Consider the following 144,179-nt stretch of genomic DNA (forward strand, 5'->3'; position numbering starts at 1 on the left):
ATGAGTGAGCATAGACAGACAGAATGAGGATTTGGTTCATTGCTACAATCCTCGCCTCCTTATCTAACTGCTGCCTTTTTTCCTTTAAATAACATTCTTTTTTTAGTGACATTCTTAGAGTTTTGTTTAAAGAAGTTGGTTCATTGGAAGTTTGAAGAACACTGATAGACATCACGCTATAAAACCAAGTATTTATTTTTGCCCAAGGTCTGGAGCATAATTCACAAAATTTATGTTCAAAAGTAAATTGGTTTCAAGAGAGAGTTTACTATGCCATTACATTAGACTACCAGAAGGGATTTTGAAAGAAAATTTACTTTCATGCTGAAATCTATTTTCCTTGAGTATAAAACACCTCCGTGGAATCCCTTATATTACACACAACTAAAAAGATGCAGGAAAAGTCATGAGTTACCACATGCCGACTGAGAGTGATACTCTGGTTAGCATTCATTACAAAACTGTCTGCTAGGTAACTGCTCCACAATCTCCCTTCCTTCCTGTTTTTTCATTGTGAGATGTATCACCTATCGGAGAGTGTGTAAAACATTTGTAAACAATTTAAAGAATAATTATAAAGAAGATGCCTAGGGCGCCTGGGTGGCTCAGTCATTTAAGCGTTTGACTCTTGATCTCAGCTCAGGTCACCATCTGACAGTTCATGAGTTCGAGCCCTCCATTGGGCTTCCTGCTCACAGCACAGATGCTGCTTGGGATTCTCTTTTTCCCTCTCTCTGCCCCTCCCCTGCTCGTGCTCCCTCTCTCTCAAAATAAATAAATAAACTTTAAAAAAATTAAGTAAAGAAAATACCCAGGAAGCCACTACTCAAGCCTAGAACAGAAGCACTGACAGACAGTAAAGCCCATTTGTACCCCCCAGTCACGGCCCCCACCAACCCCCCAGAGGTAACTACCATTATCCCAACATTGGTGACAATGATTTTTTATTTCCTTTATAGTTGAAAGCTTTACAGGTAGATCGCCAAACAATTTTGTTTAGTTTCACTATCTTTCAACTTTAAATAGCTAGAAACATTGTATCTGTAGCATTTTATAATTGTCTCTTTCAGTGCTTTTTATGAGAGGCACCCGCACTTTTCATGGTGGTTAACTGTAGTTTGTTCATTCTCTTTAATGTATAGCATCTTATGGTATAAATATACCAGGATTTATTTCTCTATGCCATTGTTGAGGGGTGTTTGGGGTTGTTCCTATTTTGGGGCTTTTATGAACAATGCTAAGAACGTTTTTCGTATCTGTCTCTGGCTTCTCTAGGTACAAGTGTGGCATGGGATTGCTAGGATACAAGCTCTGCATATCTTTGTCTTTACTAGAAAAACGTGTGTCCTCCAAGGTGGTTGTACCAATTCACATTCCTGTTAGCATGTCCATTGTTCTACACAGTTGCTGGCATTAGATGCGGTCAGATTTTTGTTTTTGCTACCCTGGTAGGTAGCAAAAATCCCACTGTGGTTTTATTTTGCATTTCTCTGTTTACTAATGAAGTTGAACACATTTTGGGACATTCACCGGCAATTCTAGGTCAAATTATATAAATTTTGTATGGATTTTTGATACATGTAGCTCAGTTGCCCTCTAAAATGTACCAAATTACTTTATCACCAATGCTCTATAGATACTAAATATCTTCAACAATTGGAAAGATTGAAAATGGCTTTTTTTGTTTTTATTTCAAATATGTGTGGCTACTAGTACATTTCAGTGTTTAAAATTTTTTTTTCTAAGGCCCTTAACAGAGACATTTGTACCTTCCTATACTGTCCTATTGTATATGATGTATTGGGTGGTTTTCCAGGTATCTAATTTCTAATCTAAGGTTCTGAATCTAAAATTTCATGGGTATTAAAAGATTAAGACACATTTGACTTTATTTTAAGCGGGGCTTATTTGGGATAATGACTTTTTTTTTTTTAAGATTTTATTTTTAAGTAATCTCTACAGCAAACATGGGGTTTGAACTCACAACCCTGACTGAGTTCAAGAGTCACATATTCCACTGACTGAGCCAGCCAGGTGCCCCAGAGATCATGACTTCTAAATGACAATTTTTGAAGGAGGATTTCAGTGCATTAATGTCTATGAGGCTGCTATAAATATTCAGAAAGAATACAACAAAGGGGAGTGACTCCTGCTTCCAGCAAGATGGGAGTAGACACGCTTTTCCCTATTTCTCCTGCTAAGTACAACTAAACATTATATGTAAGACAAAGATAAGAAGACTGAAATGGCACACCCGCGTGGCTCAGCCAGTTAGGCGTTCGACTCGATTTGGGTTCAGGTCATGATCCCACAGTTCCTGAGATGGAACCCCATATCAGGCTGTGCACTGACAGCATGGAGCCTGCTTGGGATTCTCTCTCTCCCTCTCTCTGCCCCTCCCCTGCTCATACTCGCTCTCTCTCTCAAAATAAATAAACATTAAAAAAAAAAAAAAAAAAGACTGAAAGGTAGAAAGAAGAAGGCAGACCAGATAGGAGCCTCAAAAGTTGAATCCACGGTAGCGGATTCCCTGGGTTTTCTTTTTGCCTTGTGGACCCTGATTGGATGCTAGAAAAGCAGGCAACCTGGGACAGCAATGGGCACAGAACAAAAAAGGCCCCAACAAAATCCTGCTCTCTCTGGTCCAAAGACAGGGAAGGGGTCAGGACAGATACATTTAGAAAGTGACATCTCTGCTGTAGCCAAAAGCCAAAGAAAAAACTGTGGCCCCGGCCCCTGACCATTCTAGCGAAGGCTGAGTGGGGACCTAAACTTTTACCCTCTCCAGGTGCCCCAAAACACCCACCAGGGTGATGTTGGAGAAGGTCGAGGAAGGAGCCAGAGCCTTCATCCTGGTATCAATAAGATGTTCCTACTCCCCGTCCAGCTAGGGAAGTTTTCAATGGAGACGTAATGGGGAGCTGGAAAGCCCACGTCTGCTCAACTGTATGGACGAGCCACTCCCTTAGGTGTCAATAGAGGCTAGATGCTGGCCCTAAGTGCCAGGAAGACTTTGCTTTCCCCGGGGACACGAATGATCTTATTTCCCTTTTGTTTTGCTTTCACAGCTCCCAGAGGCAAATGTGGTATACCATAGGCCCACACATCCATGCATTTACTTTCCTTCAGTCTGATGTTCTAACTCACATGTTCCCTGTCCTTGAATTTGCATTACGCATACTGTGATGTTCTTTGGATGAGTCAGTTTGGCCTGGCTGCATTCTTCAGTGTTTCAATCAAACACTAATCTAGGTGTTCTTGTGAAGGTATTTTGTGGCTATGATTAAAGTCTGTGATCAGTTGACTTTAAGACAGGGAGATTATCCTAAATAATCTGGGTAGACACGATTCAATCAGTTGAAAGTCCTTAAGAGCAGAGCTGAGGATTCCCTGATGAAGAAATTCCACCTGTGGACAGCAGCATCCACCACCTCCCTCCCCACTCAACTCCCATCCCCATGCCCAAGGCTTCCAGCCTACCCTTTCTGGGAAAGGGATTTCCTTCCCAGCCTGCCCTTTCTGCTCTGGGGATTTCATACTTGCCTAGCCAGCCTCCATAATCATGTGAGATCATTTCTTGCACTATATCTCTAACACTCATATATCACCTACTACTTTTGTTTCTCTGGCTGAGTCTTAAGTGGTACACATGTTTTTCTCATTTACACTATTTATTATAGTAGCTGTCTCTAACTCTTTGTGGAGTGAACCAGAGCATACATCATAGGTATGGGTTCCTTATATATTTTACTAGTCTCCCCCAAGGATCGAGCTCAATTGTCATGTGTTCTCTTAATTTCCCTCCTAACTCTAATATTTTCTGTCTTCATCCCTTCTCTTCTTTCGTCCTTGGTTCCATCTCCTTCTGCCTCCTGTACATCTTTTCTTCATCACTATCTCTCTCCAAATACTCCCTTGGATTACACAAAACTCATTTGACATTTCAATCCCTATGAATTTGGATATTACTTCTCTCTTTCCCTTCACTGTCAAACTTCTTACAAATGTATTCTATTTTCTCTTCTTCCATTTCCTCATATCTTACCCCCTACGGCCTGATTTTCATACCTACTACTCTACTGAAACTGACCCCTTGAACTTTCAAAGTTCAAATACTTCCAATTCACCAAATCCAACTATAGCAGGACCTGCTAGTTGCTTTCCAATATCCATTCTCCCCTTTCTTCCTTGGCAGTAGAATCCTGAAAAGCCATCTAGGTGAAAAGGTACATTACTCAACTGCCTTTGGCCCTAGGAGTGGCCTGTTACTCAGCTGTGGCCAATGAGATGTAGGATAATTGTGGAATGGCATTTCCATAACATTCTTTAAAAGGATGGGGTATTGCCATCTCTTGCCATGTTTTCTCTTTCTTCCTGAAATACAGATGAAATGTCTGGAGCATTAGCATCCATCATGGGTCAAGAGATGACTTTGAGGACATATGTTGAGTAGGATGTAGCAGAGAGATATAAGGACCTCAATTTTTCCCTTAATGACCCGAGAGAGTTGCCAAATGAATGTTGGACTGACTTCCTTCAGACCTCTATATAAGAAAATAGATGTTTGCATGTTTAAGACACTGTATCAGAGTCTCTGTTATCAGCAGCTAAATGCAATCCCTAATGGATACACCAGTGGCCCATCATTGTTCATTTCTCCATCCATTACACAAATATTTGTTAAGTACTATTTTGTGCCAGGCACCATCTTAGGCAAATAAGAAAAGCAAAGTCTGCCAGGTTTGAAATGTTTAGATATATAGAGAAACCACAGTGCAGCTATTTTTTTTTTTAATAAGCAGTAGATTAAAGGAAAGGTGGGTGGTATGTAGTTTTGGGATTTATTAGCCTATAGTTTAGGCTAATAATTTGAAGTCACTACTTAACATTTCAATACAATTATTTTGGGAAAGAAGGCAGAAAGAGAGAAAAGAAGTCTACAGCTAAGCCCTGGCACACTGTAGTATTTGGAGGTCTGACAGAAGCTGAGCCGGGGTGGGGGAGGGGGGGGGGGAGGCCAGTGGTTAAAGGAGAGCCAAAGCAGTGTGCTATCAGGGAAGCCTGGAGGAGAAAGTGCTGGAGGGGGCGGGGGAGGCAAGAGTTAGCAGCACTCTTCCTGAAAGCAGGGTCAGGTACAGACGGAGAACTAGCTGTACCTCATCCTCATAAGAGATTAACTGTGAAGCTAACAAAACTTAAGTTTCACCACCTGTCACTAGCACAGGCTCCTTCCGATGCCTGTACCTAATTTCGTATCTGCGGTTTTGTATTCCTTTGCTTAGATGATTCTCCAAATTGTATGTCCTCAAGCCCCATAAAACCTAGATGTGGTCCTCTTCAGCATCCTTCACCTCTCTGTGATTACCTGACCACATATCCTTCACGGACATCATTTCTTCCTTAGCTTCTCAGGACAGGTTACCCTCTGCCACTGTTCTCTCCTCCTCTCCTGCTAATTATTAGGCTAAATAATTGAAGACGTGGGCTAATGCTTGACCTTAACCTTGTCCTCACTACACTGTGCCTCCGTGAACTGATTCATCCTTCTCATCCCTGCTTGAGAACTCCTTCCAGCACGGATCTCTCCTTCCCAAACATGGGCAAAGAATTAGGCCCTTTTGAAAGTAATGTGCCGTGATAAAAATGTATCTCTTTATAAAGCTCAAGAGCAAAAGATGAAATGGACATGCCTGGTTCGGTCAGTATTAATCGTTGGCATGCTCTTTCAGAAAAGAAGCAGAAAGCAACCTGTGTCAGATAGACGGAGGTCAGACTTTTGTAACCAAATCTGCAAAGGCTCATCCATCACTTCTTGCCTTTTTCTGCTGATAGATCTGGCCCCCACACAAGGGACAGGGTTGCACGAGGGAGTGACTACCAGCAGCCGGGGATCCCTGGGAGCTATTTTAGGAGCTGCCTATCACAGGGCCCCTGCCCTCCAGCAACCCCCAACATGGCTGAGAAAGCATTATGTAAGTACGTGAGAAAGACTAAGGTATTGCTGGTACAATTGCCAATTTATGTAGGTGTATGTTACTCTACAGTCCAGACGCTGTGTTCCTGGCAGGTTACCCGTGACACGTTTTAGATCGTCGCTAATCTTTGGCGTACTTTGAGATGCATTCCACAGAGGATGCCCTCCCCTCCTCCCACTCCAGAATAATTGCTATAATAATGTAAAATGTAAGCTTAAAAATCTCACTAAGAGCCGTGCTATGTGGGTTGTTCAATAGTCCCCGTTCTTTTTTTTTTTTTTTTTTTTTTGCAGTGCAGCTAATCGTGAAGCACCGTGTCTCCATTTCATTTGCCATGCTGTGGTCAAACTCCACCAAAATACCCCTCTTCGTTAAAGTAGGAGGCAACTTTAGCAGGATAGGAGTTATTTGGGATTAACGCAGAAACTCAAGTTTCTCAACTCATCGTTGAGTTTTCCTCATGCTGTATAAGAAAAAAAAAAAAAAAGACCAACTAGCTTATTTTAATCTCTCTGAAACTAACTCAGCGATTCAACAATTCGCACACGGGCTCGGAATTCATCGCCGCCAACACGCGACCGACGTCCGTATTGGCCCGCGTGGCGCCCACCGTACGCACCCCTCCCCTGGTTCCCGCCCAGTTGAAGGCTGAGGCTGGCGATCACGGCCCCGGCGTGTAGTTCCACCCCCACACCAGCGGGGGCAGAGGCGGTCCCGGCGCCGCCCGGTTTGCGACCCTGCTCCGTCTCCGTCAGACCCGACCAAGTCAGCGTGAGCGGGGGGAGGCCGTGGACACGGCAGCCCCACGCCCCGGCTTGCTTTCTCGAGAGTAGGCTCGTGCTTGTGGTGGGCGTCGGTAAAGCACCAAATAACCCCGCGGATTCCCACCGCCTGGCGCGCTCCCGCAAAACCCCCGAGCCGCTCGCGCCAGGCCGGCCGCGTTCTCTCTCCCACCCCCCCCACACCCCCCCGCTGCCGGGCCGAGGAAGGTGCGCTCCGGCCGGCCCGGGGCCCGACCCGGAAGCCGCCGCGCGGGCTGCGCTCGCCTCTCGCCGGGGAAACTCCGGGCCACCCGAGTCCTTGGGCCCGTCGCGGCCTCCTTCCCCGGGCCCCACGGGCCCATGGGTCTCCATGACGACGGCAGGGGCCCGGCCGGGGGGCGGGCAGCCCGGGTGGGGCCGCGGCGCTCCGGGGGCCTCCGCGGCGGCCTGGCCGTGTTCGCCGCCGTGGCCGCCGTGTTCACCCTCACGCTGCCCCCCTCGGTGCCGGGGGGAGACTCGGGTAAAGTATCTCAGGGCCGCCCTCCTGCCCCTCTCCCTCGTCGGTCGGCTCGCGCCCTTCATCGCCCCCCTCCCCGTCCCCCCCCTGGCCCAGTGCAACGTTTTGCGTCCCAGAACCGGCTTGTGATTCCATTCCTGTAACCGGGTTCTGTAGTTCTCAGGCTTTGGAGAAGGGGCTTGTTGGTTTCACCCGGTGGGACTTAGCGACTTCTCCGCTTGCCCGGGTTCCATTTTTCGGGACCCGAGTTTTCGTTGTCCATTCCTTTTCAGCCCCCCCCCCCCCCAAATACTACTTACTGAGTCCTTACCGTGTTCCAGACAAAAGGAGTAACAGTGGTGGTGACCAAGTATCGTGGAGAATATTCCAGTGCAGGTCGAGACCGTACACCAACTACTGCATAAACAGTGATAAATTGAGTAGTGATGAGTGGAGGGAGTCGGAGGGAGACGGGATGGAGAGTGGGGCTCCACCAGAAAGGCTAGCCAGGAAAGGTCTCTGAGCAGCATATTGTAGTTGAAACCTGGGTGTTGAAAAGGAACCGGCCATGCAGGAAATTTGAGGGCGAACACTTGAAAAAGTGGAAGCTAGGTGTGGCTTAAAACAAGCTGATTTATTAAAAAGAAAAGCAGGGACCATTTAAATGACACGAGCAATTGTTGTGTTTGTTATAGGATTGTCTTATATTTGGGATGAGGAACAAGACCCAGGTTCCGTTTTTGTTTTTGTCTTGTAGCCAAATTAAATGACCATCCAGTAATTCCTAATTTTGTCAGAATGGTGTTGTAACTTCAGGTAGTGAATCTATAGGTCGAAAACATGGAGTGTACTAGTTATCTTTTGATGCCTGACAAGATAGCCCCAAATTTAGTAGCTTAAAACAAATGTTTATGATCTCACATTTTCTGTGGATCAGGAATCCGGGGGCAGTTTAGCTGGGTGCTCTTACTCAGGACGGGCTTGTTGTCATGGTGTGGACGGGAGCTGTCGTCTTCTCGAGGGTCATCTTGGGGAGAGGAACCGCTTGTAACCTCAATCCAGTTCTTTGCCAAGTGGGTCTCTCGGGAAGCCGACTCTTGTGACCAGAAAGATGGCACCTTCGTCGGACACGTCGGTCATTTTGTAAACCTAGTCTTGGAAGTGGTTGATGCAGGACTGCCCTATTTTATTCCTGGAAGTTAGTCGATAAATCCAACCCACACTCAAGGGGGAGAGGATTATATAGTGAGAACCCCAGGAGTTGGGGATCACTGGGGGCCGTCTTCAGGGCTGTCTGCCACATTGAAGATACTTTTTTTTTTTTTTTACAAATCATTACCTTTAATCTTTCTTTCAAGTCCTGTTGAACAAATAGGAGCAGTATCCAAGGTTTACATTAAATAATAGAAATAACTATAGTTGTGAGAGGTGGTTTTTTTTAAGGTGTGAGAGTTTTTTTTATTTTTAAAATTTAAATCCCAGTTAATTAACATAATAATGATGGCAGGAATAGAAGTTAGTGATTCATCACTTACATATGACACCCAGTGCTCATCCCAACAAGTGCCCTCCTTAATGCCCATCAGCCATTTAGTCAAACCCCCCACCAGCAACCCTCAGTTTGTTCTCTGTGTTTGTCTCCTATGGTTTGTATCCCTCTCTTTTTTTTTCTTATCTTATTTTTGCTTCCCTTCCCCTTTGTTCACATATTTTGTTTCTTAAATTCCACATATGAGTGAAATCACATGGTATTTGTCTTTCTCTGATTTATTTCACTTAGCATAATACACTCTAGTTCCATCCACGTTGTTGCAAAGGGCAAGGTTTCATTCTTTTTCATTGCTGAGTAGTATTCCGTTGTGTGTGCGCGTGTGTGTATCACATCTTCCTTATCCATTCATCAGTAGATGGACATTGGGCCCTTTCCGTGATTTGGCTAGTGTCGATAATGCTGCTATAAACTTTGGGGTGCATGTGCCCCTTTGAATTAGCATTTTTGTATCCTTTGGATAAATACCTGGTAGTGCCATTGCTGGGTTGTAGGGTAGTTCTATTTTTAGTTTTTTGAGGAACCTCCATACTGTTTTCCTGAGTGGCTCTACCAGTTTGCATTCCCACCAGCAGTGCAAGTGAGAGTTTTCACAATGGAGAGCATTACTCAAAGATTGAGTAGTTCTGTACCTTAAAAAAAAAGAAAAAAAAAACATTGCAGGTTACCACGGTTCTTTGAGCCTGCAGTATTGAGGGGATGAATAAAAACAAACACTTACTGAGCTCTTACTGTATGCCAGGCACTGTTCCAAGTGCTTTACATGGATTGTCATTTTAATTCAGTTACTATCCCTATGAGGTAGGCACTACCAATATCTTTCTTTGATAGCTGACAAAACTGAGGCCAACCTGTGTCCAGAATCACACAGCTAGAAAGTAGGGGCAGTCGAGGAAAGAACTCCAGTAGATTGACTTAGAACATGCTCTCTTAACTTCTGCTCTAAGTTCGTAGTTAAACCCGTCATTACATATATACTGATATTTAAAATCTGTGATTGGTATCTTTATTACTATTGTCTTTTACTTTTTCCCCAGTAGTATAAAGTTATTTATTCAGATTGAGTTACCAGACTTTTTAGGTGTTCTGATTTAATTTGATGCTAAATAGTGGTTGCTTCTAATATTTTGGGGTTCATTGTTGGAAATGATAAATAAACTTTTCCAGGTATTGCCAGTGAATTTGTATAATCATGTCTTTGACAATTTTGTTTATATGATGGAAGTACTGTCCTCCTTGAATGTTTCTGTTTATGAAATATATTTTTTATCAATAAATGGAACACATCTCAAAACCAATATAAAGTATGTATTTTTCTTCCTGATAAGTCTTAACTTATACTCCATAAATCTATCACATTGTGTGGCCTTGCCAAAATTATTTTTTGTACTACTTGATACACATAGTTGATTTATGGGCAGGAAATACTCATCCTTTGGAGGAGAGTGTGGGAATCTAGCCATCACTTCTCTTGTTATTCTTGGGAAAAATAAATCAGCTTATTTATGTGTTTATATATTTTAAGGATGCTGTCTTTAATAGACTTGATAGATGAAAATTAACTGTAATTAATACAAAAAGTATAATACAGAGGGAGCTAGTTTTTGTAAACGTTAAGCATCTGCTAACAGTTCTGAGCTTGCCACCCGTTTGTGTCTTAGAAAAGCTGTAATTCTCAAACTTGAATGCACCTCAGAATTGCCTAGGAAACTTGGGCCCCAATGCCAGAGGGTCTTAATGTAGGTAGGTTTGGTCAAGGAATCTTCATTTTAAAAAAGCATTCTGGTGCAAGTTGTAGTAGGACTTAAATTTGAGGAAGCCCTAGGGTAAAGGTTTGGGAGAAAGCAAGTATTCAGGAGGTTCTTCCTTCACCCGCCCCCTCCCCCCCAAGTCACATTCTCTTTCCTCTTAATCATATTCAACTTTAAGAGTAACGTCTCCCTTTAGCTTTTTCCAAGGATACATTTATAGGCTTTAATAATTTAATAATAGCTATGGTTTCTATGTAGATACTAGTTTAACATTTGATAAGAGTTGGTGATGGAAGTTTGTCACATTCCTGATTTTTATGCCAACAGAACTCCAGCAAAGAAAAACAGCATTATAGGACTCCTGGGTGATTCAGTTGGTTAAGTGTCCAACTCTTGACTTTGGCTTGGGTCATGATCTCCCAGTTCATGAATTGAAGCTCCACATCTGCCTCTGTGCTATCCGTGCAGAACCTGCTTGGGATTCTCTCTCCCTCTCTCTCTGCCCCTCCCTCACGTGCATGGGTATCTCAAATTAACTTCAAGAAAAAAAAAAATAACAGCATTATGACTTTTTAATGGTAAAAAGGAGTTAGAGAAAGTAGGCTATTTTTCTTCATGTTAAATGCAATTCTAAAGGTATTTTACATGGAGAATAGTGACTTTGAAAATTTGAATGTAACTGTGTTTCATCATAACTATAGAAATATCAAAAGCTGATGAAAACAGTTTGGGACTGAAGACATGCTAATCCATTCTGGAGTAAAATTATCCAATATTCTTGATGGTTGTTCTAAAGGGAATGGTTACTTTAAATGTTTTTAGGCCGTAAACAATTTCTTTAAAAAGTCTTTAAGATACAAAAAATGCCTTTGGTTTCCAAGGTGCTCTTAAATATCTCCAGAATTAAAAGATGTCCCTACGTCATTGACTTAGGTGAGCAGTGTCTGTATCTCTTTGGGTGCCCTTATGGGGCTTCCATGATGCAACCATTCACTGGCCCTTGGATGCTACTAAGGGCATCTTAGTAGCAAGGATGACAATATGATTCGTCTTATTGTCAACCTCTGTGTGCAGGGCTTGAATTAGTTTCTTTGTGTGAGCAGAGGAGGGAGAGGTGGTGGTGTCTTGACAGACTCCTGAAGTGGCTAAGGTAATATTTTCAACTTCATAGGAACGACAGAAATGAAAACAACTAACCGGAATATCAGGCAATCTAAGTGCTGCGTAGAGAGCTTAGAGCAGGTTCTATGGAGGAGGAAGAGGTGATTAATCTTGATGGGGGAGGCTGGGGAAGGATATGTATAAGGAAAGGTGTCACTGAGAAGGTGGCAATTGAATTAGGCCTTGAAGGATTTAGGAGAGAATACTGGGTGAGGAAATGAGTGATAAGAGGTGCAAAAGAGAACCATTCCAGAGGAACGGTGAGTAGTAAGATTTGACTTGACTGAAGCGAGCATAGGTTTCGTAGGATGTAAGCCTTGTAAAGGGCCCTCGAAGCCATAGAGGGCTAGCCTGTTGTGCTGAGGAATCTGAACTTCATTTAGTAAAATGAGAGCAGCAACTGAGAAATTTTGGATTAGTGATCTAGTCCAACATTTTTTGGGGGGTGGTATGGTGATAAGTGATTTCAGTATGAAGATGAATTGAAGTAGAAAACTGGTCAAAGCTTTTGCTGTAGTCCAGGCCAGAGGGTGAAGATCTACATCGTAGCTGGGACAGTAGAAATTAAGAGTATTCAAATTAACATCCATCGAAGGCTAGAAAATGGCCATTAATAGATTTCTTAATAGATAATAGTAACTCATAAATCATCAACATTGATTTCTTACATTGTACTGTATGTATTACAGTCCCTGTGCTCTGGATACTTAAAATATTAACAAATAGCCATTGAATGACTGCATCGTAATTTTAGAAATAATCACTGATGGCGGAGAATTACAAAGGGCTATAAGTAATATAATGATTTAGTGGTTTGAAGAAATGTATTATGGTAGTCGGAACTTCCCAAAATAACCTGGAGCAAGAAGTATTTAGCAGTCATTTAAAGATCTCCAACGTAATTAATGTAGAGAAGGTATTCAAACGCCAGTTTAGGGCAGAATGGTACATGTAATGGAGTGTCCAAGCCTCAGATGTCTGCACATGTTATGTATCATAAAGTTGCATCTTTGTAGACATTTTAATACTAAAATCTTGAGGGACAATACAGCATATCACACTATCATTTCACAAGAGATTTTATATATTTGTAAGTGTGTACAACTTTTAGGAAGGACAATAGGCACTTTTTAGAAATGGGAATTCACCTATATTTCCACTGACCAGTTATTAAAAGCTATCAAAGATCATTTGTTCAGTAAGACCTAAGGGAGAAAATATCCTTAGACTGTTTCATGCTGTTAAATCTCTACAGATTTACAGTTTTATCCAGTCAAATTAATGCAAAACCCCAGTGCAAGCATTTGGATTTTGAAAACTTTGGAGGAGTGTCATTTTCTAATAGTAATTATTGGTTTTACATTATTTTTTCACAGGGGAACTGATCACAGCCGCACATGAGCTTGGAGTAAGTATTAGTTTTATTGTTTAATCAATGCTCTCATTAACAGTTTTAGGAATTAAGAAAGTTTAATTAAGCATGGAGTAAAGTAGATTAATTTATTTTCAAACCCCAGTTTTTAGTAACTTATAAGTACAGTACGTGACAATTTACTTTAAGTTTTAAATCCAATTAAACTAAATTATAAAGCAAAGCCTTTACTATATATACAGTAGCTGGCTTATTATCACCCCAAATTTTGTATAAGCTATGGAGAATAAAATAAATCGGGTTAACAGTTTTAATAAGTTTATTATTTAATAAACTTTATTATGGTGCATGATCCCTTTAGGCAAGACCTTAGGACTGTCAGCGTGGTGGTAATCCGATAGCAGTGTGGTCTTTCAACTTTCTAACCAATACGGTATTTCAGAACCTGCTTTTTTCTCAATAGCCTTTTAAATGACCCTAATGCACTGTGAACCCAGAGAACAGACTGCTTAAGAACTGACAATGAAATATGTCACCCTTTCTGTAGGTGACACACCATGTGGTAGACACTGCCAAATCCACGAAAGAAAATATTTATTTGTATTGGCACAAAAGGATTACAATAGAAAACCACCATTCAAACATTGAGTCATTGCCTCTTAATCTCGCTACTTGCCCGAGAAAAAGGCTCCTGTCCAATTAAAGCCAGTGTGACTCTTCAGTGGGTGAAAACCTCCTAACCTGCTGATTTTTCCATAGGTTGCCCATCCTCCTGGCTATCCTTTGTTCACTCTGGTGGCTAAACTGGCAATTAGACTATTTCCTTTCGGTTCAGTTGCCTACCGAGTCAATCTTCTGTGTGGCTTATTTGGAGCAGTAGCTGCAGCATTACTGTTTTTCACCGTTTTCAGGTAAAGTAGTTGATCAGTTAAAGTTAATCTTGGCTAATTGGCGATGTAGCTGTCTTATGGTCTAAGTGCTTACGTTAAAAAAAAAAAAAAAGCTTTTGTTGCTTGAATGGTTTTCCTAATCACTCATGTGATTTCACTTTCTTAATTTCCGGTAATTTCATATGCATTTGACCCCTCAGATGATGACACAGTTGGTTGTGCTTCGTACAATGGAGTAAAGGTGTCACAAGTTCATTATCACAGTTCTCTGGTTAGGCAGAACTAATAAGGTTTGTCATTTTATGAAGATGCAGATGGGCCAGTTTAATTCAACAATATGACGTTCATCTTTTGGTAAATGGTAAATATCATTTAATTACTCACAGTGTTGCTGATGGGCAGCTGCCTGTCAGGGCCAGAGCTACTACCTAATTATGTTGTATTCTAAATACGCACATGTTGTCTACGTTATGAAATGAGGCTGTTAACTAAGGAAATAAATTTGGGATAAGGATTTAGTAAGGTTTCACTTTGTTCCATTATAGCGGTAGGGAAGGGAGGCAAATTAGACCCCACTTACTTCATGGATGGAAGGCTTTCTTAGTTTGAAAGGCTACCTTGTTTTAAAAAATGGGTCATTAGTTTAGGGTGTTGGTAAACTTATTTGTCTTTGCTGTTCCTGTCTTCTTCATTCTTAACTCAGTCTAACCTATGCCTAAGGAGATTATAGTAAAAAATACAATGATACTTCCTGCAAAGGGAGAGCCAAATTAAAATGCTTCTTTCAAAAACTACTGTAGTTTTTAATATAACAATAAATTTTTGTCTGTAAATATAGTGTAATTTGAATAGACAATTTCAAATGCCATTTTTGGAGACTAATGTTTTTATTTGCATTAGTCATGATATTGCCCTTTGGCTAAATTCTTCCTAAGTTTCCTTTTTCATTATTTACAGAAAGGTAAAAGTTAACATAATTATGACTCTAAAGCTTACTTTTAAATTTATTTGTGGAAAGATTTCAGATTCAAATGTCGTGACTGTTGATTATTTACTAAATTTTTATCTATATTATTTAATTCATTTTTATTTCAGTCTTACAGGTTTTCAGTGATAGCCAATTCTTTAAGTATGAAGTGTTGAAAATAACATCTCTGCTTGAATTGATTAGTATTACGAATACTTACTTTTTCTAAATGATTAGAATAATCTTCTTTAGAATTCTTTCTCCTGAGTCTTTTATAATTAAGAATCTGTCATTATTTCTATTCAGACAAAAAAACTGATCTTTTTAATTTTTAAATATCTAGGTTGAAATACAGAACTTACTTGTACTGTACTGAGTGTACAAATTAATAATTTTCATAAGACATTTAAGACAAAAGCACATAAAGAAAATTAATAGTTGTATTTATTTTGTTAGTTCATCTGTATTTTATTTATTTTATTTTATTTTTAATTCTTTACCTGTATTTTAGAAGGTATTTCTGTAACATGTGTATTTAAATGCTATGTGGCTGTAAAAAGCTCTTATGCAAATAAAGTGATTTGGTTTCTAAAACTTTTTCATGCTGTTCACTATATTCATTGGTGATGCCATTCCCCATGAAAACCACTGTAAAAATCGTACATAGAAGTCTTTATCTTTACTGAATCCAAATAGCTTTAGACAATAATTTTCCTTTGAGTTGTCCACATTTTAAAATACCTTTTATTATTATGCTTGATTATAATGGGTTTTAGATTAGCACACTTAACCTGTGACCCTTTTCTTTTAATACAGTCTTAATGATAAATTTGTATATTTGCTGACAGATGCTTTAAATCAAAAACTCTTAATATGACTAAACTGGATATTTGAGTGGTTTTAGTAATGTTTTAGTAATACTGTACTTGGGAAAGTTGCTTTCTTTCAGAAAAGCGATCTAACGATATTATCTCTTACATACATTTTAATATGAAAATACTTCATTATTTTGAATACAAATAATTGACAAGGTACACGTCCTTTGGGAACAACCTAGTTCAAGTGGCAAATCTGTTTTGTCAAACAATAGACACCCTTCAGGAAAGAGCAAGCCATCTCTATGGTAATAGGACTAACAGTAGCCTATTGATTGAGTGGAAGAAGACATTATACAATGTCAGCTGGCTTGTTACAATTTCATTTGTTGTATGACCTGAACTTAACCTTTAAAACCTTTCTTCTGTGAATATAAACCCAACAGCAGGACACAGTTTTTGTACAGCCATTACAGTGACAGCTTTTTTCCCCAGTATCAGCGTATAGTAAATGTATTCCTTTACAGGTTGACTCCTTTTATCAGAATTTGTTGAGGGGACATTTTACTACTTTATTCATTTACAGGCCAAATCATCATTCCGTTTCGTTGTTGAATATTGAAGGGTTTTGATCTAGGAAACAGTTTTATTCTTTCTTTCCCCCATCACTTAAGAGAACATTACTGTACATGTAGGATTAGTGCTGACTGGTGTGCAGTAAATTAATTCTTTTAACAGGTTTAGATTTTCTCAGGTAATTGTTCACATAGCATTCACTATATTTAGCTCTTGGGGTGGACATAAAGACCTTCTGTACCTTTTAAACAAAGATTGCATTTTAAAAGCAAATTTCTGTTTAAATGTGTTGATGTAAAAAGCTGCGTTTTTTTCAGTAAACATGACTTAGGTTGAAAGAACAATTTATTCGTTGTTTCCAATTACGATGTAATTTTTGCTTTCCTTGCGTCTTTCTCTTGCTTTTAAAAGCCATAAGATGTCATTAACACTGCATTTTTTGTCAATCTTTCCTAATGGTTGGCCAGAACTCATGTCTGTGTGCTTTGCCTTAATGTAGAAAGCATATGAGGAAAACAGCACGTGGAAAGCTGTATGTGTCATTGTAGTTTATTGAATTAAAAATAGTAAGATCATGGCAGTTGTTTCTGTATGTATTTATTTATGTATTGTCCCCTTCAGGGGTATTTTTAAGCATTCATTATGTTAAGAGAGTTTAATGCATTTCATTTATATGAAATAGTATTCATTTTATTAATATGTACATCTGTGTTTTTAAGACTACGAAACGCAGTGATTCGTAGGAACTGGGATTTTCTCTTTTAAGGCCATTAAAGCAAATGATTTTTAAGTTTAATGGCACAATATTTAAAGTGTCATATTCGAAATTCACAAATCCTATTAATACAAAATTTAAGAAGTTATAGGTCTTGTAAATCATGAATATGAACATGCCTTAGCATTGCTTACTACTTGAATTTCAAACTTACTTCCTAAGAAGTATCACACTCGGTCCTATGTACTTAATAAGGAAGGAGCGCTGAAATCACGGTCACTAAACGTCAACATGCTTACGTCTCATATGTTCTGGTATCACTAAAAGAAGATGGAGTATGTTGATAGCATTGTTAAAAATTCTTTACCTCAGGGAAGATTTAAATTGCCTACGATCTCAGATGAGGGTGTTATCTTGTATCGTTTATTTTGGGAGTTACAGGGCAGGAAATATATTCTCGATAGGTTTGAGAGTCAGCATATCCTTTCCAAACTCTTATGGACCAAGTGGAACTATAGAAGAATTCATTCAACAGTGTTTGTTGAGGACTAATGTGGCTCGAAAGTAAAACTATTTTAGTTTTTATAATCAAAATTCAGTGCTTATTTTAAAGGAATTAAGACAAAGTCGCTAACCATTAAACAGGTTTTCAATTTTTTTTTCTAGGAACTACTGTTTTAGGACACTTGCATAAAGAAAACTTTCTAACACTGTTAACACTGTACAGTTAGAAATCAGGTCTCTTGATGTCAACCACGTTAGCTAGAATATGAGTACAAATAATAATTAAAGGTATATTGAAACTCTGCCTACTTGCTGCAAAGAACTTAACCAGTTTAAGTGATATTTAAATATCTTCCGGCAGGTTGTTTTGTGCCAGTATTTTATTGGTGGGGTATCTTGTTTTGTATAAGCAATATAATTCTAAACATTATGCTGCTGCTAAAAATTAATTTGCTTAAACTTTTAGAAGAGGAATACTTGATTCTGAGCCCTGTGTCTGCGACTCTTGCAGCTTCAGCTAAGACTCCATTCAATAAAGAATAGAAAATTAAAATGCCATACCTTAGAGAATGTAGAATCTCCTGCTTAAGGGACATTTGGATTTTCCAGCTCAGAGAGTATTTTAGATTATTGCCATAGAGAATAATGTGAAGCTCTTCCTAATTTCAGAGGTAACTATGCATAAGTAACAAATAGGCCCCAAGTTTTTGTAGTTGAAGAAGAATGGAAAGTACTGGAGCATTAATTTCCATTCAGGAGAATATCTGTCTTGATCCCTGGTTAATTGATCATATATTTCTCTCATACTTGTATTAAAATTGCATTGACTCAGACTGGTTAAGCATATTAAGAGCTTGGTTCATTTGCATTTTCTTATAAGTAGAGGGACATATTAGGCTCAAATAGCAGCACTTCATTTTGAAGGGGAAAAAAAGCAGGGCAAAAACTCTTTTTTAAGACTGTAGAGTCTTTTCTGACAGCCAGTCAGAGTTAGAATTAGTTCAAGGAAATGTTAATAATGCACTGGCTGGCCTAATCCCTTTGATATCACCAGGTATCCTCCTGTTCATGGGTTAATTGCTTTAAAAGCGAAGGCAATATTCTGAGCGGTGGGCCGCTTCACCTTTTCACAGCTGTTACCATTGAGTGACAACTAAATCCCATGTGTAAGATGAGGAAGAGCTCAATCTCCAATTGGGAGAAAATTTATGTAAACCACAATCCCTTCAGAATGTGCGGAAGTCATAGACTTTCTTGATTTACTCTGCTTTTCCCAGAAAGCTCTATTGTTCACTTTCCTAAGTCCCATCAACCCTTTGTAGCAGAATATCACAGCGGCAGCAGATAGCTTGAAATATATAAATGCTATCATAGCTCTGATTAATAGCAGTGCTTATGAGTCAAGTCTGATAACAGTGCAGCTCTCCACTCAATTTCAGATACTGCTAATGGAATCTGTCTTCTCCAATTGTAATATGAGAAGGCCTAATTTGCCATGGAGCTTGGAGCTGTCACCAGTAGGGGATTGTGGGGTCAGATGGGAGCTGCCAGGTTTTTGCCCTGCAGCTTGTATCTCTCACTTTGAATAGAGCAGCCCCCTGCCTGCCAGTTAGCTGATAGGCCGCTGTGGGGTTTATGCCACTATATACAATAGGAAAGGGCTACATAGGCTGACTTTATAATTGTGAAGCTAGCTCATATTTCCACAGCTACTGTGCTGCATAATTTCTAATAAGTGGTTTTAACAAATGTCAGATTATGAAAAGTTTCCTCAATTACAAAAACTTATAAAACATTCAAATTGCTAAATCTGTTTCCTGCCGAGATTTTGCCACTGGAACTAGTCATCAGTCATTAGGGCTGTAATCATAAATGCATATATTTCTTAAAATTACAAATAAAATTATAGATCATAACTCATATAGATTTGCTACTTCTCAAAGCCATAAAAACAAAGCAGTCTGAAGGAATGGAAGTATTAAGATATGCTTCATAACTTTGCATAATGAAACTACTTAAAATTAAATCTCTATTGTTTATTGAGTTGGTTAGTGTTGCTGGTGAAAACAGTTTAATACGCTCATTCTGCTGAGTTGAGTTATTTGGATCTTTTAAGTTTCCTTCGTACACGTTTCGTATCTTAATTGTTTAAAAAAGTATGCAGCATCTTCTAAGTTTTGGGTTTAAAGGGACTTAGCGTGATGCCGTGTCATGGCCAAGGCCTCTGAGAACAATCGGCTGGAGTATACTTTTTAACCATCCGGGTTTGCTACTGAACACAAAATACGCCATCAAGCTTGGGTAATAGGCTGTTTGGGGGTCTTCTGTGTTTTTAAACATTTCAGACAAAATGTGATGAAAATTTGTAATTTGGGGGTTATTTTGAAGTTGGTTGCTTTCAAGAAATCGTGCCTCCCACTGTGCAAATTATTTGGCATACCATGAAAACTTAGTAAAAAGTGAAGCGTACGATGGTGATTCCTAGAAAGCCCAGTTCAGTGTTTTTTCCTTCAGACATTTAGGTGTAAGTTGATGAGCTATAATAAAAGGAATTGTTCTAAACCTTGAGTAACTTTATTATTTACTGGTTAATGCATAAATCTGAATTTTAATGGGAATTGTGTGATTATACTTTATGGAAGATACTCATAATCTTACTCCTTCCATTTCAGTTGGGTGTTTTTGAGGACTTTACAGTTTTTCCCCCAATGTTATTTAGTGGCTTAAAATCAGGAATAATACTTCATACTTTTCCTTTTAGCATACTTTTAGTAGTTGATACTTATGTAACTGAAAATTCAGGCTAGAACCAGTTTTCCTTTTGATTGAATCTCATGAAATGGAACAAACCTTGGTAGGATTTTATCTGGAGTGAAAGTAAATTTTTATAAAATGTGGAAAAAGGGATTGTTTGCAAAGTTATTAAAGGTGGAAGTATTTTACATTTTTTTAGAGGCAGTGGTGGTGGCTTCCAACATGTAACTTTACTTTTTTAATTAATTAATTTATCTTCCATGATGTAACTTTAATATACCCTGCCCTCAATGATTGGTTTATGTTAATCAGGTCCAAACTGGCCACTGACTGTAATTTGCCCACAGAGTATTGGAGCATATGAGATGCTCAGTGTGTATTTGTTATAACTGGGGGTGAGTGAACGACCATGGAAAGAGAGGTTCAGCAGTAGGTGGCTTCCCAGTTTGACCTTTTTCCAGGTGCACTGAAGAGATACCTAGATAAGTGTTGATTATGTGATTGAGCCAGAAGTAACATTTATATAGTTTTCGTGAACAAGAAGGATAAGAACTTGGGAGGGTAGGGTGGTAGATGTGCTGTTCATTGTGTCCTGCTTTACCTTACTTCTTCCCTGTAAGCCATTACGTGTTTTTAGTTGTCAGTAAGAGTTGACGCTAATAGTAAATACTTAACAGTAATTCTTGAATGCTGCACTGTGGCCTGCCTGCTCGGTCCTGCTTACTTCAAGCAGGAGTTTGCAGCGTAGAAGGGAGCGTCGGGTACCTTCCATGTTGGGTCCTTTGCATGCAAGTAACACTGAAGACAAATACATTCATGAATTTTATGAGGCACGTCAAATGTGTGTTCTGAAAGAATCTCAGGTTTCTGTTATTTGCCTTTTGATTGTGGGTTAGACAAACATGTGACTACACATGAAAATCAAATACCACGTAGTAGAAAGAAAAATATACCTTATCATCAATAGCAAACCTGTGTCAATGGTGTAAATTGTAACCTCCTGATTTATCCATTGTGTCAACAGATGAAGAGTATTCCATCAGTGAGAAAACTCCTGCACAATCAGTACCTTTCCTAGGAATCTTGTCTAGGTCTCATGGATTTTGTGGACCAAAAAGAAGGCACTTGTGTATTAACCATAGAATTCTGAGCTTCACATTTGTTAGGACGATCTTAATCCTTACCCCATATTCCGTACCCCAGTGGAGAATTCTTGTTATTTGCATTATCTGGATGAAATTTTAAATACTTGACCACCCTTCCCATACTGTCTATCATACTCTTGGCACATCTTTCTTTATTGACTAACCACTGTACTTTACTAGAATGTGAACTGCATGACATTTAGTGTTAACCCAAGAACAAAGCAATTTGGAAGATTTATTTACTGCAAATATACTGGAAAATATGTTTTACATGTAACATAAAAATATGTTTATATAAAAGAAAACATACTTCAGTGACTTTTAGATTATTGGATGTTTTGAATCATCTATATCATTGCTTTACTCTATTAGTATGAGCCCTTAAATTCAGCATCCCTCTCTCAAAGTGTGACAACTTGGATTTTGATTGTTAGTACTGACATGTGACTATCTTTTACAATATAGCGGTTGTGTTATTAAAATGATCACAGTAATGGTGTTTTAAGGATGCGATCATTTCTTCATACAGCTTCATAACATGTTATCTTTCTATAAGTCAGGTTAGATTCTAAAAATACGTATTTCAGTTGAAGAAATGTGTTTTCTGACCTCCTTCTATGAGGCTCTGTGAGAATCAAAATGAGAATGGAAAACATTTTTTCTCATATCATAAGGTGTCCTTAAATTAAAATGGAAAATAGTTTAGACTGTTTTGCAATTTATTCTTGAGTTCTGGTGAAGAGACTTCTTATTTTATTCACCACCTCATTTGAACTTCTCTTTTTCTTTTTTGTTGAAGCAGTTTCATCAATGTCAGTAGATACATGTGCCTCTTTTTAGTGAGCTCATTTTAAGATGCCACTTTAACGCATTAAGTATATATAAATAAATTTACTAACTCCTTAGTTGCTTTGTAAAAAAAATGGTTAAGCATATTTATTCAAAAGAATAAAATGAAAATGGAAAGTAGGACTCTGGGATTGCTGAGTGAAAACACAATGGTGTTTTTAATTATGTCATTTTAATTTGAAAAAAAAAAATCCTCAGACTACGTCTATGGGTAGGTGACAGTTGTTTTACCTTATTTTGGATTTACGTCTATTTATAGTCCATCTGTACATTTGACTTTATGGATTGATACCAAACAGCTCATTTTGTGGACCCAGAACAACAATTTTACTTAAATCTCATGCTTAAGTAATAATGTCAGATTGGAAATTTCTTCCATATATATATATATATTTTTTTTTTTTTTATTTTAGAGAGAGAGAGAGGGGATGAGTGGGGGAGATGAGAGAGGGAGAGAGGGAGAGAATCCCAAGCAGGCTCTATCTGTGCTCAGCACTGAGCCATGGCGGGGCTCAATCCCATGATCCTGGATCATGACCTGAGCCAAAATCAGGAGTCCTACACTTCGGCTGACTGAGCCACTCAGGCAGCCCTCCTTCTGTATATTTTTAAAAGAAAGATTACTTAGCCAGAAGTTTAGACTACCAATTCACTTAACAGTATTGTATTCAGTAAGGTGTATGAATAGTGTTTCCTTCTACTTACATAATTTAATTCTGCCCTCCCACCCCAAACTATAAATATATGCTGTAGCCTTTTGAGGGGGAAAAAAAAATTGCGGAATATGTGTTCTGGTTAGAACTATTCCCCAAGGGGTGCCTGGGTGGCCCAGTCAGTTGAGCACTGGACTCTTGATTTCAGCCCAGGTGGATCCTGGGGTCGTGGGATCCAGCCCCGCGTTGGGGCTCCATGCTGACCAGGGAGCTAAGATTCTCTTTTTCTCTCTCCCTCTGCCCCTCTCTCCAACGTGTTCTCTCTCCCCCTGTCTAAAAAAATTGTTTTTAATGAATAAATAAATAGATAAAAAATAGTTATTCCCCAAAAGAGATTACAGCTAACTTGCCTAATCATTTACTCCGGGCACCCTTCGTTCAGAGGGATCATCTTTGTCCAGGTTCATAAAATAACAAAGACCCCAGGAATCAGAATAGATGATGGCTTAGTTGGAGGCTGTAGGTATTCTGTACGCTCATACAAAAATACTTTTTTATTTATTTAATTTTTTAAATTTTTTAAATGTTTATTCATTCTTGAGAGACAGACAGAACATGAGGGGCAGAGAGAGAGAGGAGACACAGAATCCAAAGCAGGCTCCAGGCTCTGAGCTGTCAGCACAGAGCCCAACGCAGAGCTTGAACCACAAACTATGAGATCACGACCTGAGCTGAAGTCGGATGCTTAACCGACTGAGCCACCCAGGCGCCCTCAAAAATACCTTTTTAAAGATTCATACATAAACAGATAATAAAAGGGTTTGCTCAGTCATCTTGTTTGCTTAAACAAGATTCACCTTCAGACGTATTCATCAGTGTGATTTTTGCATCATCACTTAAGTAAATCTTTTGCACATTTAATGTCTTCTATCTTAGACTTGCAGTGGCTTATTGATATGGATGGTTCATTGATATTTGGCTCAATAAGACATAAGGTGAAAACCTATTGTGTTTGAAATTTCTGAAAAACGTGAGAAAACTTAAGGGACTTTATTTATACGTTAGTATGTGAAAGGCAATGTGAGTAACTGTAAATCTCTACTTTCTTATCTCCTTTGAAATATTCACTTTAGACAAGGAACAAAGTAATATAAAATTCTTTTAGGTAAAATTATGATTTCTATACTCTTGCCAAGAGAATATTGAAACGCTTGAATTAAAGTACGGGGTGGAGGGGCGCCTGGGTGGCTCAGTCGGTTAAGCGTCCGACTTCGGCTCAGGTCATGATCTCGCGGTCTGTGAGTTCGAGCCCCGCGTCAGGCTGTGTGCTGATGGCTCAGAGCCTGGAGCCTGTTTCAGATTCTGTGTCTCCCTCTCTCTCTGACCCTCCCCCGTTCATGCTCTGTCTCTCTCTGTCTCAAAAATAAATAAACGTTAAAAAAATTTAAAAAAAATAAATAAATAAATAAAGTACGGGGTGGAAAAATGGATTATTCCCTAGTTTCTGTAAGATACATCCATATGGACATTGCTTTATTTTTTAAAAATAAAATTTTGTTACTAATGTAACAAAAACTAGTATAATAAAAGTTAATGTAACAGAAGCAAACATGAATCCTTTAATATTTCCCTCAATTTCATTTGTTACTAAGGTACCACTTTTATAATAGTAAAGCACAACAATGAAAGACAACATGATTCGTAAACAAAATTTACCCCAATACCAAAACATCTTTCCTTTCAGTTTTTTTGCAATGAAAAAAAAAAGATCAACTTCTAAATAGTGGCATATGTAACTTTATAAAAGCTTTATTTAGAAATACTTGGACTTATGTTGAGATAATTAGAAACCATTGTTATTCAGAGAGCATCAAAACCTAAAGATAAAGAATGTCTGAAACACATAGGTGAAAAAACCTTTAGTTTCCCAAAAATCAAAAGGCTTTTTTAGGGACAAGCACACATATGTAAAGTGAGATATGCTTTTAATTTTTAAAATATACAGATATGCTGAAATGGCCATACAGTGGTTTCAGTAGTCCAAAAATAATTCTGTTGGCTTTGTAATACATTATTTAGAGGATTTCAAGTTCCCCATATCTGGCTTCCTTAACTGTGTTTTGATTAGGTTGCGGTTAAAAATTTCTATTCCTCAGGATTGTACAGTTTTAGAAATACAGAAAAACATGTCTATTCAGTACCCACTTAATACATTTGACTTAATAGAATCTGGAGAAGGAGCAAACTACCCTAGTCTTAGTGAAAGTACTTTAGGAAAAACTGGCTGGAAAAATGTACCTAGCAGCACTGCTCATCGGCAAAGAAACCCAGAGATGGAGTAGAAACAGCCTGTAAGTACTGGAACTTAAAACTCACCTAGTGTTGCTAGAACACAAACTATGAGATGGGTTATGTCAAAAAATGAAGCTGCACGTAGGCTGAGACCAGATCACGAAAGGTCTTGCCTGTCGTAATGAGGACATTGTAAAATGTTTTATAATCAAAGAGGAGTCATTACAGGGTTGGAGGCAGAATGCAAGAGCAAGTATGTTTTGGATCCTTCGTTCTGGTGGCAATGGTGAGCCGAGGGCTGGAGGCACACAACATGCAAAGCTGTCGAGTTGATGTGAGCCTAACAGCTGAGATAGGGCAGTAGCAGTATGGACGGAGAGGCGAATGAGTTTTTAAAACGTTGATGAAGTAAAACTGGCAGGAAATGGTATGTTCGACGTGGAGATAGGGACAGGAGCTTTGACAACGACTTTAGGTTTCTTAGCTAACTAAACTAGGTAGATACTGAAAACCACTAAGACAGAATACAGGAGCAGGAATCATTTAGGGAAGAGGATGAGAAATTAACTTTGCACATGTTGATATTCAGGTTCTGCGGGACACCCAGAGCTGGAGTGGCTTTGTTGTGAGGTGTACAGCAGTCCGTTGGAGACACGTCAGTTTGCAACTAAGGGGGAGGCAGTACTAGAGACAGATTTGGTTACTTCAGTTTGCAGTCGGTAGCCGAAGTCAAGACAGTGAGTGGATAAGGCCACCCATGTGGAGTATGTACGCGTGAGAAGAGTTGGCTGAGAATGAGATCTTGGCAACATCAGCTTTGAAGGACATAACGGATGAAGGGGAGCCATTCAGAGAAAACACAGAAGGAACACCAGAGGGAGGCGGAGCCCGGGTCAACTCAGTAGAGTGGGTCTGGGTCTGGGATCAGTACAGCAGAGAGGTCCTGGGGGCCTGTTGTATTTAGCAGTTGGATAACTGGGTGCTATTTCAAGAGAATGCTAAGGTGAGAACAGAGAATAGAGGCTACGGATGTGGACAACAGGAAGCTAATGATCCTGAAAATGATCCTGAAATGTCTTCGTGAAATCACCGTTGACTTCAACTTGCTCTCTAGTCAGTTAGCTCTGTCCATTCGGGTGAAACGAAGCAAGCTCAGATAATGAAATATGCCTTGGACAATATACCGAGATTGCCTGGCTGTGCACAGTCAGTGAGCGAACTGAAGACCGCCAGAGTCTTCAGAAAGTCCTCATGCTTCCCATTGCGGACATCATCCTTTGACTTGTCAGCAGAACCCAGACTCAGCTTGCAGTGTGCCGATGTGGGGCATTCACATGTCCTTGTTAGCATGGGATTTCCCATCCCCTGCTTTCAATAATAGAATCGAGTTCTTGTTTGACAGGCTGTTCCACCCTTTACCAGTTCGAGGTCCCCTTCCCCAGCTGACTTTCCACTACCTGGAGTGACTTCAGCTTTCAGTTCACTCATTTCCTTGATGCCTCTACACTTGTCTTCCATTTAACCGAGACCTAGAGCCCTTTGCTCATCCTTTTTATTGCCTTCATCAGCCTTCTGCTGCTTTGCTTCCTTCCCTACCCAGTCTAGGCCCCATGGTTCAGTACAGACTCCCTTCCCTCCTGCCCTTCTGTCCTACCCACATAGTAAAGCCGCTAACCCTGGCTCTATCCAGCCTTTCCAGGCCAGCTCAGGTTGCTTCAGACCTTTCCACAGCCACGCTCATGGATCCTGCCACTCCACACCCACCGTCTCTGCGGCCTCCCTGAGCATTTATTGCAACTTGCAAATCCTTGTATGTGTCCCTCCTCGACTTGTGGAGGTGCCCCCCAACAGATGTTTTGAATTGTCTCCTTTTTAATTTTTCTTTTTGGGGGGTGAGGGGGGATTCTCCTTTATTTATTTATTTTTTTTTATTTAATTTTTTTAAATTTACATCCAAATTAGTGAGCATATAGTGCAAGAATGATTTCAGGAGTAGATTCCTTAGTGCCCCTTACCCATTTAGCCCATCCCCCCTCCCACAACCCCTCCAGCAACCCTCTGTTTGTTCTCCATATTTAAGAGTCTCTTATCTTTTGTCCCTCTCTTGTTTTAATATTGTTTTTGTTTCCCTTCCTTATGTTCATCTGTTCTGTATCTTAAAGTACTCATATGAGTGAAGTCATATGATATTTGTCTTTCTCTGACTAATTTCACTTAGCATAATGCCCTCTAGTTCCATCCATGTAGTTGCAAATGGCAAGATTTCATTCTTTTTGATTGCCGAGTAATACTCCATTGTATACATATTCCACATCTTCTTTATCCATTCATCCATCGATGGACATTTGGGCTCTTTCCATACTTTGGCTATTGTTGATAGTGCTGCTATAAACATGGGGGTGCATGTGTCCCTTCGAAACAGCACACCTGTATCTCGTGGATAAATACCTAGTAGTGCAATTGCTGGGTCATAGGGTAGTTCTATTTTTAATTTTTTGAGGAACCTCCATACTGTTTTCCAGAGTGGCTGCACCAGCTTGCATTCCCACCAACAATGCAAAAGAGATCCGCTTTCTCTGCATCCTCGCCAATATCTGTTGTTGCCTGAATTGTCAATGTTAGCCATTCTGACAGGTGTGAGGTGGTATCTCATTGTGGTTTTGATTTGTATTTCTCTGATGATGAGTGATGTGGAGCATTTTTTCATGTGTCGGTTGGCCATCTGGATGCCTTCTTTGGAGAAGTGTCTATTCATGTCTTCTGCCCATTTCTTCACTGGATTATTTGTTTTTTGGGTGTTGAGTTTGATAAGTTCTTTATAGATTTTGGATACTAACCCTGTATCTGATACATCATTTGCAAATATCTTCTTCCATTCTGTCAGTTTGCCTTTTAGTTTTGCTGGTTGTTTCTTTCGCTGTGCAGAAGCTTTTTATTTTGATGAGGTCCCAATAGTTCATTTTTGCTTTTGTTTCCCTTGCCTCTGGAGACGTTTTGAGTAAGAAGTTGCTGCAGCCAAGATCAAAGAGGTTTTTGCCTGCTTTCTCCTTGAGGATTTTGATGGCTTCCTGTCATACATTTAGGTCTTTCATCCATTTTAAGTTTATTTTTTTGTTTGGTGTAAGAAAGTGGTCCAGGTTCATTCTTCTGCATGTCACTATCCAATTTTCCCAGCAACACTTGCTGAAGAGACTGTCTTTATTCCATTGGATATTCTTTCCTGCTTTGTCAAAGATTAGTTGACCATACATTTGTGGGTCCATTTCTGGGTTCTCTATTCTGTTCCATTGATCTGAGTGTCTGTTCTTGTGCCATGTCTCTGTTTTTTTAACCCACTCATTTATACATGTTACATGGTTGAGAAAATGGTGATTGATTCTGAATCTTAGCATAAAGCAGATTTAAAGGCAGTTTGTTGAAATACGTGTGTTTTAATGGATATTCACTGTTTACAAAAGGCTGCTGAAATCAATGAAATTTGTATAAGCTTAGCTTATATACATTGCTAGGAAAACCGCAAATCAAATAGTAAAATGATGAGGCCTCCAAAATGTTTTGTATTCTTCATATCTTATGTATGTATGCATGCATTCTGTTCTTAGACATACTGCTGTCTCTTCTGCTTTTCACAAAGCTATGGCATCTTCAGCATTTATTTTCAGAATTTGCTCACATAGTTTCCCTTGAAAACGTAATGGAAATAACAAAGAGGGAAGGCAGCGTGTTTCAGTCAGGGCTCTTGGATGCAAGCAATGGACTCTGGCTGTGTTTCACAGAAAAGAAATGTATCAAAAGGAAGTTGAGAAGAACTGTACAATAATACAAAGGACAACCTAATTTTTAAATGGGCAATGGGTCTGAATAAACATCTCCAAGGAAGACATACAGATAGCCAATAAGCACTTGAAAAGATGCTCAATATCATTAGCCACAAGCCATATGTGTATATTGTTTTGTTTTTAACCATTTAAGAGTAAGCTGCATAGATGGTACCCTTTTACCCTTAAATACTTCAAGGGGTGTTTCTTAAAAACAAGCACATTTTCCTACATATCCACAGTGCATTTCTTAAAGTCAGGAAATTATCACTGATACAACACTGTTATCTATAGAGGTGATTCAGATTTTGCCAATTATTCCAATAATATCCTATTTCACAGAAGAAAATTCAAGATCATACTTTTATTCTATTGTTGTATCCCTTTAGTCTTCATATGGACCTATGTTGTTTTTTGTTTTTTGGTTTTTTTTTTTTTTGCTTTTTGTTTTTGTCTTTCAAGACCTTGACATTTTTGGGGGTATATATTGGCCAGTTATTTTATAGAATGTTCTTCAATTTGAATTTGTCTGTAGCTTCAGGTAATACATTTTGGCAAGATTACCATAGAAATGATGCTCTATTCTTTTGATGGGACTAGATCAGGAAGTATATGATGTTTGTCCCATTTCTGGGCATTAACTTTGATCATGTGGTTAAGATTGTGTCTGCCTGGTTTGCCACTGTAACGTTAGCATTTTTCCTTTTGTAGTTAATCTATTTCTAGACAGACACCTTTCGACTTATGTACATATTTCTGTTACTGCAAAACTTTTACCCACTAATTTTGGTATCCATTATTCTGATGGTGATCACTGCCAAATTCCATCATTTCTTATACAGTTATTAGTTGTTGACTTTCTATGGACTTGCTCTTCTCCTGTTTATTTGTTTATATCACTATAGGTTATTTATTCATTGGGTTGCAATCTATTACTATAATTATTGATATTTAAATTATCCCTGATTTGGCCCCTTTAAGCTGACTCCTTGTCCTTTTGTCATGTCCCCTTTTGAACACTTCCTTACGTTCTGGCACAAGATAGTTCAGATTCATTTTATACTTGAGCTACCACAGACCTGGAATCAGCCAGTTTTCCAAGGAAGCTAATTTGTGTGTGTGTGTGTTTTTTTTAAGTTTTTTTTTAATGCTTATTCATTTTTTTGACAGAGAGAGACAGAGCGTGAGCGGGGAGGGGCAGAGAGAGGGAGACACAGAATCTGAAGCAGGTTCCAGGCTCTGAGCTGTCAGCACAGAGCCTGATGCGGGGCTTGAACTCACAAACCATGAGATCATGACCTGAGCCAAAATAGGACGCTTAACCAAGTGAGCCACCCAGGCACCCTGAATTTATGTTTTAAGTAGAGGAAGGAATCTTATATCTTATGCTGATTTTCCAAAATAATATTGACAGATGAAACATGGAAATTCCTTTAAAAATGTTACCATTCTTTAAGATTAATTCATTCTCTCATTCACTGAGTTTCCTTTCTGTGCTTGGAGCTAAAGACTTCCAATATAAATGAAGTTTAACTCCGGTTCACATCTCAAAAATAATGTCAGAATAATTATTGTAGGCAGTTAACATGCCATAAATATTCCAAGATGAGCTAGAAACCTGGGAATTGAAGAGAAATTTGAGAAAAGAGTAGAGGTTGAATAAATAGAAGCTGAGACGACTTTCAGTTCGTGGGTACAGCATGAGCAGAGGTATGGCACTGGAAATAAGCATGTCTTATTAGGGAATTTTGAGGAGCCTAACTGGTTGGTAGAGATAATAATGCTGGTAATTAGCGGCTAGGTACTATTCGCTGGGAGCGTGGATTCCAACCTGGCTCGTTTCCTACAGGCAACGAAGAGTCCTTAAATTGGGGGGCTAGGTAGTCATAAAGAGCATGTTTTAAGAAGTTTAATGTGATGTTATATTGCAGAATTGATTGGAAAACAGAAGACAACTTAGGAAACTATTAAAATAATTGAGTCTAGGGTAGTATGAGGACAAGTTGAAAGGAATTTGGAATGTAATTTGGAAGGAAGAAATGCTTTAATGTGTTGAATCAGGGTCATTGGAAGAATGGGGAACCCTGAAAGAAATAGGAAACTGGTGACCTTTATAAGGGAAAGAAAAGAAATAAATTGCAAAGAGGACCTCAAAAACAGGTTCAGTGATATCAAAATTGTATTTTAACTTTTTTTCTAAAATGCTTGATTAAAAGCCACAACTACTTCACAAAATTACTCCACTTTTTACACAAAACAATATAGTTTAAAAGCGATGACTTAGGGCTATATAATATTGTAACTATTAGACATGGTAATGCTTACTGAATCACAACACGTGTTAGAGATATTTGGTAACAGCTCTTTCATCATTTTAGACTTCTAGTGAGATAGGACATTGCTGTGCTAACATATTCCATCACGTTGCCAGTCTCAAATCAGATCTCTGGATTGAGATCCAGCTTCCTGATCTATTTGAGATGTCTGCCTCTCGTTGGCATTGGGGCTGAGAAATTTGTTTCCAAGTGTAGCATTTCGTTCTCTTTGTGTTGATGAAGTTCACATTCCCATCCCTGTCTTTAAAAGAAGATACCCCGTTTTCAACTTCAACTTTGTGTTGAGAAGAAATCACTAGAAACTAAGACCTTAACTTTCAAGATCTTAAAATCACCAAATATTGTGACGAAGATGTCTTTGCCATATGTTGAGGGATACACTCTAGTGCGGTCGTGTGGAAGGTGCCTAGGTCCGTACATGCCACAAGAAGTGGGAAAGGGTGTTCCTGAATAGATCTTCTGCCGTTTCATTAATTTTTACAATTCAGCATAGCTCCGTGTTAACCAGACCATCCTTCTTTGCGGCTATAGCAAGAAAAGTGACTCAGTATCTCTCCAGCTACTACTTGTTATCTCTCCAGCTACTATCACTTCAGGCTTTCTGCACTGGCTCGAATCCTAGAGGTTCCATCTGAGAACTAAACCTCATTCAGTGCATGGGAGACCCAGCTGGCTCGTTCCCTTATTTGTTGATAAGTTAATATATGGACTTGCTAATTAAAACGTGTGGGAAGAAATTATTACTTGAAAGTAATGTATTAACCATATAATGTGTTGGGATAGGGCTGGGTGACTGTCATAATTTCTGCCGCTACAGTTTCTAAAAAGGAAAATAAAGTCGGTTCTTTTTGTTGGGAAAGAAGATTTCATGTTATCTGTATTTGCAGGCTTTCTGGCTCCCATGCTGGAGGAATCCTTGCTGCGGGGGTGTTTTCATTCTCTCGTCTAACATGGCACTGGTCCATTGCAGCAGAGGTTTTCAGCTTAAACAATCTGTTTGTGGGGCTGCTTATGGCTCTTACTGTACATTTTGAGGAGGCAGCAACCGCCAAAGAAAGATCAAAGGTAACCTATTTTGATCAAAGTGAAATCACTTTTTGTTTTAATTTTTAGGCAGTTGCTATATTTCCTTTTAACTTTGGTTTGGGCGCTGTGTATCTGATCTGATTACTGTCAAGGTAATCTAGGCATGTCGAGAGAGAAAATATTCTGAGTGCTTTTACGGTGACCTGTGATAGCCTTTATACAACATGGGACTTTTTTTCCTCTCAGAGTTCAGAAGCTTTCTGGAGAATGAGAGGATTGGAACCCCCTCCGAGTCCTATGGGAGAGATAGGCTTGGTGGTTAGCCCCACCATCACGTGTGTGTGCACGTGCGCATGTGTGGTCGTAAGAGGCCAAGCTCCAGGCTGACCACCTTAGGTTATATGCCAATATGGTACATTGACTGACTCTCTACTTGCCAAAAAGATCCAGTTTGTACTGTTGGGGCGGGGTGCACCTGGGTGGCTTAGTCAGTTAAGCATCCGACTCTTGATTTCGGTTCAGGCCATGATCTCACAGTCATGAGATCAAGCCCCGCATCAGGCTCCATGCTGGGCGAGAAACCTGCTTAAGATTCTCTCTCCCTCAAAAAAACCCCAAAATATTGTACTATTTTTTAACTATAAGAAGAGTATCAAATGTATAAACAAAGTAGTTCAGAAGAGGTTACAATAAATTGTAAGGCAAATGCTAATATCAGAATCATTTGAAATGTGAAGGAACCCGGTCTTCTAGGAGCTTACAGTCTACACATTGGAAAGTACCAAACCATCTTAGTATAGGCAACTTTTTGTTGCTAAAGAATATATGAACAGAAGAATACCCTGGTTTATCTGGGGTTTCCATAAACAGTTCTGTGATGCTTTAGAGTTTACTTTTTGTTCAAAATAACTTTTTCTGATTATGAAAATTGCACATGTTCAAAAAAAGCAAAAACAGCACCCATGACTTGGTTTCTAAATAAAAAGTGTTATACTTTATTTTACTTATTATTAAATTTTTTTTGACATTTATTTATTTTTGAGAGAGAGGGAGAGGCAGAGAGAGGGAGACAGAGGATCCGAAGCAGGCTCCAAGCTGTGAGCGCAGCTCCCAAACTCCAAACTCCCAAACTCCCAAACCATGAGATCATGACCTGAGCTGAAATCAGAGTCGGCCACTTAACCAACTGAGTCACCCAGGCGTCCCTATTATACTTTATTTAATAGGAGAAAAAATGAAACGGAAAGAATGACTGAGCTTTAGTTACAGGTTTTACTTCAATGACACAGTATCCTATTATTGTTAGGACTTACCTAGTCATCACACAGAACTTTCGGAAACTTAATTTGAAGGCAGTCATGTAAGGTCAAACTGCAGTGATTGGACGAGAATGGGCAATATTATAAAAAATAATGGTGATAAATATTAGTGTCTGCTGAAGTGTGACTGCTTGTGTCTAAGAGGTTGACTTGAGCCTGACCTATGGTACAAGTGCTTGGTTTTAATATAAAGAATACTTTTTTACCATTGTACTTACTTACGAGTTTTAGATAAATTTTTAACTTAGATTTTTTTTTTTCAGGTAGCTAAAATTGGTGCTTTCTGCTGTGGCCTTAGCTTATGTAATCAGCACACAATAGTACTCTATATTTTGTGCATAATACCATGGATTCTCTTCCGACTTTTAAAAGAGAAGGTAGGTTTTTGAGTGTTTTTAATGAAAATTCATAATATTTTATTAAGGCCCGATATAACATTTATGGCATCAGAAAATGTGTAGCTTTAAATTTTTTTTTAGTTTTCTATAATGTGTAAGTGACCTTGGGCTCTAACAACATTGACTGGAAAAAAAAATAGGATTTACAAAAATGCAGTATTGATTGCAGTGGCATCTCGCCTGTTTCATCATTTTCTTAGTGATTCTGAACAGCACCTTGATAAAAATAGGAGTTACAACACTAGTAACAGATTTCCTTGATTGTTTTATTATATGTTCTAAGACAAAGGATAGTGTATTCATAATAGTTTATTCATTCATCCAGCTGTTTGTCAAGCCCCTGCTCGCCGCCAGATGCTACCCTAGGTGTTAGGGATGCAGCGCCCAACAAAACAAGACACTGTCACTGCTATTGTGACCCAAAGAATAAAATCTCTGGTAAATAACAATCCTGTTTTCTCAGAAGAGATTTCTGTAGAATTCAAGATGATTTATTTCAGCTTTTCCTTTCTCTCAAAGGAAAAATTATTATTAATTTCAATAGTGGTATAAAGCGACATGAGAAAATTACTATACTCTGTAAGGCGTTAGGAGATGTACGTAAGAAGGCAGGGAGCTGAGTTAGGTGTGAGTTTTTGGAAAGACAGAAGCCCTTTATTCTGTCAGTCTTCCTCCCAGAGGTGGAAACAATCTAAATACAAAGCCAACACTGGAGTCATTTTACTTATTGTTTATTGGTTTGTTAATTATTGTTTATTTGTCAGCTACATTTATTTATCATTTCATTGTTTGTTGCTATAGTCAGAATTATATTAGAAAATACATGTTTAATAAAATTATTATACAGAAATAGGGAAATTGTTCCAAAACTTTAGGTAATTGTATTTACTGTACTTGAACATATTTTGTCCTTAGCTTCTGGCAACAAAGCAAAAAGGATAACATGGAGGTTATAAAATTCTTATGCGATCAAAAATAGATAAAAACGGAACATAACAATTGACAGGAGAGATCAACTTTTTCTTGGAACTGGATTCTGTGAAGTCAATCACGTCCATTATGTAAGGAATATTAGCATAGCAGGCAGTGTCTAATAGTGGTATTATAGAATATACAGAAAGTTCTTTATCTGGTCTTTTATTATATAAACCCTTGATTTTTAAAGTTGGAGATATAACATAAAAAATATAATTCAGGGGCGCCTGGGTGGCTCAGTCGGATAAGCGGCCGACTTCGGCTCAGGTCATGATCTCGCGGTCCGTGAGTTCGAGCCCCGCGTCGGGCTCCGTGCTGACAGCTCAGAGCCTGGAGCCTGTTTCAGATTCTGTGTCTCCCTCTCTCTGACCCTCCCCCGTTCATGCTCTGTCTTTCTCTGTCTCAAAAATAAATAAACGTTAAAAAAAAAAATAAAAAAAAAAATATATAATTCAGTGAAGACTTTTCTATAGAGTACAAACCTGAGGAGGTGCAAATATTTTCCTTGCAGATTGACAGATACACAGATGGGGGTGCCCTCACACCCTGCTGTCCGTGATCTTAGCCGGCGTCTTTTTTATTTTTCCAGTCTTCATTTTTTTCCTTTTTCTTTTTCCAGCTTATTGAGATACAATTGACATATAATATTGTGTAAGTTTAAGGTATATAGGATGATGATTTGATATATGAGGTTACCACAATGTGGGTCTTAACACATCCATCACCTCATGTAGTTAAAATTGTGTGTGCGTATGTGTTGAGAACTCTTAAGATCTATTCTCATAGCATCTTTCAAATGTACAGTACAATACTATAATGACCATCCCCCAGACTTACTCATTTTATAACTTTCTCATTTCATAACTATTTGCACACTTTGACCACATTCACTCACTTCCCTCAATCCCTAAACCCCACCTCTAGTGATCACCAATCTACTCTGTGTTTCTGGGAGTTCAGTTTTTTAAGATCCCACGTATAGGTTAGGTCATTCATTATTTGCCTTTCTCAGTCTGACTTATTTCATTTAGCATAATACTGTCAAGTTTTATCCATGTTGTTGCAAATGGCAGAATTTCCTTCTTTTTTGTGGCTGAATAATACTCCATATTATGTATGTGTGTATATATGTTTTCTCTTAGGAATTTTATAGTTTCAGGTCTTTCAATCAAGTCTTTAATCCATTTTGAGTTAATTTTGTCTGTGGTGTAAGATAGTGATCCAGTTTTATTCTTTTGCATGTGACTGTCTGGTTTTCCTAACACCATTTTTTGAAAAGACTGGTCTTTTCCCCTTGTGTATTTTTGCCTCTCTGTCATAAATTAATTAACCATGTGTGCCTGGGTTTATTTCTGGGCTCTGTATTCTGTTCCATTGATCTGTGTCTGTTTTTACCCCAGTGCCATACTGTTTTAAATACTGTAGCTTTATAGCATAGTTTGAAAAGCCTGCAGCTTTGTTGTTTTTTTTCAAGATGGCTTTGGCTATTTGGGATCTTTTGTGGTTTCATACAAGTGGATTGTTCTATTTCTGTGAAAAATGACTTTGGAATTTTGTTAGAGATTGCATTGAATCTGTAGACTGCTTTGCATGTTTTAACAGTCCTAACTCTTCCAATCCATGAACATAGAATGTCTTCCCATTTATTTGTGTCTTCTTTAGTGTCTTTAATCAGTGTCTTATTGTTTTCAGTGTATGGGTCTTTCACCTCCTTAGTTAAATTTATTTGTAGGTAGGGGCGCCTGGGTGACTCATTTGGTTGAGTGTCCGACTCTTGATTTCCGCTCAGGTCATGATCCCAGGGTTGTGGGATCGAGCCCACATCAGGCTCCATGCTCAGCATGGAGCCTGCTTAAGATTCTCTTTCTCTCTTCCTCTTGCCTGCTCACTCTCTAAATAAATAAATAAATAAATAAATAAATAAATAAATAAATAAATAAATAAATAAATAAAATTATTTTAAAAATTATTTGTAGGTATTTTATTCTTTTTTGATGCAACTGTAAACAGAATTGGTTTCTTAATTTCTCTTCCTGATAGTTCATCGTTACTGTATAAAAAGAAAGCAACAGACTTTTTTATATTGATTTTGTACCCTGCAACTCTACTGAATTCGGTTAGTAGTTCTGACAGCTTTTTGGTGGAGTCCTTAGGGTTTTCATTATATAAAATCATGTCATTTACAAATAGTGACAGTTTTACTTTTTCCTTTCCAATTGTATGCTTTTTATATTTTTTCCTGCCTAATTGCACTGGCTAGGACTTCCAATACTATGTTGATTAAGAATGTTAAGAGTGGGCATCCTTGTCTTATTCCTGATAATAGTGGGAATGCTTTTAGCTTCTCACTGTTGAGTATGATGTTAGCTGTGGGCTTGTCACATATGGCCTTTCAGTGACCATATACCTACTTTGTTGGGAGTTTTTATGGTAAATGAATTTTATAAGTGGTTTTTCTGCATCTGTTGAGATGATCATATGATTTTTATCTTTCACTCCATTAATGTGGTGTACCATGTTGATTGATGTGCAGATGTTGAATCATCCTTGCATCCCTGGAATAAATCCCACTTGATCACGGTATATGATCCTTTAAATGTATTGTCAAATTGAGTTTACTAATATTTTGTTGAGGATTTTTGCATTGATGTTCATCAGGGATATCTGATATGGCCTATAATTTTCTTTTTTCTTTTCCCTTCCTTCCTCCCCACCTTCCTTCCTTCTTTCCTTCCTTCCTTCCTTCCTTCCTTCCTTCCTTCCTTCCTTCCTTCCTTCTTTCCTTCCTTAACTTTTGACATTTTAATTATAATGTGTGTTGGTGTGGGTATCTTTGGGGTCATCTTCTTTGGAAGTCTCTGGGCTTCTTGGATCCAGATGTCTCTTTCCTTTCCCAGGTAAGGGAAGTTCTCAGCAATTATTTCTTCAAGTAAGCTTTTTGCCCCTTTCTCTCTTCTCCTTCTGGGACCCCTATAATACACATGATTTTCTACTTGATGTTGTCCTGTGAATCTCTTAAGCTATATTCACTTTTACAACTTTTTTCTTGTTGCTGCTTGGTTTGGGTGAGTGCCACTCCCCCTATTTCAGCTCACTGATTCTATCTGCTTCATCCAGCCTGCTCTCGAACTCCTATAGTGTATCTTTCAGTTCAGTTATTGTATTCTTCGGTTTTGTGACTTTGGCACTGCCTTATGTTTATGTCTTTGTTGAACTTCTCACTGTGTACGTCCATTCTTCTCCCAAGTTTGGTGAGCATCTGTATGACTGGTACTTTTAACTCTTTGTCAGGCAAGTTACTTATCTCTGTTTGATTAAGATTTTTTTCCCCAGGGTTTTATCTTGTTCTTTCATTTGAAATGTATTCCTCTGTCTCCTCATTTTACTTGACTCTCTGAGGTTGATTCTTTATACTAGGCAAAATGGCTGCCTCTCCTAGTCTTGCAGGAGTCGCATCGTGTAGGGGATGTACCTCATTGTTTAACCTTGCTCTAGTTGTCTCTCAAACCTTTGTGATTGTCTGAGCAGCCTGGGTTTTCCTTGGTAGGTTCCAGTTATTGTGTCAAGGCCTGTGAGTGTTCCAGACGGAGGGATCTCAGCACCTAGTTTCAGGCTGATTGGAAACTAGAACTTCAATTAGCATCTTTAATGTATGCAAATATATATATGGTCCCGTGGGACTGTAATCATAGGCCTTGCTGGCCTCCAGACCAAGCAATCTGGAGGCCTCCCCTTAGGAACTGATGCAAATTCGGGGCTCTAGACGAGTATATGAGCTTCTTTCTGGGAGATGCCAGCAAGCTGTAGTGAGGCCAGGTGAGAGCTCAAAGATGGTATCCCTCAGCCAGCGTTCCCTGAGAGCACTTCTGTAGCCTTTAGATGTGTGGTAAATCTGAATCTTCCCCACCCCTCCGGCTGAAGTTTTTTCACAGGAAGGCTAAGGGTGTGTTTTAGTCTGTTGTCGGTGCAGCCCCTTGGGGATGGTAGCTTGTTAAGAACCGTCTTTCCAATGGTTTCAGACCCATAGGACTCCTAAATGCAATCCCCCTTGATCACCAGATCCACGCACTGAAGGGGCATCCCCTGTGTGGGCTGTGCACACTGGCTGGCTTTGGTAGAGCCACGATGGAGTGGCACACAGGAGTGGGACGCACTCACTGGCAATAACAGGGTCAAGAAAGAACGCCAGAAATGGTACCCTCCAGCGTCTCTGTCCCCAGAGAGAGTTCTACCAGGCTTCTGCGCCTACAGCAGACATTTTAAGATTAACAAATGAGGGGCGCCTGGGTGGCTCAGTCGGTTAAGCGTCTGACTTCGGCTCAGGTCATGATCTCGCGGTCCGTGAGTTCGAGCCCCACGTTGGACTCTGTGCTGACCGCTCAGAGCCTGGAGCTTGTTTCAGATTCTGTGTCTCCCTTTCTCTCTGACCCTCCCCCGTTCATGCTCTGTCTCTCTCTGTCTCAAAAATAAATAAATGTTACAAAAAAATTAAAAAAAGATTAACAAATGAATCTTCTTCACTTATGGTCTAGCACTTTCTAGACTGCTGCTTCTGTACCAGGTTTTGGGGCGAGTGAGTCTACACGTTGAGCCCTTAAGAACAGAGTCTGTGTTTCCTACAGCACTGTGAATTTCCTGAATGTTTGCCCCTTTGGCTTTCAAAACGAGACATTTGGTGGGGGGTTGTTACTCTGGTGCAGGTTCCAAAGGTTGGGGTGCCTTATGTGGGGCACAAACCCCATACCCCTCAGGGAGAAGTCCTGTATTTATGAGATCCCTCCTGACTGTGGGTTACAGCATTGGGGTGAGGTTTTCTGTAAGACCATGTCTCTGCCTCTTCTACCCGTTTTCAGGTGGCCCTTTTGTTCTTTGTTGTGGAGGCGCTTGTTCAGGTAGTTTTCAGGTCTTTGTAAATTTGTGTCCGTGGGAGGAGGTGAGTTCAGAATCTTCCTACCCTGCCATCTTGAACTGCCTCCTGATTACTAAAGCTTTGTAATGTAGTTTGAAATCAGGAAGTGTGATGCCTCCAGCTTCATTCCTCTTTTGCAAGATTGTTTTGGCTATTTGGGGTCTTTTGTGGTTCCATACAAATTTTAGGGTTCATTTTTCTTTTTTTTTAATTTTTTTTTTTTAACGTTTATTTATTTTTGAGACAGAGAGAGACAGAGCATGAACGGGGGAGGGTCAGAGAGAGGGAGACACAGAATCTGAAACAGGCTCCAGGCTCCGAGCTGTCAGCACAGAGCCCGACGCGGCGCTTGAACTCACGGACCGCGAGATCATGACCTGAGCTGAAGTCGGCCGCTTAACCGACTGAGCCACCCAGGCACCCCAGGGTTCATTTTTCTATTTCTGTTAAAAATGCCATTGGAATCTTGACAGGGATTTCATTGAATCTGTAGACGGCTTTGTGTATTATGGACACTTAAAAATTTTTAATTCTTCCAATCTGTGAACAAGGGATATTTTTCCATTTATTTGTGCCCTCTTCAATATCTTTCATCAATGCCTTCTAGTTTTTTGTGTATCGATTTTTCACCTCCTTGGTTAAATTTATTGCTAGATATTTTATTGGTTTTGATGCTATTGTAAATGAGATAATTTTCTTTTTTTTCAGGCAATTTATTTTTAGTCTATAGAAACACAACTAATGTTATGCATTAATTTTGTATCCTGCAACCTTACTGAATTCATTTATTAGTCTAACAGATTTTTGGTGGCGTCTTCAGGATTTTCTCTATATAAGATCATGTCGTCTGCAAACAGAGACCGTTTTCCTTCTTCCTTTCTGATTTGGATGCCTTTTATTTCTTTTTCTTGCCTGAATACTCTGTAGTACTTCCAGGACTGTGTTTAACAGGAGTTGGTAAGAGTGGGTGCCCTTGTCTTATTCCTGATCTTAGAGGAAAATCTTTCCTTCTTTCACCATTGAGTATGATGTTAGCTATGGACTTGTCATATGCGGACTTTGTTATGTTAAAGTAGACCCCGGATCAATTAAACCAGAATTATTTTAGGGTGGGATCAGCTACTGGCTCAGCCCTGCAGGTGGGTGAACCCTGGCTGGGATCTCTGTTTGGGCACCGCTGCCAGGAGGGACACCATCTGCCAAATCTGAGCACTGGTTGCTGAAAACCCCGCTCCCCATCTCCTGTCTGTGTGATCCCAGTGGTTGAGCCCAGCCAACCCCTTTCCCCCACCATGGTCCTCATGAGGTGAGAACTGAATGAGCCTCCTGGGAAGTGTCCTGCATGTTGGGGGAGCTGGATGTCCATCTGGGACTGTCTTTTCCCACTGGAAAAACTAGCCCCAGGGATGCTCTGCCAGTGCAGTGCGGTGCTGGCCTGGGGGTGGGGTGATGTAGTCAGAGTGCTCCTCCTTCTTCCTAACACGGCCCTTCTTAGTCCTTGTGGTGCACAGTGCGCTTCAGCCTCACCCCTAAATCCTGGGATTCTTCACAATGATGTCTTGTCTATGGATAGTTGCTAGCTGGTGTTTTTGTGAGGAAGACTGAAGTCAGGAATGATCTATGTTGCCATCTTGGTGGCCTTACTCGTAGATAGGCTTCTGACATCAGAGAAGGCGCTTTCAGATACCAGAGCGGTGCATTGACAGTCAGGAACTTAAAAAGTAAATGTCTTTAGGCGCCTGGGTGGCTTAGGCATCCGACTTCAGCTCAGGTCATGATCTCACCATTTGTGGGTTCGAGCCCCACATTGGGCTCTGTGCTGACAGCTCGGAGCCTGGAGCCTGCTTCAGATTCTGTGTCTCCCTCTCTCTCTGCCTCTCCCCCACCCACGCTCTGTGTCTCACTTTCAAAAATAAATAAATATAATAACAAAAAAAGGAAATGTCTTGTGTTAGTTAATTGAAAGAAGAGCCATATTCTTTCTATGAAACATGCAGGACTCAGAGTTGATAAGGTGGGAGCCTTGTCTGAGAGCCTGTTTTTCCCATACTTAGGTCAGCTACTGATGCATGATGACATTTTGGGAAGTATGACTCTTCAAAGGGCATTTCATTTTCACTAGTTAAATAGCAGAGGCTAGAATAAGGTCTACCAGTAAAGTGACAGGGTACTTGGATCTCGCTGGTCAGGTGATTTGAGGCAGAGTACGAAGTCCTGAGTCAGTTGGTTGCAACCCTCGCTACTCAGATTACCTAGGAAGCTTTTAAAAAGTGTGTATATGTGTGTACATATATGTATATGCATGTATACATCCATGTATATATATATATATATATATATATATATATATATAGTGTGTGTGTGTGTGTGTATTCTCATCGCACCCTAAAATAATTCTGTTTGAATTGGTCTGGGGTGAAGCCCAGGCATTAATATTTTCAAAAATCTCTGCAGATGATTCTAATGTCTATGCAGCTAGAACTCTGAGCCACTCTCCAGTGCTCTCTGAAAACGCTCTCATGTAATTGTCTCCCTGTGTATTTCCCCCACAAAAGGAAAATTGTGCATCGTGCCACTTTAAATCAAACATTATAACATGTAGGAACTGTCAAAATATAAACATTTGCTTTATTTAAAATTACTTTTAAGAATAGCAAAGACATGTTATCCGATTAGCTATTTCTTACACTCTTTTCATGCATCATTTTTGTGCATCTCATTACCTCTTTAGAAATATCTAATGAAATCAGTACTATAATAAAAACACTCCATTTTCAATTAAGAGTGTTTATTTGAAAATGTTAATATAAGTCAACTGCCTGTTCTACTTCTGGTGAATGTGAACCTTGGTTCTTGTATTCATTGTCACATGTGAATTTTCCTTTTTTGTAAAGGAAAAGTTGGCAATTTCCAATTATGATATTTGTAAGAGACTCCCTTTCCCAATTACTAAAGCAACCACTCTTTGAATCTTTAGCATATCAGAATTCTTTTGGATATAATCTTTATGAGACTTTGTCAGTACTGTCCTTTATTTTAGAAATGTGCAGATGAAAAAATACATTCTCATACGAACGTAACAGCATTGTTACATACAACAAATTTCCATCAGTGCTCCTTCCTATATGTAAACTGAGGAGAAAGCATTTGGATGAGCTGGGAGGTAATTTAAAAGCTAGCTTCATTTGTGCCCAATATTTCCACGAAATATCCAAAACCCTTGTAGAGAGAATCATATCATCAGTGTGTAATCACAAGAGAGAATATAGTTGAAGCCTACTCCCGATGATGGTGGTGAAGTGAATTGGTATTAGAATAATACATGTCATGACATGGTTTTAAATATAAAAGATGCAATCCACATGATACTCGGGAGTCTTCACTAATATTATTTGCTTCACCTGCCATGCAAAGGAATTCAGGCTGATGCAATTCTCTAGTAATCCACAGGACTCAAAAGGTTTAACATAGGATTCTGGGGTAACTTAACTATAAATTGAGAGATCAGCTCTGAGTAAACATTTTGGTGTTTTCCTCGCTGTGTTCTGGAAGTTCCGGGATGAAGGGACTAAAATAAACGTTGTTATACAACCCAATGTGCTCTGATGCAGGAACTCTCCCTGGGCTCTTTGTTGAAGCTGAGTCTGTGCTTCGGTGCTGGCTTGTTGCCCTATGTCTACCTTCCTGTCTCGTCCTACCTCAATCAAGCCCGTTGGACCTGGGGAGACCAGACAACATTGCTAGGATTTTTGACGCATTTTCTCAGGGAAGAATATGGAACATTCAGTCTGGTAAATTTATATTTAAAACCCTTTTGGGGCACTGGGCTGGCTCAGCTGGTAGAGCATGCGACTCTTGATCTCCGGGTTGTAAGTTCAAGTCCCATGTAGGGTGTACAGATTACTTAAAAAATAAGATAAACTCTTAAAAATAAGTAAAACACTTTTAAGGAAGTAAATGACAAAACTTCAGTGTTCTGCCTGGGCTTTGACTGAAAAAAATATTTATCAATGACAGTACAGAGAATTTTCATTTCAGTTATTTACATAACAGACTTGCTCCTTGGAATATGGTCTTTAACAGACATTAGAAAAAAATTTGAATCCCAAAACATGACATCATAATGTCGTATATCCGGAATATATTTCTCGGTATGACAAAGTTAAAAAGATTCTGCCGCCAGCACTTGAAACACTTCATTCTTAGCATCGGGTATCACTTTGGTCCCTCAGTCTGTGATTTAAAAATATTTGGAAAGATTAAAGAAAAAAAAAACCTCAAAATTTTTAATCTACCTTGACCAAAACACTTCCTTTTTTCACATTTGACAAATAGTGTTCGTGGTACTATTTACTGTAATACCTATGTGTAAATACTTTATAAAGTATAATTTCACTAAAATAGCATTATAAAAGTTCAAAAGGCCCTACTGTCCCTAAAACATAAATCAGGGCAAAACACTGAGTGTGGTTATGGTAAAGGTTATCTGAAGAATAGGAGGACAAACTCATGTTTTTTTTGTTTTTTTGTTTTTTGTTTTTAAGAGAGACAGTTGTCTCGGATTTTTCTTTCATGGTTTGTGTTTTTTGTGCCTTCTACGAAGGCAAATCTCCGAACACTACATGTTATTTGACACCATTGATAGAAAATTCTAAACCATACAAAAACTAAACAGTCTATTACTCAAGGAGACATACAAAAGAAGTAGAACTATATATTATTAGAAAGTAGGGGAATAATTAACACCAAATTCAAGGTAATAGTTACCACTGGGGGGTAAGAAAAGTGAGGCTGATGAGTGCTTTGTGAGATACCCTATGGTATTGGTGCAGTTCTGTTTCTTAAGTGAATGGTGGCTCTATAGACTTAAAAAAAAAAAAAAACTGTTTATCCCTTAAATACACATTATATATGTTATTTGTATGGAGGAGATATTTCATAATAAAATAGGTTAATGAAAGGATAATTATTAATTACTTCTTGACTTAGAAAGTTTGATACTTTAAATTTATACTCTGGCTTACTTATATTGGTTATTCCATTACAATATTGCTTGAGGGCCATTCCAGATTTGAAATTTGTATAATTCACATGTAATTGTGAAATTATAGACTAACATGTGATAATGAGCTCTAATCAAAGTGCCTTAAAGAGACTCCGTAACAAAAGTGTAAAGTCTGTTAATTCATTAATGTGTTAATCATTCCTGCTGGAAATATTTTAACTGATTTTTAGCCAATCATTATTTCTGCATTAATTCTTCCTAAAGAAAGTGTTTAGTTTTCATTGACTTCTCTGCAAAAACTCAGCAAGGCTGTGAAGTAAAGACTGAATAAAGAGAGATGTTGCTTTGTCTATTTAAAACACGCATATTTTAAATCAAGGTAGTTAAAATACAATAGCCTAACAAAGCTTCAGTTTAATGCTTGCACAAGTAAATTTTTCTCTTTTTATGTTTAGGCCAAATCTGAAATAGGATCCAGTATGTCTGAAATTTTGCTGTGAGTATGAAATATTTGAAACTGTGTTTTGTTTTGTTTTTAAGTTTATTTATTTATTTTTGAGAGAGAGGGAGAGCATGCATATGCAGGGGAGGGGCAGAGAGAGAGAGGGAGAGAGAGAATCCCAAGCAGGCTCTGGCTGTCAACGCAGAGCCCCATTTGGGGTCGATCTCACAAACCCTGAGATCATGATGTGAGCCAAAATCGAGAGTCAGATGCTTAGCTGACTGAGCCACCCAGGTGCCCCTGAAACTGATTTTAAGTAAATTCTCTATTCATTCCTTTAAGTGAATTTTGGGATTTCTGGGTTTATCTCTTTGTGAAGCAGTATGTCTGAGAAGTAGCTTTAGCCTGTACAGGTAACAGTTGTGTGTGTATACTGTCAAACATTCTAGCATTTCCTTCAATAAGGTAAAGATTGAAGTGAGTAATAAATACAGCAGTTATTAAGAGACTACATAGAACCTACGCAACTAAAATGTTTCAACTTTCATTTGGATACGAAATTATCCAATGCACTGTTTCTTTATACATAATTTATTCTTTGTTCTGGTTTTATATATGCTTTTTTTTCAGAGATATTTTATAACATTGTATTTAGCAATTTGATTATTTTATTTTTATTTAGAATTGAGCTATGTTCTTTAATTCTTGAGAGCTTTATTTACTTGATGTCTCTTAAGACTTTTTCTTTAGGCTGTCCTTAAGCTCTATTTTGGACTTAAATATTTTTAATATCCAGCCTTTTTTAGAGTCAGGTTAAGCAAATAAATTTCATCTGCATTACCCACTAGGGTTCTTTGAAAAATGGGTTAATATTTGCTTTAAACACACAGATTAAGACAACTTGAAAAATATCCATACCAATCCTTTACTATTTTTATAATATTTTCAATATAAAATTATGGCAAATAGTCTTCTATCACAGGTGATCTCCTAAGTAATTATTAATGTGGGATTCCCAGGACTATTTGAAAACCATTTTTGTTTTTTGTTTTTTTTTTTAACATTTATTTATTTTTGAGACAGAGACAGAGCATGAACAGGGGAGGGTCAGAGAGAGAGGGAGACACAGAATCTGAAAAGGCTCCAGGCTCCGAGCTGTCAGCACAGAGCCCGATGTGGGGCTTGAACTCACGGACCACAAGATCATGACCTGAGCCGAAGTCGGCCGCTCAACCGACTGAGCCACCCAGGCGCCCCAATCTGAAAACCATTTTTAAAATATGGGGAGAATATTTCAACTCTGTATACAAGGCAGTTCATAGGTTCTCACAGTTTCTGTCTTGTTAACTTGCTAGCTTGTTTGCTTCCTGCCATCCTTCCTTTCTTTTTAAATGACCCTTTTCCCTACTCCCAAAATATGATGCATAATCATTATAAGAAGTTTAGAAAATCCAGGTAAGCAAAAATAAGAAAATTAAAATTATTATAATTCCAACATACAGAGATAACCACTGTTGCTAATCCAGTAACATTTTTGTCTGTGTCCTTCCAATATTTCTTCTGTTTTTGTTTTTAAAAATGGCATCGTAATATGCATACTGTTTTATTAGCCTGCTGGTTTTCATTTTATACTGTAATTTGAAAACACTTTCCTGGTACCAATTACTCTTATGTAACCTTTTGTTGGTTCTCACAACTAATTTTGAATATTTTTTTTTATGTCTGACTGAACCTTTGTGGGTCCTTTTTCTTTTTCGTTTGGAGAAAAGGTCGCCAGAAGCTCAGTTATAAAGACAGCTTTACCAGTGGCCGTGGACTTTCATTTTATTCTGCTTTGCTCCATGCCAGAAGACTCGCTGCTGCTCTCTTTTACCCACCTCACAGGGTTGTTATCACACTGAAGATTGCTAGTATATTTTACCTTCACAAATCCCACCTGAACTCCAAAGAACTCTCAAGAGTAAGGCACCTTTGTGAAGGCGCCTGGGTGGCTCAGTTCGTTGAGCATTAGACTTCGGCTCAGGTCATGATCTCACAGTTTGTGATTTGAGCCCTGCGTTGGGCTCTGTGCCGACAGCTCGGAGCCTTTCGGATTCTCTCCCTCTCTCTCTGTGCCCCTCTCCTCCCTCTCTCTTTCCCAAAAATAAAGAAACATTAAAAAAAAAAAAAAAGAGTAATGCTGGACTTTACATCTAACTTTTATTAGGTGCACATAAAAGTCATCTATTGGGGAACACAAAAGCTTCCTTTATAGTGAAGGAATAGCAGTTAAATATGCCCAGAAAAAAGACATGACAACAGTAATGACCACTCACACCCACACTATTTGTTCAAACCAAATCATAATGTAGCATGGAGGCTTAATCCTAGCACTCTCTGACTGAGGGAGAGAATTTCTAGCCTTTAATTGTTTCAGGTGGACAGGAGTGTTGAGAGAAGCAACTCATAATTAACCTACTATAGAAAATCCTTCAAAATGATGGGACCTAATCATCTATCCTTTTCCAGTCAAGCAAATTAAATTCTTTCCCCATGCATATCTCTAAATTGCAATCCTGTACAAGGAAATTATTGAATCTAACCCTAGGCAGTGACCATGTTTTAGAGCTAACACTTAAGCAACAGATCTCCAAGAATTAATTTTGAGACTGACTTCATTCCTTTTGAAGAATGGTTTGAAATGGGCCTCATGCTGGAATCAATTTTTCAAGTGTATTTGAAAATGGGTAAGAATATCTTCTCATAGTAGATGAGTCTCCATTAGTAAAAGACACATTGTGTGGTTTCCATAATTATGGCATCACATTTTCTCCAGCAAAATTGCCGGTAGGGAGAAGAAAGTTCTTTGAGATGGTGTATAGAGTCGTTTCTTTTTTGAAAAGTGGAGACTGCTAGAGCTGTTTTAGAACTCAGAAAGCAGTTGGAAAATCCTTATTAGTTAATGGAAGAATTTAGTTTAATTATAGGAAAAAGAATACATTTCTCAGAGATGGCTTCAACATTTTTGAACCACATAATATAGAAAACAAGGAAGCCTTTTAAGGGAAATCACCTCTCTTGTTCTTGTTTCCTTTTTTATGATTGGATCTCCAGAAAATTATTTGAATTAATTTTGTTTTCAATTAGGAAATCACAGGAGGCCATGTGTACAATGCTGACAGAAGTTCAAAAACCCATTTCTGATGACTTCTTACCAAACCAATCAGAGGATACAAATTGGTTTATGATATCGATACACCATACCAATATTACAAATACAGAAGAATTACTTGCTCTGATCCTAAGCCAAATATAAAATTGGTAACCCAATGTTACAATTGGAAAACATCTTGGAACTATTTAACTCTTGGGTGCCTGGGTGGCTCAGTGATTAAGCATCAGACTTCAGCTCAGGTCATGATCTCGCAGTTGGTGAGTTCAAGCCCCACGTTGAGCTCTGTGCTGCCGGCTCAGACCTGGAGTCTGCTTTGGATTCTTTGTCTCCCTCTCTCTCTGTCCCTCCCCTGCTCACATTCTGTCTCTCTCTCTCTCTCTCTCAAAAATAAACAAACGTTAAAAAATAAATTTAAAAAAAGAACTGTTTAACTCTTTCTTGTGCTACCTTTTCTCCCAAATTTAAAATGAGAAGACAAAGTAATTTTAAAATCTGACTCCAGCCCTTAAAAGTATTCAGTGCGTTATCAGGTGTGTCTTACAAATAATGTTTTATTTGGAACTAACCAAGTTTGTTTTCTACCAACAATAAGTTAGATTGTCTTTTACAGTTCTCAAGTAACAAGTATGAGGACCCAACTCTCATTCAACATTCAAGCCCTCGCAGTTTGGGCAAATATATCTTTAGCAAGAAAGTGAGTAATATAATTTTTCCCTGTTCGCTTCCCCATATTCACTAATTCCATTCATATTTTAATATGTCATTGTAGAACATTGCAAGTATTATTTTATATTAAATATAAATGACTCTGACACTTCTGTTACAGCAAATTTGTATTGCTTTCTTGCTAGGTTTTTTTTTTTTCTCCTGATTATAAATTAATGATTTTGGAAGATTGAGCATTCATTACATTACAATCTAAGTAAGCAAGTCATTTGATGTCTTAAACTTCTGGTTTGATCCCGTACTCTGCCCATAGCCACTTATTGTTGCATTGCAAAAGAAGTAAGCCATAATTTGAATTCCTCTGAAGAAAAAAGTAACCTCTGATGATAAAAGAAAACCTGAAAAATGCAACACTCCATTAATTTTTTGTTCATTTGCTTTCTAGTCTAAGTGTTTTATGTAAATTTATACATGTACATACATTTGTAGTTGTGTTTCCTTGGCACTTAACGTTATATTGTGAACATTTTCCCGTATCATAAAAACACTTAAAATCATTTAAACGTCTGTGTAAAACTCCATTCTGCGACCTGGGAGAATTAACTTTTAACTATTTGAGAATTTTCAGATTGCTTCCACTCTTTCTGCTACAAGTAATATTAAAGCATTTTTATGGATTAACCTTTATCCACATTTCTGGTTTTTCTTAAAGATTTACACTTACATGTCAAATTGCTAGGTCAATGAGTGTGATTATTTTTAAGGCTCTTCATATATATTATCAAAGTATCTTTTCTTGAAGATTATAATAACACATGCTTTCACAGTATTACGTCCTCACCAATATTGAGGTTTGTCATTGTAAAATCTTCTTATTTTGATGCATGACATTATTCCTTTGTTTTGCATATGTTTAATTGCATCTCAAATTTAACAAGATTAATAACCTGTATTTCTTCTGCAAATCTTAACTTTCTATCTGTTGCTGTATAGTTCCAAGTGAAGTCGTCTGTGATATGTATTACAGTGTGTAGTGAATGGCTATGTTTTGGTTATATGTTCCCACTCAGATTTCTTTCAACTGAGATCTTTCTTTGTCCCTAGTTAAAAATGGAAAGTTTTATGGATCTAATTTTTTTTTCCTGTAGTTTAAACCTATGTGATATTGTCATTAATATTCATGCACATAAATAATTTTGGACATATTTAAATTTTTTTATAGGGACAGACAGAACCCATCATTAATATGGCTTTTTACTGGAATGTTTTGCATTTATTCATTGTTCTTCGCTTGGAGGGCGAATTTAGATATTTCAAAACCACTTTTCATGGGTGTGGTAAGTTTGACTTGGATATGGCCCTTTGACCCAAATTACAGGAATGTAATTAGGAATTACATGACAAGATTAGGAATGTACAATCTTGTCTTCACGAATCTTGTAGAAGAGTGACTTATCTTAGAATAGTTAAAATTGTGTATAATTTATTATAGATCAAAAATTATTAGCGTATTCTCTTTGTAGTAGAAATTATAAATGTAGATAGCTCTTCTCTAATGGCGGAAACCAATGCAGTGTATGTGTATGTTCGAGAGGCCTAATAAACAATACCCTATTTGATCATCTGAATCCTGAATCAACTGAGAAATGAGATAAACCAGGGTGAATCACCTTTATCACTGATCACTCTGAGATTGGAGAGTGTGGTTTATGTCTGCGGGCAAGGGGGCGTCCTCATAGCACTTCCTGGAATGGACAGACCCACCTACTAGTCACAGGCAGCACTGTCCAGGGCAAGACCCTCCCCACCCCACACCCACCCCACTGGCGCCACAGGGACAGAGTCTGCCCCTGGACAGGTGCATCCTGTAGGCAGATCACTTCCAAGAGAAAGAGGAAAGGGGAGGGCTATGCGGACCCACCCTCAGCTCCCAGACTCCCCCCACCCCCCGTCAGCTCAGTGCCTGCACCCCTCGGGAAAGAAGTGAGGGGTGTTACATTGGTGGCGCTTCCCCACGTGGGAGGAGACACCAGGAGCAAAGCAAAAGCATTTCTCCACCCCCTCCACCTTACAAGTGGCAGGAGTTCAAGGCGCAGGCCACGGGATTGAAAAGAATGTGTGGATCCAAAAAGGGAGATTCGTGTGTCAAACGGGAAAGGGGAAATATTTGAAAATTGAAAGCTAGAGGGATGTGGAGTCGGATTGGGGAGAGTCAGTTAACAAGACCTGCGTGACAGCAGGCCTAAGCAGCTAGGCACACGCCTAGCTAGTGTATTTTTTAAGTCGACAGGTGCCTGATTGATTGCATAAAGCAGCCAGCCGGACGTGCTGCTCTTGTGTCTCTTGCACAGGTGGAAAGATTCTGGATGCAGAGCAACGCTGTGGTGGCCGTGCTCGCCGGCGTCGGCTTGGCCACGCTAGTTTCTGAGAGCAACCGAGTGCTGAGCATCAGTGGGCTTCAGTGTCTGGAGTGGCTTTCAGCAACGCTTTTTATAATCTACCAAATATATTCTAATTTCAGGTAACACATGCTTGATTTTATGAAAAGTCTCACCCAAACAAGAGACATTTGGATGTTTAGATCCTCGGACTTTGTTGCACCTGTAACCTCCACTGGTTTTCAGAGTGAGACGGCTTGGTCTGGATGCGGTGCTTCTGCCTGAACAGAATCTCAGCCTGACTCATGCGTAGTTTCAGGGCGTTGCCAGCAAGGCTTTGGGTGGCACATACCAACCAGTTGTGTATTTTCCTCTCCCCCAAGGAGCCCTAGAGAGACTTTGTAGGATCTGGAGGATGCGTCCGTGATGTGTCCATGATCTAAAATACCACTTGGGGGGCGCCTGGGTGGCTCAGTCGGTTAAGCGGCCGACTTCGGCTCAGGTCACGATGTCGCAGTCTGTGGGTTCGAGCCCCGCGTCGGGCTCTGGGCTGATGGCTCGGAGCCTGGAGCCTGCTTCCGATTCTGTGTCTCCCTCTCTCTCTGCCCCTCCCCCATTCATGCTCTGTCTCTCTCTGTCTCAAAAAGAAATAAACGTTAAAAAAAAAATTTTTTTTTTAAATACCACTTGGATGGAGAGTAAAGGCATTTGGGCCTCTTTGTATGCCCTGAAATAATTCCCTTTATCCTTCAAAGATTGCATCTTTTGAGTAACACCTGGCCCTTTTCTAGTTCACTCCATAGCAGTGAATATTAATTATTTTCAAATCATTGAAGTTCTAAAAGTTTCTTCATTCTTATGCATTAGTATTATATGTACTTTAAAAAATCTGTTTGATAACCATGCCAATGAAAACCTCAGTCTAACATAAGAGATGTCCAAGTTTTAGATGATAGTTCATTTATTTCCATCAGCATTGAGTAAACGTTACAGAGGTGGAAAGAGTCCACTGGAGTTTCATGATAGTGAGATTTGATTGGTATTGAAAAAAGTTTTTTTATTAATGTTTATTTATTTCTGAGAGAGAGACAGAGACAGAGCATGAGCTGGGGAGGCCTGAGAGAGAGGGAGACACAGAATCTGAAGCAGGCTCCAGGCTCTGAGCTGTCTGCACAGAGCCTGACATGGGGCTCAAACCCACGAACCACGAGATCATGACCTGAGCTGAAGTCGGACACTTAACCGACTGAACCACCCAGGCACACTGATTGGTATTTTAAAAGGTTAAATTTCTGGGGCACCTGGTGGCTCAGGTACAACTCTTGATTTCGGCTCAGGTTGTGAGATCGAGCCCTGCGTGGGATTCTGTGCTTGGGGGGGGGGGGGGGGGAGGGAAGGGTGGTGCCTGCATAAGATTCTTTCTCCCTCTCCCTCTGCTACTCATGTGCCTGCTCTCTCATAAATACATACATACATATATACATGCATATATACTTAAAGCCTTTAAAAAATAATGATCAAAAGGTTAAATGTCCCCTTTCAACTTAACTTTAAAAACTGATGTTCTTTATAATACCAGGGTAGAGCCAGTGTTGGGAAGGCTGCTTCACAGGAGGTCTGGTGGGAAGGGGACGTGTGTCCCAGGCACAACTCCATAGCTAGCTTAACAAGGGTCTGCAAAGCCCACATGTTTCCCACGTTTGTTTTATCCCAATCTCCTCCTGACTCGGGTCTTTAGGGCAATCCAGGTTCGACATCAAGGATGCTTGTACAAGGCTGGGTTATTTTGTTTTGATTCTTGTATTTGTCCCAGGGGAATGGAATAGATGGCAACTTCACTAGGTGGCAAAATGTGAGGCATCACCCTGCGAAGTAGGGAATCCTAGCAGGAAGCAGTTGCAGCAGTTTCAAAGGCAAGGGTTAATATTTTGTTCCTAGCAGTGTTCATTTGCTTTGTGACGCTAGCCCAGTGATTCAACTTTAGACTGTGTGTCTCCAAACCATTAAATGTAACAGACCTGATAATAACAGGAAGGACATTGCTTGTTCCGTGTTTTGATGCGTTTATTCTCTTGTAGTCTATTTCTTTTTTCATGGGAAGCTCTCAGAATTCATGCCAGTTTTCTTTGAAGTTAGAAAGTCCACTCCGTCACTGAAAAGAGTTGTACCGCTGTTGTTGGCAATAGCAAAAAATGCCTGGAGAGAAGTAAACAACTCAACCAGCGGTTCCTTCCCTTCCTTCTTGTTGGTGTCATTCCCTAATGAGTTAGTTCTCAGTCTAGAAAGGAGAGAAGAGCCTATGGTGCGGGGGAAGTGGTGAAAAGGATCAACCTTGCATGCAAGAGAGTCAGACCAATGTCATACGAAGTTATGCCAGAAATTGGTAGATTTCCTTTCAATTTCTGAAAAGTCCTTTGGTCTAAATGAAGTTGACATGACATTACCTTGAATTCCAAGTGAAATCAGAAGACTTACTTCTTTTTAGTGAAATTGGGTGTGGTTTTAGGGGGGAAAAAAGGACTGATTTCTAAGCACTAACCGATTCCCTTTTTATAGAAATGATAAATTCCAGAAGCAAAGCAGTCCACTGATTTTTGTTTAATTGCACTATCAGTTTTCTTTCAGATGATAGTGTTCTTTTTTCAAATATATTTATCTTCTTAAAAGATATAAATTAGAATACTTTGAAACAGTACATGTAGAGGGCGTAATGGGAAAAGAATGGTGCAGAAAATAAATTCAGTCTTGTTCAAACTGTAGCCATATGTTGCTATTTTAATGTTTCTTTATTCTTTTGTTTAGCATTTGTGACCAAAGGACCAACTATGTTATTGATAAATTTGCAAAGAACCTTCTAGCCTCTATGCCTCATGATGCAATTATCTTACTCAGAGGAGATTTGCCAGGGAATTCTCTCCGTTACATGCATTATTGCGAGGGACTGAGGCCAGATATTTCACTAGTGGATCAGGAAGTAAGTATGTGAAAAATATACTTAGAATATAGTAACAGTAATCGCTTTAAAGCAAATATTTTTTAAACTATTTTTTAACAGTGGATGGGTACAGTTTTCATGAAAACTCTTAGATAGAATATACATCATGTTCTTTTGTTTATTTTAACTAATGTATAAGCCATATGAATTGGTTCCTTCTCATCTAAACAGAATGTTTGGGGGCGCCTGGGTGGCTCAGTCGGTTAAGTGTCCAACTTTGGCTCAGATCATGATCTTACCGCTTGTGAGTTTGAGCCCCACATCAGGCTCTGTGCTGACAGCTCAGAGCCTGGAGCCTGCTTTGGATTCTGTCTCCCTCTCTCTCTGCCCATCTCCTGCTCACACTCTGTCTCTGTCTCTCTCTCTCAAAAGTAAATATTTAAAAAAACTTTTCTAAACTGAATGTTTTAAGAATTAATGTTTTTCATGGTAGAATCAAATAATATATTTGGCCAACACAGCCATTCAAATTAACACTGCCCACTGGTCCAGAGGTTAAAATATTTTAGGTTGAATATAAAATAAGTTATACTGCAGGTAAGTAAACATTTCATTCTAAGTAGAAATTATTAACCCCAATTCTGCTATAGAATTTTGAGTAAACTTTGTTGGTCTTGTGACAAAAATACGTTTGGAGAGGACTTGTGAAAATTTCCAGGTCTATTAAAACAATCTTCCGAAACTGAAGAAATATATTTAAACTATAAGATTTCTAATTTAAACCATAAATACCTAAAAGGGAACAAATCTATCTCTGGTGTTTTTAGAGCAGTCATCAGGGAAAGAGAATTCCTAATCTTTATACTAATCTTAATACTATGATTAGTTTGATTGAGCAAATTAGTAGGCACAATACTTAATAAATTTTGTTGAATTAATGAATAATTGGAATTTTTTGGAGAAAACTGGATAAACAGATTTGCAAATATGGGGAAACTTGCAAATTACACATTTTTTTGTAAGCAGTTTGCTTTTATATCAGGTACACAAATTGATTAATTTGATCTTCAACCTAGCTTCTGACAAAAGCGAGGTTATTAGTTGATAATGTGGTATCCCACCATGATTTTAAAATACTGTGTAGGACGGCAGTCACTATCGTTGAAAAGCGTGGATTTCAAAGTTAATTAGACCTAAATTCAAGTCCTCATTCTGTCACTTCCAGGATGTGTGACATGGGGCTAATGATTTTTCCTCTCAGAGCTTCTGTCTCCTGATCTATAAAATGGAAATGATCATCATTTAAGTTAGGATGCTTTTGAATGCAAGAAACAAAATACCTAAGAGTAGCTTAAACCATAGAGTGTTTAATCTCCCGTAAGAAGTAGTCTGAAGATAGGAGGTTTTAAGATGGATAATACAAGCAGTTCAAGTGATGTCAGTGTTCCAGGCCCACTTTTCTACATCCATCTTGAACTGATGAATGTCCAGTTCCAAGCATCACATCCTAAAAGGAAGCAAAGTGCCTCTCCTCCTCTCTCCTCTCCTCCTCTTTCTCTTTCTCTCTCTCTCCCCCGTCCCCTGCCCCCCACCAACCTCCTATCTCTCTTCTCCTCTCTGTTGAGAGTAACATGTGCCCCAGAAGCCCCTAGCAGACCACCCCGAGGGCCCCCCTCTAATCAGTATTGGGTCATATGCTAATTCCTAAACTCCTTGCTGGCAGAAGAGAAAGACTAGACCCAAGGATGGAGCTGCCCTGGACTACCAGGTCAAAGTCAGGATTGTGTCAGTGAGGAAGAAGAGGGTATTAGCTGTTGAGTAGGCACCCAGCAGTGTCTAATGTGATTACTATGCAATAAGGTTACTATGAGAATTAAATGAGAAATATTAAGGTTGTAGCATATAGAAGGTGTTGAATTAATGTTAATATCCCTAAGAACTGAAACTATTGGGTCATAAAATCTAATTCAATAAGTATGTTTGAGTATTTACAATGTACACCTAGATTAAAATTAATTTGTCATCTCTAGTTAAATTACTTATATAAAGCAAGTAACACATAAGCATAATTGCTCAAAAGGTGATATCTAAACGATAACAAAGCTTTGAAGGTGTAAATGGGAGTCTTTTCTTTAAAAAAAAAAAAAGTAAATCTGTACATATGAAAGTATAGATAAGGATATACTAAGTATAGAATTAAGAAATAATGATTTTTCCTGATATTGATGATTTATTTTAATCAAAAGACCATGTGAGAATGTACAATTTGGACATACTGATACATTCAGATAATTTTTCCCTTTGAGGTCTAGATTGTCATATGTTGAGCTTCTCAAGGGCAGGGATTTTATCTTCTTCATTGTAGGTGGGCAGTACTTGTTTCTGGAGTAAATGGATGAACAAAAGAGTCAAGTAATGACACATCTCTGTATCTTGCCCAGGTTGTCTAGCCTGGCCACCAAAGACCTTCCAACTTCAGCAAACATAATCTGAGAACCATTCAATGCCAGGCACTGTGCTAGGTGCAGAGGCACAAAGATGAAAACATACAGTCCCTTCCCTCGAGAAGCTCACAGTCTAGTGAGTAGTGTAAGAGCTGTGACAGAGGTAGGTACAAGGTGCTATAGGAGCCTATCATTCTGCGGTGGAACCTGGGGAGGGCATCATGGATGAAGTGATACTTAAGCTTGGTCTGCAAGTTGGGCACACATTCTCTAGGTGTGAGACGGGGGAAGGTCATTCTGGCCAGTGCGTCCGTCAAGTGCATGCAGGTAAGATCAAACTAAGTGCTTAGGTTACCAATAGTAGGCGCAGCTTAAGAAATGAAATCCAAGGTTAAAGTCATTTAGAGGAGTAGTCAGTGGCGAATACCTCGGTTGTGCTTGTTCATATTTTTCAATCATGTTAATATTTAATGAGTATAATATCCACATTTTAGAACTTTTTCATTGTACTTGGTCAACTTGATTCTTTTTTAAGAAGTATATCAAAAATATGACATCACTTATTATTTTTCTGATAGATGATGACTTATGAGTGGTATTTACCCAAGATGGCAAAGCACTTACCAGGTGTCAGCTTTCCTGGAAACCGGTGGAATCCTGTGGAAGGAATGTTACCTAGTGGAATGGTCACATTTAATCTTTATCATTTTCTTGAAATAAATAAACAGTAAGCATTCTTTTCATATAATAGCTTTTCTAAAATCTTAAGCTTTTCTAAAATTGTTTATGTAGCAGCTGTGCCTCATCCAAAAGACCAATTTTCTACACCTATTTCCCTGTCACCGGTGAGATTATCTTTGTAATTAAATTGAATATCTGTGCATAAATGAGGCCAGGCAGAAATAAATGTTATTGTTCTGGGTAAAGGAAAAATAAGGACAGATTAACAAGAATAGCAAATAAGATCTTAGTATAATTCAGAGAAATTGGAGATGTGCCTGTCTACTTGAAATCATTGCAGGTGGATCTCAAGCAATTATAGTTCCCCCCGATCAACACCATGGCCCCCTTTTAAGTGTAAAGCAAATTTTTTCCAGGAATAATCACTATATAAAAATAGCTTAAGGATTTTTCTAATAAAGGATAAGGCATTTTTGTAAATAAGAAAAACACCTACAGTTATGCTGGCTGAGATAACATATGAGAACTGTGAATTCTAGACTTAAGAACGTAAAATTATTCATAGTTAAGGTCAAGAATAAATAACTCCTTTAGTGGTAGAGTGTTGAACATTTTCCCTATCCATGAAATGCTTGAGATTGTCCAGAGTGTGAAGAAGAAAACGTATTTCATAATTTCTATTCTCTTACAAAGGGGATTTAAGAAATTCTTTCTAAATTCCCAAGTTAAATTATCCCTTACTAAGAATTTGATTAACATGGTACTTTTGGTGTTCAGAACCTGAAGTTTACTGTGGCTAATGAAGTGATAAGTAATGAGTATAAATGTTCTGTGAGAGTAATTTTAATTGTTCTATTTTTGAATAAGATATTAAGAGCCATTAACATCCCTAAATGGACATTTTTTTAGTTAATTTTATTTAATTCAACCCCACAAACATTATTGAATCTACTATGCTCCAGCCTATGTTAGGCCTTGGCAATAAAGTGAGACTCAGTTCCAAGTTTAAGTAGACCACAATCTTGTTGTATATACACATAGATATGAGTATAACTGGCTGTAATATAATGGGGTAAGCTCTCTACTATGCTAGCTGAGCTTTGTGAAGTGTGAGACCCAGTCAATGTTCAATATGTGTTTACTGAGGATGATTTAACTGGGAGCATGGGTGAAGAAGCAATTAATTCTGCCTGGAGGCATTCATTCAGCATTTATTTAATAAATAATTGACTGTCCAAAATGACCCAACAACTATATAAGCTACAGATGCGTGGGCATGACCCCTGCTGTTGCAGTCTTTTGGAGAGGGTTTCAGGTGGTGCTGTAAATATGAAGCAGATAAATTACATTGTCATCTGGTAAGCATGGAAGTGTCAGTATGGACAAAATGTTGGAGATTTAAAGACTAAGTAGGAATTTGCCAAGTGGGTAGGAGAAGGCCAATTCAAGGGAAGTGCATGTGCAAAGTCATGGGAAGGGCCTGCTGAGCCCTGGGGAAACTGGGAGTGGTCCAGTAAGCTTGGGCCACGGGCTTAAAGGGCTAGGTGAAGAGATGAGTGGGGAGGCACGGGGAGGCCCAGATTGTGAAAGGCATTACCCCATTGGCCATTGGCATGAATGAGGCATGTCCCTGTTACAGAAATACTCTATGCTCCATGTGGAAATTCTAAAAAATACAGGCAAATAAATATAAAGAAGATCAATACTATCTGTCTTTAAGATATCCACTGATAACATCTTGGTAAGCTTTTCGGAATTTCATTCATTTTTAACATCAATTATTTACTTCTACAAACACATATACACTCTCACAGACTGCTACAATACTAGCTGAGATAATAGTTTTCTGTTCAGTTTTTTCACCTAATACCATATCATAAGCATTTCCCCATGTACTCAGAAAAATGCTTTTCTTACCATCATTTCTTGACTGTTTAATATTCTCATGTAGATGCATGATAACAAATATTCTATTTTTGGACATTTTTGTGAAGTCTAGAAGACTTTGACTATTATAATATAGCATGGTGATAAACTTTCTGGCCCATAAATTTTTGTTAATATTTTTGATTAACCAAGGCCTCAAGATAAATATTGCTTATTGGTATCAGTTTTTAAAATAAAATTTTGGGGGCGTCTGGGTGGCTCAGTCAGTTGAGCATCCGACTTCGGCTCAGGTCATGATCTCGCAGTCTGTGACTTCGACCCCGCGTTGGGCTCTGTGCTGACAGCTCAGAGCCTGGAGCCTGCTTCGGATTCTGTGTCTCCCTGTCTCTCTCTGCCCCTCCCCTGCTCATGCTCTGTCTCTCTCTCTCTCTGTCAAAAATAAATAAACATTAAAAAAAATTTTTTAAATAAAATTTTTAGTTTATTGTTAGCCTTGTTCATTATAGAATAGAATAGAATCCGACGTGGTGCTCGAACTCGCAAACTGTGAGGTCATGACCTGAGCCGAAGTCGGACGCCCAACTGACTGAGTCACCCAAGCACCCCAAGAAAAAAATTTTTTAACTAGAAAAAATATGGTTCTATTACACATATACAAATAAATCAAAAATTTTACAAAGTTGAAAGCATAATGTGGAAGAATCCTGTCTTTCCATTGAATATCATAAAACCATTTTTTAATGTTTTTACAAACTATTCTTAGTAGGTACATGTACTATATTTTAATAATAAGAGGGGAAAGGAACTATGAGTAGATAGTTAATAGAATATCTTAATGTTTAACTATCATAAAATTATATACTACAACAAATGACTTTGTGTATATAGTTTTCTTTGGAGGGGATAGAAGTTTGAATTCTTAGAATAGATTCTCAGAAGTGAAATTACTAAGTCAAAGTACATGAACAATTGTAAGGCACTTGATAGAGATTTTTTTCCCCAAAGCATTGAGCCATCAGCATCACACGAAAGCTTTCTAAATGGGCACTTTTTAAAAGGAACAAAGCTAATATTATTGAACACTTACTATTTTAAAGATGCAGTGATATTTTTTTATGTATAGTTCTATGAATTTTAACACATGTATACATTTATATAACTCCCACAACAATTAGGATACAGAGCAGATCCATGTGGGATACATGGATAACCCCCACAACAATCAGGATAGAGAACAGTTCCTTTTCGTTCGCTGAGTAGTATTCCATTCTATAGATGTTCCTGTTTGTTTATCAGTTCACCTGTAGAAGGACATTTGGGTTGTCAGGTTGGGGACTGAGCTGCTGTAAACATTCATGTACAGGTTTGTGTGTGAACATGAGTGGGATGATTGGATTGTTTGTTTTCTTAACCAACTGAGCCACCCAGGCGCCTGGATTGTTTGTTTTCTTAACTATTGAGTTTTAAGAATTCTTTCTGTATGGTAGGTACAAATCTTCAGCAAATATGTGATTCATAAATTTTGTAGCTTGACTTTTATTCTTTTTTGAAGTGGCTTTTGCAGATAAATTCTTTATTTTGATGACATCCAATTATCATTTTTTTTCTTTTATGGATCATACTCTTTGGTGTCGTATCCAAGAGCTCTTTGCCCAGTGGCAGATCACAAAGATTTTCGCGTGTTTTCTTCTAGGAGTTTAATAGTTTTATCTTTTACATTTCATATCAGTGATCCACTTTGAGTTACTTTTTGTAAGGGGGCAAGGGATTAAGACAAGGTTCTTGGGGATTCTTTGTTGTTGTTTTGTTTTTGTGTATAAATGTCAAGTTGTCCTAATATTTGTTGAAAACATCCTTTCTTCATTAAATGGCATTTTCATCTTTGTATCTACAAAAGAAAAAAACTCTTCTGGGTTTTCGATTGGGTTTTAATTTGAGTAGTGTTTTCATGTTATATCTTTTTTATTCTTTTGTTCTTAACCACCCATATCATAGTTAAAGTGGGTTTCTTATAGACAGCATATATCTGGGTCTTGTTTTATTTTCCATTCTGACAATGTCTATCTTTCCATTGGTGTATTTAGACCATTTGCATTTCATGAAAATATTGACATATTTAGATGTATGTCTACCATTTCATTATTTGCTCTCAGTTTGTTCCCTCTGTTTCTCAGTCCACTGCTTCCCTTTTCCTGTCATATTTTGGAAATTTTGATTTTTTTAGTATTCCATTTTAAATTATTGAGTTGTTTGCTATGTCTCTTGGTAAATTTTTTTTTTAACAGTTGATCTTGAGAATCACAGTATACATACTTAACTTTTCACAGTCTACTTAGGATTAATATTTTGCTACTTCGAGTGGCATATAGAAAACTTACTGCCATATAAGTCCCTTTAACCTCCTCACTTTTGTGTTATCATATATATTAATTATACCAGATACTTGATAATTTTTGTTTTCACCTGTCATACATGTATTTTTTAATTTGAGAGAAAAAATAATTTAAGGTATTTATCATATCTGTTGCCCTTCTTTTGATCCCAGGATATCATCCTCATTGTTCTCTGTGTGAAATGTGTCATTTTTCTGTGGCTGCCTTCAAGATTGTGTCTTTGGTTTTTAGCAGTTTGGTCATGGTGTATCTGAGCATGGATTTCTTTAAGTCTAATCTGTTTGGGGTTCGCTGAGCTGCTTAAATCTGTAAGATTGTGTCTTTCACAAAATTTGGGAGCTTTTTTGACATTATTTCTTTAAATACTTTTTCTGCTTCACATTTTTTCTCTTCTCCACCTGGGATTCTGATGACATGAGCATTAGACCTTTTGGTACTGTCCCACAGGTGCATGAGACTGTACTTTTTTTTTTTTCAGTCTTTTTGCTTGTGGTTTAAATCGTCTCATTTCTCTTGATCTGTCATCAGTTTACTGTCTGCTTCTCTCTCTCTCTTCCTCCCTCTCTCTCTCTCTCTCTCCAGACTTACATTAAGCCCATCTAATGAATTTTTAATTTCCATCATATTTTTCAGGTCTGTAATTTCTACTTGGTTCCTTTTTATATCTTCTGTTTCTTTGTTGAGATTTTCTATTTTTCTATTCATTTCAAGAGTATTTGCCTTTACTTCTTGGGGCATTGTTATAATAGATATTTTTAAGTCTTTGGCAATTCTAACATCTGTACCATTTTGGAATTCACATCTATTGATTATATTTTCCCTTGTGAATTGAGATTTTCCTGCTTCTTTATAAGCCAAATCATTTTTGGATTATATCCTGGACATTTTGGATATTTGGGCCTTATTTAAATCCTAACGAGAATGTTGATTTGTTTGTTGGTGTAGCAGGCTGTCAGCCAGGTAAATCTCAGGCTGCAAATTCTGACCTGCCTTCTGTGTCCTGTAGTTCCAATATTGGTTCTGTTTTCAAAGCATTTGCAGTGCGATCTGAATCAATCCCTGTGTGCTGCCCATTACTCAGTCTGGGACTTGGGTGGCCATCTGTCCAGTGACTCATTTCTCAGAGTCTATTTAGGGTCAGATCCATGCATGCTGAGCTCAGAGATATGCCAGGAGTTCCTACACAACTTCATGGGATTGCTCTCTTGACCTCCCTCCTTTCTGTCTTCACTCTTGCCCTTTTCCTTCTTTGGAGCCTTCTTTCCTGGTTGTCTGGCCAGAAAGCTGGAGCTTTAATTTCCCTCACCTGCCACGCAAATCCTGTGACTGTGTCTGTGTCTGGAGCCAGGCTGCCAGAGGCCGCACAGAGGTAAAGAGCAGTGAGGATTTGCTCCTGGCTCTTGCAGCCACAGCTCCTCTGATTAGAGAGGTGTTCCTTTCCTTCAGAACTGTAGGAACCTGCTGGTTGCCCCTGCCATCACTGGGCTGTTGCCTCTGTTGCTGGCACAGTACTTCCTGGTGCCTGGGGAAGGAGGGGAGATCCAGGGGATTTCCTCTACTCTCCCCAACCTTCACTTTCCTCCTTCCTGGGCTTGAAAACAGGGGCTTTTCTTGGAGCTCTTTTTGTCCTCACTTGGCATTAGGCTTCCCTTAAGTCCAGGCTAGGCAATATCAGCAGCGGGGAAATGGTAAACTCCCCACAGGTTTGGTAGAACTCAGAATTCCGGTGTCTTTCCCCGTGCTTGTTTCTGCCATTTACTGTTCAGAGTCCTCAGATTCCAGGCGTGCTGTCCAAGAAGTCTAGTATGCAGTGGGGGAGACAGAGTAGAGCGTGCTTCCTCCATCTTCCCCAAAACCGGAACTCTTATTCTGTTTTAAAACCGCACTTTGGTATCAGATCCCCACTTAATCTTAAACAGCTCTGAGAGGGTTTGCCCATTTCACAGCTGAGGAGACTAGACACAGGTAGTTAAGTAATTTCCTCCAAATCACAGAGGTCAGAGATGGTGGGAAAAAACCTAAAATCTAAGCCGGAAGTATCTTGTTTCAAAGTTGATGGCGTCTTTTATTACTTTCAAGTAATTTCTTCCAATATACGTCTTTTTTCCTATTTCATAATAGCTACCCAGTCACACACCACAAATCGGAACAGAACTATTCGATTATAGTGAGTTTAAACCAACCTTTTTAAACCGTTTCTATTCCTAATTTTTGCAGGATTTGAAGCTTTTTATAGTTTATTCAATCTAACTGATTTTAGTCAGCAAATATTGTGGATTAGCTAAGCATCCTGCTATGTGTGCTTTAGAGTTAATTCAGAGATAGAGAGCCTATCCTCAGGATGCTTCTGGGCTACTTGGGGAGATTTGTGAATGCAAACAATAAGTACAATACAGTAACAATAAAAGAGAAGAAGAAAGTGCAATGGGAATTTGAGGAAGGAGAAACCACTTCTAAGCAGGGAAACAAATGAAGACTTATATTTCCACCTGTAAAATGAAAAAAGAAAGGTGTCAAATAATATTTAAGTTTACATGTGAAACAGGACCACAGAAGCTTTCTTTCATTATAATAATGCTTGTCCCCAAATGATTTCTTATGTTTTGAGCAGGTAGGTTTTATTATTTATGTCTGTTAACTTCTTCCCAGCTCTCCCCAAACAGCTTTTTTTGCACTAATATAAATTCTAAACGGTCTATTTGGGAAAGATTTAAATAAACCGAAAGGTTTACCAATTGTTTATTGCTAACCAAGGTTCAAGGAGTCAAAAATGACCCTTTATGAGTTGTATTTATTAACATTTAGAACTTTGAGTTAAAAATATTTTCTTTTCTGTTTTCAATAGGAAAAAAACATTTGTTTGCATAGGAATTCATGAAGGTGACCCAACCTGGAAAAAGAACTATTCACTTTGGCCTTGGGGTTCTTGTGACAAATTAGTTCCTTCAGAGATTGTATTCAACCCTGAGGAATGGATTAAACTCACAAGAAATATCTATAACTGGACCGAAGAATATGGAAGGTAGGAACAGCAGTTCTGTTTTTCATCAGAGTATGGCAGTTTTGTGTGCTTAAAAAACTAAATTTTGAGATGCCTATGAATAGTTTTGATTTTTTTTTAATTAGTTATTAGTATTATTTGCTGCCCACATGAATTGTAACAGAGAACATGTATTTCTTGTTCTCATGTTTGGAGAACAGTAGGGAGATGGGAGGGGAAGGGGGGGCTGCGGTTGAGTGGGCACCACAACAGGTTGGTGCCCTGCACCTTCCGCTTCCAGCTCTTGTGACGCCATATTGTCCACCATCCTCTGTCTCGCACCCTAAAGGTGGAAGAGATCCATCAACTGCAGTAGAGCTTTAGAAGGTACTCTGTTTCCCGTGAGAGTTTTATGTGCATGAACTTGCCATATTTTCTTCTCTTCAGGAGTAGCACATAACTTGTCTATAGGGGAGACTGGCCCTTGAGTAACTTTTTCCTACTCACTAGGAAAAAGTCATTATCCTGGTTATGTTGTTTGTCATTAATCCTGGTTATGCTGTTTGTGGGTGTGATCAGTCTTCCTTGAAACATCTGTATAGAGCTGACTCTCACCCATATGGAAATTGAGTCACCATCTCTAGAAATGTGCTTCTCTTGCCTATTTCTTAAGTTATGAATTACTTAAAGATTAGATAATTATTGCTTATAGGGGCGCCTGGGTGGCTCAGTCGGTTAAGCGTCCGACTTCAGCTCAGGTCATGATCTCACGGTCTGTGAGTTCGAGCCCCGCGTCGGGCTCTGTGCTGACAGCTCAAAGCCTGGAGCCTGCTTCGGATTCTGTGTCTCCCTCTCTCTCTGACCCTCCCCCGTTCATGCTCTCTCTCTGTCTCAAAACTAAATAAACATTAAAAAAAAAATTATTGCTTATAATTCAAGGACAGGTGAGATCATATGAAAAATGCTACAAAGGTTTTTTGAATCAATATGTGCAAACAGTCCACAGTGCACCAACCAGAGATGATAAGTAGGTTTATATCAAAGCACTCCATAGGGGCGCCTGGGTGGCTCAGTCAGTTAAGTGTCCAACTCTTGATTTCAGCTCAGGTCATGATCTCATGGTTCGTGAGTTCGAGCCCCATGGTGGGCTTCACGCTGACAATGGGGAGCCTGCATGGGAGTCTCTCCCTCTCCCCCTCTCTGACCTTCCCCCCGCTCTTACTTGTTCACTCTCTCTCAAAATAAATAAATAAACTTACATATGTATATTTAAAAAAAAGCACTCCATGACCATTGTGAGAAGTTAGAAAATAATCTATTCTGGGCACCTGGCTGGCTCAATCAGTAGAGTGTGCTGTTCTTGATCTTGGGGTTGTGCGTTCGGGCCCCACCTTAGGCATAGAGCTTACTTTAAAAAAAAGAAAGAAAATAACCTTTTCTGCAAACAGTGACCATAGTACAAATACAGGACACCACTCGTTATTTCCATTCCATCAAAATAGACACATAATAAGAAATTTAATTAAGAGAAGTCAAAATCCAGCAGATGGTTTAGCCATTGTTCTTTGAGCAGCGTCCTGGCTCCAGCAGTGATTTTTATCAAAGCCAGGAGTCCCCTCTCTCAAGCTTATCCCCTAGCTTCACAGCTATTTGGCTCTTAGCTGTGTCCATAGAGTGACCGAGGCCTCGCCCCTGCCCTGTTGCCCATCGTGCAGTTCTTGGGAACAGCTGGTTCCTCAGATGCCTCCAGCCTCTTCCCACTAATCCTTCGTTTGCTCCCATGAGGCACCGGGGCTCATTATGCAGATTAAGAATACATTTACCAAAATTTCAAATTCCTAAGGATCAGACTTTTCTAGGATAAGTTTATTATTTCCGTCCCTATCAGTACTTCAAGATCCAACCTATTTTATTGCCTTGTAAGATTATAAAACAAGGATTCCATACCTGCCTGTAGCAATAAATGTAGCTTGCAGAAAACTCTCACTGCTTTCTTATAACTGCAGGTTTGACCCATCTTCTTGGGAATCTGTGGCCAACGAAGAGATGTGGCAAGCAAGGTGACTATCCTACACTTACGTGTTTGTGGTCTGTTTTTCATATGGTGGGGAAGCAGCCAGTAGGGTAGGGGGTCAGTGGTATGATAAAAATAACATTTATGAGCAGTCCTTTTGTTTGAGGCGTTGTGCTAATCATTGTACATTAATTATCCCATTTCATCCTCACGACAACCTATGAAGAAGTTACTTTTATCCCCATCTTATAAAAGAAACACACTGGAGGCAGAGAGGTTACTGGCCAATGCCAGATTGCTGCAAGTGATGGGAGTATGAAACTCACATCTCCCTGACTCAGGCACAGCACTGTGCTCCGGTGCTCTCCGCCTCGAGTAAACCAAAGCGAGTGTAATTGTTGAGGGTCAGTTAATACTGCCCTGGATCCATGTGGAATGTGCTAATTTAATTAAGCACCTGCTGAATACTTCCCAGAGGCCAGACACCATGCCAGGCTTGGAAGCTACACATATGAATACAACACATTTCCTGCCCTCGAGGGGCTCACAGTCTAAGGGAGCAGATTTGAATATCAACGTCCTAGATGCTATACTTTCCTGTTGTGCCTGTATGGAACACGTTGTGGTGATGCTGTTGACTGCCATTATTTTGAAACATTCAAAAATCTCTAACGCTAACAGACTTTGGCCTGGATATTAATATGAAAGTCCTAAGTGGTATACAGAGGGTGATACCAAGTACATAGGAAGTACTTCCTTCAGCAAAGGAAGGGTGCCCAATCTGAGCCCGGGACTGTGCTCCACACCGAGGATTGAGTTATGATATAAAGGATTTACATAAGTTTAAAGAGCTTTTAAAAAAAGTGTCCAGAAATACCGCTCCAAAATAGCAATTACAAAAATAGATGTACTGTGGTTTATGCAATAGTGTTTTTTGAAAAGCCAGAAAACAGCATAATTCAAGTTATCAGCTTAGCTATAGGGACAAATACTTACTTTGAAGAACTGATCAAAGATGCACCGCACCGTATGTTTGTACAACGCTTTACTGTGACTGAATGTAGGAAAGCTGGGGGAGAAATCACCTAAAAGAAGGAAGCAAGTCATTATTCAGTCAGGTATTGATTTAACTGGCGTGCTGAATACAGTTTGGATGAGTGCATGTAGTCAAAGAGTCCAGCTACCTTTGAAGAACTAGTCACACGTGGCCTGAGCCGTGGCGATGGGTCCCTTCAGGGGTGTGCTGACAAACTCAGCAAGTCTCCCCCTTCCTGGCTGCTCCTGCATGACAGTAATGTGCATCTGGAGGAAGAATGAAATGATGTATAATAGCGATGATGAATTTAAGCTTTTTTTCTAAAAGCTTTGGCAAGCAGTGCGGATGCAGCGTGTTGGCAGTGGGGAAAGAAGGAGTTGCTGTTGGTTCAGAATAAACTTCTGTGAATATGGGAGAGGTACAAACCATGCAGTAAAGGGTTTGGTGTGTTCCTTATCAGTGGAAAAATCTGGTCGATGTAGCTGTACGTGTGAAATTTGACATCATGGTTTTAATGAAGATTCCCACCCACCCCCGCACTCCCAGGATGAAAACCCCATTCTTCATCTTTAACCTGGCAGAAACAGCAAACGTACCTCCAAATGTGAAGGCTCAACTCTACACTCACGCATATAACGTAAGTTCCATTTTTATATATATAAATATATTTGGGAGGAAGGTGGTGGGGATTAGAACGGAGGGAGTGTGTATCCCAGTAGAGTTTTTACTTTTTTGTTTCTAGTTTTATTTGGCTTTTATAAAGCAGTATAAATGGAAAACTACTCGTACATCACAAATAATGTCTAAAGTAAACGGTGTGGTTGGCAAATGATGTCCATGTCTTAATCTCTGAAACCTGTGAATATACGGCCTTACGTGACAAAGGGGACTTTGCTCATGTGATTAAGTTAAGGATCTTGAGGTGGGGAGATTATCCTGGATTATCCAGGTGGACCCAGCATAATCACATGGCCCTTTTAAGAAGGAGGCAGGAGGGTCAGAGAGAAGGAGACGTGATGATGCAAGCAGAGGTCAGAGGAAAAGATTCGAAGACACTACGTGGCTGGCCTGGAAGATGGGAGGAAGGGGCCACAAGGTAGGGAGTGCAGGCAGCCTCTGCAAGCCACCAAGGGCAAAGAAACAGATTCTAGAGCCTCCTCGAAGAACACAGCGCTGCTGCTTTTACAAAATCCTCGATTTTATGCATTTTGACCTCCAGAAGGGTAAGATAATAAATGTATACTGTCTTAAGCCATTATGTCTGTGCTGATTTGTTACAACAGCAGAGGAAACTAATAGGAAGCCATTGGAACAGGAAACAGTCACCACCAGACAAGTTCTGACAGGTTTGCCCTCTAGACAAAAGTCATGACCCTGGCTGCACTCGAAAGAATAGGTTCCTGACTGGGTGGGATTTCATGAGAAAGATAAAGGGTCTTGGCAAGAGGCTCTGTCTTCTGACTGTGGCCCTGTCTTCTGACTGAAGCCAGCCCAACCTTCAGATGGCCCGGCCACACACAGACTCTTGTGCAGGCGGTCCTCACTGACGGGAAAAGAGAGGGTGGAGCACAGGCTTGCTGTTGCTCCGTTTTAACGAGCCCCTTCTTTTCTGTGACTTATAGCCCTGGGTTCCTCAGACACCTTCAGAGATCATCTTGGAGCCTAGTATGTAGGAAACAGATGTCCTGGCATGGGCCAGTGAGACCAGAGCCCGGGAGCCATATACGTGAGCACCTGAGGTGTTTCTGCAGCCTCTAGGTGCTGTGGGTCTACTCACCAGGGCAGTGGTTTAGAGCTAAGTCAAAATCACACAGCGTCCAATCCGTAGGACTCATTTTACTCCTAAATTTTGTGATCGTGGGTTCATTGTTCATTTATTCATTTACTCACAGAGCGCTTATTGATCGCCCAGTCTGTGCCAAATATTGTGTTGGAGATGGCCAAGTATTGTCCCTGCTACCAAAGAGGTAGCAGGCTAGAGAGGGAGACAGAAGGTAGAGTCCTCGGTTACATTCAGTCTTGCAGAGGTGCTTTGGGAACAGCACACTGTACGTGAGTACACCCCCCTGGCGAGGGGTGGTGAGGAAGGAGGGGGAAGTCTTCGGAGATGTCACTGGAGTGTCATCTTGAAAGCTCAGACGAGCTAGCCAGACAGACTGTGGACAGGGTAGTGGGAGAGTGGGCGAGGAAGGACAGTCGATAGGGACAAAGGCAGAACCCTCCGAGGTGCCCACTCGAGGACAGCAAGGGATCGATTGCAGGAGGCAGCAAGCTGGAGTTCTGTCTGGCGTTTGGAAGATCCAGGTTCAAGGCCTACTCCACCACTAATTGTCAACTGTAAGTCAGTTAAGCATTCCAGGCCTCGATTTTTTCTAAAAATAGAAGTGGGCTTTAAGCTTTATTATTTATCTCTCACGCCCTGGTCATGTCATATCCTGTTCATCTCTCATACCCTGTGACTCCTTGAAAAACAAATAGTATTTAGTTGGGAGAAATCCCTGAGACTTACTGATACTTCATATTCTCATCAGTGACCTGTTCCATGGCCACCGTTGCTAGGGCGCCACTGAAGCTAATTCACGGATTCATTGTCCCTTTGGACCTGGAAGCTTTACTCTTTCCAGTGGACACAAGTCCGTGGGTGTCTTCTTTGCATATGCCTCCAGATATGTGACTTTGTTTGCAAGACAAATGAAGTCAAATACTTGATGGGTCAACACAAACCCACCCCCCAGTACCGGTATTTCAAGAACGTTCTTGTTAGGTGTAAGACATTTTTGTCATTATTTATAGTATTCCACTCAATAGCTGATGCAGAACTTTCAGTTCAGGAGACATTAAGTTCAGGTGTAGTGGGGGAGCAGGGACTATCCCCATTAGCTTTAGGAATGCATTCAATAAGTTGGTGTCCCCACTAAATAGAATACAGTCTGCTAAGACTAATGTCACGGTAACATTCACATAGAGGAGGAAACGTAATTCCATGTGATGAGAAATGACCGGCTTCTTAAGATGCAGCACACGTGGCTTAACGGGCCACCTGGTAGAAGTTGACGATGCGTCGGTAACAAAGCGTTCGAGAGACGGGTGGTGTGTTCATTCTGTTATCTAATGACTGTAACAGGGACGTCATGAGCGAGCCTCTCATCCTCTTGAGCCGTTGGGGAAATGCTCACTGAAGGGCTGGCCTCTGTGTTGAACTCCAGAACCCAGGTGGGATTCTGAAAGCTGAACCGTTTTCTGAACAGTTCCTGGGTGCCTGCTTTGTGCCTGGCAGCAAGGCTTGGAAAAAGAAGCAGCAGACAGAGAAAAAAAAAAAAAAAAAAACAAAACCTGAGGAAAGACAGGGAAACATTGGATAACTGACCAAGAGAATGGAAGAGTGGAAGATAGCGTCACAGTTTCCACGTACATGCAAGTGCGAGGTGACTGTTTCCTTTGTTATGGAGTGAAAGAAGCGCATGGGCCAACTGCTTTAAAAGCCAGCTTGGGGGCACCTGGGTGGCTCAGTCCGTTAAGCATCTGACTTGATACCAGCTCAGGTCATAACCTCACGGTTGGTGAGTTTGAGCTATGAGCCAGGCTTTGCACTGACGGCACGGAGACTTTAGGCTTCTCTCTCTCCCTCTCTCTGCCCCTCCCTCACTCTCACTCTCTCTCCCTCTCAAAATAATAAACTTAAAAAAAAAAAAAAGGCCAGCTTGGAGACTAAAGGTTAGTAAATACCAAGATGACATATGCATTTATCTGCCCTGGAGTAGAAGTCGGGCCAGTAGATAATCTGTTGGGTTCCTTTCAGCTGAATGATGTGAAGAATACAGTTCTAACTGCAAAAGCCCTTGTGCCTGTAGAAAAGCATCATTGCTTGTTCTGCGCGTTGAGTCTGCTGCTGACCTCAAGTTCCTGTACATCCGAGTCCAATCTGACAGTCCTCAGGAAGGCTGTGAAATTTCCCAATAAGCAAGTCTAATATTCCGTTGTGCAGATTTGTGTCTTTCATTTGTTGAATTTTGATGTTTCTCCCTGGAAAACTCAATACCAAAGATTCCAGCTCTGTCCGATTAATGCTATCTCTGATGTTGGAAAAACAAAATTCCTGATTCCTGTGGGCAAAGTGTTAACTATTAAAATTATAATTATAGGGTGCTCCAAAGAGCATCTCGCCGTGAGGACATCTCTTAAATTCTGTTACGCCCAGCCTATTCGATGACGGGTTTGTTTGAGCTGTTTTATTGTTGCTATTGTTATTACTGTTGTTTTTAATGTAGAGAGAAATCTATGTGAAAATGAGGGTCAAAATTTAAATTCCTTCAAGTTCTTTTTCCATGCAGTTTTCTAAAGAAAGCTATTTTTTTCCCTCTAACAGCTAAATTTAGAGTTTCAACCTTTCTGCCTGTTGAGTAAATAGCTTTCCATGAATTAGAACTAAATCCCTTTCCCAGAACATCTTTCTGGAGGAAGAGCATTATGTCCTGACACCGTGTGTCTTAGGTTCCCTCTGCACATCCGAAAACCCCAGAAGCAGTTTTAGATGAAGTACATTTGCCTCCTGCCACTGTCATAATTACAGTAACATTCTTGCATTTTCTGCATGGCCTAGCAATGATTAGATTTTGACTATCGTCCGCCTGGATTTTTTTTTCCTTGTGTTATTAATTCCTCTGTGTTTTCTGGTTTTTGAAAAAAAAAGTCAAGGGATAACAATGGAACACCAACATTTTTGCCGTTTTTCAGCTCTATAAGGAGATTGTCTATTTACGAAAGGAGCACCCGGTGAACTGGCACAAGAACTATGCCATCGCCTGTGAGCGGATGTTACGCCTTCGGGCAGGAGACTCAGACCCTGAAGTCTTGTTATCGGAAACCATCAGACATTTCCGTCTCTACACTCAGAAAGCACGGAATGATCCACAGCTGCCTGATATTTTAGTTGCTCTAAAGCACCTGAGAAAAGAACTGCAGAGTCTGAGGAATAAGAAAAATGTCTGAGGCAGCAGAATGTGAAAAACCTGCTCATCCTCCCGCTTCCAAAATTCCCAAGTCCAAAAGTTTTTCCTCCAAGAAAAGAAATTGTACACAAAACTCGAAGACCGAGTCAGCTCCCAGATATCAGCAACGTGGTAGGGCAGTATACTGTTCAGAGGCAGTATACTGTTCAGTACACTGTGCTCCTTACTGCCATGTGCTCCCTATGCAAATTCTGTTTATCCAGTGTTACCAAATTAGCATTTCAGTGAGAATCTTTCAGAAAAACCTTCCTACTTCCTCCGTCTTTCACCTAATGACTTTGCTTGATTGGATGCTAGAAGAGAATGGGTTATTTTCATATACTTTAAATATCGATTGTGGATCTTTTTAAGGGCCCTTTTACTGGGATCCGTTCTGAGGTTAAATTCTTGAAACATTCATACCAGACCAAAGACACATTTTCTGTTTCCCCAAAAGCGATTTTTTTTTAAGAGTGAATCTTGCTCTTCTTCAAGTTAAAATACTTTTTTTTTTTTTTTTTGAGTAGCTCTGGTTATTACATAATCTCACACTTCAAGCTAAACACCAACCCAGTGATATTTTGAAAAAAGTTGGGGTTTTATTGTCTTTGATGATTCTCTGAAATCATTAAAAAATAAAGCTAAGCTGTTGTTTGCTTTCTCTCAGTTGCATAAAGTGGCAAATAAAAAGAATCTTGTAGTTCCTTGCTTAATTTTATATTTATGTTTTACTTCTATTTGGATTCATAAATCCGGGCCCAATAATTAGTAAGCTCCTGCGGCCAAAATGCAAAAAAAAAAAAAAAAAAAAAAAAAAAAAGGCGGGGATTGGGGGGCGGTGGGGGGGATGGGGGAAGTTGTTCAATAAATTCATTTCTGTTACAAGCATCTTTTATACATATTACTAAAGAGAACATAGTAAGAAATGCAAATAATAGTTCTTTATTTTATTATGACAGTTAATTAATAGCAACCTGTTTTAATGAATAAAGTCACTCCGAGTCCTTCAGCACTTCCTAAGTAGAGGCCAGAATCTGTAGGGATTCTTTTCCCCCCAATTGTATAGCTCCTAGACTCCAAGCGCTATATAGGCCCCTGTATAGAAATGCTCACTAATGAAGAGGGAGGGCTAGAAGCTTGTCTGCATTCAAAGATCACTGGTGAGTCATTCAGCAAGAAAAGGCCCCTTACCAGGAATAGTCACAGTTCCGTGGCATTGTACTAGCAAAAGGGTCTGATCAAAGGTCTCCTGTGGAGCTTGCATGGTTCCCTTTCATACTACGACCATAATTAAAACCACTAATTCTCTTTTAAAATGCTGCAGGATGCCATGTAGGCATCTGTCTGGAGTGTCCTTTGTGATGTCATAAGCTGTTAAGGACCAGCGCCGAGGGCTTTTGAGTGAAATGCCAGTCATGAAGGTGCTTCAAGACAAGGGTGCCTCTCAAAGCTTGACAGGGCCTTGACTGCACAATTCGAGCTGAATTTGCCCCTTGTCAGCTGCCAGTAAATAAATCTCAAAGGGGGAAAAGCTGAAGTTTCATTACCTGATCCATGGGGCTTTGTTGGTTTTGGCATCACACAGGGGAAGCTCTTGCCCCTCCATTCTCTGGATTTGAAGATGTCCATTGGAGCCTGCAGTGCCTGGACAGGGTTCAGAGCGGAACCTTTTGAAGAGTGTCAATAGTTGTAACAGTTCAGCTGTTAGGAAGACAAATAAACGGAGGAGCTCATTAATCCGCTTTTGGCTCTCAGTGCCTTTTGCCCTTTTATCACAGCCTTATTAGGCTCCTACTCATCTTGAACCAGAAAAAAATGAATTGGAGTTGTTGAGTGCTAATTGGCAAAGACTTTTAATCATGGGCCAAGAACTTTCACTGACTTGAAAGTAACTTCTCCACGGGGAAGAACCGAAAACCTGGTCTACCTTAAAACAAAAACCTGTTGGAGTTCAGTGTGGTGTAAAAATTTAAGGAGGCATTGATAAATTGTCTAAGTTTATCCATTTGAAAGAAATCATGTGAGATTATGGTTTCCACTTTGCTTACGAAAGGTACAGTAAAATTCGAATAAACATTTCCTGGACGTGCATTGTTTTTATTGGTTCAGCAAAGAGATCGCGTGCATGTGTGAGATGATCGTGTTTGTTTCTGAACATCTCTATACAGGTGGATGTGAAAATGCATTTGGGCGTCTATATACACGTGGCTTCAGAAGAACCTCATTCAAAGTAGTATTTCCTGTTCATGGCCTTAAGAACGGCAAATAAAAGTCTCTTCGAGAAGATGGGCTTATTTGTGTCTGTACTGTGGTGCTACATATATACATCTGAATATGTTTTGTGTGCTGACTGTTGTCAAATGGTGCATAGATTTATTCTGGACGGTACTTGGACAACAATGGCTTTGGACCACTCTCTCTTTGAGAAAGCAATGATATGATGGCCCCAAGTAGATAGGGTGATAATTATTTAAATTGTTAAAAACCAACAGTAAATGAAAAAATAGCAAACTGAACTGAGATTTGGGGAGGTTGGGCTTCATTCCCAGATCAACTATTTTGAAGAATTCTCTCCTTTCTCTTGTGCGAGGTTAAACAAGTTGCTTTCTTTTTCTCTCATACTTTTCCCCGGCTGGTGCACAAACACCATAAAACCTGACAGAAGGGGTCTCTTTTAGTCTAACCCCCCGACATGGAAGACAATGTGAAGGAGGTGACTTCTCATGCAGGATTTGGCCAGGATTCTCCTAGCAATGTCCCGGGAGTGCCACGGGTTGGCAGGGCGACAGGAACCCCACAAGGCCAACTTCTGCCCGGACTTTGGCCTGAAGGGCAAGTTGGAGCCGACAAAACTGTCTGCCTCTCCTCGCGATGCAGTGCCCTCCTGCCTGGCGCGGAGGCTGGCGCACACGGGTGGCAAGCAGGGAAGGGGACTGTGGCTCCGAGCCCTCTGACAAAGCCCCCCAGCCGCACTCCCACTGATGGGACCTGTGCTTGGTTCTTACTTTCGACTTTCCTCTTTCCTTTGCTTTCTTCAGAGGTCTCATTTTTTTTTTTTAAGTGCTTTTGTCCTATTACTCAAAATAAAGCCAAACTGGAAGGGCATCAATTACTAGTATGCTTTCTTGAGATCTTCTAGTAGAAATTGTGAAATGTTATCTCTGGCCATCTTCCTAGGGTAGAACCACTATGTTGACTTAGCCTTTATGATACCTAAACAAAGCCCATTTTGAGTGTTAGGGTTATTTTTTGATACCCTGCTGATTTCTTTAAGTCATCAGGCTAGGATATGAAGACCGGCTTTTTAAATTTGTATTTTGAAAGTTACAATGTGAGGCCTTCCTTACAGTTCCCACCAATAGCCATTGGAATTTAGAAATGTTAATACTTTTAATATTCAGAAGAAATGAAAATTCGCTGTTAGAGCAAATCCTTTTGCTCTGTTTTAATGCTGGTATGTTTTACAGTTGCACCAATGTAGAGTAGTCCTCTTCTTCTAAGTGGCTCCAAGCCCAATGGTTGGGTAAAGACAAAATTTCCAGCCCAGTGAAAGATTCATCCTCATATTTTGTTGTGGCTGCAAAAATCACTCTAAAGCTTGTGCTCACAAACAAATAAGTCACGTTTCCAGGGATTCTGGGAACATCTAAAGGCCATATCTTGGCACAGCATTACAGAGCAAACACGGAGCTAAAGCTTTAGCAGCGATCATATTTAATGAAGACGTCATTGTCAGTACCCTCTAAAGGTCTGTTTGATTTGGATCAGCATAGGATGGTATAAAAAAAAAAGCCTCAGGAATAACACAATGTGCTTACCTGGATATAGGAAAGCAAACTAATAGGAATATATCTTGAGAAAGGGATTTTTCTGAAAAAAATTCTGATTGCTCTTCAACAATGTAATGTATATCTGGTGGAAATTATACGTACTGGGAAGGTTAGCTTATGTCCTATTGCAAAAAGAAAAACGTCAGGGGGAGAGATGGGTAGAGGTGCTAAAACTATAAACAGGAAGCCTACAATTACTGACCTATACGTGGAGTTATCTGGATCTTTTGTGCAGATCCAAAGCATGAATGGTTGGGGTTAATTTTCAATAACATAGGTACTGTGATGATGTTAGAAAAGTTGAGTTGATAAGGTTGAGAAAGCTTCACAAGATGGATGGAACACAGAGGATGGTGTCCATCCCAGTGATACCGGGCCACTATTCTCCAGTCCTGTACTTACTTGCCATTAGGGGAGGATAGTGTTAAATAACATTGTAACAATCAATAGAAATCGAAATCTGAGATTTAACCCTTTCATAATTTCAGTTGTTTATAATTTGTTGTAAACCTGTGTAAGTAGTTATCGGGCGAAAGAAGTACAAGAGATGGAGTGTAATCTTTATATCGATCAGTTATTTTTGTATTATGTACAGATTATAAACTAATAAATGGACATTATATCCTGTTTTTAAAAATAATGCACACCATGATCATCTTGTGTTTAGAAGTGTTACCTTACAAGGGGTTATTTTGCATGTAACCTTCTAAAAAAGAAGACATTTTGAGATTTTTCTCACCTAAATGAAATATTCCCTAGGCGGTTGAACCACTGAAAATACCCTTAATACCTGTGGGGGTTGCTTGTATGGGAAAGTGTGAGCGATTAAAGCCAAAAGGGGAACGCTGCTTGGGAAATGAGACCCAGTTTTCTCATCATTGGCTTATGGTGTGATGGGACCTACAGGTGTCACCTGGTACCCTAGATTCATGAGCATCGTGACAGAAATCCCAAGGATACTCTGGCATGCCAAGAGGTGAACTCAAAAACTCCAACAGAGGGTGATCTAGGATGTGAAGACAGGGTAAAAGACACAAGGACTGGAATCTTCTTATGGTATCTTCCCTCAAAATAGGTTCCAAAAATAGAAGGGAAGCATTATATTATTGTATTATTATTAACAGTGCTTTTAAAAGTTAATATATAAGAAACAAGGGCTCTTTTAAAATACTCTAGCAAAAGCTATGGAAAACGCTAAAAGGAATTGTTTATAAATGGAAGATGATTCATTGACCAAAGCACTAGGTTTCCTTTGATTTAAGAGTTAACCAGTCTAACAGGTGAGAGAAAGTTTCAAGAAGTTTTGTCTATAAAAGAATGAAAGGGCGTTTGGGTGGCTCAGTCAGTTAAGCTGCCTTGATTCAGCTCAGGTCATGATCTCACTGTTGTTGAGCTTGAGCCCCGTGCTGGGCTCCTTGCTGACAGTGGGGAGCCTGCTTGGGATTCTCTCTCACTCTTCCCTCTGCCCCTCTCCCCTGCTTGAGCTCGCTCTCTTTTTCTCTCTCTCTCTCAAATAAAAAAATAAATAATTGGGGAAAAAAAAGATTGAAAACCGAAAGTTCAATTATGCATCACTTAAAAACAAGAAAGTTCAGGGCGCTCTGGGTGGCTCAGTCGGTTAAGCGTCACACTCTTGTTTTCGGCTCAGGTCATGATCTCACGGTTCGTGAGTTTGAGCTCCACATCGGGCTCTGCGCTGTTAGTGTGGAGCCTGCTTGGGGTCCTCTCTCAATCTCTCTCTCTGACTCTCTCTCTCTCTCTCTCTCTCTCTCTCTCAGCCCTCCCCCGCATGTACTTGCTCTCTCTCAAAAGAAATAAATAAGTAAACTTAAAAAAAAATACCTAAGGGGTGCCTGGGGTGGCTCAGTCGGTTAAGCGTCCAACTTCGGCTCAGGTCATGATCTCACAGTCTGTGAGTTTGAGCCCCGCGTAGGGCTCTGTGCTGACAGCTCAGCCTAGAGCCTGCTTCGGAATGTGTCTCCCTCTCTCTGCCCCTCCCCCACCCTCTCAAAAATAAACATAAAAAAAATTTTTTTTAATTACTTAAAAAAATGGGAAAGTTCACTGATGGGAGAGTACTTGTACCTAGTGGTTGTTTTTATTTAGTGTGTCACAACTTTTTTTACTAAAATTAGAATACATTCCTTCAATATGTGGACTGGTATCTACACTGTTTTTATATTTTTCCTTTCAGTGGTCAGCATTCTCACCACTAGCCTATGCGGTCACCTTGCATTCACCTTGAGGCTGTTCCACACAGTGCAGGACTGTGCCTAGTCATGGTGATTGTCATCCTGGGTCATGAAGTCAAGTTAGTGGAAATTGACCATCTCTTTCTTCATGAAATAGAATACAAATATCAAGATGCATCTGAGGGGACAAGGGTATTCTTTGATGAAACTTTCAGTTTCATTTCCTATACATGTGTATGTGGTTACACGTATAACACATATATCATACTATATATCTGTGTGCGTGTGTGTGTAAGACCTTTATATATAAATCTATACATGTATGTGAACTGGGTCATAATAGAAAAGGTACTTCTCGTTGTGGATCACAGTAAAGAATAAATTGGAGAGCCACTGGCCGTGGAGAATTTACCCAACTTTATTGACCGTTAATGCCAAAAAAGCTAATAAGGGATCATCTAGTATAACTAGCACAAGTAATCTAGTTTAATGAATGAGAAAAGTGACGCCTGCACTAAGAGACTTGCTTTATATCACACAGCTAGGTCATGGCAGTGCTGGGACGAGAACATGAGCTTTTGCGCTCAATCTGGTGTACTTTCCCCTTTTTCCATCACAGTCCACTAAAACCGCTGCATTCTGCTGTCAACTGTGTGTCACATTAAAGTCCCCAAATGATGTGGCCCTATTAAAATTACGATAAACTTTTCTAGAGGCAAATGGTATGTAAAACCAAGAACTGTGTTGTAGGACACGGTTTAAAAGCCATCCGCTGAATTCCTTTCTTCCCCTTCTCCAGACCTCTGGGATGTAATTTCTTTTCTTCCCCTTCCCTTTTAGACAGAGTCAGTTGTATCCCTGGTCTCTGACAGAGGATTTCCTTACCCATTCTGGACTTAGGAACATACACCGAAATGAAAAGGTTTTTGTGTGTTAAGAAAAAGTCGCTTTAAAATCTTGGAAGTTGTTAGCATAAATTACCTTCCAGCTGAATCAGCTACTGGAAACTCCAATTGAAAAAATGTCGCATTAATCTATATATTCCTTACCCCTCCGAAGCAGGATTCAAAACATAATAGTATTTCTGTGTGTTACAGAAGGAAATATGTCCCAGCTCCCCTGGAATGTTCACTGATTGCGAATTAGACTCTTCTCCCTAGAAACCAAGGCCATCAGGAGCCAGTGTCCATGATTATCCTGTTTGGTTCAGCCACTCTATTAAATATTTTTAAGTGTCCAGAAAGGCAGCTTCCTCTTTGAAGACCTAAAGGTTTCGTTTTCTAATTGTGAACGTTACCAATTCAGTGTTTAGGTAATGGTGATTTCTTCCAAATTTGGCTCTTGACTATATATGATTTGTAAAACTCTATAAACAATAATAATAGTCATATCAATAACTATGTTGTTGACAAAACAACTAATTCCAATTAGTATCCACTGAATGGCTTCAGTGATCTGAAATCACCTAAATTTCCCGCACTGAGTTGTGAGAGTTGAAAGTAGTTTGGCCCTTCCTCTTTGGGAGGCGAGGAAGTTTGGTATAACCCATGAGACAGAGACCACCCGAACCACGCTGCGTGCCCCCTGGGCGTTTGATAAAGGCGACCTATTTCACAGGGTTAACATTTATGTGACCTTACTTTTCTCCTTTTGCATGTGCGTTCTGAACAGTGAGTTGATCCACAGAACCTAAATCTGTTGAATACTATGAGCTAATACAAGGTAACTTGTGAAAAAAGCAAAATGTGTGACCTATACAAGAATCAAACAAAACCAGAACTTTGCTTTAAAGCAATTTCATGAAATTTTGGTAAGGATGGAGATTCTATCTTCCTTTTTTATTAGAGTGCAGGATTGTCACAGGATTAGATAAATACCTTCACAAAAACCCTCGTCTCATCCCTGAAGGTCCCCGTAACCGCACTTAGTCTCCTGCAGGAACACCCCATGGCCTTCCAGTGAGGGAAGGGCGGCTCGGGTCCTGACTGCCTGCACAAAGAAGCACACGTAAGGATGTGTGCCTGCTGGGCTCATTTTGTCCCTGAAAGAGCAGAGAGTAGAAACGGAGTCCTTCCCAAGTCTTCCATTCACTTTCCCAGGTTACAGGCTGTTCCAGAAAGCACAGGCCTTCTCTGGGTTGCACTAGAAGCACTGGACAGTACCATGTTCAGAGCTGGACTCCCAGCTCTGCCATTCATTAGCTGGATGGCTTGGAGCAAGTGTCTCTGTGCCTTAATTTCCCTTTCCGTACAGTGGGGATATAACCTGGGTATATACAGTGGGTATATACACCCTGTACTGTGGGTGATATAACAGATTCACCTGATGATATGTCTGCAAGGATGAAGTGGGTCGATATGTATAAAGTGCTTTGAAGAGTACCTGGCACGTAGCAACTATTCACAATGCCAGTTGCTTTCATTAACATGCCGGTAACACCAGCTCTCATCCATTTTATACACCTGAGTAAAATGAGTAACGAGCCTCCTTCTGCTTTGCTTCTCTCTTGTATGTTTGAAAAAGTCCTCGATAGGGGCACTGGGCACCTCAGTCAGTTAAGCATCCAACTTCAGCTCAGGTCATGATCTTGCAGTTCGTGAGTTCGAGCCCCCATCGGGCTCTGTGCTGACAGCTCAGAGCCTGGAGCCTGCTTCGAATTCTGTATCTATCTCTCTCTCTCTCTCCCCCCCCCCCGCCCCTCCCCCGCTCATGCTCTGCCTCTCTCTCAAGAATAAACATTAAAAAGAAATTTTTAAAAAAGTCCTCCCTAAATATGCATCTGGAAAGCATGAAATAGACAATTCAATTTCAATTGCAACGATAATTATAAATAATGTGCTATTTAACTTCTATGGAAGACTGGAAATTAAAAGAAAGTAACCAAGAAACACTGAGCAGATGAAGAAATGAAATCAGTCTCATCGATAAGGGAAATGTCTCAATGTGAACGTGTGTGTGCACACACACAAGTGTGATCCATCCCGTGTGAGCCCCGTGCCACAATGGTCCTTCCCTCTTCCTACTGGCTTCCCCAGAGCATGGTCCACCAGGAAGGAAGCTTCAACTATTACCATTTGCCTTCTGTCTCCAAACTTAGATGTTGCCATCTATACATTTGATCTGTTTCTACCTTCCCCCAAACAGTGTGTAGTCTGTCGGTCCCAGAGACCTCTCAAAGAGTAGTCTCCTCCCAACACAGCTTCTCACAGCACTTAGAGGACAGACATGGGGCAGAAAGCTTGGAGTCCTCATCTCAGGACCTGTGCTAGGCTTTCAAAACCATGCTTGGGACAAAGTCATAGATTTCCCAGTGGGGATGACTGGAGTGCCTGAGTACTACATTCACTCGCTTATTTTTTTTTTTTTTTTTAATTCATTTGGGGCGCCTGGGTGACACAGTCAGTTAGGCATCCGACTCTTGATTTTGCCTCAGGTCATGATCCCAGGGTCATGGGATTGAGCCCCAAGTTGGGCTCCTGGCTGAGTGTGGAGCCTGCTTAAGATTTACTCTCTCTGCCCCTCTCCCTGGCTCACACTGCTCTCTCTCTCCTTCGAATGAATGAATGAATGAATGAATGAATGAATGAATGAATTCATTTAATAAAAAAACATTTTGGGGGTGCCTGGGTGGCTCAATCGGTGAAGCATTCAACTCTTGATCTCAGCTGAGGTCACGACCTTGCAGTCCATAAGTTCAAGCCCCACGTCAGGCTCTGTGCTATCAGCTCAGAGCCTGTTTGGAATTCTTTCTCCCTCTCTTTCTGCCTCTACCCCATTCATGCATTCTCTCTCAAAGTAAATAAACAAATAAATACTTAACAGAAAGGAAAAACATTTTTTGAGTTCCTACAAGGTGCCAGGCCCGTGTACTGGGTTTTCAGAGGGAGAGGGGGACCAGACAGACAAGGGCCTGTCCCCTGTGGAGCCTCCATTTCCAGAGGGGGAGAAAGCCAAAGTGCGAGTCTTAAAAATCTGCCAAAAGGTCCTTTTTTGCCACCACTACTACTCTTTAGCCCCCGCTGAGGATATCAAACCTGTTTTTTCACTGTTACAAATGCTGATTGGAAACTTTACCACTACTCCCTCCATACAAATGAACAAGTTCCCACCCACAGAGATGTCTGCATCTCATTCTCAGGTTATCTAGAGCCCTGCTGAGTCCACAAAAGGGGGCACTGGACCCACCACCATGTGGTCCTCTTCCCACACCACCTTTTCCCACCACCACCCACCATACTCTGCCTTCCCTGGCTGCCCCTTGTCCTTCTGCAGATCTCATCGGCACCGGATTAAATGAACACTAGTGCTGGGGTGTCTGGCTGGCTCAGTCAGTAGAGCATTCGACTCTTGATCTCAGGGTTGTGAGTTCAAGGCCCACACTGGGTGTAGAGATTACTTAAAAACACTGGTGCTGCCTTCCTATAGCAAGGAAATGTTCTCACGTCTCCCGTCACCATTCATAGTAACAGAGAAAGGAAGAGGCGGGTAAGAGAAGCCTGTCAGGTGCTCTTAGGCTCAGTGCCTAACTCTCCTGAGACCCACCACTCAGGTTCTAGAGGCGCACCAACTCCTTGAGGCCCTCCACACACTGCCTCCTTGAACTTCCCTGCAGGAAGCGAGCGGGTCCCACTTCTACAGAGCAGTGAGAAGGAATCAGCACTTCTGACGTACTCTCGCCCAGGATGTGTGACCACAGTTTCACTGTGAGAAAACATCACACAAAACCAGAGTGAGGGACACTCCACGAATACTCTTCAAAAGTATCAAAGTCATGAAAGGCAAGGAAGGACAGAGTGTCTCAGATTAAAGGAGACTGAGGAGATATGACAACTAAAGGCAATGTGGGATCCTGGCTCGGGTCCTAGAACCGAAGAAAGATATTAGTGGAAACATCGGTGAAATTCACATTGAAGTCTGTAGTGTTAAAGCATTGTACTAACAGTTTTTAGGTCTTGATCATTGTACTGTGCTCAGTAAGATCTTCTATTAGGTGAAGCTGGGTGAAGGGTATTCAAGAGCTTCCTGCACTATTTTTTTTAAGTTTATTTATTTTGAGAGAGAGAGCACGCGCACCAGCAGGGGAGGGACAGAGAGAGAAGGAGAGACAGAGAATCCCCACTTGGGGCTCAAACTCACGAACTGTGAGATCATGACCTGAACCGAAGTCAAGAGTCAGCTGCCTAACCGACTGAGCCACCCAGGCGCCCCAAGCTCCTTAACTAGTTTTGCAACTTTTCTGTAATCCTAAAATTATTTCAAAATAAAAAGGTTGTTTGTTTTTCTTTTTTTAACTTCTTTAAAGGCAAAGTACTCCTATTTCCTCTTGCTCCTTGTCGTTCTTTGTTGACCGCTTTCAGCCTCAAGATGAGCAGTAGTTAGAACAGTGGTCTACACTACTTGGCCACACCAGTGATCAAGAGACAAGTTCCTTAAGGCCAAAGGCCACAGGCCTGCCCCCAGCCCTGCCATCAGGGTAGGTGGTCCTTGTTGGCACTGGGCCTCAGCTACCTGCTGGTGCCTATCCAGTGGGACCTGGGTGAGGACTGGGTATCTCCAGGGAGCCTTTGGCTCTATTTCCAGCATCTTAGGGAGGCTCAGCAGAGGTCTGTGGGATTAAATTCCCCACAAGCCACTGGACTCACACCCAGTTTAAAGACAGCAGGATCTAGTCTCGGATTATTCCTGTGGTCCCGGTTTCTCTCTTCAGGCAGTCACTACAGGAGAAGAGGGAGTGAAGGAGAAGCCCCCTTAATACCCTAATTCTTTCCGAAGATGATTCAGGTTTTTGTAGCTTCATTAGCATTTGCAGATAGAAATACATTTTAAGTGGCATTATGCTAAGTAATTATTCTTACAGGATGTGAAATTAAACACATTTTACTCAGCATGAAATTATTCCTGCCACGTACTGAGTTTGGTGACAGCTTGAGAGTTTGGACAGTGGGTTGCAAGAAGGGGAGAAGCAATCTATGTATTTAAAAAAAAAAATCCAACCCCAAATATTCCACCAAAGGTAAGTCCTTGTAGCAAAATAATTTTGGCTGGTTGGAATATTAAACCTGCTACTATAAATTTCACGCCTTGCATTCCTAAAGCAGATGCAGGGTGATCATGCCAAAAATTAATTGGAAATAATGCGACTTGTCTTGTGTACTCTATCCAGTAGAGGGCATAGCAGATAAGCGTTGTGTGCATTGGTGACTTAGCGACTGATAAGGCTTGTTTGTAATTGCTTCTGTAAAGATATGTAGCAACATGCTTGGATGCTTATTTACATTTAGGAATGTGGTTCGGAATAGGAGGTTTAGATTTATAACTTTGTTTTTGTCTGTCAATACATGGGAGACTTTTGGTTGTTACGAGCATTATATTTACCAATGCGCAATGTTAAATTGCTGGATTTAATTGTTACAGTACAGTGAATTATTCTATTATTTCTTACTTTTTTATCCTAAGGAAAATTCAAACTTTCCAGGCTTTAGGGCAGGATAAAATGGCTCTGAGCATGTCAACGTCTCAAGAGCACATTATTTTCTTATTGGATTGTATTAACTTTACAGATGGAAATTTGAAGGAGAATTAGAAGGCTTAGGGATGGGAAATTTGGAGAAGAAAAGAATAATGTCTTAAGATTTCTGGAGGGGTTAACTGGTAAGTCATTCTGAAAGCTGCTGATGCTAATTCTCATAGCAAGAGACAGAACAGACCCCAAAATTATCAGGAGCGAGGCACAGAATGGCTAAGAAGGAACAGAATCTTGTGTCACACTCAGACTTGCCAAAGGATTACTCAGGTTCCCTGTCTCTTCTTCTGTCCCATTCTCAATACCTGCGATAACTGGCACAAATTTGTCGTGTGTAAATGCCGAATAGGGCGACTTTCCACGATCGAGGCAGAGGGTTGTTTGGCAGGCCCACTTAGGTTACAAAACAAACAGTCTTCGGCCTCAGATGCACGTATTTGGACCCCAAAGAACAACAACATGACATACATAAACAGACACCTGCCACAAGCCCTGTAACCTGAAGGGAAAGCTGGGGGGAGGGGGCGGGGCACAGCGTAATGAAACTAACAGGCAACGGGCGTTACCTGTTTGGATAAGGTAAAGGAAAGGAAAGGCGTGCGCCCACCTCCTGCTCGCAAATCAGCCGTCTCCTGAGGGGTGACCGGGACTGGGCAGCCACTGGTGTCCTGCCCACGTGCATGATCTGACCCGTGGCCAGACACTGCCGGGGGGGGGGGGGCGGTGTCTGGAATCCTGGTTGTCGGGACCCCCCCGCCCCCCACCGCAGACACCTCGTCCCCCTCTGGAGCGCTTCCCCACCAGTTCGGAGGCTTCCACTCAACCCCCGGAGCAGAGGCACCCCACGGGGAAAATGCGCTGGGGAAGGCACTAGCCAGAGAGGTAGCCTCTGGGTGGGGAGCCAGGAGCGCGGGCTCAAGGGTGTCAGGAGACATGCTGTGTCGTTTTGAGCTGTAAGTTGTGCACCTTGAGCAAAGTATTGCCTGATACGAAACTTGTAGTGAAATAGAACCGACACTTACAGAAGAGAAGAGACTTGCCCTTTCCTAGACCCGTTCTTGTGGACAGCCTCTCCCCATGCCATGTGAACCACTTTCCCCTTCTTGTGCTTTTGTTTTTAATGTTTAATTTCTTTAGTGTTAAGAGAGTGGCGGGGGGTGGGGGGGGGGGGTTGCGGACAGAGAATCCCAAGCAGGCTCTGTGCTATTAGCGCAGAGCCCGAAGCAGGGCTCGAACTCAGGAGCCGTGAGATCACAACCTGAGCCAAAATCAAGAGTTGGACGCCCAACCGACTGAGCCACCCAGACGCCCCCTTTTTGTGCTTTTCACATAGGGGTAATAGCGCTTTCTCCCAGGTATGTGCTCGACTGCAGATCTTGTTCTCATGTCTCCCTTGAAACTTCTGTGTGTTGTTTGTATCACAAGGTTTCTTTACAAATGGACTCCTCCCCCTGGTGTCTGGGTGTCTCCCACGCATGTATGTTGTGGGAAAAGATGGTGGTGAAGGACTCCTGCAGGAGAGGAGGCAAGGAAAGAGAGACAACAGGGAGAGAATGGGGAGGGGACATTCGTCATTGAAAAGGCTGTGGCAGAAGAATCTGACCTGCAGGCTTATGGATTTAGGGCTGAGTTTTAGGATAGGTTCAAGTTAATGTGAGACTTAGGGTCTCCAGGGCTCTGCCTCACACCCACGCCCCCAGATCCTATAGGTGTTGCTGTCGCAGAAAGTCGCATGTGTGCCCAAAATGGCAAGTGTCCTGATTTGGCTCCTATATAGTTGCAGCTGTTAATAAATGCCTAAATCTTCCCTCTCAGCTGCTTCTCCTGCCGTCAGATCTTTCTAATCAGAAACTATATTTAATATTGCAAGTAAGTACTCCTGTGGTATATCAGTCAGGCTCCTGTTACAAAGGACAGAACCTGTGCCAGCTAGGGAAACTAGAAAGGGACTGTTACAAGGCACTAAATGGCTCTCAGGATCGCAGGAAGGACTGAGGAGACAGGTTCCAAGTTTAACCTTCCAGAATGACCTCAGCACTGCTCTGCAGAACCTGACCACCATCAGAGCTATACCCTTCTATAACAAGGAAGCTCTCTGTTAAAATTGGAAGCTACGGCTCTTGCCTTCCACTCCAGAACCTTAACATCACTGTCATCTTCAGGAAGCCACCATGGTCAGGAGGTCCTTGCCCCTGCTACAGCCAGAACCACCCAAGTGCCCTCTGGAAATCATGCCAGCAAGTGGCCATCCCACCACTGCTTTCGACACTTGCAAAGCTAGTGATCAGACACAGGGGAGCTAAATGTGCCTGACTGTGCTTGCCAGCGAAGTGCAGAAACGAGGGCTATCTCTTCCTCCTGCCTCCCAAATCCCATGGAGTGCATCCGAATGGCTGAGCTGTGCTCACATCTGGAACTCCAGCTGCAAGGGCCTCTGGGAAATGACAACTGCATTCTCACTGCATTTCTACAGTACAGAAGGCATTCTGGAAGGTAGTTGGAGTAAGTGTTGAACGTTAATACATTGGATTTGCTACAGTCCCGACAAGTACAGAGGTGAAAGCGTACTTTTATTTGAAGAAGCTTATTTACAAACTACATACAAGAACAAGTAGCTTCTTTTCTTCAATAAAAATAATGTGCATTCAGAAATGGACAAATCAGTAATGCAGGATTTTTCCAGTAAGAATTTATAGGTACTGAGGTTAACACAAAAAGGGCAGGGGAGGGTGGGAATTATTTTATTTCCTCTGTCCTAGCAATAGAGGAATTAGCAAAGATCAATGTGTTGTGTCTGCTTTCTGCGATGGTAATCAGTACATAACTAGAACACGGAGCGGAAGGGCAAGAGGCAGCTGATTTTACCCACTAATGACATGGAAGCTGGTGGGAAGTTTCCTGCTGTGAAGACTAGAAGTAAGAGAAGGAACAGCTACATCATTAATGGAATGGGTTAAAGATGTAAAGTCACGGCCACCTGCAGGAATTGGGTCTGCGCACAGGAGCAATAGAATCAACATACTTCGAGAAAGATCAGACGGCCTGCCCATAGGCAAGAAGCACAAAACAGACCCCAGAGCATCGTCCACTCGGCATTGTCACTTGAGAAGCCATGTTAGGACAACATGGGTGTGAGTAGAAGTCCATCCTTGGGACGCTGCTGGAAAGCAGAGTAGGAAGCGCCCCTCGAGTGTCAGAACTGGGACAACGTACAGGAAAGGAACAGCTTAAAAAAAAAAGAATTTCTGGGAACTCAAAATCAAGTGACCAAGAGACTACAATAGATACACAATCCCAAGGCTTTCAGAAGCTGGAAGGCCACTTATAAAGAAAAGCATAACCTGCAATGGAATGAAAGAGACCAAGGGTTGCAGAAGAGACAGGAAGTAGATAGGACCAGAAAGACCCGGGAAAACCTCACAAAGCTTCATGCAATTTGAGATGGACGGTCACAAGTCCACCTGAGAATTAGAGCCTGAACAGTCAGCCGAGTCTGAATGGCCGCACAGAGTGTGGTTCCCTGATGTCACCAATATAAAGAGCAGGGGCGCCTGGGTGAGCCAGTCTGTTGAGTATCAAACTCTGGATTTTGCCTCAGGTCATGATCCCAGGGTCATAGGATTGAGCCCTGCATTAGGCTCCACGCTGAAGTATGGAGCCTGCTTGAGATTCTTTCTCCCTCCCTCCCTCTCTCTCTCTCTCTCTCTCTCTCTTTCCCTCTTTCTCTCCCTCTCCCTACCCCTGCTCATGCACACACTCTCTCTCTAAAATCAAAAAAGGGGTGCCTGGGTGGCTCAGTCAGTTAAGTGACTGATTCTTTTTTTTTAATATGAAATTTATTGTCAAATTGGTTTCCATACAACACCCAGTGCTCATCCCAACAGGTGCCCTCCTCCATGCCCATCACCCACTTTCCCCTCCCTCCCACCGCCTCATCAACCTTCAGTTTATTCTCAGTTTTTAAGAGTCTCTTATGGTTTGCCTCCTTCCCTCTCTCATGCCAGTCAGAGTGGCCAAAATGAACAAATCAGGAGACTATAGATGCTGGAGAGGATGTGGAGAAACGGGAACCCTCTTGCACTGTTGGTGGGAATGCAAACTGGTGCAGCCACTCTGGAAAACAGTGTGGAGGTTCCTCAAAAAATTAAAAATATATCTACCCTATGGCCCAGCAATAGCACTGCTGGGAATTTACCCGAAGGATACAGGAGTGCTGATGCATAGGGGCACTTGTACCCCAATGTTTATAGCAGCACTGTCAACAATAGCCAAATTATGGAAGGAGCCTAAATGTCCATCAACTGATGAATGGATAAAGAAATTGTGGTTTATATACACAATGGAGTACTACGTGGCAATGAGAAAGAATGAACTATGGCCCTTTGTAGCAATGTGGATGGAACTGGAGAGTGTGATGCTAAGTGAAATAAGCCACACAGAGAAAGACAGATACCATATGTTTTCACTCCTATGTGGATCCTGAGAAACTTAACAGAAACCCATGGGGGAGGAGAAGGGGGAAAAAAAAGAAAAGTGACTGATTCTTGATTTCAGCTCAGGTCATGATCCCAGGGTCGTAGGATCGAGCCAAGCCCCATGTCAAGCTCCGCGCTGGGTGTGGTGCCTGCGTAAGATTCTCTATCTCTCCCTGTCTCTGCCCCTTCCCTGCTTGTGCTTTCTCTCTCAAAATAAATAAAGAAGCATTAAAAAAATAAAAACAAATAAAAAATAAGTAAATAAAGTGCAATTGCATTGTGCCTGGAGGGAAGCAAGATCAACTGCTCTGAAGCTTTGAGTTACTTGTGACCTTCAGCGTAGACATAAACTGTTTTAATGATTCCATTAATTTACTTATTTAACCAGGTTTTTTAAATGTTTATTTATTTCTGAGAGAGTGCAAGCTGGCGAGGGGCCGAGAGAGGGAGACAGAGGATCTGAGGCAGGCTCTGCGCTGACAGCAGCCAGCCCGTTGTGGGGCTCGAACTCACCAACCATGAGATCATGACCTGAGCTGAAGTTGGACCCTCAACCGACTGAGCCACCCAGGTGCTTCTAACAGGTTTTTCTGAAGTATCTACTATATGTCAGGTAATATGAAAAACATAGATATGGTACGTTAGGGGGTTTATAACTTTGTGAGGGCCAAAGATAAGTAACGAAGCAATTGCATTATAGTAAGGGTGGCATAGAGGATTATGCAGAACACTTACCCCCCTCACCTGTACGTGGGAGGATGCCAGGGAGGGCTGCCTGGGGAGGGGGCCAGGCTTCGGGGATGGGAGGAGAATTAGCCGGACAGATGAGGGGAGGGGGCCAGCACGTCGGGAGGGAGACTACCGCAGGAAGCAGGAAATGGTGAGTACGAAGCCTTGGAGGGGAGAGAGGGAATGGCACATTTAAGGGACGCAGACGGTGGAGGTGCAGAATTGGAGGCAGACGTGGCAAGAAATGAAGCTGTGGGCCAAAATGGACCAGCTCGTAAGGGGTCTTAAGAGCCACATTAAAGAGTTTGGATTGTATCTTGAAGGCAAGGAGACACTGTGGGAAGTGTTTCCAACTGGGGCGTGATGCCCTGTGAATTTAGAGTGATGAGGGCGGTGGCACTGGAGGGAATCTCCTGGGAGCAGAGGCAGGGCCGGAGGAAGAGGACTGCAGGTGACTGCGGTCACAGCGAGGTGCTGGTGTGGCCTGAGCTGGGTGGCGGTGGGCATGAAGGAAACGGGCATACCCTGGAGAACCGCAAGCCTGCCAACAGTCCTCGGAAGCTTGGTCTCTTACAGTCAACACAACCAGCTGCTTTCTCTCCTCTCACCTCCGGCCCCCTTCCCTCACCTCTTAGCTGTCTCCTATGTCGCTGAGAAAATAGAAGCCATTAGAAAGGATTTCTCTGCCCCTCACCATCACACCCACCTGCGTCTGTGCCCATCTTCCCCTTCTCCACTCCCGAGGCCTCCTCCCATCACAAGCCAACACCCATGACAGCCTGAAATCCTGGGCTGGCCACCTTCTCAAGGACTCTGCTCCTTTGAGCGTCTTCTCTTCTGCATCACTGGTGTCTCATTCTCTCTCTGTCTCTGTCTCTCTCTCTCCTCCTTCCATGATCCGGCTCTGTCTCTCTCTCCAAGCTCCCTCCTCTGAGTCCTTTCACATTTCAGCCTGCCTGGCCCCAAATGGTCCAAGCCCTTTCCTACCTGAGGGCCTGTGTGAAAACTGCTCCATCTGCCTGAAAAAGATCTTGCCATTTGTACCGGGCGGAAGAGTGGCTCCCAAATGATCATGTCCACCCAGAACCTCAGAATGTGACCTTCTTTGGAAACAGGGTCTCTGTAAATGTGACTAAGATGACGTCATACTGGATTAAGGCGTCCAATGACTAAATCCAATGACTGGTATCCTTATAAGAAGAGAAGTCACACAAAGATAGACACAGAGGAAAGAAGGCGATGAGAAGATGGGAGGCAGAAATTGTGCCAACAACCACAGCAGCTAGGAGGAGATGAGGGAAAATTCTTCTCTAGAGACTTCAGAGGGAGCATGGCCCAGCTGATATCTTGATTTCTGACTTCTGGCCTCCAGAACTGTAAGAATACCGTTCTCTTGTTTTCAGCCACCCAGTTTGTGGTCATTTGCTATGGCAGCACTAGGCATAGGGCTGACTTTTTTCTTTATTGAAACTAGTTCTCTCAATTTTTTTCTTCGTTGAAACTAATTCATTTTCTCTATAGCCCTTGCCATGAGAGGCAGTCATATATTTATTGGCTCATTTTTGTTTTTATCGTCTCTTTCCCACATTAAATTCTAAGGGGCAAGAGGGCAGGGATCGTATCTGTTCATTCACCTCTCTAATACTGGTCTGAAACCAGCTCTGTGTTCAGTAATATTCGGTGAATGAGTGAAACAATGAATGAAAGAATGAATGAGGTATATTTAGACTGTAGAACGGACTGGATTGGTGACTGGCTGGATAAGAGGGGAAGGGGCAGGGATTCCAGGTTTTGGCTGGAGTCAGGGATTTGGGTGCCCTTCACTGGTCTGCAGAACACAGGGAAAGAGCAAGTTTGGGGAAAATAATGAGTTCAGTTTTGGAGTCTTGAGTCTGAGGTGCCTCTAAGGGCACTCAAAAATAGAAACCAACTAGTATCCCCATTTCTGCCTGCCCAACCCCCACCCACCCCTGTTTATTTGTAATACAGCAGCCAGGGTGAGCCTCTATTTTTAAAAAAATTTTTTTAAAGTTTAGAGAGAGAGCATGTGAGTGGGGAAGAGAGGCAGAAGGAGAGAAAGAGAGAGAGGGAGAGGATCTTAAGCAGGCTCCACACTCAGTGCAGAGGCCGATGTGGGTTCGATCCCATGACCTGGGATCATGACCTGAGCTGAAATCATGAGTCAGACACTCAACCGACTGAGTCACCCAGGCGCCCCAGGGTGAGTCTTTAAAAACATGGGCAGTTGACATACCTCCTCTGTTCATCGCCTTCCAGTGGCTCTAACATAGTATTTATTTTGCTTCTTTATTGTCTGACTTCCCCTACTCTAGTAAAATAGATGCTCCATGAGGGCAGGGCTTTTTGTCGGGTTTTTTTTCACTACTGTCCAGCACCTACAACAGTGTCTGGCAGATAGGAGTCTTCAGTCAGATGTTTGTTGAATAAAGGAATGAGATTCCATTAGGAATCTGGATTCATGAGTCTGGCACTCAGGAGTGAGTTCTGGGCTGAAGATGAGGATTGGAGGCCACGGACAGATAGAGGGCGCACGAAGCTGCCTCCGGAGTGCCTGTGATCTCCCACTTGCAGGGCGGAGAGTAGCAGAAGAAGAGGAGCCCCAGGGAACATAAAAGAAAAGCAGAGAAAGTGGTGCCCTGGAAGGAGACTGGGAGGCAGCAGTCCGTGTGGCATCAGACGACCAAGGCGGGCGAGCCCGGCAGGGAGGAAGTGGTCCATGGTCAAGTACGACTGAGAGGAAGCAGTCCAAGGACAGCAGCTTCACGAGAGGGTAGAGGCACCCACCCAGTTTCAGTGTGGAGGGGTGGGGCAGGGGGGTTGAGCAGCTGGTAAGAACAGGTCTCCAGGAAATCAGGCTGAGAAGGAGAAACAGGCCGATTCCTGGAGGAGGGCCAGGCGTCAATGTAATGATTGGACAGAACAGGGCCGGCTTCAGGGCTGAGGAGAAGGAGCTAGCAGAGAGAACTTTGTGGACACAGCTGAGAGACTGCGGTGCCTGACGTGGCAGGGAGAACAGGTAAAGAAAGTGGAGGAGGGGTGGCCTGGAGATGAGCGGCAGCTCACGACAGCAAGGATGCGGTTCTTGCTTACACATCTGTAATTAGATTGGAGTTCGGCCGGTCTAGGTGGGGTACAGCTGGCCTCGGTTCCGGGCCGCTCAAAGTATCTCATTTCTCTGGGCCCAGCAGAGTGTGTTCCTCTCGTGGCAATGGCAGAAGCCAACAGAGAAAGCCCAACCCACAAGCACGTTTCTGGCCTTTGCTGCCATCCCATTTGCTAACATCCCACAGGTGAAAGCAAGTCACTTGGCCAAGCTCCAAGTCAAGAGGGGAGGCGGGGACGCTCTGCCCTCATGAGGCCACGGCAAGGCTGGGAATGGGTATTTCTGCTATGGGGGTGGGGAGCAGGTGAAGAATGGAGGCAATAATGCAGCCTACCAGAGGACGCTAGCGTCACCATTTTGATTATCCTCACCTCATCCAAGCTGTATGTGGTACAATTTGCTGTAGCTCCCAACCAGCCTCCCCACCTCCGAGTGATCCTGCAAGACACCAGACTCAGCCTCCTCACATGACATTGTCATGATGTCCCTCCTCTTTCCAAGCCCTGCCGGTAAGATGAAGCCCAAAGTCCTCAGCCAGGTATCCAGGGGCTCCAAACCCAACGTGTGCAGGGTGTTCCCATCTCTCTCCAGGATGGACTCTCCACTCTGGAGTCTAATTCTACTCCTTCTCCTCAACCCTCCCTTTCTCAACCGCTTCATCACTTACCTAACGTACCCCCCCACCCCCCACCCCGGTGAAGCTTCCATGTCTTCTTCCCAAACCCGTTTCTGAACTCCTACAATTAAACTTAAATACAGTGACTTGAATTATGAATATTTTGTTTACGTATTTACTGAACAAACGGTGTTTTCTTTCAGCACCCACTTGTCACACAACTAACGTGGGGTTGACCCGTTATGGCTGGGCGCTGAGTGGAAACCTGGCAGTCTTGCCCCCGAGGAGTTTCCAGCTGAGGACTAGAAACAGGTGGGTCAACGGGTCAATTGCGATGCGAGAAATGCTACCCTTGGGGTGAGCCTGGGCTGCCATGGAGTCTGTGTGAGAGCACCGTCACAGATTTAAAGGAAATGGAAGGCTTTCCAGAGGAGGGCAAGATCCGGATGATAAGGGGCTCACCAAGCCTGAGAAAGGTTACGGTGTCTCAAGCAGGGAGAACAGCATGGGCAAAGGCATGGAGACTTGAAGGAATGTGGTGTGTTTGGGGAATAAGTAGGTCTGTGTACCTCACAAATAGGAGTGAGGGCTGAGTAACAGGGAGAAAACGTGGAATGGTAGGTTGAGGCCATCTACTGAAGGCTCTTCTGTTCCACCCTCAGGAATCTGAACTTTAATAGGGGAGGTTAGGGGCTGCATGAGGGCAGAGAAACATATGGGGGGTGGAAGGGCCTCCCCTTTACGTCTGTTCTCAGGGCCACCCGAGGTAGTATCTGGCCCCCTTGATGACAACCAGGTGCTAAATGTATAGTGAGAGCCCTGTGCCCTCCTACAGCCTGCTTCCCCCTTTAGGATGTCTCAGCCCAGACCTGAAGGGGGGTCTTGGAGATGGCGTAGCACTTCCCCATTCGCAGACAGCCCCTGGATTCTCTGTCCTAACCACCTCCCAGGGTACTGAACAGAGACTCCCCAGCTGCTGTAGGGCTGCAAGGCCCTCTTTACCCCTCCCCTGCCAGGCGGGGTGTGCAGTAGCCTCTGAGGCCCTGTTAACTTAGAACTGATGACGGTTTGTGAGTTCTAGCCCCACATTGGGCTTTCTGCTGTCAGCGCAGAGCCTGCTCTGGATCCCCTGTCTCCCTCTTTCTCTGCCCCTCCCCCACATGTGCTCGCTCTCTCTCTCTCTCTTAAAAATAGATAATAAACATTTAAAAAATACGTCAAGCTCTTTCCTTCCTAAAAAAAAAAAAAAAAAAAAAAAAAAGAATTGATCTTCACTTTCTCCCTAATTCGGAAGCACTCTTTTCTCTCTAAACTGAAGTTTGCTTCCTTATATGTTGGTCATGAGCACATTGGGTGAATCCATTACTCCTCTTCTGATAGTACTTTCCATGTTTTACCAAACTCATGGCCTCCCCCAGTCTTCTCCGGGTTAGACACAACTAATCTCTTCACACCCCTCGCCCAAAAATGTAGTCTCTGCAGGTTCATACCACCCATCATCGTGGTGACCTCTGGGGCCATGGGGTTAAAAGGCAGTGTTCCTCTTGAAAGGCCGGCTTCCAGAAGTGGGTTCAAAGCCACAGGTGTAAGCTGAGCAGCACAAAGCCTGAGCGGGCGGTGAATTGGCCCCTCCCTTTGCCGACTGCTGCATCAGATCAGCAACCCTCAACTGAACCCACTGAGCCACAGGCATTACCACTACCTCATTCTTATTTAAATAGCAGAGAGCCAGTTTCCGGTCCAAAATAATGCACTTATTTTATGCAACTCTTTCAAAGTTTCCTAATTTAGAAAACTGGGAGGTATCTTGGCACCATATAACGAAAAAGGTTTGGAGCCCAGTAGAATTTGAATCCAGACTTTGGCACCTATTAATTTTGTGACCTTAGGCAAGTGATGACTTCCAATGAGCCTCCGTTTTCTCATCTCTAAAGTGGAAATATTGATAACTACCTCTACAGGATTGTGTGAATGTTAAATTACATAATACAGTAACAAGTGCTTAGTAAATGTTAGCCTCCGTCCCTTGGCCTTTTCTACTCACTGAGCCTTTGCTTCTTCAAGGGTGGCTCTGAGACACAGGGAATGTGCCCCATCATGGGCATGAGGAGACTGGGATTCTGGTCCCGACTCCTGCATCATAGCATGAGAGCTGTGAATTCTGTTCAACACTATCCTTGGGGCTAATGCGCACATCAGATACAGTGCAGGTAAAAGCGTCTTTAAAAAGGTAAGTACTTAATAAATATTAGAAAATAAAATATTATTGGGGCCCCTGGGTGGCTCAGTTGGTTGAGTGTCCGACTTCGGCTCAGGTCATAATCTCGCTGTTTGGGAGTTCCAGTCCCACAGCGGGCTCAGCGCAGAGACTGCTTCAGATTCTCTGCTCGCCCCCCTGTGCCCCTCCCCCGCTTGCACGTGTGTGTGTGTGTGTGTGTGTGTGTGTGTGTGTGTGTGTGTGTGTGTATGTGTCCCCGCATGCTCTCTCCCTCTCTCTCTCTCTCTCAAAAATAAACATTTAAAAAAAATAAAAGAAAATATTATTAATTTTATTTGGTCAGCAGGTATTTAAAGTGCACCTGTTGTGGGCCAGACACTATACTAGGCAGAGACAATGCAGTAGTGCGAAAACTAACAACGCCCTCCCCTGCCACACTAAGGTTTTGAGGAGACTGGGTCCAGCGGTCCAGTGCCTCCGTTTATTCATGGGGTTGGAGAATCTTTTCAATCCTTCTCTTTATGGACAGACCCTAGTAGACTTCAGCTTGGCTTTTCAGGCAGACCAGCCTCCATTCTGAAACGAACTCCCTATCAGGCTACTTTCTGGGCTCTGATGAAGCCAGCAGCAGATGTTATGAATTCTGTTCTTCCAAAGACCCAAGTTTGAATAGCAACTCCGCCATTTTCTAGCAACCTTACCCAAATTCCTGAATTTCCCGGAGCATCACTTCCTACCCTGTAGAATGAGCACACTACTCACATGGGACTATTCGCGTGGGCAAGTATCAAGGAGCCCAGGTGCTGAATTATGTAGCAAAACTTTGTTTAGCTTTGTAAGAAATTGCCAAACTGTCCTCCAAAGCGGCTATACCAGTTTGCATTCTCACCAGTAATGAATGAGAGTTTCTGTTGCTCCACATTCTTGCCAGCATTTCATGTTGTCAGTGGTTAGCTATTCTAATAGGTGTGTACGGTAGCTCGTTTTTTATGTTTTATTATTTTTTTTAACGTTTATTTTTGAGAGAGGTGGGGGGAGAGAGACAGAGTGTGAGCAGAGGAGGGGCAGAGAGAGAGGCAGAAACAGAATCTGAAATAGGCTCCAGGCTCTGAGCTGTCAGCAGAGAGCCCGATGCGGGGCTCAAACCCGCAAACCACAAGATCATGACCTGAGCCGAAGTCAGATGCTTAACGGACTGAACCACCCAGGTGCCCCAGTGGTAGCTTGTTTATTCTGTGATGGCATATGATGTTGATCATCTTTTCATATGTGTGTTGGCCATCTGCACACCTTCTTTGGTGAGGTGTCTGTTCAGAACTTTTGCCCATTTTTTAGGCAAACTAGATGTTTTTCTATTGTTGAGTTTTAAGTGTTTTTTTATGTATTTTGGATACAAATCCTTTACCAGATATGTATTTTGCAAATTTATCCCAGTCTATTTAACAATGTGTTTTGTGGAGAAGTTTTAACTTTAATGAAGTTTAACTTATTAATTTTTTCTTTCATAATCACACTTTTGGTGTTGTATCTAAAAAGTCATCACCCAGGGGCGCCTGAGTGGCTCAGTCCGTTGAGCGTCCGACTTCAGCTCAGGTCATGATCTCGCAATTCGTGGGTTCGAGCCCCACATCGGGTTCTGTGCTGATGGTTCAGAGCCTGAAGCCTCTCTCTCTGCCCCTCCCCCACTCACTCTCTGTCTCTCTGTCTCCAAAATAAATAAACATTAAAAAATTTTTTTTAAAAAGTCATCACCCAACCCAAGGTCACCTAGATTGTCTCCTATGTTATCTTCTAAAAGTTCCATAGTTTCGCATTTTACACTTAGGACAGTGATCTATTTTCAGTTAATTTTTGTGAATGACATAAAGCTGTGTCTAGATCCATTCTTTCTTTTTTTGCACGTGGATATCTATTTGTTCCAGCACCATTTATTGAAAAGACTGTCCTGTGTTTTGCTTCTGCTCCTTTGTCAAAGATCAGTTGACTATATTTGTATGAGTCTATTTCTGTGGGTCCATTCTGTTCCATTGATTTATTTGCCTAGCCTCATGCCAATACTACCCCATCTCAATCTACTGTAGCTTTATGGTAAATGTGGAAGTCAGGTAGTATTAGTCCTCCAACTTCATTCTTCAATACTGTGTTGGCTCTTCTGGGTCTTTTGCCTTTCATATAAACTTTATAATAAATCTGTTAGTATTCACAAAATCACTTGCTGGGATTTTGATTGGGATTGCATTAAGTCTATAGATGAAGTTGGGAAGAACTGACAACTTAACAATATTGAGTCTTCCTATCCATGAGCATGGGATAGCTCTCTATTGAAAAATCAAATCGTATTTGATTTCTTGTACCAGAGTGGTTTTAGTTTCTTTCTTATAGATCTTGTATATATTTGTTAAATGTCTACCTAAATAGTTCAATTTTGTGTGCTAGTGCAAAGAGTGTTAACATTATATTGTACATGATAGAAAGTGAAAGAATTTGCTAAGGAGGAGAGTGATATCATACATTTATGTTTAAGAAGATTGTTCCAAGAGTATGGAAGACAGATTCGATTTGAGTAAAATGAAGGTAGGAAAACCAGTTAGGAGGATTTTTTTTTTTTTTTAACGTGTATGAGTGGAATAAAGACCTAAACTGAGGAAGTGGCAGAAGATATGGGGAATGGTTAGTCCAGCTCAAGAAATAAGGTAAATAGTAAGGATCTTCTTTTCTGAAGGAAGCCAAGCAGACAGACCTTCCAACAGCCTTGTTTACTATTCACCTACACTAATCTTGATATGCCAGGGAAGTAACATTGAAAGACCAAAATGGCAATGTTAACTACCTGCCTCAGCATCCATTTATCCCCTGCCTCTTTTCCTGCCCCAAACAATCCCAATTTTGTTCAAGTATCCTGCTTTCCCACCTGACCGAGTACTACAAGGAAAGCCAACCCTAGCCCAAACTCCAGGGGTGGCCTGATTGGTCTAAGGGTGACCTCACCTGCCTCACCAGGACTGGGTCAGAAATGGGCACATGGGCCAACTCTGGCCAATGAGACAAAAGAGAGAGTCTGCTGAATGGGGTGGGTACAGGGGCTGGAAAAAATGTCCTCCATCCTAAGCAAAAGTCCTGAGAAGAAATAGTCTCCTGACTTGTTCTGAAGGTTGTCCTATCTCTGTGGCTCCCAGAACTTGAATAGTCATATTGCTATCAGCCCAAAGATGGAGCCAACAGTGAAGACGGTGTAGCATAGAGAGAGCATCGCTGAGCTGCCAAATCAAGGAAACCACCTCTTTTCATTGTTTAAGGCAGTTTGAGGTGGGATTTCTGACAGTTACATCTGAAAGCATCCCAGCTGTTACAACTGCCCTTATTCAGCAACTAAGCTAAAGGAAGCTTGCCTGCTATCCATCCGCCCCTCTGAGGATACTGAGTTTTTTGTTAGTTATACCTAACTGAAAGGTTAGGTCATACCCTGGGAGTAAGACCTTGCCTGCTTGTTTATTGCTCTGTCCCCCACATTGGAACGTGACATTTAGTAGGTTTTTAAGAAATATCAAGTGAATCAGTAAGTGCATGAAATACTCAGGAGCCAAAATTTGAATGACATTTGTCTAGCTACTCCCCATTTCCACTGTGTTTCCTCCCACCGAGATTTATCATTATTGAGTCGTGATTGAGTCGTAAGGCCTCTGACAAGTGCCAAAGATTATAGCAAGAAATAGCTGTATCAGAATTGCCTCTGCATTTACTGTATGAAAAGATTATCAAACACACGCTATGATGCTTTTAGAGTTCCTATACAAAGTCTCCTAAAATAGACTTAATGCCAGAAAAAAAAGGCATACCTCCTTCGTTCCAGTAGGTTGTATGGATTATCTAATTGGGTATCCTTTTTTTGCCCTGGCTGCCAGGAAGCTCAGTACCTAATCTGAAGCTAAATCACAGTAACTCTATTACAGTTGACAGTCAATGCTTGCTTCTTTCTCCTTTCTATGGAAAAAAAGCTTTGCTTTTCTAATTTTAGTTGAATGAACTTATTGTGTTTGCCTTTATTGTAAGTTGCTTCAAATCCTTTTCAAAGAGAGGTGTGTATAAAAAAAAAAATTAACAGCTCAATTCTAAAAAGCCATGCAGAGCCCGAGTTGGCACCACTTGCTCTTTGTAATAGCCTGGGAGGGCCCCCAAAGTAGCCTAGTGCTTTATCTTTACAAACACATGTCAGCCAGAGCAGCGGTGCTCACCAGAGATCTCGGGAGACAAGGGCAAAAATCACCCGTCATTTTCTACTGAATGGGTGTCTGGAGGACCATTCAGGCTCCTAGCGGCTGGATTTGGTGGGGCGGATTAACGTGGAGAGCCCTTGGAAAATCAGCATCCACCCTGCCTGCACTAGCTATTGTTCCAGAGGTGAGTTGTTCTGTCTAGTTTGGAAGATAGAATCTCTCTCCTGCCTGGTCCCCAGCCCTGCTGGCTTTGTTCGCTCAGGGTCCTGTGCCCTTTCCCCTACCTCTGGGCCACAGGCCTCTCCAGCCAGCCCTCCGTGCCAACTGGCAGAGGGTGCTCTTGTATAGCAGATCTGACTCCCTCCCCACGAATGAGCTCCTGGTGCCTTCCTGTTCCAGCCAGACTGCCTCCACCAGCTGGGGGCCCTGAAACGCTCACTTGGGGCAAACTGGCCTAGATCGTGCCCCAAAACCACTGCCCAGCCGGCCTCAGTCCCCTTCAAGCTTGTGTGCCTCTCTCTGCACCCCAGATTCCCCGCAGGTAGAACAGAATGAGGCTGTTTATGGGGGACAGAGTTTGGTTTGCTGATATCATATGTGAGTGTTGGCAGGGGTGGCGGAGGGGTGGAGGGGTGGGGGGAGAGAGAGAGGAAGCGCGCATGCGCAAAGGCACACTGCCCTCTCCGAGCTCTGCAATAATAGATTTCGTGATTTAATTGGAAATTTAGTAAATCTGCTAAAACATTTAGTGGTTTAAATTTTTCCTGTTCTGCAAAGAAACGAAGGCTTCTGGTTTACCCTGTGTCTTTCAACAACTTTAATTTCATTTGTAAATTGCGGATGGAAGTAGCATTTCCACTCGATTGCATACTGGGCATTAAGAAGACAAAAACCTTCATTGTTTGCAGCCCTTGGGGTTTTTTTTCAGACATTAAGCTGTAGGTGGCATTCTTTATACTTGACATCAGAGCACTTTTGTCAGGCGTTTAGTTGACAGGATTTACTGCCAGCCCATCCTAGGTGTGGGAAGCAGAGAAAACAAGAAAATACTTCGTTCAGGTGGGCAGAGAGAGGAGTGCACAGGCCCATCAACCCGATCCGGGAACCGCTGCTTTTCAAACTGTGTAATTAAAGATCTTTAGAGTTCTTCGAAGGGAATTAATTAGTAGAGAAAGGCGGTTTTGTTTACAGTCTTCATCATCAACATAATCAAAAGCCAGCCTAGATACTGGTGGCAAATTGGACTGGATTCTTCAAAGCCAAGGGTGCTTCGTGCAGAGCTTGTTTTCAGAGGTCTGTTCCATCCGTGCATGCGTTAACTTGCCCTTGGGCGGAGGGGAAAAGAGAGGGGGAGCAGCGCACTGGGGAGGGGAAGGGGAGAGGTACTCTGTATAGTCAAAACATCGGTGGCCCGAGTGGAGTTCCCATCACCAATACCCACCTGTGTGCGGTGTGTTGGCAGGTTGGGATTAGTCTTTAGGCTCACCTGTCCAGATGGTTTGTCCACGGGTGACTGTGTTTTCAGGCCCAGACCAGTGCACCTGGGAAGCCCTAAAGAAACCATCTGGTAATGGTAAAGAAACCAGTATACTGGCCTGGTGATATCAGAATACCTGGAATACTTCATAATAAATGCAGATGGCTGGGTTCCACTCAGACCTACTGACCCAGAGCCTCCTGGGGTGGGACTCAGGAATCTATGTTATTAAGTCACTACCCAGGTGCTTCTGTTATGCAGCCAGGTTTGATGTGCAGAAGGACTGGTCTAAGCCATTAGGTGGTCTTTTAGTGAAAGGGCATGAGCATGAAGAGGGGAGAAGGGCAGGGGGACCCAGGAAGATTACCCTGGGCCAGAAAAGGCCCATCACAGGGTGTCAGACCCATGGCCTCTGTATATAGACTGAAGCTTGTGGGAAGCAGGGTCACTCTTGGCAAAGTGCAAACAAACCCTCACCTTGAACGATCATCCTGTAAACTCAGCTTGAGCAATGGAGGCCATTTTCCAAGCCAAGAGAGACTGTAGGGCAGCTACAGCCCTATCGTTCCCCTTCCCTCCCAAATCTCAGTTCATGGTGCCATGGAGTGTTTGCAAGGAACAGCAGACTGAAGGGAGGGGCGGAGGTGGTCAAACGATTATCCAACTTGTGAGAAGTGGGTCTCAGTCGGAACTGGGTTTTATAGGCCCAGTTTTACCAGATGACCTTGGTGGTAATATTCCAGACTCTATCTTGCCCGAGCATGAGAAGAGTTCAGAGACGTCTCCCTCAGCTGTCCCAGATTGTGTCTTTACTCTGCAATCCATACGTACCATTTAACCCTCAGAGGACATCTAGGCCTCGCCTTTTACTTTAGTTTCATTTTCAATGGGAAGTTCATATTGTAGGGGTGCCTGGCTGGCTCATTTGGAAGAGCATGTGACTCTTGATCTCCGGGTCGTTGAGTTCAAGCCTCATTTTCTTAAAAAAAAGTTTATGTTGTAAAAGTATGTGTATATGTGTGTGTGTGTGTATATATATATATATTTTTTTTTTTTTTTTTAAATGAGTAGTGGTGTTCAGAGTGAGGAGTGAAAGCTCTCTATGTAATCTTACCCTTCAGAGATAATCCCTTGTTTTCAAGATGTGGACACTACTGTTGGGAGAGGTGAAACCAATGATTCTGTGGCAGAGCAAGGACAGGGGTCCGTGATCCCTCTGTCCAATGCTCTTTCCACCTACTCCTCTTCGAAGGATGCCTCTACCAGCACCCCAGGTCCTCAGAAACTTTTTGATGCCATCGATAAGGAGGTGACTGACTCATTCCTCATGCATCAGTAAAGGTGATCGCACACTTTTCTGGAAGCCTGAAGCCATGCCTCCAAACTCGATTCTTCCGGATTGTAGGAAACACACCCCGTGGCTGATTCGTCCTCCACTCCTCTGGCTTTGCATCCATCAGTCTTTCTTCACAAGGCTTCACTTTTCAGAACCAGGTTCCCAGAGGTTATAGATTCGCAACAAAGAAAGCAGAACTGAGCATTCTCGGTAAGGTTGGGTCGGCTGGGGTCTTGTAAGCAGATCAGCCGTGGCCATCTTGGAAAATGCCCCAGGGAGAGAGCAAACAGGAGAAGCAGGCAGTGGTAGGGTCCCCTCGCAGAGCCCACAATGCTGTGCTCTAAGAGTTCCCCTAAAGGCCTTTTCACTTTGTCCCGGTATTCCTGGGGATGGAAGCCTGCCTGTGGTTGTCATATCCTTCTCCCACCACCATCTGGCGATGGGGTAGGGAGGGGGTGGGGTGTAGAATTACATATCCTCAGCTCCCCCGTAACAGGGGCGGGAGGGGAGGGGTGGGCATCCAGAAGCAGTGTGGTTATCTTGAGCGGCTTTCAACAACAGTAGCAAAGTGAAGTTTATGCCTCAGGATGTGTTTGTTTTCTTCAGTAGGGCCCCACGGACAGTCATGCTCGGCCCAGTTGTCCATATGTGCAGAGGTATCACAGGACAATAACAACTTTCATGACATAACCTGTCAGTTACGAAGCATCAAGCAGGTGCCGGCCACCAGGCTAGGTGCTTTACACAAATCATCTCATCTGATCTCCTCTAGCAGAGGGCTCTGTTACCGTCTCCATTTAGAGATGAAGCAGTCGAGAGTCAGAGAGACTAGCTGCCCAGAGAGTCAGGTTTCCAACCCAAGTTGATTTCGTTGCAAAGGCTGACAATGTACAAAATGAAAATGCAGGCCCGATGTCAAATCTTAGCCCATGCCTTCCACAGCCTGAGACAAAGCTGAGGGAAGAAGACAAGGTCAACTCAAGTGAGGACTGGCTTCCCCCCCCCCCCCCATGCCAACAAGTGGCCGCTGAGCAAGGCTGCCCTCTTGTTGTCGTGGGTGGAACTTTGGGGGACACCGTGTTACCTGAACACAGGATAACTACACGTTCCCCTGGAGCCAGGAATCTGTTATCCTACCTGGCTGATTTATTTATTTTATGTTTAATCCCTTTTTCCCCTAGAAAAATGATCTCCTCCTCTTTCAAAACCCTTTGCCAATAGTTCTGTTGACTGCAGTGACGTGTAAGTGACCACAGCAATTGATAAAGAATGAAGGCTTCCGTCAGATGTCAGAGTGCAGAGGGAAGCCGAGGTGGCACTAATCAGGAGGGATGCCCAAGGTGGCCGAGAGCCCAGAGTGTGCTTTCTTTTCCTTTCACCATTTTAAAATTCATGCCAGTGAAGCCAGGTTCATGGTGCACCCCTCTGAGAAACCCCTTGCTTCTTAACTTAGTCTGCATTTGCCATGCCATTGTTGGAAGAGACCTTAATTTTCATTCTTTTCTCTTCTCTGGGCCCCTCCTTCTCTCCCTCCTCCCCAAATGTTTTAGCATCTGTTAATCCCAGTTGGAAACCTTAGCAGATAAAAGTCGTGTTCTGTGTAGATTGCTTCCAGAACAAATAGGGGGTGGTAGATAATTTAGCATTCAGTTTCAGGAGAGCTTAGGGTGGGGGCTGTAGAGGCCAGCACCTCTTCCTTCTAAGACATCCAGTAAAAGCAAAAGCAAAGTAATTCCCAAGCTCAGATGGAATGTATGTAGATCAGGTTCATTTCCAGAACGGCCGCTGCCTGCATTTAGGTGATATTAGAAGCCACCATGACAGCAAAGTAGTTTTATGCATAGCGGCTTAGCGAACACTCTGAGAACTAGTTTAGTGAAGCTATCAGGTTGAAAAATACCAAGTCACAAAGTTTTAATGAAACTAAGTGTGGATCAACGTATCATAAAGAGCATCCAGGACGACTTAAAAGATCCATGGGTGGAAATTAGAATGGATCTTCGGGATTTGTTTGGCAAAGCCCGTCTATTTTGACCTTTTTTCCGTTTCATATTAAGGCTACTGAAAGTGTGTTTTGTTCGGCTCGGGCTGAAGGAGGACAGCAGCTACTGGGGCTGTTACACCAAGGCTGTCACTGAAGTTTAGCAGCAGTAATTGACTGATAAGGGCTGGGCATCAAATAGCAGAGAGAAAGGCCATCGCAGATTTTCTTGCTTTATTTCTCTCTGCACTTCATTTACATCTTAAGCCATATTGGTGATCCAGATTTGAATAAAGCCACAGCTTAAGCCGTGATTAGATCTCAATAGCTTGGATTTTCTATGAAATTGCTGCATTTTTACTAGATGTATTTAGAAATACTGGTGAAAACTGACACCTTGGGTAACTTTATCATTTAAAATGGTGCTTTGGGTGGATAAAAAAAAAAAAAAAAAACCACCACTAAAATGGGGGTATTAGTCTCCAGGCCTTTGACTCAAGCAGTGTCAGGGGTTAGAATTATACAAAAGCCAGCTGAGCACGATGTGGGCAAGAAAGAATGCAGATAACTCAACCCACCACCTTCCCCTAAGCCCACTCTCCCCAAAAATGTTAATCGAAGCAGTGATCCCATAACCTGAAGAAAAATAAGGAAGGCAAAAGGAATGTATAATGCAACAAGGAGCTTTTTTAATGCTGAGATTTTTTTTTTTTAATCATGAAGCAATATTTTTAACTCTAAGGTTAACCTGCTAATCCTTAAGCTGGTGATATGACAGTGTCAAATGTGATGGGATTTTGTGATTCTCATTATTGTTATGTATTGTTCTTTCCGTGGCATTCCATATTAATATTTATAAATGCCCTTTTTATAGAACCAGGAGGACCAAAACCCATTATTAAATTTTTAAAATGGACAAACCTCGCATCCAATATAGTTGATTACAATTTAGAACAAAAAGGATTTCGGTAGTAATCCACTTCTGGTTTCTCGTTGTTGTTGATTTTGTGTGGACAGCAGAGTTCCTGATGTTATTTGAACTAACAACGACAGCAACAAAAACCCTACCGTTTGCCCAAAGTAGCATCCAGATGACAGAGAATAACAGAATATTGATTCTGCTTCACAAGAAGGAGGTGAAAGGCACCAAAAGCAGATAAGAGGGCACAGTGGAGAAAAGGTGTGCGTTTAAAACGCTTAAGTCACCCACCCCGAGCAAGGGCAAAATGAAAGAATTGATTTAAATTTGAAAATAGAGGGAGGTGGTTCATTCAGTTGTTTTCAAGTGCCTCATTTTACTTGACAAGTGGCCTCTGAAGGGTTCAGTAGGCATCCTTGTGTGTGAAAGAGGAAGTCTTTGTAATAAAGAGAGGCAAATCAATCATCCCAGAGCCTAACCCTAGAGGAGAGTCAAAATCGACAGCCCATCTACCCAGTGCACTCTCCTTTCAGCACCATGGGATGCAAGTAAACATCCCTTAGAGTCAAAAAGGAAGGAAAAGTCTCTCAGCTCAGGGACCTTACTATGTCTCAGCTCTGAGTAGCCAAGAATAGTCTTCAGCCCCAGAGAGGAATATTCCTCATGGAAGGAAGATGTTTTATGGCCAACTCGCCCTACCACTCCCTCTGCCTCCAAAAGAGCCTAAATAACTCGGCACAATTAGCAGGAGTGTGTATGCCCAATTGGCTGGCAAAGGGAGTGGCTGGGTGGCCTAGTTTTGTAGAAGAATAACCAGGGAGGAGAAAGGGTAACATCTCTAACCTGGAGCAGTTATGACAAACCATGAGAAACGTCTCAACTCTATCCCTGTGGAGAGAATGTGTTTTCATGGTCATATTTTTATTCTTGTTTATAAAAATCAGTTTTTCCCAACTCAGTATCCAAAACCTGGGCTTCAGATTCAGACCCAAGTGTGAGTTCTAGCTCTTCCCCTTCAAACTGTGTGATCTTGGGCAAGTTACTTTATCGAATTTCCTTGATAGGAAACTAACCCTACTTCATGCTGTCGTTGGGAAAGCCAAATGTGATGAGTGCAAGTCGTACGGGCCTGGCCCAAAGCAAGCGTTTGAGAAACAGTAGCTCTAATTAATAAACATATCTACAGTGTAGGAGATTTGAAACTCTGGTTGCTTATTTGTGGATAATTTTCTCTCTTTTAGCATCTCCTGGTTTGGGAATTACAGCCATGCGTATGGATCATTGAAACTATAGGTTTCCACGTGCAAAAAACAAACCAGGTGGGGTATGTGGGGGCCCAGGTTGCTGGAGAAATTCCAGGCTATGTTTAGCCTTCTGAGATAAAACACGAGGGCATTTATTTTTAAACACATCTAAGGTGTTTTCCAACACCAGCAAGGAAAGAGGAATCAAAACTGATGCCTAGTGGTTCTGACAGTTATTCCATTATAGTGCAGTTATGGCCACAGAGGTGATGTGTTGGCTCCCAGCTGAGGAGTATTGTATGTTCGAAGCAGCAATGGAGTAACTCAATTCCAATGAAACCCAAGTTTGGTGAAGCAATGAGAAGGCTATTCATCGTGACCAACCTTTAGAGAAACTGGCCTCGCCTTCTGGGGAAACATGTCTTACGTTTCAAGCATGTGTAATGGCCTGGTTTTGCAACATGGTGTTAGTTCAGAAAGTATGCTAAGGATTCGGGCTTCTCAGCCCTCTCTAAAACTTGTCAGCCTACCTCTTCTTGAAACCCCCAGTGCCCTCCTCTCTTTAGGTGTCTTCATCTGAACTCTTCTTAGAGGGAGTGCTGAGTGATTGGAGAGATGTGCTTGGGGCACCTTCTCCTGCTTTCCACGGGGGACCCCAGGCTTCTGGCTATGCTTTTCTCGGGCAGCTGGGACCTGAGCAGCCTCATGGGTCTCCCCTCCCTACCACCACTCACTGCTCCCAAACTGTTCTCCTTCCACTGACTTATCAAGCTTTACCTGTCCCCTGTTCCATTTTTTTGGCGGACCCTGAACGAGCAACCTGGTACCCTAGTAGAAAGCTCCAGGAAAGCTTCCTTAGAATTGAATATATGCATTCAGCCATTGGCACTGGCCTAACTTAAGTAATAGTGACTTCTTCCCCACAGATAACATTTCCTTTATGCCAGACAGATTTGGTGCCCTTTCCCATGTGGACTCAGGCCACCTTTTAGTTCCAGCTGTTATTGTGGCAACACCTGTACCCGGATGTAGCCTGGCAGCCCCTTTCCTCCTGCCTCAGGGCTTCCCCCACCCCACCGCCAGTGGGAGCCAGCCCAGCCATGCCCACACACATGCATGTCCGCGTGGGCACGCACACACATACACACACAGACCTGGAGGTGTGCTGGAGTCAACACTCCAACTTTGACCAATGGAGACAAGAGCCCATGGGTAAAACTCCCCTCTCCCATGTCTTTCACCCTCCCTCTCCCCTCTCCCGTGTTCCTCAGAAGCTCCGCCTGAGGGACTGACCCATGTGACCACAGTGGTAGCCAGTTCCCAAATGCACCCCTGGATTGCCTTTCCCTTCCTCCTTGTTTTGTTTCCTGGTCCCCCCACTCTAGATCCTGGGGTTTACTTCTCAAAATAAACTACCTGCACATAGGCCCTCATCTCAGGCCTTCTATTTGGAGAGAACCCAAGGCAAAACATCCTTTCTAACAGAGGACTTCTTAAGACCCTCTCAATCTAAGACAATACATGTCCACAGGTAGAATCTCTGGGCTGTGGGGTATTTGTTGAGAGACAGTGCTCCTCCTCTCCCCTCCCATAGTTATCTAGGCATAATCGCTTATGGCTTTTGTCATGTTCGATTGTCATGGCCTGCTTATGTTTGTCTCCCAACACACCGAATTCAGGGATGGCATCTCCTCTGTCTCCATGTGCCCAGCACCAAATCTGGCATGAAGTTGGTGCTTAATAAACATATTCTTCCTTTCTTTCTTTTTCTTTCTTTCTTTCTTTCTTTCTTTCTTTCTTTCTTTCTTTCCTTCTTTCTTCTTTTTTAGATTTATTTATTTATTTATGTTGAAAGAGAGAGCAAGCAGGATAGGAGCAGAGAGAGAGAGATGGGAGAGAAAGAATCCCAAGCAGGCTCCACACCACACAGCCCAATGTGGGGCTCGAACTCACAAACCAGGAGATCATGACCTGACCAAAATCAAGAGTTGGATGCTTAACCAACTGAGCCACTCAGGCTCCCTTAATAAACATTCTTGATAGATGGAAGAATAAATGAATGAGTGAATGCAAGAGAACCATGGTTGTTCCCTAACACTTATCATAGTTAATTATTCACTCTACCTAAACCACATCTACATCCCCCTAAATACAAACGCGATATAATATAAAATGATCTAACAGAATTAAGGGACATTTCAGGGGGAAAAATGCTCATGCGCACACACACAAGGAATGCTTTTGTCATTCCTGTGACTCTCCCCCTGTCATCATTCTGGAGCCTCTTGTTTTGTAGCCACTGAGAACTGACCCCAACTTGATCCCTTTTTTCTGCCTTCCTGGGTGATCTTTTAGATAGAATTTGGATCTGCATAGACTTCCCTTCAGAGATTCCTCCAGGGGATAAGGGAGTCATAGCAAAAACTTTAGGTCTTCTATGAGTTTTTAGGATCACTCAGAGCTGGGGTGACAAGGCACATAATCCCCATATTTTACCTGGATCCCTATAATAAAAGACCAAGCCATCTTGGCACCAAGAAGAGAAACTCATCTTGCAAGGCATCTCAGGGTGCCAGCAAGCTCTGTTCAAATTCCGTTACCCTCTCTCTGCACTTCCTGTGCAACTGTGATGATTTTTCTCTGCGACCTGTATATTCCACTTGCGGTGATGCTGAACCCGGCAGGAGGGGAGGCAGGACCTCTGTGGGAGAATGTAGTGAGAGTGATCACACACCCCTCTGTAGCCAGGAAGGCTCAGCACCTTTGTTCCTGCAGCTGGAAGGCAGATTCTCTCAGTAGCTTAAGTGGAGTCCTAAAGCCTTACTTACTATAAAACATTTGAAATAATCGCAAGTTTGTACATGATCTTATTTTAAATTTAGTTTCCCTTTTAAATGAGAAATTAAGCTCTCAGCAATGTCTGCAACAAAAGTAGTAGTTGTAGCAGACTTAAGTAAGTTTAATATTGTCTTGCGATCAGCCATGACTTATCAGTTAGGATGCTTTTGGTTGCAAGTAACAGAAACTCCAGATCAAACCAACTTGAACAATAAGAAATTTATTCTCTCACATAACAGAAAGAAAAGAGGTACATTTCCCGGGCTGGTTGAGTCAGCAGCTCAAAGATGTCATCAAGGACCCAAGTTTTCTTTGCTCCACCATGTTAAGTGTTGGCTTCACCTTTGGGAGTGAGAAAGTTGTAGCAGTCAGTCCCAAGCTTCACACCCAGACCCCATAATCCAGAGGAAAAAGAGAGACTACCTCGTCTAGTGGTTCCTTTTAGGAGAAAAGAAACATTTCCCAACGCTCCCCCACCCCATCTGATTTTATCTTGTAGCTCATATCTAGAAGAGGGTCTTAGCTTGAGCTAAATTATGCTCCAGTAAGAAATAATCCCCAGGATATGAGGACGAGCTGGCTGTGACATCTGTCACCCCATTGATGGCCAAGGTTGATTTGGCTGATCTGGCTGCCTAGGTGGGTGTTGCCTTCCTCCCTTATGGCTCCATGTGTGTCCCTCCCAAAGCTGCCCGCTCACCTGTGTGAGAGGACAACCTTCCCCAGTAGAGGAGGATATTTCTTCAGTCAATGGTGTTCGGATAACTCCTCCGCTAGAACCTCCAAACAAGCTCTAGAGGTCCAGTTGTAGAAGGTGGGGTCAGTCAAGCTTCTGAGATTCCAGATACCTCCAAATGAGGTGCTGCATGTGGCAGCCTGCCTTTCTCAAAAAGAAAGAGAGGAAGGAAAGAAGAAAGGAAGGAAGGAAGGAAGGAAGGAAGGAAGGAAGGAAGGAAGGAAGGGAATAAGGAAGAAAAGGAGGCTGAGAGGGAAGGAGGACCCCCAAATCTCTCTGGTTTCACACAGCAAACGTTTACTTTTTGCTTCATGCAAAGTCTGCCGTGAGTCCAGAGACTTTCCAGGATGGTGATCTCCTTGGGTTGGCTCAGAAATCTTGTGGTACCTGCATGTCCAAACATTCTTTCACAGTTGCTGTGTCAGAGGAAGAGAGTGGTGGAAGGCCTTGTGCAACAATCTAATGTTGAACCCTGGAATGATACTTGTCACGTTGGTTCATGGCCCGTTAGTTATATGGCCCCATCCATTTGCAAGTGGATGGAGAAGCATGATCTTCCTATGCCTTAGGGATGGACTGTAGAACCAAATAGGGAGGGTGCTGGAAAGTCTCTGTCACTGTGCTCAGTACTGATGAATAGCTTGCAAGGGGGTGGGAGAGTGATGAGCAGTGTTGCAAGATTAGGCTGATCTAAAACAGGATGGATGTTGGGGACTGAACCATAAATCTACCCCAGGTGGTTTGAATATTAAGAAGACAACAAATATAAACCTTTGACACTCTTGGCAAATGACACAGAAATCAGAGAGCAGGTCGTTCTGGGTTGACCATGTGTTGATTACTCAATTTTTTTATTCGATTATAAGAGAAAAGAATGACAATTCCAGTAATCTGTGTTAGAATCTCACCTGAACACATCACCACCCTCTACCTGAAAAGTCCCATCTGCTTAAACAGTTCAAATTGGGAGATACAGATTTTTTTACATCAGGGTTGATTTGGACTTCACAACTGAATATTTGAGAGCCCATAAAATATGCTTTTCAACGCTGCTGAGCGATCTCTATTAATTAAAACTCAGTTACATGGCTAGTGATCACACCCAGTCCTGGATATAAGAAACAAGTGGGTGGGCAACTTTTGGAAGCTCTTTTTTCCTATAAAACCAAACCTAGGACACTGTAAAGGGTTTTTCGTGTCCCCTCAATTTCTCAAAATGGGACTCGCCTACTCTAAAAGGTAGTGTCAGCCTCATTTTTGAAAACTTCTTTTAACCCTCTTGCCCATCCAGTGACCAGCTGCATTAAAATTGTTTAGAGAGGGGCAGCCCTCAGTCATCGGTTGAGCATCAGGCTTCATCTCAGGTCATGATCTTGCAGTTCGTGAGTTCAAGTCCTACATCAGGCTCAGTGCAGAGCCTGCTTGGAATTCTCTCTCTCTGCCCCTTCCCCACTTGCTCTCTCTCAAAATAAATAAATAAACTTTAGAGTAAATAAATAAATTCCTTAGAGAATTTTAAAACCTTGCACAAACAGGGGGAAAAAAGGTAAATAAATGGATAAATATAAATATGTAAATAAATATATACATAGAAGCAGCTCAAGTTTGGAGATTCTGCTTGAATAGCTGTAGTATGTGGTGCTAGAATCTGGATTTTTCTAAAGTATCCCAAGTAATCACGACACAGCACCAGGTTTCACATCACTGCAATCTATCAATAGGTAAAGGGCCCCCCATTGACATTGTTTTTTTCTTCACCTGATCGTTACTTTATGGAACAAATAACAGTTCTCCTTAGCTTGTTAGGGAAAACAATGTGACGTTTATTGAGCCTAATAGAATGATAAATCCAGTCTGCAGGCACTTTATTTTGTCTACAATTAGTTATTTTGTTTGTTGGTGCTTTTCTGATAAGCTGGATGAGGATATCTCCAAAGGAAGCACGGACACTTTTTTCTGATTTGACTCCTTATAGGGTAACTTTTAACGTAACTGAGCCTGTTTTTAATAGAGTTGTCTCTCTTCATATGCAGAAGTGTTTGCTAGTGTTCATTGCTTGCCACTTACCGTGGCAAATATCGGATGATAGAAAACTTGCCTCCACTCTCTGCACCTCAGTTTATTCATCTGTGAAGTGGACGTAACAGTAGCATCTATTGCAAGAGGTTGTTAAAAAGCAAACAAGACAGAACAGAGAACCGAGAAACAGACTCACGCAGATACGCCCAATGGAATTTTGACAAGGTTGCGAAAGAAACTGAACAGAGGAAAATGGCTTTTTCAAGTTTCCGGTGCTGAAGCAATTGGACATCCTTTGGGTGTGGGGCCCCGGGCGGTGGGGGAAGACCTCCCTTCGTCTTGCATCATATACAAAAATACACTCGAAACAGATTTTGGCCTTAAATAGAAAATGGAAAGCTATAAAACTTTTAGAAACAAACATAAGGAAAAAAAGCTTGAGGATCTAGGGCTAGCAAGGAGTTCTTACAGCTGACGCCAAAAGCATGACCCATAGAAGGAAAAATAGATAAACTGGACTTTCTCAACGTTGAAAAGTTTGCTCTGCAAAAGCAAAACAAAAAAACCCGTTAACACAATGAAAAGCAAAGCTACAGACTGGGAAAAAATATCTCGAGTTGTGTACTAATAAAGACTAGTAATCTACAATATATAAAACTCAAAAACTCAAAACTCAAGAGTTAAAAAAAAATCCAATGGAAAATGAGCAAAAGCTGTGAAGAGACATTTCATCCAAAAGTAGGTAGAAACTGTAAGAAGCACATGAAAATACGGTCAACATCATTAGGGAAATGTAAAATAAAACTACAATGAAACATGGGTACACACCTAGCAGAAAGACTAACATAAAAAATAGTGACAAACCAAATGTGGGTGAGGACGTGGAAAAACGAGATCGCTTGTGCATTCGTCGTGGGAATGTAAAACAGTCTGGCAATTGCTTAAGAAATTAAACGTGCAACAATCATACAACCCAATAATTACCCCTGGGCATTTATCCCAGAGAAATGAAGACTTAGATTCACACACAAACCTGTACAGGAATGTTTACAGAAGCTTTATTTCTAACAGCCAAAAGGAAACAACCCAGATATCCTTTACCAGGTGAGTGGGTAAAAAAATGGCACATCCATACCACGGGATGGTCCTCAGCACTAAAGGAGCATGAACTACTGACACATGAAATGATCTGGATGAATCTCCATAAAATTATGCTGAGTGGGGGGAAAAAAAAAAACCCACAAAAGATTCTGTGCTGCATAATTCCATTCATATTAATGACAAATGTATAGAAATGGAGAACAGACTAGCGGCTGCTAGGGGTTATGGAGGAGAAGGGGTGAGAGGGAAGTAGGTGTGTCTATAGAAGGACAACACGAGGGACCCAGGGGTGATGGAAATACTGTGTATCTTGACTGTATCACTGTCAGTATCTTGGTTCTGACATTGCTCTTGTAAGATATTACTGCTGGGAGAAACTGGATAAAGGATGCCAGGCTCTCTCTTATTTCCGACAATGACATGTGAATCTACAGTCATCTCAAACTAAAAAGTTTCATTGAAATAATCAAATGAGTTAATATCCATGACAGACGCAGAGTAAGTCTTTAGTACATCTTAGCTGTTACTAATTGCACTTTCCTGCAGTCACTTGGTACAACTTCCCTTTTGTCCATCTGTCCCTTCTGAAATACCATGCAGCAATGGTACAGCGGTGACACAGTGGCAGCTGGAGTCACCCTCAACTTCTCACCCCAACTCTGATAGTCATGAATCAGCCGTGTGACATTAGGCGAGATAAAAATCTTTCTCCTGCCTTCTTTTCTTCAGAAATGAGGATACTAAATCCCCCTCTACCCCTCATCATGGGGCGCTTAGGTTTGTTTGCTTGTTTAAGAATCAAATAGATGACGTACAGGGAGGGAGGAAGCTTTGAAAACTGTGAAGTGCTACCAAAATGCTACGCATTGAACATACGCTTATTAAATAGCTCGTACTCATCTACTACCGCTATTACTAATAAATATGACCATTTACTCGCTTGAAACCCTAGTTGGAATTTGGCATGCAAATTTCCTGAGTGTTGCTCATTTGCATTGGAAAAAAGGAAAGAGGTGGGAGGCCTTTTGAAGCCTTTTGAAAATTGAGCTCAGGGGGGGATGAATTCTTATCACTGGGCCCAAGGTATAATTGATTTTCTACACAATGGCTCACAGGTGCTACATTTAACACCCTGAGTAGTAGGAGGAAGGAAATGTATCCCAAGGTGCAGCTTTAACTTAAAATATCTCCAGAGTCAGCACCTCCACTCGGGAAGGCTGAGGAGCCTGGGGGCTGGGGTACCCCACCTTTCCTCCAGTTGTCTGAATGCGCTGAGGGAGACACCTGCTCCTCACTTACTTCTCACCCCACTCAGAGAATTGGGCCTCAGGTTTCTTATTTTCAGTGGCCAGATGCCAACAGCCCCTCTTTTCAGGCCTGGCTCACAAGGTTAGCGAAGAACACAGGGCAAGCCCACCATGAAATACATATTAATATTATAACAACCCTTTCAGAATTCACTGTTGCTATGTCAACAAAGCAGCTGGGGAAATTGGGTCTTTGGGAAATTGGGAAATGAGGTCGGCTTTGGCAACATGGCAAATGTTTCCTTCTCTCAGAACAATTGGTCTGTGACACCAGCCAGCCTTTTTCTACCTACCCCTTCTCCTGCTTATTTGTGGGAAACTGAGAAGCAAAACAGTGGTCATTAAGATTTGGGGTTAGGGAGCTTCTGCGTCATGGAAAAAGTGACAGAAATAAAAATTATTTCCCTCTCCCCCTCATCACCTGTTTATGTCAGTTTCTCGGTCCCAACTTGGACGCCACCGGACTGAACGTGGATGCTGTACCCAGGTCTGTGACTTTAGATGAATTACTGACCTCATCGCAGTCTCAATTACCTCGTCTTATGAAACAAAGGTATATTCTTAAGACCCGCTACACAATTTGTGGGGCTCAATACAAGGTAAAAATGCACGGCCCCCTATTCAAAAATTAAGGATTTCAAGATGGCGACAGCAGAACATTAAACCAAGCACAGTGCCTTTGTAAGGACAGGCCTCGTGTGAAGGCCCAGGTCTCAGACCCATGAAGCTGGCCCTATGTATCCGTTATGACTCCAGGCTCACAAATGAGAGAAGTCAAGTCACACTCATTCCTCAGAAAGATAACTTAACAGATGGTTACCGTGGTGTCGTGGAAACCAAAGGAGAGTTGAACAAATGAGGGGTCATCCCCCAGCCTGGTGGAAAAGCAGAGCCCAGGCACCTCCTGAGTTTTCTGTGCCATAGCTTCAGCCACCAGAGAGACTCGCTGACTTGCTCTCGTGGTCTCCTGGATTAAGTGAGGTGCCCACTGTAGACCAATCAACCCTGAATGGGGGCCCAGGTAAATTTCAGAGTAGAAATTTACCAGAGTAGAGGTCCAGCAAGTAATCCCACAGCTGACCTTGGTGTTATGTAAGAACAAAGATAGCAGATTTCACCTCACTGCTGCCGCAGGTCTATTGGTTAGCAGCTGCCTAGACAGCGGGGTAGACAAGATGCCTGGGGCCACACTGGACTGTCTTGAAGGCAGGCCATCATGCTGTCTCCCATGAGGAGGGTCGGCCCAGGTGCATGCATGTGCCAACTGTGGACAAGATTCTGTGAGCTCAAAGTTTTCTTACAGCCCTCACATTCTAGAGTATTTCCTCTCTGCTCCTGCTCATCCCCAAAATCAACTTTCAGGAAGCCTTCATGTGTAGGGATAATTTATTTCATTCAATAGATGTCGGTGAAATGTGATTAAATCTTTTAAAATTAAATGGATGTATTTGGAATACACGAGAGAAATGCTCTAGCTTAAGCAATTCTGAAGTGAATCCTTTGGTAAAGCAGACTCTTATTTAAATTGAATAGCCACTTAGCTCCTTAGCAAATCTGAATTTTTATGTAGAGTGCTTTGCTTAAGATAGAGAGACTGAGGATCTGGCTTGGAAAGACAACCACTGAGAAGGTGATGGGTCTGCAGCTTGCAGAAAAAGGTATAACAGCCCTCAGTCTATCCCACTCCCACCTAGATGTCAGTGGAGGATTTTCCTTCATCTGGACCCTTTGGGTGGCTTGTCCCCTTTAAGGATGCCTGAGTGTTTATTCTAGCATGAGTCCACTTGTAGGGTAGGGGTTTTTGTTGTTATTTTTTTGGTAGGATTGTTACGGAAACTGGTCTGGATCACCCGGCAGAAGAACCAAGCGGCACTCGGAGATCTTGGAAGGCAGGAGGTTTATTTTACACTGGCAGGCTCAGAGGAGATCATTCTCCGGAGGTCTGAGCGCAGAGCATCAACAGAGTGGACAATTTATAGTCTGTTACTTCTGCATCCCTCAAGAGTAGTAATTTGGCACCTGAGGCAAGCAGGGTGGGAAGAACCGGAAAGGAGGTCTTCAGGCAGGGACTGAAATTCCCTTATCAGTCCCGTCTGCCATCATATAACAGATTTTTCCCTAACAGGATGAGGAGGGGACAAATCAGAGTGACAGAGCTTTAGACCAGTGCTATCCACTGTGGTAGCCACCAACCACCTGTAGCTGTTGAGCACTCGAGAGGAGGCAGGACTGAACCAGACTGAATCAGGATGGTCTGTATGTGTATACACACTGGATTTTGAAGACACCATATGAAAAAAGAACGTAAAATATCTCAATAATTTTATTATTTAGTGATTACATGTTGAAATGATCACTTCTTCATATACCAGGGCAAATAAATCGTATTCTACTTTCTTTAAGTTTTATTTATTTATTTTGGGGAAGGAGGGACACAGAGAGAAGGAGGGAGAGAGAAGCCCAAGCAGACTCTGCCCTGGCAGCATGGAGCCCAACTTGGGGCTCGAGCTCACCAGCCGTGAGATCATGACCTGAGCCAAAAACAAGAGTTGGACGCTTAACCAACCGAGTCACCCAGGGACCTCAATAAAACGTATTATTGATTTAACCTGTTTCTTTTTACGATTTATTTATTTATTCATTTATTTATTTTTAAGATTTTATTTTTAAGTAATCTCTACACCCAACTCGGGGTAACCCAAGACATCAAGAGTCACGTTCTCCCGACTAAGCCTACCAGGCACCTCTCTTTTTACTTTGTAATGTGGCTAGTAAGGAATGTAAAGTAATTAGGGATGCCTGGGTGGCTCAGTCGGTTGGGCATCCAACTTCCACTCAGGTCATGATCTCTCCGTTCACGAGTTCGAGCCCCGCGTCCGGCTCTGTGCTGACCGCTCAGAACCTGGAGCCTGCTTTGGATTCGGTGTCCCCCTCTCTCTCTTTGCCTCTCCCCTGCTCATGCTCCATCTCTCTCTCTCTCTCTCTCTCTCTCAGAAATAAAAATAAACATTAAAAAAAAAAGAGAAACGTAAAGTAATTCAAGTGGCTTACATTATATTTCTACCAGGCAGAGCTGCTCTGGACCCTGCTGTCCAGCGGTGGTCCTGGGCGTGGCCATGACGCCTCACTGATGAAAGGTTTTCCAAAGCCGAAGATGAGAGTAGGCCAGAATCAGGGAGCCTCGCCAGAGGACAGAGGTTAAATAGGGACAGAAGGGCGGATGTGTTCCGCTTCAGGGCTAGGCTGACAACAGTGTCCGAAAGAAATTTACAGAATCGTAAAAGTGGAAGCCACAGATTGACATCTGTGCTGTTATACCCGTACAGTTTAATCGACCCTGTCGTGAAGGATTAGAGTGAGCTGCAAATCCTCAAGACTTCTCCCGCCAGGTTGTCTGCACCCCTGGCCCTCCGGGCACCCCACCCTTTGAGTCCGGGCAGGCTCGATGACTGCTCGGCCAATGCTAGGTCCAGCCTTTAAGAGGACTGCAGTTTCTGCTTCCTTCCTCTAGAGCTTTGAGCCACCATGGAAAAAAAAATCCCACTCCCTTTCTGGAGAGTGGGACTCCATGGAAGAGAGGGATCCAGCTGAGTCCATCCTGCCAGATGTCGACACTGAGGTACCAGGACGTGCCAAGTGATGCCGTCTTGTGTTCTTCAGACCAAGCACTAACCCGCCAAGTATCCCAGCTGATACCACTAGAACAAACAAATCACCCAGCAGAACCCTGCCCAGACTCCTGATCCAAAGACTTACAATAAAAATAAAGTTGGTCGATGTTTTAAGTCACTTGAGTTTTTAGTGGTTTATGATGCGGCATTAAACAGGCCGCCCTGCAAATCCTCCACTGTTGGCTGTGTTTGCAAAAAGACACTGGCACTCTGGTCAAATATGCATTTAGTCGCTCACCATTCCTTTGGGAACATAAGGGTCTGGAAAAGGAAGCAGTAGAGAGGGATATTAAGGCCGATTGGGCCTTAATTAGAGTCTGGAAATTCAGAGTTTTGAATTCAAGGCTCAGGCGTTAGATTTCATTCACAGGCATAGAGCGCCACTAAATGATCTGAACAGGGAGTAATGTGATCAGAGCTGCGCTTTAGAAACATTATTCAACGGCTTCGTGCAAAACGGCTTGGGGAAGGGAGAGATTAAGAGTGAGGAGGCCAGTTAGATCATCCCACATCCAGCATCTCAGATGAAAAGCAAAACTGTCAGAATCCCAGGTAGTGACAGAAGAAAAGTTCCCGTGTTTCTCAACTGGGATGACACTGAGCCTGGGGGACACTTGGGAATGTCTAGGGCTGTTTCTGCCACAGTGACAGGCAGGCACTGCTAGCATTTGGTGGGCAGGGTCAGAAATGTTAAATGACCTGCAGTCCATAGGACAGTCCCACAAAATGAAGGATTGTCTCATCCACTATGCCCTGTTGAATAGTACTGTAGATAGAATGCGCTACTAGAAGCTGAGTCAACAGAACTCAGCAAGTGACCGGATAGAGGAGGAGCAGAGGGGAAGGTACAAATCACTGGCCTTGCTGAGGTTTCTAGACTTGATGACTGGTATCATAAACAGATGGAAATTCAGGAAGAGGAGGAACAGGCTTGCATGGAAGCCACAGAGTTTGAGGGGCTCATGGGGCCTCCCCCTGGAGGTGTCTTACAGGCAGCAGGCTGGGTGTCAGGACACACTTGGAAAGAGAGGTCACGGGACGGAGGTGTTGTAAAACCAGAAGCTCGCTGTCCCACCCGTGGTGTCCACCACTCTGTAGGGTCCGCAGACCCCTGCTTGAGGTCTCCCTGGTCCAGCAGACCCTGCTCTGGCCCGGGTCCAGGCATCAGCATTTAGTGATCATTGAGACTGAGAAGGTCAACCGTGAGGCAAGGAGGCTGGGCCAAAGAGCCTTGGACCCATGGCTCCAAGGAAGGGCCTTCGTGAGGGAAAAGGGTTCTCATGGGACCACAGGAGATCCTCTAAAATGACAAGCCAGTGCTCTCCCAAAGGAAGAAAAGAGCATTCCAGGTTCAGACGATGGAACACATAACCTTCCCTCTCTCTTGCTCTTCCCTGAGTCTCTTCAAACCCAAACCCTGTCTTCCTCGGGCTCATCTTGTGCCTACTCGTTTCTTAAGGACCACCCCATTTCACCCCATTTCTGATTTTGCCCACATCAGACCTGAGCCTGCCCACTGCTTCAGTTTCTTCCTCTGCCCTCCCTCCAGACAGGTGCAAAAAGACTGGTTTCCTATGTGAAAAATAAAACAGAACATGTCAGCGGATGATCCATTGTCATTACCGAAGGGCATCACCTGACAGGGAGACCTGGGGACCCAGAGGAGCTAAGTGACACCTTTGCTCCCCGGGGCAGTGTTTGAAAGTGATGTCACCCCAATGCCCAATTACAATTCACACCTTTTAACCTCCACAATCATCTGAGATCCGTATCAAGGTTGATTCCGGTCAGATGCCTCGATATTCTAAATTATTTGTCAGCCTGGCACGGCAAATAAACATTTGTGAAATTCATTTCAAAAGATGTTAACACTGGTGAAACCCACGTGCCCCCAGAGGGATTATACAAATTTCCATGTCAAATATTTGAGGCAAAGCACTTGTAGAGAAACAGTGTTTTTTTGTGTTTTGATGCCTTTCATTTCCATAAACTAGATTACTTTCTGAAATTACTTTCACACAGAGAACAGTTTCTATTGAATTCCAGTCAGTGAACTCCTCCGAGTGTGAGGTGAATAAAATATCTCGGGGCTGTGGGGCTTCCTTGATGCATATGCACCCATGTTGTGTAAGGAAGGCAAACCAAGTTGAGATGTTATCTTTAGAGAGCTCATGTACCCAGATCTGCTGTCTTACAGTAATTGCTAAACAACCAATTCATTTAGAGCCTAACAAGGAAGCTCTAGGGCTTTCTCTCCCCGCCCCCCCACCCCCCATCTCTCCTACCTGGCTAACAATGACTCCAGCTCTGTTGTTAACTGAAGATTTGCTGGCAGGCAGCTGCTTGCTACGGCGAGGTTCTCCAACAGTCAAGTTTTATCTGCTTCTTGCAAACACTGATTCTGCCAAAAAAATTCTCACAAAAAATTTTGATCCGAGGAAACATTGTCCTATTGTCCTAGTTCTGTCAAGCCCATAAAATTAAAATGGACTTAGTTTTCTTAAAGGGGGAAAAAAAGGGAGAAAAGGGAGTTGCAGGCCCAAGTAGAAGAAAGCTGCTGAGTTAAATGTTACTTGAAACAAATAGGCATTTCCTGTGGGTGTGGGCCCTGACCTGCCCTGTGGCGACAGAACAGCCACCGGTGGGGGTCGGGGGGTGGGGACAAAGGGGACAATCTCTCCTTAGATAAAGCCACTACAAGGTCTTATCTTCCAGGGCTAGTGAGGAGAGTTCTAGGATCTGGGGAAGACCTTTCTTAACAAATCTAACCTTGACCAAATTTAAAATGACCAACTGATTAGCATGTGAGGATAACTTTGCAGCTGGGTGTGGCCTTGTAAACATTAGGAGCCCCTGTGCCCCGCCTCCCCCCCCCCCCCCCCCCCCCCCCCCCCCGCCCAGGAGCTGGAGGGAGAATGCAAGAGAAGGGCCTAGAGCAAGCAGGGCTTGTTTCTGTTTTATCCAGAGAAGCAGAGGTGAAGAGAACAGTTTCCGGCTTGACTCCTCCAGTAAAGTAGGAGCCGTGGGAGGGTATAAACCGAGGAGCCAGATGATGTGATTTGCTTTTTTAACAAGATCACTCCGGCTGTTAAGAGTAGATCACAAGAAGAATTGGAACTTATTGGAAGCTTATTGGAACAGCCAAAGCAGGATAGGGTGGATGGTGGCTTAGGCTAGAGTGGTAGCTGAGGGAAGGTTGAATTCTGGATCTATTTGAAGGAGAACCAACCCTTTTCAGATGTGAGGACAAAGGAAGAGTAAAGGATGGCCCCAATTTGCTGTCCTGAGCAGCTGGGACAATAAAGTTACCATATACTTGCATGGAGAAGACTGTAGATGGAAACTGGGGCTTGGGCATACAGTCTTCATTTTGAGATGTCTATTGGACATCCCAGTGGAAAAATCAGATAGGCAGAGGGCATGGTTGTCAATTCAAGAGTCATCTATATAGAGATGTCTTTAAAGCCTTGAAACTGGATGAGATCACCAAGGAGGGGAAGGTGAAGATAAGAAGAGGTCCTGGGGCACGTCGACATTAGGCATATTTGCAGTTTATCAAAATGTAATTGCAAATGCAAAATAAGCTAACTGTATAGAAAAAAATTAACTCTCTCATTCCCTTCATGGGCCCTGGAGGATTGAAACACAGGATGGGTACACTATCAAGGAGACAAGTCAAGGTCACTAGGAAATGGTGACATCCAAGGGACTGGGAGGGATGGGCGGGACAGGGGGTGATATCTATAACCTTCAGAGCAGACTCGCCCAGGAGGTACAAGGTATACAGCAAAGCTCACGGGTGCAGATGAGAAAAGACTAACTGGGCCAGGTGGTCATTACAGAGTTGAAAGAGGACATACAGAGAGAAATGGACCAAAGCCCAAGGAACAACACCTCTTTACAAATTTTCCTTCAGTTCCTTGTTCCTCCTCCCTTCTCACCACCCTCACGGGCAGCCTTCCACTCACTGCAGGTGCCAACGTGTGTGCTCATTCCTTTCTTCTCATCTGGGAACAGATTGGAGACCCTGTGCTCTGCCACAGAGATGCTCGTTCGTGGCAGGGTCGCCCCAGCCTCTCGTTCCCCATCCCTTCACTTGCTTCCTCTTTCTTCATCTCCCTGTGGCCACCCCAAGCATCTCACCAAGTTTGTTTACTGTCTTTGCAACCACAGGCTTGGGAACCCCATGAGGACGGTGACTTATCCTTAGTGCCTGGAACTGCGCCTAGTAAACAATAGGCGCTCAATAAATATGGACTCATGAAATGGGTGATGTGGCTGAAAGGCAGTAAAGGTTAGCGATGTCAACACCTACCAGTTAACTGACTGTACAAATTTCGTCAGCCATCCCAGCCTCAGTGTTTTGAACTACAAAATGGAAATCTTATCTACCTATCGGTTGTGAAAATTAAAATTAAATAAGATTATTTTTGTGAAGCATCTGATCTATAATGGGTACACAAGAAAAGTGTTTTCCCTACCTGTCTTCCACTTTGGTCCCAAGAGAGTCAAGGTAGAGAGTTCCAACTCTGATCTCAGCAATGCGAACTAGGCTCCAGCGTGATGGGTTCTCTCTGGCATCTCAGCTTCCTAAGGAAAGTTCTAAGCGTCAGAGAATGAATTTTCATGATAAGAACTGCATTTTGTAAGATGCTCTCATAATATAAAATTACAAGATTACCAAGGAGAACATCAGAAAAGAACCATATAAATTTTCTCAGTGAGAACTTGGCATATAGGACACTCGATAATATCTGATGAATGAATCAATGAATGGACAGTAAGATCAATTAAAATTTAACCTAAGAGTAAAGGCTCTCCTAAAATTTGCTCTTAATTATCAATAAATTTCTTTCTAATGAAAGTAGCCTACAGGGCATTTTCAAGGGCTCTCGTTTGGCAGTGGAATTTCCTTTGATCAAACACAAAAACGCAAACTTTACCTTTCTGCACTGAAGAAAAATTTTTCTATTTGGTTCTCCGTGTCTGTAATTTTCCCAGCAAAAATGGTAACTTCTTAGCAATTTGGCATGAGATTTAAGGGCTTCAGACATCCCTCATTCTCCCCGGTCCTTTTTTATGCTGTCTACACCATACAGAGGTTGTTTTCTCTCTGCTTGTAAGATTCTCATGAGAGCCCAGGGAAGTTCTGGGCACAGAATAAATAAAAGAAAATGATGCCAAGAGGAAGGTTATGATGTTTGCCACCAAGGAGAGAATACCAGTGTGCTCGGGACAGGCTGTGGGCGGAGCTCCTAAAGGCTCCGTCCCAGAAGGGTAGTCTGAGGTCATCTTAGAGAAGTTGTTCCTGGCGCCTGCACCCCCAGAAGATTGGGTGGGGCGGAGCTCTACTTTGGGGTGGAGCTCTACTTTGAGATAACTTTCCTGGGTCAAATCGACTGAATGACGATTTAAAAATTTTGTCAAAAGGGAAAAATAAAAGCTTCTTCTTGGCTTGAGACAACCATGCCAGATTTCCACCTGCAGCACATTTTCATGGAAAAGCCAGGCGACAATGAACATATGGGGTGTGCTATTGAAGATGACAGCCTGTGGGAGGTACTCCCAAGGCAGCTGCAACCGAGAATCGGCTGGGGGGGCCCATCCAGCAAACGAGTGCCCAGGCTGACCATCGTCCCGCCAACCCCACCGCCATCCATCCATTCATACCCCTGCCTTCACCCCTTGGGCTTTGAGTCTGCTCCACACCAGGACAGGCTTTCCAGGAAAAATAGTAACCTGTTTGCCGAGAGGGTCCCCAAGCTGCAGGCCTTGCCTCCGACACTCAGGAGAACTTGAAACAACCTGGGAACTGAAGTTTTTATGTGGAACAGGGCTGGAGAAGGTGGAGCGAGAACAATAACAGTGTTTTTGAGGAGCATCCAATTTTATGGGCATTGGGTTGGATTCTCTCTTCTGCCTCAGTGAGGACAAGGAACCAGGGCACCCCGGAGGCTTCTCAGTGGGCAGAACGAATCTGAATGTCTCAACAAGGGATCCCTTCTGGGAAGCAGGGATGGAGCAATGCGTCTGGCTCAGTCACTGACAAAGTTCTGGTGGCTGTGGTTTGAGGGCTACAGGCTGCTAACAGCTTTTTATTTTTTGTTAATTTTTTAAATGTTTATTTATTTTTGAGAGACAGCATAAGCAGGGGAGGGGCAGAGAGAGAGACACACACACACAGAATCTGAAGCAGGCACCAGGCTCTGAGCTGTCAGCACAGGGTCCGACGCGGGGCTCGAACCCAGAACCATGAGATCATGACCTGAGCCAAAGTTGGACACTTAACCGACTGAGCCACCCAGGCACGCCTGCTAAGAGCTTTATTCTACCCATTATCATTTGATCCGCACAACACATCTGTGAGGCAAGAATTGACTTTTACATGGAGGAAGAAACCAAACTCATAGAGACTTTGGGGTACTGTCCACACTCAAGCAGTTAGGAAGTGGCAGAAAATCCTGGAATTGAAACGCAATGTCAAATTCAGGCTCGCAACGCATTTTCTGCAGTATAAAGGAGATTGTTCTCTCCCCATCTAGCAGATGAGGAAACAGAATGGATCTAGCAGGGCCACAAACAGAGAAAGCCTTGGGAGGTCATCCAGTCACCCCTGCACCATCTCAAGATGGATTAAACCCAAAGGAAAACACCACAGCAACTTTGCATCGTGCTTTTTAAAGAAAGCAAGGTTGATCTTTGCTGATTCAATTCCAATTCCAAGATAAGTGGTAGTCCTCACCAAAATTAGCCTGGAGAAAAATATTTGATACAAAGAGCCATTGTGGCTTGAACTTGCTTGATGTTATATCTAGTTATGATCCATATTTCAGTGGAATCAGATAAAGACCTGAGAGGGACAATCACAGACCTTAATGTCACCTGGCCTTTGCCATTCTTAAGGGAAAACAAGACCGTCTGAGCTTTCCTCCACGACCTTGTGAGTGGCCACTTGGCTAATCTTTACGGCCAGGGATGTTGACTTTATCCGGGTTATTAGTTAACAGGATTAGTTTTCTTATTTCTAGTGTAATGTGGATGACTCTAGTTGCTTTGTATGGATCGTGACCACCTATTGAGAGACGGGCTACCTCTATGCAGCAAGGGAACTGTCTTTTCCTGGTTATGCTAACGAGGGCAGCTGGGGAAACCTTAGACCCCTCTGATTTCTGACTTTTGTGGTCGCACAGAAGGCTTTTTGATAGAGCAGCAAAGATCACCTCCATCTCTTGGGGAAACAGACCACCCCACGAGTCCAAATAAAATCAGTTCAGAGCCACTTAAGAGTTTGTACATTACTGACTCAACATATCTCGCGAAAACATCTAGGGATTTAGCCGATGGGAAGACAGCACCAAAGGCCCTTCTCAAAGGGAGTTCTCCAGTCCATGGCTAAGCTCCCAGATACTTACAGTTCCTTAAAGACAGAGAAAGATGGCAACCTGGGGCCCAGCTCGGAGACCTGGCAAGGACAAAGCAGTGGATGTGGGGCGGTCCTCAACTGCCTATCCCTTCCCTCGGCAGGATCAGGCCTTGCGGCACCTGCCCAATACTGCTCATGCTCCCTGCAGCCAGGTCAGCTCTGGAGGGACCCTTTCACCTCAATCCGTCTGTTTCACGCCCTCCCACCCCGTCCCCACAGCCACACCGGCAAGGACATCCGTCTTCACCTCTGTCCTCGCCTGCCGCTTCCTCATCTCCGTCCCTCCCCTTCTTCATCACACAGGACCCTTAGTCTCAGGCTTGGAACCAGGGCCTTCCTCCTGCTGCGGGGTGCTCACAGTCTCTTTTCTGGGAAGAGGAAATACTATATTAGGGTTGTCGTCGGAGAAAAATATTTGAGAGTCAGGGTCTTAATCAGGCTCCTGGCAAAAACCTTCAGGTACATGTGAAGAAGATCAAGAGGCCCCCAACCTAAGGGCCTGAGGGCCTCAGTTCTTGCCTGTGTGCCCAGCAGCCGGAGACAGGAACCCAGCTGGTCGTGGGGCTCCCGGCCTGGAAGAACCTTCTGGCTCAGGAAGTTGCTGCTAAGGGGCTGCCTGCCATTTTCTATAGTCAAGCGAGTCCCTCTTCTCCAGGGTCTCTCAGGCAGGGGTGACCCTGGAGAGAACAACGGGGGGGCATCTCCCCCACCCCCTGGGAAGCAAGGTCACCCTCCACCCCACCTGTGTGGGGCTAATGCACACCCCCCAAAGAACTTAATGTCTGTCCCTTCTCAGGTAGCGTGTGGCTGTCCTTGCTACACGGTGTCACATTTGGAAGCTCTCTGTCTGTTTTTCAGGTGATTAGTCCATTGTGAAAACAAGTACCTGGAGAGAGCAAACTTTTCTCAGGGATGCAAATAACCATGGATGTTCTGTGTTTTGTAAAGTCAGCTGAACACCGCTGGTTGTGTGAATGGCTTTATTACATGTGTGAACCATCAGAAATTTAGCCTCACTCCCAGTCAACATGAGCGATTTGTAACCACAAACTTTGTGACAGAAAGACAAATGAGGAAAGCTCAGGACCAAATTAGGCGTAATTAGTATCCACACAGGAAACGCTCCAGTAACCTGGCAGTTTGCAGCCGGGGGAGGACACATGCGGCATTGTCTTAACAACAAGTTCATCAAACGTGTAATTAGCCACCGGCCACCAGCCACCTTTGTAAACTGAATCTGAGCTGCTGCCAGTCATAGACTGGCCTGTGGATGCCACTGAACAGAAGTCTAGGTAGCTGTACAAATGGAATGCCCACCGCTAGGGGCAAACAGCCATGCCTGTCTGGCTTTTTACTTGACGGGCTCACAGTATTTTCCCTCCTTTTAATGCACTCGGATTTCAGGGGTAAGTTCTACTCAAGTTACTTTCTGAAGAGGAAAGCCCAGGGCATCACTTTTGGTCAGACTTCAGTGACCGCTACGGCGAGAGCTGGCCTATAGAAGTTGACCGTGGTTGGGACAATTAGATTTTCCATTGTAAAGAGTTGAGTTCCAACAACTTCCAACACAGCTCAATATTCAGAAGCCCAATACTCCTAACCTCATACATCCAGTATGGTGAGAAAGCCTCAGGACCCCCACCTTCCCATTCCAGCATTACAAAAAGAATTAACGGAAAAATATTGTCTCTGCAAATAAAAAATAATAGTACATCCAATTAAGCATGACCAATAAAGATTAAAGTCTGTGGCTTTTCTTTCTGGACATATCTGTCAATTCACTCTAGGACCAATATAGACTATTTCTCTCAGGAGGTGAGATTACAAAGGAAGAAAAATGTTCTCAGAGCTCAGTTGGTAATTAATCTTTGCATATGACTTCCTCATAGTTCCCATTAATTATCAATATTCAATCATGCATTAAAAATGGATTTTTCTTTGACAGAATTTAGCTGTTTGTAAGACTTACTATATCAAACTAACTTCTAATATAATCACAGAGCTTGGCCTTGCAAACCTTCATTACATTTTTACAAATCCTTTAGCGGAAGGTTCCACACAAACACATTAATAATAGCCAATTCAGCAAAATCAACATGCAAAAAACAATATCAAAAGCAAACATAAGCATATCAACCAACTGCCATGTGTGGCCTTTATTTGGATTCTGATTCAAACAAACTGGATTTTTTTTTTTTTTTTTTTTAGTTACGACATTTTGAGATGATTGGAAATTGAACATTGACTGGATATTGTTCAGAAATACTTGTTAATTTTTAGGTGTGATAATTGTATTGTGGTTATGTTTAAATATTTATGGATGAGATAATATGATATCTGAGATTTGCTTCAAAATAATATGGGAAGGGGTGAGCATAGATAAAACAATATTGATCATTAATTGATAAATGCACATGGAAGCTTTTTAATGTCTTCTCAGCCCAATATTACAGTAAAAAAAACCCCAAAATATATGAAGTCAACAAAAGCATTGTCTCTCTAAAGATTATTTGTCCAGTAGCAATTGCTTAATAAAATTTAAAGCCAGTTCTAATGATGACAACTCTAAACCAGAGGGATTAAACCAAAGACCTACTGATTGAATCGGGCTTGCCGTCGTGTTTTATCAAAATCTGAATTGTTTACTAACGTAATAAGTTCTTTACTAACATTAATCAAGATCTCCTGTCAGATTCCTGGCTTCTCTTGAAAAGTCACAAAAAAAAAAAAAAAAAAAAAAAGTAAAAAAAAAAAAAAGAAAAGTCACAAGATCTGGGGCACCTGGGTGGTTCAGTCGGTTGAGACTCCAACTTTAGCTCAGGTCATGATCTCAAGGTTAGTGAGTTCAAGCCCCACATCGGGCTCACTGCTGTCAGTGCAGAGCCACCTTCGGATCCTCTGTCCCCCTCTCTGTCTGTCCCTCCCCTACTCACTCTCACTCTCTCTCTTTCTCAAATTTAAAAAAAAAAAAAGAAAAGAAAAGAAAAGTCACAAGATTTGACAAACCCAGGCCTATGTCCCTACTTAACAGCAGCTGTTGGCAGTCAAACAGAGGCTTCCCCATGTGGATGGGGTGGGACTGCCCACTGGCAGTCCCTACCAGTCCCACTTAACTCATTGACGACGTTATGGATGGATCTAGACTTTGGGCCTTGCTCTTACAGCAGTCCTTCAGGGTTATTCAGGGACCCATTGCCTAAGGACAAATGGCTTCAAATCAGCTTTTCAGCAATTACAACCAGCCCCCCACGTTTCCAAACCAAGTCACCTTTATCAGAAAGGGCACAAATCTGGGGCGCCTGGGTGGCTCAGTCAGTTAAGCGGCCAACTTCGGCTCAGGTCATGATCTCACGGTCCGTGAGTTCGAGCCCTGCGTCGGGCTCTGTGCTGACCGCTCGGAGCCTGGAGCCTGTTTCAGATTCTGTGTCTCCCTCTCTCTGACCCTCCCCTGTTCATGCTCTGTCTCTCCCTGTCTCAAAAATAAATAAAATGTTAAAAAAAAAAAAAAAAAAAAAAAAAGAAAGAAAGAAAGGGCACAAATCTCTCAGGCGCTGGAGAGGACCTGAAGACCATCTAGCCCAGTGGTTCCCCCACCTTGGCTACAAATTAGAATCCCCAGTGGGGGGTGGGGGGGTTAAAAAGTTTCAAAGCACGAACTTCATCTGAGGTCTTTAAATCAGACTCCTGTGGGGCGCCTGGGTGGCTCAGTCGGTTAAGTGCCTGACTTCGGCTCAGGTCACGATCTCAAAGTTTGTGAGTTCAAGCCGTGCATCAGGCTCTGTGCTGACAGCTCAGAGCCTGGAGCCGGCTTCGGATTCTCTGTCTCCCTCTCTCTCTGCCCCTCCTCTGTTCATGCTCTCTCTCTGTCTCAAAAATAAATAAAACATTAACAAGTTTTAAAATAAATAAATAAATAAATAAATCAGACTCTTGAGGAGGGGTGACGTGTAAATCCATTTGGCCCTTGTGCCAATGGAGCAGTAGGCCCAGCGGAATCTTACCAGCCAGGCGACCTTAGCAGCTGATCACCTAAGTATACCCCAGACTTCCCATGCCTTTGTAGAGCCCTCTGCTCTTCATGCTTCAAAAATGTCCTCTGCCTATTGAAATCCTTTCAGATCTTCAAATGTCACCTCCTACCGATGCCTTCCCTGATCTTAATAATTAGGATCTCATTAGTTTGATCAACCTAACTCATGCCCACATATTTTTAAAGTTTGTTTTGTGTTTTGTTTTGTTGATTTTTAAGATGTGGAGTTGGAAGTAGGTATTAATTTCATTATTTTAGGTTTATTTATTTATTTTGAGAGAGAGAGGGAGAGAACACAAGCAGGGGAGGGGCAGAGAGAGAAGGAGAAGGGGAATCCCAGGCAGGCTCTGCACCACCATTGCAGAACCCAGCACAGGGCTCAAGCCCATGAACCATGAGATCATGACCTTAGCCGAAACCAAGAGTAGGATGCTTAGCCAACTGAGCCACCCAGGTGCCCTGAGACGAGTATTTTAATAGTAACAAGAGTATTCTGCTTAAAGCCATTTGGAGTTGATGGCAGAAAAGGAGCTGGAAGCCCAGCTTGTTGATTCTCCCACCTGCCTCTCTCCTTCCCACTGTCCTGCTCTGTGTGTGACAGAGCCATTAAGCTTGATGGGGTTATTCCAGTCAGGGGCCAGGAACACTGGGGTCAAAGAAGAGAACATCATATTAGAAATCTAAGCTGCCTGGAGATTTTCTTCAATCAGCAGCTGCAGGGCACTGTGGTCTTATTACCACCCAGGTAGGATTGAAAGTCTCTAAAAGGGATGCTCTGTCCCCCTACCCCGCCTTGCCCCAACCCTTCCAATGGATGACAGCTGGCTCATGGTAGGTCCTCAACAAATGGTGGTTGTTGATGTATTATTGTTCCTCAAGTATCCGGGCAAATCCAAGTGCAGAATGAGGAGCATGTATATCGGTTGCCCCCAAGCCCTCAGTCACTGGGCCTCAAGGAAAACCCAGGGCAATGGTACTTATTTTTCAAACCATGTAGCCTTTCAGAATTTAAAAAAAAAAAAAAAAAAAAAAAAAAAAAAAAAAAAAAGCTATGGGGGTCCTCTTCAAAAAGGTACACAAGCATACAAGCATACAAATTTTATATAACATTTCAGGGAATTAGTGATCCGACGGAAGCTCATCATTCCTAACCCCTCGCTAAGAAACTCTGCCCCACAATGGGTGACCCTGTGCAGTTGGGCCTGGGAGACAGTGCAAAGTGCCAGCACTGGGGGGCATATGGCTGTATACACAGTGTCCGCTTACTGGCCATGTGGCCTTGGACAAATTACATATCCTCTCTCCTCCCGTTGTTCTTAGATGTAAAATGGAGGTAGGTAACCCCATTTACCCACAGGACTTCGAAGAGATTAAAAATGAGACACTGTTGGTTTTTTTTAATGCCTGGCACATTATAGATGCTCAGTAAAGGTTATTTCCATCTCCCCGAGCATAAAGGACTAGAATTCTAGCTAACTGATTATTAGGCCAAGAGATGTGAACAGTCAAGATATTTGACCTGTCAGAAGTCTAATCAAATCAGAGGACTTGTACCACAGCCCGAAGGTCAAGCCCTCGGACTTTGTCAGCCTGGGGCGGGATGATCTGCTTTCAGAGGCTGACTTTTTTTTTTTTTTTTTTTTTTTAATTGCAGGACAGAGAGATGATGTGGCACATTTGAATTGCAATTGAATGTAAACAGAGCTCTCGTGAATCACTGGAGAATATAGCCGGGTGCCTGGTGGATGCATGAATCCTATTTTTATATTACACTGTGGTCCTGTTCTCCAATACCACACTCCAAACAAGGAAATTAAATTAAGCATTGCTTAAAATGCCTCAGACAATAATATAAATTTGTATTAAATGAATTTAGCGTCATTTTCTTGTTTGGAGTGGAAGGTGGGAAAACACTGGAGTGGTGGCGAGAGTAAATAGCTAACTCGATTAATCCTATTGAAGGGGAGGATGGAGCCACACGAGTGACTTTTGTGTGTGTTTGGTTAATATTTTACTGAAAATTGCTATTAGCTCTAACTGATCCGAATCAAAATCCACTGTGTAATATGGCCAACAACTTAATAGCTGAAGTACAGGATGGTGGGCTCGACATGATACCATGCTATATAGGGAAAAAGAAAGAAAAACAGAAAAATGAAGGGGGATGGGGGAGAACTGGAGTTTGAGATTTAAAATCCAGTGAAGGGAAAATTCAAACCAAGTAGGGAGATGGGATGCTTGGGGGGGAAGGAAGGTCGAGACCCAAGGAGGATGGAGGCTGGTCCCAGGGCCTGGTTCTACTGGAAATCTGCTTTTTGTAATTCACAGAGGACAAGGAGACCGTTTGGAGATGGGGTAGAGAATCTCAAAGGGAAATCCCAACCCTACCCCCTAAGAGTTCCATGATAACTCTCATCTTCCTTAGGATCCAGCAAAGCTAGAGAGAGGTTAGGGGACAGTCCCCATGCTGGCTCCAGCCTGTGGGGTAAGGGTCATCGGGAGGTCTTTTATTCCTTAACTTGAGGGAGGGTTATTTTTTATTTCCTTTCACAGGGGTATGGAAGGGGAGAACCAAGAGTAGGGGTTCAGTGGAGGGTGCCTTGTTGAGCCCTTGCCTCAGGGCTCATGTCACCCTGTCCTCTCCCCAGTGTGGGGCCTGGAGCTTGGGGTTCTCCCTTTCTTGAGTTAGTACACCTGGGAAAACATGGGGCTCTCTACACACCATCGTCTTATCCTCCTGTACCCAGGATTCGAATGTGGCAGCTTGCAGTTAGAACCCTGACTTTGCACTTGCTTGCTGTGAGCAGAAAGCTACATTCAGAAAGTTAGGGCTGTTGTGAAGGATTGGAAGTGTTCAGCACTTTATTTTCCAGAGTGGAAAGTAGAAGTCTACCTTCACTGTTACTATTGCTTCCAGAGATTTCTCCGATTCCCTTCCAAGAAATGTGAGCCTAAACCAGAAGAACTGACCACAATTCAGATTGCGTCTCACATCTTCCACAAAGGGTTTCAGGTGACTTACAGTGTGCAACATCATATCAAACGGAACAATTAAAGATAGAAACAGAACGGAGACCATCTGGGGAAGCAGGGAAATGGGTCTTCCAGGAACTCTGTAAGAGGAGTTAATTAGTGTTGCCGAAAATTGATTTGGGCTTTAAGTCTCTAGGCAACGAAAACAAAGAGGAAAGTATGTTGGGTTCCATGAATGTCCTTCCTCACCGAACCCGTGCACGTGCACACAACACACAACACACAACACACACACACACACACACACACACACGCTTGACTAAAGAGAAATTCTTTCCTAGGAACTAATTTCCAGCAGAAATGTATGATGTGATTTCATGAATGTAGTATATTGGGTAACAGGATAATGCTCTCCACTATGGCTTTACATATTCAAAGAGAACTGTTCCACCCACCCTGTTCACTGTAAGGTCATAATGCCCAGAGTTTAATTGTGGCTTTGGAGAAGGGGAGTAGGGGCTGCGAGAACGTAGTGCTAAATATTTTACTTTCTCCTGGTTTACTTAATATAGTGAGAGAACTTGGAGGATCTGGGAGAATGAATAATGAACGTGTGCTTTTGCTATCCCACTAAAATTCTCCGGCTGGTATTGAATCACCATCATCAGTTCATGACAAAAATCCCCAATAAGTGCCAATCGTGACAATATTTGGTTAAACTGAGAACCATTCATTTTATCCATCAGATATGAGGGCAGAAAGGAAGAGACCACCGATCCAGCTTTGCTTTACTTATTTATATTAAATGTATTAAATATATTAAAGATGTTAGCACATCAATACAATGTGAATAAAGGAAGAAAAATGGGAGCAAAAGAGAAAACACAAGCCCAATTTTTCATCTTAACAAGCTCAACAAATACTACCTATCATGAGACAGTAGCCATTCCTCATAAAACTAAAAGGCAAAGCGTCAAAATGGACCTCATCAACTAATTTAATATTAGCCACTAAGGTAACATCAGTCAAAGTTGCTCATGGACCTATTCCAACAAATGATCTCCATGATTTTGACATAGAAACATAAGCCTTAGTCTTCTAGACAAATTTCAAAGCTCTCTCCCCTGCAGCGGCTGACATTCTCAAAGGACAGACAGACAATAACAACACATTTGACAAGTAACATATGTAAAACATTAGCAGGTGATAAATGTTGAAGGGTGGAAAATAGGAGGTGGGGACACAGTGTAAGGAGATAGGGCAGGGTATAATTTTAAACAGAGTGGGTAGGGTAAACTTTGTTGAGAAGGTAACATCTGAGAAAAGGATCTGGGGACTGAGGAGCAGGTGAGAAAGGTGCGAAAGACTGTCAGATGAATTCGATGTTTACAATGCGTTTGAACTCAAATTCAACAAGTCCTAATCCAAACCCCCAGTTTCCCTGCCCGCCTCCTGCAGCAGGCCCTCTACTACTGTTTAGATCTCACTGAATGATGTTTCCATTCATACATGGAGCCACTGAGACATGGAGGGCACTCAAGCACAGTGGTCAAGAGGAAGGGCTTGGACCCCAAGCACCTGGCGTGTGCCTCAGTTTTCCCATATACGCATTGGAGATAATACATTTACTACACAGGGCTACAGTGTACATTAGACGAATTAGTTCTTAGAATGGTGCCAGGACATAAAAGCGTTCAATGAAAAATGGTTCTTCCCAGCGCACCTGGATGGCTCAGTCCGGTTAAGCGTCCGACTTTGGCTCAGGATATGATCTTGAGGTTTGTTGACTTTGAACCCTGCACAGGGCTCTCTGCTGTCAGCATGAGGCTCGCTTCGGATCCTCTGTCCTCCCCTCTCTCTGCCCCTCTCCCGTGCACACGCTCTCCCTCAAAAATGAATAAGCCTTTTTTTAAAGAAATGGTTCTTCCTAGGGGCACCTGGGTGGCTCAGTAGGTTAAGTGTCCGACTCTTGATTTCGGTTCAGGTCATGATATCACAGTTTATGAGTTTGAGCCCCACACTGGGCTCTGTGCTGATGGCGCAAAGCCTGCTTGGGATTCTGTCTCTCCCTCTCTCTGCCCCTCAACTGCTTGTGCTCTATCTCAAAATAAATAAACTCAAAAACAAAAAAGTCTTCCTTTAAAAAAAATGGTTCTTGCCACTCCCCATAAACAATCAATCCCCAAAAGCTTTTGCATCTCACTTCCAAACGTCTGCCAAATACGCTCACTTCTCTCCTTTAACCACACTGCCCGAGTCCAAGGTACCATTATCTCCCCCAGCTGAAAATCCTTCAGTAGTTTCTCTTGCTCTTTCCATAACACAAACTCTGACACAGTTTGCATGGTCCTGCTGACCACTGCAACCTCAACTCACGCCAGGCTCCGGTTACTCTCTGGTCATCCCGTTCCTCACGCCCAGCTTCTCCCTCCAACCACAGAGCCTTTGCAGGCAGCACTCCTCACTGCTCCTTCACCTGAGTAAGTACTACCATCCTTCAGGTCTCAGCTAAAACATCTCTTCCTCCAGGAAGTCTTCCCTGACCTCCTAGACCAAGTCGAATTGCGTCTCCTGTAGACCATCCTAGAACTGTGTGCCCTTCTTTGGAGCACTTGCTCCGTGTTTCTTTTCCCCAGCAGGTCACAGTCATCCTGAGCACCAGCCTTTCCCACTGCTCTTTCTCCAGTGCTGGGGATGGCCTGGCTCACAAACACTCACCGAATGAAAAACAGAGTCCCCAAATAACTGCGTATCACCACAGATGTTTATCTGCCAAGGGCAGAGTCCTCAGCTAGACACCAAGAAAGTCCCTGGGTAAGCAAGGAATTTGCTTGAGGAATTGTCCTTGAGGAATTTGAGTCTAGCTGGAGAGAAACAGTTGAACGTTTGCAAACGACATATTAAGGGGATAAATCAGGGGTGTACAAACAAGGGGTCAGGACTTGCAAAATTCTACAAATAACGTCAGGCAGGGCTCTAAGGGGGAAAGGAGTTTTGAGGCAGGTTTTAAAGGAGGAATGGCCGAAAGGAGAGAGGGGGCACATTCTTATTCAGTCTTCTCACTCGGCTACTGTTAGGTATGCTACAGGCCGGGTCACCACCTCTGGAGCCACATTGCTGGATTCAAACCTGACTCGACCGCTTACCGGCTGTGTGAACTTGGACCAGTTATTTTTCCTCTCTCTTGATTTCCTCACCTGCAAAATGAAGAGATTAACAGTTCCTATCTCAAAGGGATACTGTGAAGATTAAGCCAGTCCATACGCGGAAAGTGCTTACTATGTGGTCCCCCCATGTAGTAACACTGTGTCTGCTGCCATTTTTGTGGCTGGTGTCCTACTATGATTATCGGTTGAAGGAAGGGCCAGGACAGTGGCAAAGAAGTGTTCATCATGGGGCGCCTGGGTGGCTCAGTCGGTTCAGCATCCGACTTCGGCTCAGGTCATGATCTCACGGTTCGTGGGTTCAAGCCCCGCATCGGGCTCTGTGCTGACAGCTCAGAGCCTGGAGCCTGCCTCGGATTCTGTGTCTCCCTATCTCTCTGCCCCTCCCCCGCTCGCGCTCTGTCTCTCTCTGTCTCAAAAATAAATAAACATTAAAATTTTTTTTTTTTTTTAAAAGAAGTGTTCATCAAATGCTGCAAATTTGTGGCATCCTGCTGCAGATCATAGGTTTTTTTTACTGGGAAGCCCAGAAGCCCAGTAGAACAACGTGCTCAATCTGTTATTCAGTCACTATTATTTCAAGTAGCACAATTAGCCTGGCATCAGTGGTCCTTAAATAGTTGTAGAATGCATGAGGGTTTTTTTGTTTTGTTTTGTTTTTTTACCAGTTATTGATAAGGCATAATATTCTCAGCATTGAACCAGGTGCTTCACAGTCATGCTCATACTTAACCCTCACAATACTCCTATGAGGTTACCTACCATCATCGTTTTGGCTTTTCAGAGGAGGTTTAAGAAGGCTAATTTACCCAAGGGCCCACAGTCAGTAAGTGGCAGATCTAAATTTGAATACAAATGGCTGATTCCAGAATGATTGATCAGTGAATAAAGAGTTTGTGTATTATCAACAGAAAGAATCAGAAATAGCCAAAGGTGGGGAAATACAAAGGTATTACCTTGGTAAAAGAAAGGTCTTAGGGAGTAAGATAATGAAGACAAAGAACTTATTTAGACGCAAATATGAGAATACAGGTACCAGTGATAAGGGCCTGGAAGTCAGATAAAATAAGGTCTCTTGGGCTTTGCGGGGGAAGACCACACCTGGGTTTCTCAAGTGTTCTTTACCTGAGGGCATGGTGCAGGGAACTGCCTCTTGCACTGAAATTTGTTTTAATTTTTGGAGACTGCTGTGAGAATCTGATGGAAACTATGATCCGTCTCTTGAGAAACACACATATACATGTGCCGGCATGCACAAGTGTTAACATTCCTAGGAGTCCCTGAGCCTTCTGAAGCCCACCATGGGCCCAGATTAAGAGTAATCCTGGTCTAAATTCAAACTTTGGCAACCTCCAGATGCCACCAAGCTCACTAGTTAATGTCCGAGTAAAGTATTGCCAAGAGGAACCATCCTACCAATGCAGAGTCACTGACAGCCAGACCTCACTGCATCTCAACAAGCCCCACCCACCCAGTGGGCCAGAGTTCCCATTTTCTCCAGGCTGGTTAGAATGTGTTGTCCTTAAGGGGTGCCTGAGTGGTTCAGTTGGTTAAGGGTCCGACTTCGGCTCAGGTCACGATCTCACGATTTGTGGGTTTGAGCCCAGCATCAGACTCTGTGCTGACAGCTCAGAGTCTGGAGCCTGCTTTGGATTCTGTCTCTCCGCTCTCTCTGCCTCTCCCCTGCTCATACTCTGTCTCCCTCAAGAATAAATAAACATTAAAAAAAGAAAAAAAAGAATGTGTTGTCCTTAAGCTCTAGGCTTTCATGAGATCGAGAGAACTCAGTGGAAGGCCCTGAAGATCAGGAACAAAAAGGAAAGTCACCTCATGGAAAGTGTTCTCTGGTGGTAAGATGGTGATTTTTGTGACTTTGCAAGGTTCATGATTGATTTGGCATTTTAAAAAAGAATATCTTTTATTTTTAAAGATTTTATTTTTTTAATCTTTCTTTTTAGTTTTTTAATTTTTTCTTTTTTATTTTAGAGACAGTCAGGGAGAGGGACAGAGGAAGTGAGAGAGAGAGAGAGAGAGAGAGAGAGAGAGAGAGAGAGAGATTTAAGCAGGCTCCACATTCAGCACGGAGCCCAACTCAGAGCTTGATCTCATGACACTGGGATCATGACCTGAGCCAAAATCAAGAGTTGGACACTTAACCGACTGAGGCACCCAGGTGCCCCTTAAAGATTTTATTTTTAAGTAATCTCTATCCCCAATGTGGGGCTCAAACCCACAACCCCAAGATCAAGAGTCTCATGCTCCACTGACTGAGCCAGCCAGGCACCCCACCCCGCCTCCAAAAAATATCATTTACATGATCTGTATGGCCAGCACCAAGATAAATAGCTGAGTTGATACTTCTCAGCTTATTGGTGATACCTTCAACCTAGTTACAATCATAGGGAAAGTTTAAAACAACTCCAGAAAATAGGAATGCATAGAATTACCCAATATTCAATAAACATCTATGCAGAGGAAGATTAGTGAGAAATTCTGGGTGAAAAAAAAAATTCGAATCCATCTTCTACAGTCTCTGCTACTGCGAGGAATTGCCCATACTAAATATTTCACTCACTCAAGTTCACTTTGTTCAACTTATATGAAAGGAGAGATATTCAATCTAACAAACTAAGCGTAAGCCGTGTTTCCAAACATGTATTCACCTGATATTGAAGATCATATTTCTCACAGCCAGCTGTTCAGAGACATTTTGGGTTCCTCCTTAAACGATACAATAAGTCATCAATACTTCGGGATAAAACATTCAGTTTTTTTACACACCAATATAATATGCCTTCCTACAGATATGAAAAGAAGTGAAGTCTATTTCAACGGGGAAAGCAGAAAGCCTGTACCTGAGGAAAGAGTTTCTCTTTTACAGCAGAATTAATTTTATTGTCAACAACCAGAAGAGCCTTTGAGTTTTACTGCCTTTTTTTTTTTTTTTAAACATTCCAGTATAACTGGTTAGATGGCAGGAAATGGGAAATTTGAGCAATTAAGTGGCTACATGACTCCCCAAACTTGATTGACTGTTTTTCCCCTGAAGTTGCTGGTCAGTTCACCACATCAAAATGCTGAAATGCTGCAGGTGTAGTATGCATTGGACAGGTCTGTTTAGGGGAGAAGGATTGCTTGGCTCTCTCCTTCCTCCTTGTCATGCTCTGGTCATCTTTATGTTGCTGAGTTTGGACAACTGAGAATTTGCCTCCTAATGTTCCCAGGACTCCTGGCATCCCCTATCAGCCAGAGTTCCCAAAGTGGGAGAGAAAAGGATTCCCGGGGAAATTCGAAGGTAGAAGGTGAATTGCAAAGACGGGCCACTCCGCCGGGCACACCACACTTCCCCTAGTGTGCAGGAAAAGCAGAGGGTGTGCAGAGAATAGGCTAGAACTTCATGCTCCTCTGGTGGACAATGGCTAAAATCAATGTTTTGTTCTTTCTAGCTAACAGTGGCTTTTATTGGACACCTAACCCCAGGTGAGCTTTTGGTTTCTGGTCCCTGGATGATAACCTTAAAAAAACCTCAGCCTCAAAAATGTGATTCCCTGGGAGACCAGTGTCCAGGAATCTGGGTAGCAAGAGGGACACCATTTCAAAAAGCCCTAAGCGGAGAGGGGACCGTTTATCTCGACCCACTTCGATGAAAATGGCCATGTTTTATATTGCCACGAAATAATCAGAAGCGGGGGGAAGGCACACAATTTTCCCTGCCCAGTTGTCCCAAATGGCAGCCCTGCAGAAACCAATTATGCTAATAATATTTTCATACTAAAAAGGAAATGTGCGCTTGCTGGTTATTTTGTTTTGAACGGATGTCATTTTTTTTCCATTGGGGAAAATTTAAACGCAATTTTGTCGTTTCCCTTGCCTCAAAAATGCATCTCAAATGGCAATAAACCTCAGTTACAGGAACCTTCCAGTGACTTTTGAAGACTAAAGTGTAGGTAACAGTTTTTGCCCCAAGCTGCTTTCAGCCTCTAGCAGGGTTAGCCTAAGTGCCAGGAATTCAGCCGCCCACCTGGTCCTGCCTGACTCCTTAGTCCTTTCTCAACTGTATCCAAACTCGCAGACCAAATGCTGCTCTTGCGTCGCTCAGCATCGCGTCCCACACGGGATCTTCCTGTGCGACTGTCCACGCTGAAGCTGGTTCCGGCTCAGACACGACAGGGAGGAAGCTTTCTCCCCTGTCCGGGCCACACCATTTCAAAAACAAAGCAAGCCACCCCAAGCCCAACACAGAACAATCTCTGTGCTCTCCCCACTTTCGGCCCATTCCCATCCCTGCAGGAGTGACGTGAGCAAAAGCCCTTCCTTCTTCAGAGTGATTTCCAGTAACCTCCAGAGCCGTTTTTCTAATTAAATAAACCTCATCTTGTCTAGCTTCCTGGTCAGCATTTTGAACCCCCTACAGATGGGTCTGAAGGATTAACAGCAAATCCTCCTCGACCTAGCTCTGGCAGATGGGCGGCATGTGTCTGATAAATACTCGGACCAGGCTTGCTTCCTCCTGTTCCTAACAGATAGACAGAACACCCAGAAAATTAATTTTAAAATGGTGCCCCTCACAACCCTTCGAATGGCAAAGGAGGACAAACACAAATGATATGAATTTCATATGTGGAGCACATTATCACCTCCCAATAACTGAGAAAAATATCAACCTGTTGGGTAAACAGGACCTCAGGGGAAGGCTGGGTCAGCGAGCTCACCCTCACTCAACCCGGAGAGCAGACCCCGCTCACACTCTACACACTCACCTCCTGGTCACACGTTCATTTACGTGTAGCCCTTTCCTGCTGTGAAAATGCCTTTCTGCTCTTGCATTTCCTTTGTGGTAATCCGGGTGCCTTTGGAATTTAGTGTAGATGTGCCAGAAGATGGAACCTGCGTGGTGTTCATGTTTTCAGAAAGAAGCAACCAGAAATAGGTGATGGGGATTGAAGGAGGGCACTTGTGATGGGGTAACATATGGAAGGGTTAAATCATTGCATGATTCACCTGAAACTACTATAACGCTGTATGGTAACTATACTAGAATTAAAATAAAATAAAATAAAATAATAAAATTTCAAAAAGAAACTTAAAAAGAAGCAACGGTGGACATAACAAGGCAAGACAAAAATATCTTCCTCGATTGTCGGAGATGTTACATTTGAGGATCGATGACTATGTCAGTCTTTTCCAACTTGGAAAGGCAAAGCAACCCTAAGGTCTGGGAGAAGGGTGTAATACAAATGACTTCAGTGAAAGTATTCTTCCAGCGAAACCCTGTTTTGGAAGCTGTGCGAATAGCTGGCAAAGCTCAGCACTGCCAGCTGGAGGTGTGTGCCCTCTCCTGCACACGGGCTGTGGAACCCAGGGCCTCTGACCTCGTCTGTAATGTTGAAGAAATACTGTTTCCACTCTTCCCCACTCCCCAGAGAAGTCCAAGCTTCTCTGAGTATCTCGCAGGATCCTTTAGCATTCAGAACTGTGATTGAGGGGCGCCTGGGTGGCTCGGTCAGTTAAGTGCCTTCCGCTCAGGTCATGATCTCACAGTTCCTGGGTTCGAGCCCTGCGTCGGGCTCTGTGCTGACAGCTCAGAGCCTGGAGCCTGCTAAGGATTCTGTGTCTCCCTCTCTCTCTCTGCGCCTCCCCTGATCTTGCTCTCTCTCTCTCAAAAATAAATAAAACGTTAAAAAAAAAATTTTTTTTTAAAGCTGTGATTTATAATCCTAGAAAATGGACAAGGCAGGTAGGGGAGGTGTTTCTATCCCCATTCTACAAATATGGGGAAACACATCCCGGTTGAGAGGACATACAGTTGTTTAGTAAATGTTGAGTGAAAGGGTGATGGGTAGAAAGACTGGAATTCAGCCACAGGAATAAATGTGCTGAGGACATGCTGCTACTTTCTGGAAAAGATGGGAGTGGGACCTAGGTTTCTAGACCGTGTATCACTCCTCTATGGAGAGACGTTACTTTGCGGAGAGAACTCCTTGAATCCCCCCAGGTGATACAGGTGGCTGATTGCCGATGACGGTTCCAGGGTGGGAGAAAACTGGTCCCCAGCAACCAGGGTGACTAAGCAAAGGTAATGCGCTGCAAGCTCCAAGGATGATTCAAACCAAGAATCTAGGTTTCTCGGCTCTTGCTTACGTGTCACCGGACTCTGTGACCTTATTAGCTTTATTTTTCCTCGTAGCTAAGGTGAACAGATGTCCACGTTTGCTCAAGACAGTCCTACTTGATGATCGTCCGAAAGGAACTATAAAAACTCCTTTTCACACTCAAAAGGAAAAGGATTTGGAAAATAAAAACTACACGGCAAATCATCACCTGGCATATCTTTTGTCTTTGTTTATCGTTTATCTCACCCACTAGAATGTCAGCTCCATGACAGCAGGAAGCTTATGTGTTTTGTTCGGTGCTATATTGTTAGTATCTTAACTGGTGCTGACACATAGTTGATACTAATAAACATTTATTGAAATAACTAATTAACATATTTTAAATGAGTGAACTTTATGACCTCAGAATAGCATAAAGGAGTAACATGATCAAATGGGTTTCAGGTTAAGTTCAGACTCCTTGTGTCTGTGGGTCCTTTGGGCATGTCCCTAATCCCTGGGGACTTCAGGGTCCTCCTGGATAGAATGGAACTAATCAAAATACTGGTTCTGCCAACCAGGACCCGACATGCTAATGCGTATGAACATATATGAAAATGCTTCCCAAACTGCTGTTTGATTTTCCTTCAACAGTTCTAGAACAGTGGCTTTGTTAGAAATGAGATGGCCGTATGGATGAGAAGGGAGGTGGTAAAGCACATATTCAGACTTTTTTTTTAAAGGTCTGGGCATTCCGTACCCTTTCAGCGCTTGTGAGAAAGCCCAGTAAGCGAGCGAGGGCTTTGCAGAAGAAGGTTTTACAGGGCTGTGCTTAAAAGGCAACCTTCCCCAGATTCCTGTTTCAGGCAGGAGGAAACAGGGCACGCTGCTCTTAAATGTATTGTTCTCAGGCCCAGCTGGCTCCCTCCCTCTGCCTC

At 42.2% G+C, this 144,179-nt stretch overlaps 1 protein-coding gene and 2 long non-coding RNA genes across 9 annotated transcripts; 2 read left to right on the top strand and 1 right to left on the bottom strand.

The window, feature by feature from the left end:
• The first annotated feature begins 7,004 nt into the window (after window positions 1–7,004).
• TMEM260 (transmembrane protein 260) lies at window positions 7,005–80,264 on the top strand. Of its 6 annotated transcripts, none has more exons than XM_042989780.1 (16): window positions 7,005–7,256; window positions 13,070–13,101; window positions 13,825–13,976; window positions 32,267–32,444; window positions 33,988–34,101; window positions 43,618–43,797; window positions 45,467–45,507; window positions 49,218–49,301; window positions 50,496–50,610; window positions 51,625–51,794; window positions 54,454–54,625; window positions 57,609–57,757; window positions 64,837–65,013; window positions 66,978–67,031; window positions 68,568–68,658; window positions 79,034–80,264. In XM_042989780.1, the coding sequence occupies exons 1-16, from the start codon at window positions 7,097–7,099 to the stop codon at window positions 79,082–79,084; spliced, it is 1,920 nt and encodes a 639-aa protein (XP_042845714.1). In that variant the 5' UTR covers window positions 7,005–7,096; the 3' UTR covers window positions 79,085–80,264. The 6 variants fall into 6 exon arrangements, with proteins under 6 accessions (XP_042845714.1, XP_042845715.1, XP_042845713.1 ...); XM_042989781.1 differs by lacking the exon at window positions 79,034–80,264 and adding an exon at window positions 75,672–77,449; XM_042989779.1 differs by lacking the exon at window positions 79,034–80,264 and adding an exon at window positions 75,178–75,661.
• Window positions 80,265–94,670: 14,406 nt separating this feature from the next.
• Window positions 94,671–104,139, top strand: LOC122239614. The gene is made up of 3 exons (XR_006218869.1): window positions 94,671–94,810; window positions 96,563–96,728; window positions 103,529–104,139. It is a non-coding gene; the product is annotated as an uncharacterized LOC122239614 (long non-coding RNA).
• A 9,799-nt stretch (window positions 104,140–113,938) lies between these two features.
• Window positions 113,939–122,380, bottom strand: LOC122239613. Of its 2 annotated transcripts, none has more exons than XR_006218867.1 (3): window positions 121,845–122,380; window positions 118,940–121,131; window positions 113,939–114,023 (listed from the first exon to the last, which is right to left on the bottom strand). It is a non-coding gene; the product is annotated as an uncharacterized LOC122239613 (long non-coding RNA). The 2 variants fall into 2 exon arrangements; XR_006218868.1 differs by lacking the exon at window positions 113,939–114,023 and adding an exon at window positions 118,091–118,159.
• Between the last annotated feature and the right edge of the window lie 21,799 nt (window positions 122,381–144,179).

The sequence above is a fragment of the Panthera tigris genome, chromosome B3 (genome assembly GCF_018350195.1).
Source record: "Panthera tigris isolate Pti1 chromosome B3, P.tigris_Pti1_mat1.1, whole genome shotgun sequence".
Lineage (NCBI taxonomy): Eukaryota > Metazoa > Chordata > Mammalia > Carnivora > Felidae > Panthera > Panthera tigris.

Coding starts and splice junctions, on each gene's coding strand:
- TMEM260 (XM_042989776.1), top strand. CDS start 7,097: ATGGGTCTCCATGACGACGGCAGGGGCCCGGCCGGGGGGCGGGCAGCC. Junction 13,102..13,824: donor CAGCCGCACATGAGCTTGGA/GTAAGTATTAGT, acceptor ATTTTTCCATAG/GTTGCCCATCCTCCTGGCTA. Junction 32,445..33,987: donor CCGCCAAAGAAAGATCAAAG/GTAACCTATTTT, acceptor TTTTTTTTTCAG/GTAGCTAAAATTGGTGCTTT.